The sequence below is a fragment of the Cydia amplana genome, chromosome 11 (genome assembly GCF_948474715.1).
Source record: "Cydia amplana chromosome 11, ilCydAmpl1.1, whole genome shotgun sequence".
Taxonomy (NCBI): domain Eukaryota; kingdom Metazoa; phylum Arthropoda; class Insecta; order Lepidoptera; family Tortricidae; genus Cydia; species Cydia amplana.
This window is the reverse complement of record NC_086079.1, coordinates 8,701,545-8,826,277: the sequence shown is the minus strand read 5'-3', so window position 1 is coordinate 8,826,277 and position 124,733 is coordinate 8,701,545. Positions and strand designations below refer to the sequence as shown.

The window sequence follows — 124,733 nt, the reverse complement described above, 5'->3', positions numbered from 1 at the left end:
TCAGTATACAGGTTCCGCTTATCGGAAATGTAGGTACTTTCGATAAAACGTGGAAATATTGAGGTTTATACACCTCAATCTGCATGTAGAGTCGAGATAGCATTTACTATGTTCTTTACAAAATCAAGACAGATTAACAAGAGCACTTAAAGGTTATAATTGTTTGAGGGTGTTGCCTAGCTGTAAACATATACATATTTGATATTAGCACAGTTATGCTCCATCGTTAGATTTTTAATTATTTTAAGAGTTAGGAGCTTCAAAAAAACATTCTTCATAAAGTCAATATCCAGGGAGGAAAATGGGGACGACGTTTGTATGGAGAAGCGGTCGGCCACTATCGTCTTAACCCTTTTCCAAGCCGCACCGGTCTTAGGCCCAGTTGCACCATTACACTAACCCGGGTTTAACCGGTTAAACTTGGAGCTACCATGGTTATCAGTACAATTTGACACTTGGTTAACGGTTTAACCGCGTAACCCCGGGTTAGTGGGATGGTGCAAGTGGGCCTGAGTGAGTATGTGCGGAAAGAGAGGAGTCGTAGAATGTATTGGATCCCATACATTTCACAACTCTTCTCTTTCCGCACAGACTACAAGGTTTTTCCAAAAAAATGAAATATATCTTTACAGTACATATGGGCTACTAGTGCGTAAAATAGCACTTTTCGTGCGTATGTCGAAACTTTAAAGTGCCATATGTACTGTAAAACGTTGTTCGATACACGTGCGAATAGGTAATTCGCAACTCGTGTCGATTTAAAACACTCCCTTCGGTCGTGTTTTAATTTATCGCCACTCGTTTCGAATATCCTCTTTTTCGCACTTGTATCGAAAATAACTATAACTCACGTAATTAAATTTTCCTCGGCCATTTTTCCGTTGTGCGACAGAAATTAACGTGTAGGTATTCGTTTATTTTTTCCTTTTGTAGAGTTGACTGTTGATTAACGGTAAACTAACTTTTAGAACTTCACTTATATATGTGCCTCTACCTCAACTTATTTGTACTATTTGTATGTACATACATTCAATAACTACCTATGTATTAAAGTTACGATGTAGTCTTAGCTTAGCATCACATAATATGTCGTTGTTTCTTATTAGGCGTAGCATACAAAATGATTGAATTTGCAATGCTACTCACGTTGAAGGTGACTTTAGGTGTGCCTAATACTCTTGTCCGTAGTGTTTTGAAAGAATAAGTAAGTGTTGTAATTAAATTAATTAAATAGGTAAGTATTATTCTTCAATAAGTACATATTCTTATGCGGGCTTGGCTTGATTAAAAAATGCGATAAAATCTTCCGGTTGCTGTTGATTGACATACCTATAACAAGTTGAATTAAATGCTCTATTTATTAGGTTTGTTTGTTAATTTATTTAGGGTAGGTAATTCCTCTTCCTAAACCTCAATAATTTATCTAAACTTTAGTCCCTTTTTAGAGTTCCGTAGCCAAATGGCAAAAAACGGAACCCTTATAGATTCGTCATGTCTGTCTGTCTGTCCGTCCGTATGTCACAGCCACTTTTCTCCGAAACTATAAGAACTATACTGTTGAAACTTGGTAAGTAGATGTATTCTGTGAACCGCATTAAGATTTTCACACAAAAATAAAAAAAAAACAATAAATTTTTGGGGTTCCCCATACTTCGAACTGAAACTCAAATTTTTTTTTTTTCATCAAACCCATACGTGTGGGGTATCTATGGATAGGTCTTCAAAAATGATATTGAGGTTTCTAATATCATTTTTTTCTAAACTGAATAGTTTGCGCGAGAGACACTTCCAAAGTGGTAAAATGTGTGTCCCCTGTAACTTCTAAAATAAGAGAATGATAAAACTAAAAAAAATATATGATGTACATTACCATGTAAACTTCCACCGAAAATTGGTTTGAACGAGATCTAGTAAGTAGTTTTTTTTTATACGTCATAAATCGCCTAAATACGGAACCCTTCATGGGCGAGTCCGACTCGCACTTGGCCGCTTTTTGCCTTTATTTAACTTGCCCTGTTAGTATGTAGAGAAGTTAGAGTGGGTTAAATCTTGGATTCAAAAATGTACCCACTTCCCGATTACAGTCAACGATAAACATTTGTACCGTAACCATAAATGAAATGATTGCCAAATAAGTATGAAATTATTTATATGGTTTCACACTCGTGAAGTCACAAGGTACAATAAGTTTCGTTTTTTTCCTATATTCTACCAATTATTTACTTTTTGTATAGGTACCTACAAATTTGTCGGCTTAATACATTTATCCTTGTACACAAAATAAACAACCAGTTATGTTTTTAACCTTGAATGACTTGAGCGATAAGTCACACGTCAGTTACGAGTATATTTTTCCTTGTTTAGATTAGAGAATATCGATTGCAGTTGCAGATGTATTAAAGAAAGCCGAAAGGGCGGCTATTTTGGCACCCTTGGCTGTCCCTTCACGGGCCTTGTTTCGGCATCATGAGTCATGGTCGAAAAATACCTAGCGTATCATAATGGGGTGACGTCAGACCTGTCGAGTGGGTCACGCATCGCATGGAATAAAATTATATCATGAAACAAAATAGATACTAACGTTTTTTTAGGTGAGTAGGCATTCAGAATCGAGTAAGTATTGAATTAGAATAGGGGAGATTCTATTTGTGTAGGTACGATTTATCCATACTTACTTACCCAATATTATTATTTTATTATTTATGCCCTGTTGAATCTGAAGTAATATTCTGTTGCAAGTGAATTTCTTTTATCTTTTCGCCACTAGCTCCTAAATAAGTATAGTCCAAAATAATGAAATTAGTATTAATAGCAACAGTGCATTTAACCAAATGACTTTCGAACCGAATATAGGTAATGCTAAAGTCAAAGTTTAAGTAACCCTCGTGCCTTGAAACCCTCATTATACTTCTCGAATCACTCGCTCGTGGTCATGGTTCAATTTTGGAATATTTCGCGTGCTCGGGTATTAATATTAGCGCGAGCGGTTAAACAACAACTTTACCCCCTTGTAAAACAAATAACTACCTATTGTCGATTAGCATCATTGTTTAAATAGTGCTTCTCGAGTTATATTTTCTGTTGGGTAATCTAATATCCTTAATTCCTTATTTAGTATTAATCATTCTTATTATTTAGTTTACGCCTTGTGAGTTTGGAGCATATAAACCGTGTGCACAGTGGCGGATTTGCAGTCTTTGCCGCCCTAGGCTCAGACCCTGTAGCCGCCCCTTTCTCAGTATCAGCACCCATCATACTGACTGCATTTAGGTCAGGCAACGAAAAGGTATAGAGGGAAATGCTTGGACACATTTTTTACTAAGTAACTTTGTTTGGACTCGTTAGGAGGTGAAAATATCAAAAGTCGCCAAGATGGCTGAAAAGCATCAGCTGATTGACTTAACTGTAATTTATCTACGGCAATGATTGCTGATGCTTATGATATCGAAAAACTGTACTAAATAAAACTTGTAGCAAATTTAATCAGCTTTCATTTTGTACAATGATCAGTCGTTAGAACGCATAGTTTCCGAGATAAGTATAAGCGAAAAACCGAAAAATGGGACCTTCAAATCTCCTTCTTTCCCCGGCTCATTAGCTACGGCCGGGGACTTTTGATATGTTCACCTCCTAAGTAGTTCAAACAAAGTTACGAAGTCAAAAATTGTGTTCCAAGCATTTCTCTCTATACCTTTTTTTGAGAATTCGTTGCCTATATATGAATAATTTTTTGCCACAATTTGCCGCCCCTAATATCTCGCCGCCCTAAGCTCGAGCCTACTGTGCCTTATGGGAAATCCGCCACTGCGTGTGCATATAGGTCTTACATGAATAAGAATAATTAATTAAACATACGTCGATAAATCAAAACCACAACCTCAATATGTCAGAATGCACTGTATTTCAATGATCGCAGTTGCAGTGTTTACGGAGGCTCTGCAATTAATAATTCGTCGGGCACGTGGGAACGAGCGCGGCACACCTAACTATTCTCTATACATTTTGTATTCAACTGTTAGCTCGTCTCTAGTATCAGTCTCAACTATTAGTAACTAACTCGTGTAGTCGGAGATCGCATTATACTGGTACGCATCGGGCAATGTGCTCGGCGGACGGTGGTGTTTACAGCCCAGCGCGACCCGCCCGAGAGCGATGGCCGGAATTGCATAAATATGAGCCAAGGAAGTAGGTCGGAGAAGGTGCCACTAATCACCCATCGTCACGCAAACTACGACGTACTTGCAACATTTAAATATGGCACGAGCGTGCGCCTTAAGAGCCCCTGTTGAATAGGTACCTACCTACCTAATCTACCTATAGGTACAGACAGGTGAGACAGAACTGCTTAAAAACCCCATTAAGTTTATTCGCATGCTTGACCTTCCTTCAAGTTAGAATAGAGTACGCATTGCGACATTTCTTTGAAAATGTTTGAACAAAGAAATTTATAAACGTCTGAAGCCTTGGCGGTGCAAAACAGCCTTCGCATTTTACAAAACAAATATTTTACGAATTCAATTCAATAAGCTTGCTTACAGAGACAATGAACTACATGTGTAGATTGAAATGGAAATGTAAATTTCAAATAGCCGCCCAATTTGTGCATCGCCCACGTCAAGTAACAAAACTGTAATAAAGACGCGCCCAACTCGGACACGTCTCGTATTTAAAGGCTGATTAGGAATTTAAGTAGTACTTTAGCAGAGATTTGTTATCGCAGCGCGCTAAATAGAGCACATAAACACTGAAACCAAGATGGTTATATAGACTCTACAATGTAGAGTTTACATGATGATGAGTTGATGACTCATATTTGCTCTGTTGAGTGATGACGTCCTTACAATAGAACAAACACTGCTAAGCATATAGGTCTTATACATGCACTCAGGTAGCAAGTATATATATAAAGGGACCACGCCACCTTGATCTCTAAGGTCAGATCATTTAGTCTAGATTTTATAAGTATTAATGGGTAGAGCACCCACAGTCCTGTGGAGGTGTAATAGCATATTGTTACGGCCCCCGCGTGCTTGTAGAGTTAATTTTAAATTACAAGTTTATTTTGCATGACGATGACGCCGAAATACCAGAGTAGATTTCAGTTTTCCTATTTTACGAATAAAGTGCTCGTAATTATTTTGATCTTCAAACCATTATGAGTTCATTCTTTATAACAAGTTTAATCTTTCATAGGTAGGTAGTGGGTAGTGCAGCTGAAAATTGGGTCAGCAGTCGGCATCGGCAGTCGCAATACGATTTCCGCGTGTTGCTGTATATAGCTAGGCACCTATACAATTCATATAACCCACTTTTATTCAGTCAGCAGCAGAAGTGTCTATAGCGGAAAAGTTCTCTGAATTATCTAGTAAACTGACGTATTTTGTTAAGACTGGTGGCTAATCATTTTGAGCTACTCTAAATACGTCTGCATAATTAATTACCTACTGTAAGTAGGTATAGGTAATACCTGTGGATTTAAATCTCTAGATTATAAGGCCGCTCTGTACTTACACGACACCGGAAAAGAATAGTTTTCTATCGTTTTGTTCGTTTACAAATGCATTTAAATTTGACGTGTGACCTTTTAACGTTTCAGTATGACAAAGTTCTAAGGGCCACGTTCTTGTGCTAGCCAATCAAGATTGTGTCGTTTGAGCTGCACCTTTCCGTGTATGTAAATGTATAGTGTGAATGTGTGAATTACGGGAATATCTACGGACGTGAGCATTATCAACAACTTTGCAAAACATTTCGTTAGCAAGGTCGGTGATGTAATTGCCGCTTTTAGCGGTTTTTTGTGATCCGCGACTCTGGTTCCTATTCCGATGGGTAGATAGTAGCAAAACCGTTCGCATTTGGTTATTACGAATGACATCACTCCCGACACGCGTTTTTAATACAATATTACCTTGACGTTAGTAATGGATGGTATATTTTGGTAATACAATATTTCCTTGCACTTTAAATTGGTAAATATGACGCTACCTATTGTGTCTGTAACGATAACGGATATCTTATCAATCTCTTCGCACTTAAATAAAATCAAAACATTAATAAACGGGGAATAATATTTAAACAATTCATCGTGCAGGGTCTCGACGTTTACGTAAAAGTTTTATAAGAGACCTCATTGACGTTTTAAATACTATAGGTACTAACCTATACCTACCTATAGCTAGGTAAGGTTTATCGTAGTGTCATTTTGGTATTTCATATACTAGGTTTGCTTAGTTGGACTGCTGTACCTACCAAGTTTTCTCAGTAATTTAATCATAGGTATTCTACTGAGGTTATCCACTCACTTGATATTTTAAAAACGAAGAGGATACAATAAAATATTGATATGTATGTAAAAGGAACAATAGAAGGTTAATGAGAATACCCATTATATTTTAAAATTCCATTAATTACGCATTTTTTCTACTAATTGTAAGTATTTACACAAACCACTTAAATTTCAAAGGGTGTTTTTATTAAGTTATCTTTTAATTGAGTTTGAGTGACTGACGTTATCTTAGACCAATTAAGACAGTTACCACCTTTATTGCTAGGTACCGACTGGACTGGACTTACTGCCCCACCTGCGATAGAGTTTTTAACCGACGAAAAAAACGGAGGAGGTTCTCAAGTCGATGCGTGGTCATGCATAAAAAAAAATATATACGCATTTTTTTTATGCATGACCACGCATAACTTTTTACAGAGTAGTTCGATTTTGATAATTATTTTTTTATTGGAAAGGGTATACCCCGAAGTTGGTCCCATATAAATTTGGAAAAAAAAATCCAATCATAAGGGTAGGAAAATAGGAAACTAAATATGGAAAAATAAAAACTTTTTACAAAAAAAATAAAACCGACTTCAAAAAGGATGAAATAAAATATTAGGTATCCTTTTTGAAGTCTATGCGTTACCAACTGATATGTTTGAAGTCGGTGCCAAGCCAAGTAGTAACAATACCAGTCAAAAATGGTGTTTATAGCCATAAAGCTGATTATTTTTAATTGACTGGTATTGTTACTACTTGGCTTGGCACCGACTTCAAACATATCAGTTGGTGACGCATAGACTTCAAAAAGGATACGTAATATTTAATTTCACCCTTTTTGAAGTCGGTTTTATTTTTTTTAAAGTAAGTTCGGCTTTGCCAGCCATATCAGAGCTCACGCTCGTAATTAGCTAGGGTCGCCGTTGCCGATTACGGCATGGATAAAACTATACCTATATTATTGGTAGGTACCGACTGGACTACTTAATGATTAAAGATGTCGTCATTCCACCCTATTATTGTTCATTAAAAACATTGTACTTACGTTATTTTTCAAACGTTTCCAGTCAGCATGTCAGAAGCGAAGCCCCAGGACTCCGTGGAGCAGGCGACGCAGGCGGTGAAGGCCGTCAAGCTCGAGAATGGCGCCGCACCGGGCGCGGCCAACGGAACCAAGCCTGATGACAATGCCGTCTCGTTTAAGGTACTAAGCTTGACTTCTGATGGCCCTTATCTCGTTGCTATAAGGTCTATGAGTGGTTAGCTGTGCCGAAGAAGCACCGAGTACAATTGTCTGCAGAACAATAGGTACTTTTAGTTTTATCATAGGCAAAGGAACATTAATGTAAAGTAGTGCAAAATATGGTATCCGCAGATTCGATAGCTGAAACAGATGGCGCTCTAGGGGTGTGTGTGCAGTATAACTAGATAGTTCCTTTTCCACTTTACTTATACACGCGATTATAGGTACTAAGCTGCAGTTAGATAAAAGCTTATTTGAGAAAGCTCGACGAGTATAGGTCAATTAATATTATAATCCGGGTCACTATTGTTTTAACGCTGTATAAGTAACCACCAGAGACAGAGCAAATCAATAAAAAATACTAGTTTTAAATAGTGCCACTTCAGGAGGTCAAAATAATAAAGAAAAAACTGGCCAAGTGCGAATCGGACTCGCGCACGGAGGATTCCGCACCATCAACAAAAAATAGAGCAAAACAAGCAAAAAAACGGTCACCCACCCAAGTACTGACCCCGCCCGACGTTGCTTAACTTCGGTCAAAAATCACGTTTGTTGTTTGGGAGCCCCACTTAAATCTTTATTTTATTCTGTTTTTAGTATTTTTTGTGATAGCGGCAACAGAAATACATCATCTGTGAAAATTTCAACTGTCTAGTTATCACGGTTCGTGAGATACAGCCTGGTGACAGACGGACGGACGGACAGCGGAGTCTTAGTAATAGGGTCCCGTTTTTACTCTTTGGGTACGGAACCCTAATAAAAGACCTCATACAATTCAGTCTCCACAAACAACGTTTTACAACGCCATCTGCAGCGGTCAAATTTGGAGCACGATTTTTTTAACAGTATATTTATCTCTTCTACAATAACACTTCGCTATAGGAGTGCTTTTATTGTTGCTAACCTCACAGAAACAGCACCTCTTCTCATACATGTCATAAAAATTAACAGAGAGTAAAATTCTCACCATTCCAGGACGCCTTCAAAGCCTTCTCAAAATTCGGCGACTCGAAGTCAGACGGCAAGCACATCACGCTGTCCCAGAGCGACAAGTGGATGAAGCAGGCCAAGGTCATAGACGGCAAGAAGATCACCACCACAGACACGGCCATACACTTCAAGAAGCTCAAGAGTATGAAGTTGGCTGAGGCGGACTACCTCAAGTTCCTGGAAGACTTGGCGAAGAGCAAGAAGGTCGAGTTGGACGAGATTAAGAAGAAGCTGACGACGTGTGGGCAGCCAGGGTTGACTTCACATGTAAGTGCTTATTACTCTTCTTACATAGGTTGCATACTTAGCTGGGTCAAATTGCTGTCAGATGCCTTTAGGTAAATATAAGCTATGAAATTATTATATGTCTACCTTTCTTTATTTTTAGGCTTTTAGGGTCAATACCTATATCAAAGGCCACTATCAACATAGTGTAACTAATCTTTACCTAAATCAAATGTTCTTAAAACAAGACACTGTATATACTGTCCAACTACGTATAGCTGTATAGTTAGGTATGTTATTACCTAATACCTATTAAAGCGTAATGGGCCGTGAATATGTGGTAAAGACTAATTGGACTTTCTAGCTATCTATGCCCTTACTAAAATGGCAAATTCAATATAGCAAGCAAATCTTGTCAGTAAAAAGAAACGCGAAATTCAAATTTTCTATGGGACAATATCCCTTCGCGCCTACGTTTTTCAAATTTGCCGCCTTTTTCTACTGACAAGATCTGCTTGACCAAGTACCTATAAGTAGAATTCTAAGCTAATTTCAAATACTAGTCAAACATTTCGTTTACAAAATCTTACTACTTGCTTCTAGGTCGCAAAATCCCCCTCAGCCGCAGCAACAGTGGATCGCCTGACGGACACCAGCAAATACACGGGCTCGCACAGGAACCGGTTCGACGATACTGGCAAGGGCAAGGGTATCGCCGGCCGCAAGGACCTGGTGGATGGCTCCGGATACGTAAGCGGCTACCAGCACAAGGACTCTTATGACAAGTCGCATTAGCTCTAAACACTGGCTGCAGGGTCGTAAATCAGATTTCACCATAGCAGCGCCACTCTCATAAAAAACTGAAATGTCTATTATTATTCTGCTTGGTCCTGTAAGCAAAAATGAACGTTAATTACAAACGCCTAGAGTAGAAAACACTTTGCTTACCGCAGGGTAATAATAATTCGCATTCGTCTTTTTTTTCGAGAGTACGTAGAGTCTGTAAGGTGCCGCATGAGTCTCCTTCTACTTTTGTAATCATACTTATATATGAGAAAAAAAAATATGTGGTGGGGTAGAGGCCAGATCTTACACTTGGGATGAACGTCAAACCGCCCTGTTGCATCCTGGGACACGAAATCTCCCTGCGACTTAAATCGAGGCCCTGCAACTAAATTATTGTTATTTAAATTTGATAAAGATTCTAACAATATTATCCCCACATAACACGTTGTACATTTCCGCTGTAAGTTTTACTATTAACGCATTCATCGATGGCGCTTTGTGTGTAGTAGACGTGTAGCGATGACATTCCTTTCAAATCTCTCTAGATTTATAAATATTTAAAGAGAATACAATTCTTAAGACACTATTTTGTATGTGACCAGTTGTGTAATTGTTATGTTCTTAATGATTGATTTGAATGTAACTTTTGATGTCTAGTCGTAAGTAGAGTTTAGATTCAATCTACGTAAAAGTTCATAATTATAAGTTTTATCGTTTGTTTTTGTTTGTTCGAGTTATCGGTATCTATTGTAGGAAAAATAGTAAAAAAAAACCAGTTGCTTCATACATGTTCATCAATGTATAAATAATACCTACTTTGTCTACCAACTCATAATGGATATCATATCCAGATCTTAAATATTTATACCGTAAAAGTATAAGTAAAAGTGTAAGTTTCTGAAGAAAGTGTATAGTCTGTATCTACTTTTAAGTTATTTCGCTATTACTGAACTGTAACGCGGTGGGCAATGTTTTATACTTTTACGCTACGGGCCTAACTCAAACAACTAATCATAACAGAATTTAATGGTAGCTCAAATGTTTTTTTCAAATATATTGAATTACAATCATGAATATGTTAATGATTTTTCTACTTTTATTTAGTTTTTTTAGTAACTTTTATTTAGTTATTTAATTTGTAGTTTTCAATATCTACAAATGAAACTGGATTTTTGAATAACTATATAATGTAACAGATAGTAAGGAAAACCAAATTTTTACGAAAGGTTTTGTCAAATCAACTATGTACCGATTTTTCGTGTATAATTTTATCTAAGTACCTACCTATCTAATTCTTTAAAATATATCGAAACACAAGGTAACAAAAATGTACCTACCTACCAATAATATATTTAAATACAAATTATTTAATTTACATCCCTCGTTTTCTTCTGCACTATACTTAATGAAAAGAAAATCCCAAATGATTTCCATCGATACCATTTATTTGGCTTAATTATAACTACAAATACATGTATAGCCCTAGCTTTTTATGAAAATATTAATAATTCTAATATATGTAAGTATTTTAAGTTCAGTAACCGATTTAACCGGCCAAACTCCAAGAGTGCATTCCATTTTATCACAAAAAAAAACTAGACAATGGCATGGGAACTCCGTCGCTTTAGTATTTACATTGTTATTAAAAAGTGAAATTGATTTATAGTACGACGAGAAAATACTTAGTTACTTGGCTCACGTTTATAATAATTATAATCATACCTCGCAACCGAGCTAGCAAATCTGTAGCAGTTGTACGTCAGGGTTATCACTACTACGCATAAACTAAAGTACAAAAAATATTTTTTCTTTGTTTTCAAACACACCAATATTTTCAAGCAATGAAAATTCCATGTTAATATTTGAAAGAAATGCAAAAAACCGTAATTTTATAAATAAAATAACAGATACATTGAAACGCATCTAATATTGACATTGACCTGTTAATTTATATTATTTGACAGTAAATTAAACCGGGTTATATTGGAACTATCAGAAGAGGGTCAACAAGGTTCTCGATCAATTTTATTAATCTTACATACAATAAAGTTAAAGCAAAATGGTTCATCATAATCGCCAACCCTGACACAAAACTGTCATATGCTACGGTTTTGCTAGCTCCGTTGCGGGGTATGATTATAATATTTAGAACTGTCAGGAGATAATACGGTACGAATTAAAAAATATTCCTAGATAACAACTAAGTATAATCTTGAGTATTTTCAGAGTATCGCTTACTAAACATTATCTACACCCAAGTACTGGGTAGCGAAGTAACGTACTTACCAGTTACTAAGTATTTTACCTCATGCCAAATGAACTTTTGTCATTCAAAGTCAAGCAGAATAGATAGAAATGTCACAGGTCATCGATAAATGTGTACCTAATATATATCGATGACTCAACTGCAGGGGCTAAAATTGGCAGCAAAAAAAGAAATTGAATATTTAATAAACTGAAATAGATAAAAAGTGACGAAGCCCTCCAGTGGTGAAGGCCGGATTCGAACCGGCGTCATTAGCAATCCTTGAATATTTAAATTTAGAATTGAATTTGGATTCTCTTTGCTGATCCGATATCGCGTGGTGAGAATTATTGAATGGCAAATCGTTTACTGAACTGAATTTGTATATATGCTCCTACAAATAATATCAAATGTTGACAAGCAACATATAATATTTATGTATGTTTAAATAAATTGTACAGAATGTTAAATATCAACTAATTATTAGTCAAATTCAATAATTAAAAAACTGCTAGCCTTCCTAACATTAGTATTCGTTTTTCGAGTAGGTGGTTATCAAAGTTTTACGAATTAATACTTTACTACTCATTAGTTTTTATCCGTGTTGCTATGATCTATAAATAGCACAGGGAAATATGGTGCTAGCAACATTGCTCAAAGTAATTCACATATTTTCGCGCACCTGCTACCTAGTTACAGATATAAAACCAATATCATAGCCCATCCAATCCAACGATGAAAATTTACCGGTACCGGCCAGTACCTTTCATCTTATCACAAAAAAAGCAAGATTTTTTCCAAGTGAATCATTATATCGGCTGTCGTATTTACAGTATGGTGTCGTATTTACGTAAATACTTAGGTGATCATAGTCTTTATTTAAAAGGAGTCAGAATCTAACTTGTCTCTCCATTAAAAACGGCTCCTGCCGTGACCCTCGTTACATTCATATTTAACAATTTGGTAAGTATGAAATGAAATGTAATTGCACGGCACTTTACGCTAAAAACTGTTAATCGATAACTAATTTGAGAAGCGAGCTAACTTTACTTCACACTAACTAATTGGTAAACACATTAAGCTAAGCACCGTAAAGATATGAATATTTATATTCGGTGCTGTATACGACATCATATTTTTTGTTATATCAATGGTAGGTAGATAAACTGTCAAACGTAACACAATCCTTTAACACCAAAGGCTCCTGCAGCTGCGGCTTATAAGGCTTCGGGCACTCCATCCTGTTAAACCACCCATTCACCTTCGATATCGAATCCTGATCTATATAATCAACGTAAGTTTCACTGCTTGCCTTCGAAAGAATTTCCTTTACTTCGGTAACTTCATTCTCAATTTGTTTTTCATCAGTCTGAGGATTTTCAAAATAATCCGGCTTTATAAGCTTCACTGGTTTTTCAGGAACTACACCGAGCTTGAGCAAAGTTGCCACAGCGACGTTTTTCTGCCTTTTGGTTTTAAGAGAATTGTCAGCCAACGATGCTATGATTGTGGATTTTACTTTATCTTGTAGCTCTTTTATTTCTTCTGTTTTGGGTCATTTGCCTTTTTGGAAGACAGTTTGCAAGTTTGCCTTTAGGTGTTTCTTCCTGAGTAGTTTGTGATTCAGGTTGCACAGTCTTGATATTTGCGTTGGCCGTTTCATTGCGTTCTGGAACATCGTTTATACTTTTGCTCTTAAACATAATGATATTATTAAATGTTGGTATTTCTTGTTTAGTTTCGCAAGTAGTTGCGTTGATTGTCTTCTTGTGAATCTTTAGCACTTTTCGTTTTAAATATATTATTATAATAAAACGTTGGTAGTCCATCCTGTTTTATTCCGCTAAGATTTGGTTGAGATGTAGCTACGTTTTCATTAACTGGTCTAATATTTCTAGTTCCATGAAAATTATTATTTTTCTTTGGATAATACTTTGGAACATTTCTATTACAGTTAAAGCCACTGCCTGGAACATACTCTGCGGCGTTAGGGTTCAGCTTACTTATTCTAATTTCATCTGTTGCTCTATTTCGGAAAAGCTTCAATGTCTCGTTAGTATCCCTGGTATCGTCTTTTGAGCATGGTCGGGATGCCGGCCAGGTCTGGGCCCGTGCCGCCGTCTCCGGACGCCCCGTGGCCTCTGAAGTAGCTCATCTCATCCTCATTGGGTATTTCATGGCGGATCGGCGGAGGCCGTTCCCCGGCCACTACATGTTAGTCCAGGTCCTTAATCCCTGCCCGGCGCCCGTTCACCTCGCTGAGGTCCTTCAGGAGATCTGCCTTTGTCCGCCAGCCGCTCATTTTGGCACTTATTTACAGATGAAATCCACTTAAGCGTAAAACACTTAATCTTATTCGGCAAGAAATGACTAGAATGCACAGTGTTTTATAGAAGCCAAAAAAGTGACATCCTCATTTTATTGCAAATTACTGAAGTTTAGATCATTACAAATGCGAGACTAAAACTCCCGCGTGTACAATTTGCACCCGGATTTTACGAAAAATGTTAATAATTTGCAAATTATTTTGTAAACTTTCCGTTGTTAGTGCTATTGGATAAACCATTCAAAGACGCAAATTTAGTGGCAATTGTGACTTCTCTAGGTATATTGGTTATAAAGATATTAATGAATTTATTGGTTTTGGTTTTCATTTTTTTTCTTCCATGTTCCGCCGTAGTAGGAGCCCATATTTGTATGACAGCTTCATTTATATGTCTTTTATCCACCCTATTTTTTACAACGAAGCTGAAGACGTATAAATGAAGCTGTCATACAAATATGGGCTCCTACTACGGCGGAACATGGAAGAAAAAAAATAAAAACCAAAAACAATAAATTCATTAATATCTTTGTAACCAATATACCTAGAGATGTCGCAATTGCCTCTAAATTTGCGTCTTCGAACGGTTTATCCAATAGTACTAAACAACGGAAAGTTCATAAAACGATTTGCAATTTTTTTTAAGTTTTTCGTAATATCCGGGTGCCTAAAACACGATTTTTTAAAAATTATTACACAAAAACTACGCAAATTGGACACGCGGGAGTTTTAGTCTCGCATTAAACTTCAGTAATTTGCAATAAAATGAGGATGTCACTTTTTTGGCTTCTATAAAACACTGTGTATTATAACAAATATCTTAACTATACCAAAGATTGATTGTACCAGATGTGTTAAGTTTGAGACGAATTCGTGATTCGAATGTAGATGGCGCCGTACGCCTCCGCTCCGTTCTATAATTATTAAGTGGTAACTTCGGTTGTCAATAGTTGACGTTTAACAATTCTGTTACACAAAACAAATGGCGCCGTACATCGACATATTTTATGCTGTCAAACTCGGAACCATGGTTTTTACACATTTTGGTCACCTACGGCCACATTAATTCTAAGGCCAAGTATTATGAACGGCCACTTCCCCAATGAATCTGTGGTTATACTGTGTTCGTGCCATATTTGGAACATTAGGCAACGGAGTCCTCAACGGATTACTCCATTTCGCTCGTAGGTGTTATATAAGTTTCGTTAAACTAATGCATTGAATTCTGAGATTTGTGAGTATTCTACTCGAATCTATCTGCAACTTAACTGCATCTGTATAATAAGAGAGACAAGACCGCCTGATAAAACGAGAGATGTAGATGGTAATCCATTGCTTATATTTGAGGCTAATATTTATACTTGATACATCAATCACAGGTATTACAACACCTTACAATACATTATTATAGTCTGACACATTAGTCGCATACACCATAGTCTACAACTCTACATACAAACATGTCATTTTTTCGGTGTAGAATAGTCCGGTCAGCCATCACATCACTACAAAACGGGAGTACCTAAAGTCTATTTTTTTATTCGGTAGACTGAAATGACAGTTAATAGTATGAAATGACATTTCATGTTCATACAATTAACTGTCATTTCAGTCTACGGAATAAAAAAATAGACTTTAATGTAGCTAATAGTTAACTTCTTTGAATATTTTAACCTTTTGAACGCGAGTCGACGAAGAAATATACCGTGCCACGGACGCGAGGCGATCGCGAAATTGAACTTTACGGAGTCCCGCGTAAGTCCCTATTGCATTGGCGAAGCTGTCGGCTGTAGCCGTCCATGGCAAGACTTTCCGATGACCACCACAGCCAACTGTGGCCGTCAAAAGGTTAAATACCTCGCCTTTTTATAAAGAACATGATGAAGGCTATGCTATAACTGTAGGTTTTTAGTGCTCCCACATCCTCGATCACAAAGAAAAAAGGCTAATTAGAAGACGCTAACTACCTACGACGCCAATTAAAGCTAGTCTGGTCTGGTTACATATTTCATTTCAATATCTCCAATGAAATAAAAACAATCCGATTCAGTCTATAAGTTACATATATACAAATGTTACACTCACATATTACAATTATAACATTTAATTGCGAGATTATACAGATTAAATTAGCTGTGATATAAGAATTTCAAGTTGAGTTATGAAATGCATACTTATGCCTGATTTTAAAAAGGTATTTGGATCGTTTTGTATGGACTGTATTAGTTTTACACCTAAACTCCAAATAAAAATTCATCACTAACGTACAGAATGGCATTGTTTGTTACAATACAATTTATAATAGACCTATATAATAAACTGTGCAGGCGCAATGAAATATATGAAACACTTCGATCAGCACAAAGATTATATAGTTTACATACTTACAGTTAAATATATGCGTTTTTTATAAAACTATGTATCAAAATCAAGATATTACTATTAATTTACACAACAACCCTGCCTACAACTAAATTTCCGTCATCATAAAAATGTCAACCAATATTATAATAGGTAATCTCAACATATATATCAGTAGCCAATTTTCCTCATGCTTCACTAGAGATTGCCTTAATAAATACTCGCAAGCGATCGGTACAAATGGCATTTTAGACAACGAATAATTTGAAGACTCAACTCATCATTACAACGTAAGAATGCTATATGGAATTAACAAATTCTTATAAAAGATTCCTAGTCATAGGCATAGAGAAAAAAATACATAGATTGCTCACTCCATATATCATCATATCAGTTTTAGTACCAAAAAGACTATTAGCATCTAGCATCGAGTAGCGGAACTATCAGTACTGCTACTTGACAATAGATGTAGCACCGACCGGAAAGTCTTATCTCAACAGCATAAGACTTTCCGGTCGCTGCTACATCTATTGTCAAGTAGCAGTACTGATAGTTCCGCTACTCGATGCTAGATGTAGACACTGAAATTAATAGTCTAACAGATGTATGGAGTGAGCACTCTTGTCTTACTATATTTCTCTATGTCATAGGTTATCACAAATTCATCACGCTCAGTGCGAGTTCTACATGGGGCCCTCGATGGTGCTGACTTTCATGGCAAAGTAGTACACGGCTCGACTGAACAGGACGAAGGCGAGTAGGAAAGCGCCGACGTAGGCTACATATATCCCGGTGCCGTGGCTTTTGGCGGCGGCGAGCGTGCCGAGCGTGACGCCGAGCGCGATGGCGAGCACGATGAGCGCAAGCACGGCGAAGATGCAGCCGCGCAGGCGCGCCATGCGCGGGCCTACCGACGACACCTTACGGCAGTGCGGACATCGCACCGGCGCGTTCTTCAGCAACTGGTACTGAAAACGGATGACAGGCTGGGTAAGTCGGGTTGGTACACAGACCATCCAACCTCTAGACATAGCATAGTCGCGCTACCCCCTCTGCCACACATACGGTAGCGTTACTCCATCTTCGAGTCAATCCCGTGCCGTGATTGGTCCGTGTTTTTGAACGGACTAATCACGGCATGGGATTCGGTCACCTCGTCCCCCCGCACCCCCGTATTTTTGGCAGCATCGGTTTCATGAAAGAATTGGCCTAAGCTCAGTCTAGAGGTTGGATAGTCAGTGGGTTGGTAGGTAAGGATATCAGTTACATTTTCAAACCCTAACCTAAATTGTTACAGTGTTTCAAATTATTCTTTTTATCATGTGAAGATGTAGGTAATAGAGAGCTCGTATTTTTTTGAGTAAGTTGTTCCTATAGGTAAGTCAGGTCAATATTTACCTATGCAAAATGTGATATTTGACCGTTTGATACATTTAGAAAAAAAAACATGTTTTAGGGTTAAATGGATGCCGCGAAGTTCCAGGAGGACTTAGAGGGTTGAAAATTTGTATGAGGTATTTTTCCTCACAGGGCATCATGTGGTAATATTTTCTAACTCAAAGCTTTGGCGGCAATTTTTGGAAGGCTATCCTGTTACACCCTTTGGTTTCGATAAAACTGGTTAAATAAAATTGAAGTCCTGCAAGTTCTTATTAGAGCAGACCAAAATAAACCGGTACATTTGAAACCGGCTTGGAAGCCTTGTATGCAATTATATAAGAAAGTAGGTATGTTTTTGCATAGTTCTATTGAACACCAGTTATAACGTAAACGCTTTAAGTTGATATCATTTAATGACCGCCGTAGCGTGACTGATGAGAGCATGAGAGATTATCTTTTATTGCTCTGAGTCACACTCTGAAATAACATACGTACTTATCCGCAGTATGTATGACTATTTTCCAACTATTAAAGTGCTCACAATTTTCATTTTTTATTTAATATTCCTACTAAGAGAACGTGTTTTCACAACATTACTAATCCACTGCCACCAAATTAAATTACAGGGTTACGTAGTTTTCAATCAGAACCCTGAACTACTTTAGTTAAAGTTAGTTGAGTCACCACTCTCTGACCTGACCACCTAGAAGTTTTGTAAACTACTTAGTTAGTGGCTCTGTGAGCTGTAGACCTCACGATTTCCCAACACACAACTTCGCCATTTTGTAAAAAAAAATCGAAAACTGAATCGACACAAAAATTATATTTAATTTTTGAACGGGCTCACAAAATTTCACGAGAATCGGTTGAGTAATGAGACCTGTAGATGAGGACATCCGGACATACGAAAGTATTTTGTCCAAGTTGAAACGGACACCTTCGCTAACGTCAATTACCAAGAATGTGTCCTGGCAGTGCGCACACACGACGCGGCACATGCCCGGCAGCGTGGGCACGGGCGGCGTGACGGGCGAGGGCGCCAGGTTGATGATGCGCTTGCAGTCTGCGCGCGGGCACGCGATGCGCTGTGATGACGACTTGCATATCAGCAAGCAGTTGCACGGGCATCGCACGTACTTTTTGCCTGGTGGCGCGTTCCTTATAGGCTGCAAGGGCAAAACGTTCGCTATAGATATTTAAGTTACAATATTGAGGAATCAGCAGGTCACGCATTTCACACGGTTGATGAAGAAAAAACAGTTTTGGGTTAAAAAAATGCTTTTTGGGATCATGCATGATTAATGTAGTTTTCTGGGAGTGAGAATATTAGGCACTCGAAAAATGTTATCAATTATATTCTGTTACACATCATAGGTATGTCACAGTCACGTACGTATCTGTTACTACATGAAATAACATAGCTTTCGGTGAATGAAAAAGTGCATACAGTCAGCAGCAATAGTTTCTAAGCGGGCGAGGTGTTCACAATGATCTTGACGCGACTTTATTGTTAAGAGAATAAGAGTGCGTCAAGGTAATTTTGAACACCTCACCCGCTTAGCAACTTCTGCTGCTGACTGCACTACCTAATCCGTTTCAAATACCTACAGCTACAGCTACAGCTCCACTTTTTAAAGTACGGCTTACACCAACTGATTGAAACGGAAAGGCCAGACAGATTATTTATTTGGTCGCGATGTGGGTCAATACCCCGACTTTTAACCGCGCGGATTAAATTTCGTTCAACTGTTCACGAATATTGCCCTTGCGGCGGCAAGTGGAGACTACTCGATATTTGATTCAGTTTAGGTGCACTTACGGTCATATACTTGGTCAAGCAGATCGTGTCAGTAGAAAAAGGCGGCAATTTTGAAAAATGTAGGCGCGAAAGGATATCGTCCCATACAAAATTTGAATTTCGCCCCTTTTTTACTGAGAAGATTTCCTTGACCAGCTATAGCTATGTAGTTAATTGAATTAACATGGTGGAGTATACAAGTTTATGACGGTGAATGTAGTCCAGCGTTAGTTTATGTGGAAACCCGACTTCTGTATTATTTTAGAAACTATATTCCAGGCAGCAAATGAAATATTGGCCGTAAGAACTCCCGAAATTAAATTGTTTGTGTCCGTTGTCCGATTTATTAAATCGGCATGACGAGTATTTGCCACTGTTTCATTGGTTAGGCACTTAACACGTTGCAAGTCCAGTTGCATGCAAATTTACCTTCCTGTTTTTGGGAAAACGCTTGTCTACACAACGACATTTCTTGGTCGCTACACACTTTGTGGTTTGCTAGTTTAACTACTCATAAGGTCGGATTACTGATTACATAAATATTTGTGTTAATAGATTTTTTAAGTTCAGTGACAAAAAAATTACGTGGTCCAGCCAAATAGGTATACGCTTTTCAAATTCTTGTCTAGCTCAAATAGAAACATTTCATTAAAAACATGACTCATTTTTATTCAATACGCGTATCACTGTGACCGAACTTAGAGTGAGTCACTGCCAAGTAAGTATTAAAAGTGTTTGTCAGTAATGTTAGTAAATGGTTAGTAATTATATATTCAACTTGACAACTATGATTGGTTGAAGAATAGTCGACATTATGCTTGGCACATAGTTGTGAAGTTTAAGTCTCATGTTTATAATAACAACTTATTATCATATCTAGTCAGGCCACAGACAACAGTTACAGTTACTAGGCAGCTTTATTGTCAGAACAAAGACTTAATGTACGAATGAACTATATAAAATACACCTTATATATTTTGAAAACTAGTTTATATATTTTGTAAACTCTTCAAAATTTTAGGCATCTAACTTCTTTCCAATGCTTAGGACAAACCAACCTGACTTTACTTTTTGACACCCATTATACGGATTTTAGATGCCTGGTTAAACACACGCTGTCAATTATTAATATACTTTCTTCTTTATCTAAAATCCCATAGTTAGGAGATTATAGGACTATACTTTGTGATTTTTTGCAATGAAGTGGATGGTCACAATGTTTGTCTTCTAATATTGCTGAATACTTCTAAACAGTAAACACCACAAACCAACACTCGAATTAGGGATAATGGCTTAAGTATATGAAGTTTCCAGATTTTTAAAACTGTTAAGCAAAATGTTACCTATATGCCTTTAATATAGCATAATCTTGCTCTTTATGTTTGCTTTACCAAGTTAGTAACTATACGTAATTACCTATAAAAATCATTTGCTTATCAGCTCAAATACGAAGCTGATTGTATTCCAAACTAAAACTTAGTATTTGTAGATAATTACAATGTAACCAATAATTGGTACAAGTATTGCAATTTGTGGTTAATGACCTCAAACATTAATGGCACTATGCATGAATTGATTACTATTCATAAAGTGGCTGAATAGCCTGCTGAGGTGTTGGGCAAAAATGGGAATAGCCACTTCGTAAAAATCATTCCAATTTGTCCCCACCTCATGTATGGCAGTGGGCACATGGGGTGGGGTCAAATGGGTATACACCACTGAATATAATATGTATATCAAATTTGCTGAACTACACTCATAGCAACTAAGAAATTTTACTCAATAATTAATCCCTAAGGATAATGATGGTGTGGAACTTTGTATGGGAGTGTGATTTTTTTTTTAAACTAGTATTAGGAAAAATGTATCAATATTCAAACTTGAATGGAATAGCATAGTATGCTCATAAATGTTTATAAATATGAAGTCACCTCTCAGGGAATCAATTGGAGAAGTATAGTTTTTTTAAATATCATTATTTTGGTGAAGTAAATAGGGAAATGGAAATCCGTGATCTCTGCCTACGCCTCTGGGAAATAGGTGTGATTATATTATGTATGTATGTATGTATGTAAATAGGGAAAACACTTCAGCTGTTGTTGTAATCCATGATGTAACATAATACGAAAAGAACACTGGTTTAAAAGTAGGGTGACAGACAGTATTATTTACTTACTGTTTAACAAGATTAAGATAATGAAGACTTACACTACACTACACTGAAGGTTCTAAAAGATAAATAATTTGTCTTTTTGGGGTTGTCGGCTATATATATAAATTGGAGACAGATACTTCTATCTGCTAGCAAATTGAGATGATTGAGAGAGAGATTAGATATGAATGGAGATTGCAAGTGTCCGATAATAATGTAGTTAGGTTAAAGATTCTGCAAAGCATTATTCAGTGTATTTTCAGAAGTATTAAAGTAAATAAGTAGTGTTAACTGTTAATAGTGCAGTAGTACCGTGGCTTCGTTGCACGCGACGCATTTCACGACGTGTTGCTCCCGCTTCCCGGATATATCGATTAACGCCTGGCATACGCGGCACGTCACCAAGGGCATTCCCGCTTGCTGGTAAGGCGGAGGGAGCTCGTCGGGACCGATCGGCGATATCGTGCTCACCACATTCACCTCCTCCTCTGTCAAGCAAGCATAGCATACTTACGTCAAGAAAAACAAACACGTAACCACATACTACCGGCTCTTCCAATAACAGGAATAATCATTACACAATCTTCACAGTTCACTTGATAATTTACGCGATGTTAACGACCCAAAATAAGCCGATTGCATTGTTTAGCAACAAAAAATATACAAATGGTTTTTAGTTGAATCATCAGCTGTCAAAACAATAAAATCATTTTTTATCCGCTTACCATCCCCTAATAGGGGTTGATTTTCACTTTGGCCGTCACCCATTTTATAAACTGCAAATTTAACAACACTGATTAGACTTTGATAACACGGTTATTTCTATTTTTTTGAAGAAACACCTGCGACTTTAACAATGGAGAAATCAATTTTTTTATTGAAGGCTCGGGCTGCCATAGGCAATAAATAGGATTACAAAACTTATCAAGACCCGTTTTATTATTTCTATGGCAACATTAAAGCTTTACAAAGCTTGTTACACATCTTGAATTGTGAACGTGGAAACGTTTTTGTATATCTTTTTTTATTATTATTTCACATTGCATGTAATAATGTCTCAAATAAGAATTTAAGTTTCACCATTCTAGATTAACATAAAGAATAATGACATAAGACTATGAACTCTAACTACTAGAATTAAAGTTAAGTTTTACTAACGTACCTACATAATTATCTTTAATCGAATCTAATTTAATTGAATCATTTTTACAAGCAAGCAGTAACATCAATAAATAGGTGTCTCGTTTAATATAATCCGACTAAATTACATTTCAGCAACACCTCCATATTTCACAAAATAAATCAAGACATTATCCAACCCATATATTCTCGACGTATATTATATCAAAGACGCCTGTACCTAATATAAACCGACCAAGTAACGAATTAGCTATACCATCATATTTAACAAACTAATTTATGACGTTTTGCAACCTTCTTATTTTGGCAAATATATTCCGACACAGCCGAGTGGTATTCTATCTGTCCAATCTCGGTCCAATGTGTATTTGCGTCTCACATTTTGCTTAATGAGAGAGTGAGACGCAATGCATATTGGACAAAGATCTTAAACAAGTAGAATACCACCTCTTTCATTTGATAAACATAAAGAATAATGACAAAAGACTATGAACTCTAACTACTAGAATTAAAGTTGAGTTTTACTAACGTACATAATTATCTTTAATGTATTTTGACTGATTCTATTCCAATTTGACAGAAGCCCTGCCGTATTTATGGTCAACAAGGTCTACTGGCCTTAAAATTGTGTATGAAATTACAAGCAAATATCAGCTTAAAGAATGATAGTGTTAACGTTAGTTTGGTAACGTTAGTTTATAATGTGAATATTGTGAATTGGGTAATGTTAACAAGCCCTGCAATAAAAAGTAAAATTACCGGTAAAATTAACGTTAACTAGCTAACGTTATTATAATAATGTTAAGTTATCAAGTATCGTTACCATTTACTACCGGTAATAAGGTATTTTTATGATTTTAACGTTAAGTAACGTTACTTTATAATATGAATTGGTAACGTTAACAAGCCCTGCTTCAAAATATTGACTTCTTGGGCTCATTTTACTCAGAATCATTTGTACATTCACGCCTCATACATAAAAAATGTGTCCAAAAATTTCCTTTCCTGATCGTCACATTCTTGTATGAATTTTTTTTTATTTGTATGAACGTGACGCACTGGAAAAAAAATTTTTCATACAAAATTTTGGGACACATTTTTTCATGTATGAGGCGTGAATGTACAAATGATTCTAAGTAAAATGAGCCCAAGAAGTCAATATTTTGAAGACATGAATGAAATGTACACTTTTTTTGGAAAACGCTCATTGCTGGCCACATACGTAACGATAAATCGTTGCGATAAAACTGTACAGTCCGACTGTGCAGATAAATCGAACCGTGTGTATGACAAATCGTACGATAAATCGTTGATCGGTGGCAGTTGCAAATTATATTAGAAAAATCGTTGTCGATGCGTTTGCACAGTTTTATCGTTGCGTGTGGATGGCGATCGGTCATTTCGGCAGTACTTCATGTAGCTTGCTTGTGTGCGCATGTTCGTTCCTCAAGTAAATAATGAAAAATATAAAAATGAATCCATATTTCTCTTGGTCACGGCATCACGCGTGAACGGCTGGACCAATTTCGCTAATTCTTTTTGTCTTAAAATTGGTCAAGCAGATCTTGTCAGTAGAAAAAGGCGGCAAATTTGAAAAATGTAGGCGCAAAGGGACTTCGTCTCATAGAAAATTTGAATTTCGCGCCTTTTTCTACTGAATAGATTTGCTTTACTGTCTATATGTTAGTTATTGTCAGGAGAAGTTTCTTATAACAGAAAAAAAAATAAGAAAGTTGCGCGGAACATTAGAAAATTTAAGAAAACTTAACTACCATATTAACTTTCATGACATGGATAACATGTTTCTTGCGTGAGCTTCTGCGGAGAACTGACGATCGACGCCGATATCGGAGGCGTGTGGAGGCACTAGGAACGTTCGATTTATCTGCACAGTCGGACTGCACAGTTTAATCGCTACGATTTATAGTTACGTGTGTAGCCGGCATTAGATTCCAAAAAAGTAAGAGAATGTAGCCACTGCAATAATTTGATTGTAAAATAGTAAATTCCTTTGTATAAATAAACACGCTAAGATAATTTATTTATTGGTAATTTTACTCCTACGATTTAAAAAAGTACTTTTATTTACTTATTTTTACATAAATACATGGCGCGCTAGTAAAAAGTGGCAACATTGTCATACTTTTTTTGGAATCTAATCTAATTACCACAGACTAATAAGAGATACTACGTATCTATAGCTGGTCAACCAAATCTTGTCAGTAAATAGGAACCAAAAAACTATATTCATCCTTTTCTTTTGGGTGCTAGTACTAGTGTAAGACAAAGATAGTATGAATCTCTCTGTCTATGTTTGAAATGGAACAGTCCTTTGACACACTATAATTACGACTCGGAGTTTAGCTAAAAAGAAAGAACTAATTTTTGACTAAATTTAAAATTATTTATGAAATAAAACTATTTAGACGGATTATATCGTGTATAATGTATTTAAAATACATCCCGATCCGACGTTTCGAACCCTTTACAGCGTTCGTAATCAACGGGTGTCACCCATCTAAATATTTTTATTTCATGAATAGCTATCGCGGTAACCAAAGACGATATTAAATAAAAATAAAAATAAAAATCTGTTAATATTTTTTTTACAAAATATCGATAGTGACACGCTTTACAAATGCTTACCTCGGCTGTCAATGTCATTAATGTGTCAGAATCATGCTCATTGTATGCTCATTGTGAAAGCATGTGAATATTTTTGTGTTGTGGTTATAAACAATTATATCAGCGTAATATTATAATGGCCAGCAACGTGCATAGGGTTCGATATTATAAATCTAAGCCTGAACCAATTAGCTGTGTTTCTTTTAATAAGACCAAGAAACTACTTGCTCTTGCAAGGTAAGTTTTTCTTCTTTTGAACAATCACAGGCATGCGCGCGTTATTTATTATTAATTGACTTTAAACATTTCAGAGTTGATGCATCTATTGAGGTATGGGATTTGAAGTTTACGCCTTATTTGGTTAAGTTTATTCCTGGCGTGGAAAATGGATCAATTGAAGCATTGTGTTGGGTGGAGAACCGGCTGTTATCGACGGGCCTGGTTGGCTCGCTAGTCGAGTGGGATTTGGAGAAACTAGTGGTTAAGAACTCAGTACTACTCACTGGTTATGCAGCATGGTGCCTTGATCTGAATCCTGCCAACACTATGATAGCGGTGGGGACAGAACAAGGGTATATCAATTTATTCAATGTAGTATGTGGTGATATCGTTTATGCTAAGCTATTTGACAAGCAAGAGGGGAGGATTATGTGCTGTAAATTTGATAAAACTGGAAATTTTCTCATAACAGGTAATGTACAACTTTCTGTAATATCTTATTTCTTTTAGTAGTTCAGAAGTTATTTGCAACATTGTAATGGTAATTAGCCATTTGTATTAAAACAAAAACATGGACCAGATTAGTTCATAATAAGGAAGAGTGGAGAAGATTAGGGGAGGCCTTTGACTGAAGACACACAGAATCAGTTACCATAGTAAATTAAGGAAAACTGTAGATATAATAAAAAAAAAAATGTATTCTGAAATAAGGCTATAAATAAATAAATAAATAAATTGTAATTAGCCATTATTATTGAATTTATTATACAGGGTGTCCCAAGAAGTAGTGATATACTGAAGCTGGGAGGTAGAGGACCTAGAGGGCTATCTGAATCACCCCTATGTATGTTCCGCGATTTTTCGTATTTTCGGAGTTATGATTTTTTTTAATTTTTCACCTATCGCCGAGTACGAAGAGATTTTTATTTATGGTGACGTGAATGATTGCAGTAGATGCTTGATTTTTTTTGTGTGCTAAGCTGATAGATAGGCCAATTCAGTATGGTAACATTTACTATCGTTAGATCTCTGAATGGAATTAAAAAAAAATTAATGCCAAGAAAGATAAAATTACCCAGTATGTTTTATTTTTCTAAGCACCCTTGAAGTTGTGAACATACTGGGTAATTTTATCTTTCTTGTCATTTTTTTTTTTTTAATTCCATTCAAAGATCTAACGATAGTAAATGTTACCGCACTGAATTGGCCTATCTATCAGCGTAGCGCACAAAAAAAATCAAGCATCTACCGCAATAATTCACGTCACCATAAATAAAAATCTCATCGTACTCGGCGGTAGGTGAACAATTAAAAAAAATCATAACTCCGAAAATACGAAAAATCGCGGAACATACATGGGGGTGATTCAGATAGCCCTCTAGGTCCTCTACCTCCCAGCCTCAGTATATCACTACTTCTTGGGACACCCTGTATATTAATTTGGTTTAACAACTTTAGTGTCAACTCATCCTTTGTCGCAGGTCTCCTGCATGGCTTTCCATTTGTTTCTTTGTTTTGCTTTTTGCATCCATTTACCTCCTCCGATTTTTGTTAAAACATTCAACCATCCAAACTTGTGTGGACAACTTTTTCTTATGTTATATCTAGTTCACCACTCTACAAGTTCCTTTGTCCACTTATCCAGGGTTTCTCTCAGCATATGGCCTGTCTCCATTTTTTGTTTTTTTATTATTTTAGTTAATGTTTTTGTTTTTGAAAAACAAAAACACACTGTCTTAACTACTACTTTACCGTCATATTAACTTAGAATTCACGGTGAGCCATAATATGTTTTCAGGTTCTCTTAATTCTATTAGAGTATGGAACACAGATACTGGTCACGCAATCACCAAAATGTCTGTTAGTGGCTCAAAGAGATGCAACGATGTCATTATCTGGTCCCTAGCAGTTTTATCTGACAACATTATAGTATCCGGTGACAGTCTGGGCAGGCTTACCTTCTGGGATAGTGCACTTGGTGATCAGGTATGTAAATCCTTCCTATCCAATGGTATGATATAATATAATTATAGTACTGTTTTGTATTGTATGCTGAAATTGCTTAATGGATGAGTTAGATAGAACTACTAGAAATTAAGGATGGTCCTTTAGATATATTGAAGTATTAAAATACACAGGTACTTAAACATGTGTTTAGTTAGCAACATCTAAACCTGAGGCCCTATCCTAAAAAAACTATTTTTTTTTATTTGCCTCTATTGCACAAATGGCAGATAACACAATTTCATTTTTCACAGTAGGCCCTTTGAAATCTTTCTTTAAATGGAATAAAATAATGCAGAAACATTTTATTCAGTTCAAATTACCAGTACAGAAAAAATCTCAATATTGACTTGTCAGTATGTACTAAATAAACTAAAAAATGTGGCTTTCCATTTTTCTGTGGAAATTTCAGATGGAAACATCCTTATTGCACTTGAAGTATAAGGACCCTTCCGTGATAGAAAGTCACAAATTGTTATTGTGTACAGAAATTCACTGGTTTAGTCCCATAATCTATTTACTAAATTTTCAGATTGAATCATACAATACACACAAAGCTGATATACTGGCGATTGCAGTGAGTGAGAATGAGGAGCAGATTTATTGCAGTGGAGTAGATCCCATGATCATGACGTACCAGAAGGTTGAGAAGAACTGCGGCGGAGAAGCCCTGCAATGGATGAAAAATGTTCATCGCAACATACACATGCATGATGTTAGGTATAAGATTAAAAAAAAACATAGTCTATAGTAATTGGGATCCTTTCCCTGACTAAACTCAAAAGTATAGTCTCGCAACTTGGCTTGTACAGTCGACTCCAAAGAGATGTATTCACTTTTTCACTTTATTACAATGCAGTAAGGTTTAAAAGTGGATATATCTCCTTGGAGTCGACCGTACATAGTATATATAGGTAAAGAAAAGAAAACTGGAAACGACTTAAATTTACACATATAATAGCCTCCCAGGCTTAAGTAATTTCAAAATTATTGCACCATCCAGTAGAAAACATGAAATTTGGCAGGCATGTATTTTCACATGATCATTTTATTTTATTGTAGGTAGGAAAATAAATGGAAGTGGAAACATGTGTTCAAGTCATTGACATATATATATCTCAGGACTAGCCTTACGCGCAATAAGAAAGGAGCATGAATGGGGCCAGTACAGCGGTGTGAAAACGCTGCAACGCGATTGGTCGCAACTAGTTGCGTTAGACTACACGATTGGCTCCAATTCGTGAGTGACACCGCTAGATTGCCAAATATCGTGATACATAGATGCAGCCCCTTCGGGTCGCAAATTCCAAACTGCACTTGTGAACATATCAGTCGGACTAAAACGGTAAAATATCTTGGCGTTACATTTGACGAAAAGCTTGACTTTCAACAACACATACAACTCACTGCCAATCGTATACGTAAATTAATATATATATTTAAGAACCTGCGCAATTCCGCTGATAAAAAGCTTCTTAGCACTGTTTATGTTAGTATCTGCCAACCGATTTTGTCTTATTGCATAACTGCTTGGGGTGGGGCGGCTAAAACAGCTATGATTATGTTAGAAAGAGCTCAACGTGCTGTACTAAAAGTTATTCTTAAGAAGCCAGTCTTGTACCCAACGAAGCAAGTGTATGGGGATTTGGAGGTACTGAACGTTCGTAGTTTGTTTATTATGCGGGTAGTGATGAACGAACACGCTAGAGTTCTTGAATCGCCAGATCTCTCGGCTATGATGCAAAAACGAAAGTATAAAATTCCCATTCCAACAGTTAAAACAGCATTCGCTAAAAGATTTATAGTATATCTCCAACCGTACATCTACAACAAAGTAAGTGCAACCGTTAGTTTTAAAGATTGTTCAATCGCAGAACTAAAACGCAAACTCAAAACATGGCTAAATTATACCCCGGCCGGCGAGAGCAAAAATGCGTCTGCTCCTAGTGCTTAATTAAATATCGACTATTCTATCGACATATGGATGTCGATAGAATAGTCGACTTTTAATTAAGCACAATTTTTTTTTTTAACTGAGCCATTAGTATTTGTTATTTATTTCAACTTGATACCTCCACGCGTTTCTAAGAATAACCCTAAAACAATTTTAAACTGAATAAATACAAACACTTGGTTTTAATTTTGTTTACAACAATAATTAATACTTCTGCATATCATAACGGTGGTCCAGTACATCGTGTTGTTTTTATCGACATCGACCAAAGTGTGTGTCCTCGCACTATTAAGCTGTCAACGCATTTTTGCTCTCGCCGGCCGGGGTATGCTAAATACGCAGAGATGTGAAAAATACTTTATAAAAAGTATTTAAATACAAAATACAAATACTTCCTTGATATACTATTTCAAATACAAAATACAAAATAGTTTTTGAATTTGTATTTAAAATACAAAATACGAAATAGGTATTTTCAAAATACTTTTTAAAAATACAAATACTTTGCGATAAAAGGTACTCTGAATAGTGAATACCTAGTCTGAATTAAAAAGTATTACTCAGAATATCCGAATTGAAAAGACTCTCTTTATTCTTTGAAAACAGTGTGTCAATCAGTCCTCTATCTAAAGTGCAAATTTCTAGTTGTTTACTCATATTAACCGGAAGGATGGATCCGATGGATGATGGTTTATAACGGACAATTTTTAAAAGCATTAATTTAGATTTGTTATGTCTTACAGCTAGTATAATGCCTCTCGTTAGTGTGATAAAAACGTCTCGTTTGTGTTTCATCAGGGCAGAAAAGTTTGTTCTCCTCTCGTACCTTGAAACCCTCGTAACACTCAAGATTCCCCTTTTTTAACCACTCGCTACACTTGTGATCATGTGTGACGTTACTAAACAGATTCAACAGTTCCATGTTAAAAGAATGAGAGAGTTGCCAGGATTGTAAGATCAGAAGAGGTTGTAACTCCTACCTACATTACCTACTATAAAGTATTTTGTATTTTGAAAATAGAAAATAGGTCACAAAAACTATTTCAAATAAAATACAAAATAGTTTTCTTCAAAAGGTATTTAAATACAAAATACAAAATAGGTATTTTGCATTTTGTATTTGCATTTTAAATACAAGTATTTCAAATAAGTCACATCTCTGTAAATACGCTATCTTACGAGGAGATAGAAGAAATACCTAGCATAAACACATGGACTAGTTTATTCACCTATACACAAACATAACATACATTCAAACAAACTCGCCCCCTTCACTTGCACACACACGCACTTACACACCTTAGTAAGCTCAAAATGTAAATAAATATTTAACTTCATAGATTATATTAATATTATTTGTAATTTTTTAAATAAGTTTCGTTTTAATAAGTATGACCTGCAATAATCTAAGCCTGATTGTGTTAACTACGCGCTACATGTCGTTTGAATACTCGTAACTGTGTCGGCTACCTACGGGACAGGCACTGCCTAGTGTAGGAACCATGTATAATTTGTTCTTGGTTTATGTTATTCGAGTACTTGCTTATCCTCTTTGTTTAATACTTATGCTCAATATCAAATATGTACTGAAATAAAGATATACTTTACTTTTGAACTAGTACTATTTTTAGTGCACGTAAGGCCCGTCCTGAGATATTAGTCAATGGTTCAAGTAGTTTGTTTTGTGTGGTTGTGTTTCTCTTCCTCCAAACGTATGTACACTTCGTAATTTTTTACACTTTGTTTCTGGTTTCAGGGCTTTAGTAATGAATGAAGACACCTTGATTTCGGTTGGCAATGATGGGTACCTGTCTTTATCAAGATTTCCTCCCAAATGGGTTAAGAGAGTACCTCCCATGATACCAGGGCCTAGGTCGTCACTTGCAGTTCAGAAAAAACTATTACTCTTAAGGTATAAGAAAATTTTACATGTATACTTGTATTTACAGGAGCAGAGCAGTTTTCGCCCCCAAAAACCCCCATATAGCAAACTTCATATATAAATAAAGTTTCATTCTATGGAACTTGCTAACTAAGTAAACAAAAGTCACTAGTAAATTCATATTTTTTGACATTTTCAATATAGGGGCTTGAATGTTTACATAGTTAGCAAGTTTCATAGAATGACGCTTTATACAAAAATTGCTTGTTTAAAGGTATAAGATTGAAATGCATATAGGATGAGATTACCTATGTAGTAAATGTATTCAATCACATTTTCAGTTTACGTATTTGTAATACTTTTCTTTATTCCAGGTACAGCAAACACTTAGAAGTTTGGAGATTAGGTTCTCCTGCACTTAACGAACAAGGCCAAGTGATATTCTCAAATAACAGGGAACAACAAACTGCGGTAACTAACGGTGAAACCAAGCTGGAAGTAGATTCCACCGAGGCAATTAATAAAGCGATCCAGTTAGTAAACAGCAACAGGATGACTTTGAAAATAGGGCAGAATCCAGTCAAGCTAGTAGCTATTCAAGCTAAGAAGAAGAAAACTATAAGATGCTGTGAAATATCCCCGTCAGGCGAGATTATAGTTTATGGCACGGATAGTGACATAAGGATGTTAAAGTTGGAAAATGTGAGTATCTTTTAATTCTATCACTAACATTTACTAACACCCTATTTACATAAATGATTTCTTTTTAAATATTGTAAAAGAGCCTATACATTTTCAGATAGAAATATGTAAAGCAATAATTTATCTGATTTAATTGTATGTGATTATTCAAGCCAGTAATAACCATTAGTTTTTCTTAATTAGCTCTTTTTCGTGTGTTGGAATAAGCACGATTTTCGCTTGGCTAAATTAGATCGCACTTGTTCCTGCCCTGCGTACGTTTGGTAAAAAACCGGCCAAGTGCGAGTCGGACTCGCGCACGGAGGGTTCCGCACCACCACCAAAAAATAGAGCAAAACAAGCAAAAAAAAGGTTACCCATCCAAGTACTGACCCCGCCCGACGTTGCTTAACTTCGGTCAAAAATCACGTTTGTTGTATGGGAGCCCCACTTAAATCTTTATTTTATTCTGTTTTTAGTATTTGTTGTTATAGCGGCAACAGAAATACATCATCTGTGAAAATTTCAACTGTCTAGCTATCACGGTTCGTGAGATACAGCCTGGTGACAGACGGACGGACGGACGGACGGACAGCGGAGTCTTAGTAATAGGGTCCCGTTTTTACCCTTTGGGTACGGAACCCTAAAAAAGATAGAAGAATTGTATTTTTTATACAACGAATCCATGTTACGTAAAAAAATACGTAAGCTACGCAACGATTAAAGTTTTTTTTCACGTTTGTGCATGTAACCTTTTACTAAAAAGAATATTCTTAACTGTTAATGTTAAGATGTCTTAACTGTAGTAAGTAACAGTAATATTTACAATTGGTCTCCCCAACAGCACGACGACGAGTCAAGTACATCTCTAACCAAAATGGTCATCACCGGCGTGACATTACCCTGCAACCGCATTGTGTTCGCGGAGGACTCTCGGAGCATGGTGGTGCACAGCGAGGGCGCGCTCCAGGTGCTGCAGGTGGACCCCGGCGCGGGCGCCACCGTCATACAGACCATTAGGACCAACAAACGTGAGTGAGCCGATCCATTCTGGTGATAAAATGGTCAACACCAGCGTGACATTACCCTGCAACCGCATTGTGTTCGCGGAGGACTCTCGGAGCATGGTGGTGCACAGCGAGGGCGCGCTCCAGGTGCTGCAGGTGGACCCCGGCGCGGGCGCCACCGTCATACAGACCATTAGGACCAACAAACGTGAGTGAGCCGATCCATTCTGGTGATAAAATGGTCATCACCGGCGTGACATTACCCTGCAACCGCATTGTGTTCGCGGAGGACTCTCGGAGCATGGTGGTGCACAGCGAGGGCGCGCTCCAGGTGCTGCAGGTGGACCCCGGCGCGGGCGCCACCGTCATACAGACCATTAGGACCAACAAACGTGAGTGAGCCGATCCATTCTGGTGATAAAATGGTCATCACCGGCGTGACATTACCCTGCAACCGCATTGTGTTCGCGGAGGACTCTCGGAGCATGGTGGTGCACAGCGAGGACGCGCTGCAGGTGCTGCAGGTGGACCCCGGCGCGGGCGCCACCGTCATACAGACCATTAGGACCAACAAACGTGAGTGAGCCGATCCATTCTGGTGATAAAATGGTCATCACCAGCGTGACATTACCCTGCAACCGTATTGTGTTCGCGGAGGACTCTCGGAGCATGGTGGTGCACAGCGAGGGCGCGCTGCAGGTGCTGCAGGTGGACCCCGGCGCGGGCGCCACCGTCATACAGACCATTAGGACCAACAAACGTGAGTGAGCCGATCCATTCTGGTGATAAAATGGTCATCACCAGCGTGACATTACCCTGCAACCGCATTGTGTTCGCGGAGGACTCTCGGAGCATGGTGGTGCACAGTGAGGGCGCGCTGCAGGTGCTGCAGGTGGACCCCGGCGCGGGCGCCACCGTCATACAGACCATTAGGACCAACAAACGTGAGTGATAGGTTTGTGCCTGCTCGTTCACTACAGAGAGCGCTCCGCTCTCGGTCAATCGGTCGAACGAACTAGTTCGCTCTTTTAGTTCCTTTAGTTCAGTTCGGTCGTTGAACTTGTTGAGAGCCGGGAATTAATAGGAATCGGTTTTACACTTGATTTTGTCCAAATCTTTGGTAACTAAATATAATTCAATTTGTACGATATGATTAGGTCGATATTAAACATTAAAACACCTTAACACAATAAAAAAATTAAAATATGTATTTAGAAACATATTTGATTTTCCTTCAAACTTTTCGGGATTTGGCGTGTCACGTGATTCTTTCATCTCGTTCGCACTTGTGCCAGCGACATTGTGAACCGTTTCGTTCCGACCGTTTTCTGTTTCACTCAGTCAAGCGCTCTCCGATCCCACTGAACTAAAGGACCTAAAGACCGATTAAGAGCGCGCAAAAAGATTTAGTTCCTTTCGGTCCTTCACGGGATTTCATTCTTACATTTCTTAGTTCGCGACCGACACAAGCCTAGTGAGTGAGCCCTCTAACATATATATTCAAAAACGGCGACAAGAATGCAATCATCGCCACCTTGTGAGTGAAACTTATCTAGTGAATCTTTCATCCTAAATACGCCCCATTACTGAACACATGTATCTTATGGTACAAGAGATGTTCTTTGTGTTATCACCATTTTTGCACTGACAAAAGTTTTCACCTTACAGATCTGAAAACGGGTTCTATTTTACATCTGCTAATATCGAAGAAGACTCCTTCAAAGAGGATATACCTCGTCGCCGCGGACACAGAGGGCGCCATCGCTATTTGGAGTGTCACAGGACAGAAGTGGGAGCATTACGCCACGCTGCCGACGTATAACTGCGTGCCGTCCGCTATAGCCTTCGACACGGATAAGGAGAGCTTGGTCATTACTTATGTGGATCAAAAGGTACAGTTTTAAATTTAAAAGTACTCTTTAACTAATGCTATTCTTATACGACAGTATACCTAGGTACCCGTCTGGAGCCACACGGGACGGAAGTGGGTGCATTAGGCCTGAGATACACTTGTGAGTTTTACTTATGTAAGTAGGAACAAAGCTATTTGTTAGAAAGATAACGATATTCATCTCTCATTCTGCAGTATAGTTGTGTCCCTACTTACGTAAGTAAAATTTACAAGTGTATCTTGGGCCTTACGCTACGCTGCCGACGACGTATATGCGTGTCGGGACAAGGAAAGCTTAGTCATCACTTATGTTGACCAGTTACCTACTGTTTTAACAGATCGAAGGTATGGAATGGACGACGACTAATTAACCTTTTGGACGCCAATGACCGATATATACGCACCGCAGGTCCAACGCCAAAGACGTATTAATCGGTCATAGACCACAGAGCAACATAAACCTAGGTGCATATGCATAAAGTTCAATTTCAGTTTTGACACTTCGGTGACGTGGCGTCTGAGAGACAGCTTTTGTGTTTGACGCGGCATCGAAAAGGTTAAGAGATGAAAACAGTAAAAAAATTGGAACTTTCTATTCCGTGCATTAGTTAGGTACATTTATATCGCAGTGCCAATGGGCGCGGGCGGTAGTGAGCGCGCGGCGCGATTTGGCTTGTTTCACTACAACTTGTAAGATGCGTCCCGGCTCTAGTCTACTTTAGTACATCAAACTATATTGAATTATCTTGTAATTACAGTTAATGGAGTACAAATTGGCCGAGAAGAAATTCGAAGAGTGGCCGCGCTACGGGCTGCCTGCGACGTGGTACGAGCGGGAATCTGCCATCCAGAGTATTACGGCGCATCCCACAAGGAACGCGCTCGTTTTCCAAGACGACACCTCGCTCTGGGTGATGGACAGACCGTCCACGGACGCTGAGGTAGGTAGCTAATTATAGTTGGAAATTTCTGACGTGATTTTTTGGACTTAAACTCCTAATCTGTAAAAAAAAGGCCTTGTTTCCTTTATGCAGCGCTTACTATTGCTACTGACTGAATGGGAACGACACCGTTTAAAAAGCAATTTTACCATTCTGCATTTATATGGTTCAAATTAATATGAACTCAAATGATTTTTCATTCATCATGAAATGCTCATTCAAATTTAAATTCAAAATGCAATTTTTTCAGATGCTCGATGGGCCTGAAGCGAAAAAAGATCGCAAAGAGAAGAAAGTACAAAAGGCGGCGCTAAAAGTTATTCCAATCAAGGTACCTACATATTTATAACAAGACATTATAACAGCAAAGGGCTTTGGTAAGGGCCATAGAAGGTAGCATCCTATAGAAGTGGTCTACGCGTGCCTCCGTGAGGGACAAAACATACGCAATGCGACGCTATGATTGGTCGAATTTATTTGTTATGGTGGGCAACAAACAAATTCGACCAATCATCATGCTAATTTACGGTGGGGAATAAAAAAAAAAGTGAGACAGTGACAAGGACAAACAATAATAGCGCTTTCGCTGTTACTCCTACATAAGTCTATCCCGTTCTGTCAGTTATCCCCACCACTCATGCCCAATCCAGTTTAATGCTAAATTCTTGGTAAGGCTAAATTTGTGTGATTAACGCAGATATTTGTTCCTGAGTCTTGGGTGTTTTCTATGTATTTGTATATTATATATATCGTTGTCTGAGTACCCACAACACAAGCCTTCTTGAGCTTACTGTAGGACTTAGTCAATCTGTGTAAGAATGTCCTATAATATTTATTTATTTATTTTATAACAATATATTAGTATCATATCACAAGGGGTTATAAGAATTAAGAATGTTTTGCTAGTTGCCACTTTTTTATATTAAATAGGTGGCAAACAAGAGTACAGTCTGCTTTATGAATTACGCTCACAGCGCTCACAGCACGCTCACGATCAGGCCGATTCACGCTCATAGCGCTTACATGAGACATCGTGACGTCAATGGACGGCGCTCACGGTGCTCACACTCCCAGGCGTAAGCAACTTGAGCGCAAACGTCAAGGTGACGTTTGACAATGACAGGATATGCGCGAAAAAAAAATCTGTTGGCTAACTGATTCGGACCGGGAGCCAGCACTGTAAGCGGTGTGAGCGTGATTCGGAATATGGTTCATGAGATACAGCCTGGTGACCGACAGACGGACAGCGAAGTCTTAGTAATAGGGTCCCATACGGAGGCTCAAAAAGCCTGTACATTTTTCCATCTTGCAGTGGCAATCAAAGTGTCCGAATAAAAATACGTTTTCACACCTCCTATTCAGAAAAGAGCTTTTTCTTCCCTGCTAGGAGGGATCAAAGTGGCACTTTTCCTCCCTGCTCGGAGGGATCAAAGTAACACTTTTCTGTTCAAGCACACTATTTTTAGGGTTCCGTACCCAAAGGGTAAAAACGGGACCCTATTACTAAGACTCCGCTGTCCGTCCGTCCGTCCGTCCGTCCGTCCGTCTTTCACCAGGCTGTATCTCACGAACCGTGATAGCTAGACAGTTGAAATTTTCACAGATGATGTATGATGTTGATGGTGCGGAACCCTCCGTGCGCGAGTCCGACTCGCACTTGGCCGGTTTTTTAAATTTTATTGCACATTATTTTTTTAGCTTAACTAATCTGTTTAAGCATCAGATTGTGTCAACACTAAGATTTTTTTATTTTCCTCATAGTTGATGTGAAAAGCAGTAGGTATGTGTCACACGGTATCAAAATTATTTCGTCTTGGGCGTTAACACTTGAATCCCTCATTACGCTCAGGGTAATTATTTTTTTAGCTTAAATAATCTGTTTAAGCATCAGATTGTGTCAACACTAAGATTTTTTTATTTTCCTCATAGTTGATGTGAAAAGCAGTATGTGTCACACGGTATCAAAATTATCTCGTCTTGGGCGTTAACACTTGAATCCCTCTTTAGGCTCAAGATTCTACAATAGAATCCCTCACTACGTTCGGGATTGTATTGTAGAATCCATCGCTTCATTCAGGATTCAATGTATGCCCTTGACGGAAATCACTGACAATCCAACCTCTAGACTGAGCTTAGGCCAATTATTTCATGAAACCGATGCTGCCAAAAATACGGGGGTGCGGGGGGACGAGGTGAGCGAATCCCGTGCCGTGATTGGTCCGTTCAAAGACACGGACCAATCACGGCACGGGATTGACTCGAAGATGGAGTAACGCTACCGTAAGTGTGGCAGAGGGGGTAGCGCGACTATGCTATGTCTAGAGGTTGGATTGACTGTGACGGAAATATATCATTTTGATCCCTTGTAACACAAACTACTATTAATATTTTCTGTTTTAGTACCTGGCCGGTTTCCACTGGCTGGGCGAGTCAGAAGCGGTGGCAATAGAGGTGCTCCCGGAGAGCATCGTGGCCCAGCTCCCGGCCACTGCCGTCAAGACGAGGAACTTCAACGTCGGGTGACTTGCTTCATGTTAGTACACACTTTCTTTAAGGACAATTCGAAATAAAAATCAGATATCTAATGTCTTTTTTATTTCAGTTGGTACATTGGGGGTCCCGTTGTTTCCCATAAAGTTTTAAGTCATAATGTATTGTATGCCATATTATCATTAGTCATAAAACTGAAACCGTTAACATTTCAGGATTTTCGTTAGGTTATCCTATAGATAGGTTAGGTTAGGTTTGTTTTATGGCAATCCTGAAAAGTGACGCGTTTCTGAACCAAATGAATTATGACTTAACGAAAATTCGGGCAAACAATATATTATGACTTAAAACTATTTGGGAAACAATAGAGACCCGGTACATTGACATCTGGCCCCTATTTAACTATTTAACTTAACCCCAATTGATTTGGAGTTCTGGAATGTTGAAGCGTAAATCGAAAACTTAAACTTGACATTGACACTTCACATCAATGAATAAAGGGCTTCTGCGGTCCTCTACAGCTTACGCACACTCCCTATCTTAGTAGAAGACTTCTGCCTGTGATTTGTATGTGTCTTTGATTTTCCACCTTAAAACAAACAGAATAAAATCGAAATGTAAAATTCCTGATGCAACGCGCGTTTGTTTCTAAACATTGAAAGGAGTACGAGTAGATGTAGATGCTATTTTCGCAAGAAAAGAACGCGAAGTGTGCAAACCTGTGCAAAAGTACAGACCTAAAGGGGTCCTAGAGTTTGGCTAAGCGGTCGGCGAGCGGATCCACAGAGACAGTTTGCGGACGCGCCCACATCTCGTCCGTCACCTCGCAGCGCGCCGCCGGCAGCTTGTATGATATCGGGTCCCCTACGTCGATCCTGAAACATCACATCACGTTGTACTTGTTACAAAACTAGACACTGGCTCTTATGCAGGCTGAAATACCTACTCGCGTCCTAAGCTAGAAAAAACAAAAAAAAAAAACTATGCTACTTTTCCCCCGTCACTTTGGCAGTTTAAATATTGCCGCCATTACTAACGATTATTAACGATTAAGGTGACGGTAGAGGTGGGTAAATTTTCAGATTCTGTCAATTTACCCCATTTCACACACAAGCGCACTTCACGCACACTACCTCACTTTACTGGGACAGGTCATTGACCCATCAAGTTTTTTTAAGATTGCGTTTTGAGTTTAGTGTTAACCACTGACCTCTTTTGAGGAACAGAAACTGTAAAAACGTTCCATTGAAAGAAGAAAGAGAAACAATACATTAAATCTTGCTCTCCTTGTCTGTTCATGTCACACGTGACGTATTTAAATTCTAATTTAATTCATTTGATTGTTAACTATTTTCTGCATATTATGGCTTTGTCGAGATACCCGTTTTGTAAAGTTAAACCGAATAAACCCAGATGTCATTAAGTCAGATGTAAAATGTTATTTACTACTCTATACGGTTATTCATAAGGCGAAAAATCAATTCAATTAAAAATTTAAATAAATAAAGTTTCGGCAGGGTGGAAATTTAATTAAGGCCGACAAAATAAAATTTAATAATATATGTCGGCTGATGTACCCCTAAGATCTTTACAGATTTACTTGTACGAGTATCCTATATTCGCTATTTATTTTGCTATAAAATTTATAAAATTAAAATAAATAATTAAATATTATACTGGCATTCCACCGCTATTATTTCAGTGCTGAACTGATTATCTTCGATCGTAGCCTTGATGATGTAGTTGTACTTACACTTACGGCGGTAGGAGCGGCAATGAACCCCGCGCAGCGTAGAACGAGAGGTGCGTTGGGATAAGTGCATATACATATAATTCTTCGTGCGTCTGTCTGTCTGTCCGTCCGTCTGTCACAGTCTATTTTCTCCGAAACTACTGGACCAATTCAGTTGAAATTTGGCACACATATGTAAATTTGGCACACAAATGTAAATTTGTGACCCAAAGATGGACGTGTAACGTAAATAAAATGTATTTTAGAGAATTTGAAATACGGTAGCCATTTTTGGGGGGGGTAAATGAAAAAATTAAAAAATATGTTTTTTAAACTATATAGTGTTACATATCAAATAAAAGAGCTCATTGTAAGAATCTCAAACATAACTTTTTTTATAATTTTAGGATTAATAGTTCAGCAGTTATTCATGAAAATAGGCAAAAAATGATCATTCTCCGCCCACTTTCTCCGAAACAACTGGATCTAAAATTTTGAAAAAATTACACAAAGTAGTTCTTTACCTATATATGTCAGGAAAATCTATAAGAAATGTGCAGTCAAGCATGAGACGGACTTAATATACGGAACCCTTAGAATGCGAGTCCGACTCGCACTTGTTTTTGTTTAGCTCTTATTAGGTTTAAGGAGTTTTATGAGTGAAAAAAGAAGTTTTTTGTTTTATGTGCCCGCGTTATTGCCGATCGATTGTGTTTTAAACGATAATTAGACAAAAAAACTTGTTTTTCACCCAACGAATATAGATCCCCATGACACATCTTCCAAGTCGCCTTTGGATAGGCTTAATTTTAAAAATAATTGAAATAATGTTCTATATCATTCATACTTGCAAAAAAAGACTAAAAATAATTTACGTGACCAATGCTTATTATTAGTAAATATCTTACAATTTAATATCTGATATATCACACGATACAAAAAAATGGCCGCAAAGTTAAAAGTTTATTTATTTACGTTACTAGTCCATCTTTGGATCACCGACTCTTTGTCATATGTGAAAAATGTGTACCAAATTTCAATTGAATTAGTCTATTAGGGGCAGACACACGAGTGATCTTAAAAGGGATTTTTTTCTTGAATGATTTGTATGTACTTACCCCAACGCACCTCACGTTCCACGCGGCGCAGCGTAATCAGTAAGTACCTAATAATTAGTGTCCGACCGAAACACAAATTTCTGTATATATAAATATTGTTGTCCTACTTGCTCGCCAACTTTTGGTCTTTGTCACATAGTTTAGTTTCATAATACGAAGTACTATTTCGTATGTTTCGGCCAGGCCGAAAGATTCGGCCGTTTTTTGGCCGAAACCGAAACTACGGCCGAAACATGATTTTATGGCCGAAACCGAAACCGAAACCGAATCTTCGGTCGGACACTACGAATAATCACAATGGTCTTAAGTACCACAGACCCTACTGTCGCTTAAGTCCTTTATGCCAATCTCTGCCTATTAGAACTTATAAAAAAAAAGAAACCGAGTAATTATATCCAACTACCGAACCTGCTTACAAATTTTCTCGAGATATTTGAGAAATGTGATATGCAAAGGAGAACATTCGAACAAACGAAAGTATTTTTGCCCAAGCTGAAACGGAGACCTTCGCCTACGCTCGGTCAGTGATGGTTTAGGTACAGTCAGCTGCAGGTCACCCCTGCATAGAAGATTGTATGCAGGGGTGGTACCTTTTCTCTGCAGCTGACTGTACACCTATAAAAAATTGTTGTACCTGCTGCAATTTTATACCGGTACCGTACTTTATATTTCAACAGGTATAGTACCTTCAAAACGAAGCGGTATTGATAAATAATAACGGTACCGTACCGCCTATAAATAATAATAATAATTCAGCCTATATACAGGGTGGTCCAAACCTTGACGTCCAAAAATTTTTTTTTAGATTCCTCACGTCGTGGGCTATCAGAATATACCCCATGTATGTTAGCCGATTTTTCGTAGTTATCGAGTTATGATTTTTTTTTACTTTTAACTTTTCATATGAAATTCCGGGGTTCCCATACAGAGTGGCTAAAAAATAACTGCATTTCCGTTGCCAGGGAGGTTTTGGGATTATACTGAGCAACTTTTACAATGGGGCCAACCCCGAAACCGCGAAAAAAAATTACCCTTCCGTAGAAAATGGACTAGCCAAAATGTATAAAAAGCCAATTTTTTTTTCGCGATTTCGGGGTTGGTCCCATAATAAAAGTTGCTCAGTATAATCCCAACACCTCCCTGGCAACGGAATGCAGTTATTTTTCAGCCACTCTGTATGGGAACCCCGGAATTTCATAGGAATAAGAATAAGAATAGAATAAGAATAAGAATTGTTTATTGCCACATACATGAACATAAAATAGAGTTAGAATTACTTACATAATAAAATAAAACAGTTGTTATCATATACAAAACAAAAGTGAGAAGATCTTTGTATTAGGTTCCAGTCTCAGCGTGTGCCGGGCCTAGGTGCCCGGCGCTGGTTTTCAGACCGGTCCCAGACTAAGGACGGTCGGAGAATATTACCTACATAGGAAAAGTTAAAAGCTTAAAAAATCATAACTTGAAAACTACGAAAAATCGGCTAACATACATATGGGGTACATTATGATAGCCCACGATTTTTGGACGTCACGGTTTGGACCACCCTGTATAGACAATAATCTCAACGCTAGCCCAATGCGGATTGGGGACTTCACACACAGCTTTGAATTTCTTCGCAAATGTATGCACTACGAGTATGCAGGTTTCCTCACGATGTTTCCTCCTTCACCGAAAAGCTAGTGGTAAATATCAAATGATATTTCGTACATAAGTTCCGAAAAACTCATTGGTACGAGCCAGGATACCAATGAGTTTTTCCTTACCGCTTATACCGTAAAGAAATAATGCAGTCTCTGCTTTGCACGATTATTGTGTGGACATAATTCTTATAATCACCGAAACATACATACCTCTACGCACAGAATGTCATTGAAATAAAACATTGTTTTTTATAGTAAATTAATATAACATTCGATTTATACACATAACAATAAGCAGGCCAGGCCGCAGCGATATTGGCCTGTAAGCTTCATCTCGGTCTCCAAATCCGCAAAACTCGCTGGTACTAAATGCTGGTCTTGCCGTTATTAATTATCTTGATTCTTGAAGATTATCAGAACAGCACGTTACGTAATCGCATACATAGACGGAACGAACGTCAACAAAGTAGGTGTAGACACTGCAAGTCTTTAGGTATTAAACGAATTACGCTTCGTATTAATAGATGAGTAATATTTAAATGAACATATAATATTCTCTAACATAAATACAAGATTACAATTAATTGACATCATAAGTCATTGACGTACAGAAGTCATATACATTTTTATAATGACGCAAAATTGATACCAGCATAATGAAAATCAATCCCAATCAGTAAAACGAGTCTTTAAACTTTTTTCATTTTAAGCGGGTTTTGAAGGAACAAGTTACTTAAATTCGATTGTAATCGTATTGTTTTAGGATAATTTACTGCTGTTTTCGACCGTTACGACCCGTAAATAACAACAACTCACATTTAAAATTTGACTGGAGCTCGACGTGATTATATTTATTTACCCTATTTTATGAAATACAATTTATCTACTGGTATACATTTTCGTATGCGTATATGATGAAATGTCTTTATTAATGTCAAAAACGAGCTATGACGATGTACACGTCTGCTTCGATGCAAGGCCAACGGCCATCTGACTCGAAGAAGAGTTTTGAGTGATGTCGTCAATGTATGGAAATTATACGAAAGTTTACATTTGGGATTGAATTTCTGTGTTGTATTTGTGAGTAAAAATATAAGTAGATAATAATCTGGTAGTTTAGTTATCTAGCCTTCAAAATCCCACAACAACTCAATTACTGTCAAAGACAAAACTGTAATGCGTCTTGCTCAAACGGAACTCCATATTTTGATTTTTGGACACTTTTAGTGTCGATTTGTAGAGAATTACAGGAAATAAAAAAAAATATAGCGTGAAGAGCCGGTACACGGCTTCTTCGTGAACAGATTTGCGTATAATTTAATGCAGTTATTAATCATTCATTGAACAAATTGATTGCACAAAGTGAGGTCTAAATCGAAAACGTCATATACCGTCCCCTTAATAATTAACATTTAATGTAATACTCTCTTTATTTTTTTTCTAAGGCCGATCTTTTCAGTCGCCCCTCGTATTAAGCCCCATGCGGGTTAGGTTTACATAGGCAGACAGACACTGACAGATATTGATAGTGAAGGCACCACGACTGGGACTGATACAAGACAAGGCGGCCTAGCCAAGGTTACAATCGCTATCGCTTCGCCATCGAATCGCTTTGTGTCTCTCTATTACTCTTCTATATTTGTGTGACAGTGACAGTTGCGTTTCGTTCGCTACGTAGCGTTAGCGATTGGCACGTTGGCTACGCGGCCTGGTTTGAACACGTAACGATGTAAAGATTTAAAGCAGTATACTAGAAACATTACAATTTCTCGCTGCCTAACCAGTGGCAATGCATGCTTGTAGCAAAAGCAGTACTTGCGGGCCCCGCGAACTCAGTCCAGCTTAAACCAAGGGCCCAAAGCCAAAAGCCTCACCCACGCCAGTATACTCGGTCAATGGACATCGCATGGCGACCCTGCCAGACTCATCGCATTATATTACATTGCCTCATCGTTTTCGTTGGCATGTGTCTTGCCTCTCTTGAGCCGCTCAAGCACTGAGCGTTACTACGCCTGTGAATCGCAACAGTAGACAGTATAGTGTACCCCAGGAATATGATGGTCTGCTTGTACGGGTCGTAGATCTGCCCGGGCGGGAGCGGCGGCCGCGCGGGGTAGTCGCGCGCCGTGCGCACCAGCCGCCCATAGCGCTCCAGCGGGCACACGGCGCGCCGCCCCACCATCCCTGCCGATATACAATATTAGGTAAGTGCAACTTTACTAGCTAAAATAGATAGATGATAATGATAACTCATCCAAATTCCAACATGATAATTTCATTCTACAAATTGGGGAAAAAGATGGCCGGTGACTACGCTACCTGAACGGGCTAAGTATGACGTCACGTTTTCATAGTAATTTTACGTTTTACGTGGGACCGCCACACTCTGGCACAGCAAAGTCTGAGCAGAGCTGGCTTGGTCTGACTCTACTGTAGGGATTTAATTTGACAGTTCATCGAATGTATTCCCGTTCGGTATCCTCCATTATGTTCACTCAACGGTATAGGTAAATGGTTTGGAGTTGCTTACCTGAGGAAGTTGGAGGCAAAGGGGCCGGTGAGGGGTCCACCTGCACAGGGTACTGTCGCGGCTCCGACTGACAGTTCATCGAACGGACTCCCGCGCGATATTCCTCCATTGACATGCCTAAATACGGATAAATGGGTCGTGTGATAATTTTTATTTTATTTTCGAAAAAAGAATCGGCCCTTTAAAGTCAATTGTATGTGAAGCCTCATATCCAAATAAGACGTCGCTATCGTGTGCGCTGTGACTACCTACATTAGTCCCACATATTTCCATTCAGAATATTCTAAACTAAAGTTTAGCCATCAGAACGTAAATAATGCGATCCACAAAGGCGCACCTCACTCCTAATCCTAATACAAAATAAATAAGCAGTTACTAAGGAAATCTAAAGTTTTCTAGCTACCCAATTTGAGCGCTTCTTCCTCCTGCATTTCCCGTAGCTGGGTGTAGAACGACCATTTCTGCTTCCACTGTCGCGCCGCGTGTCTCTCCTTGCGTGTTAGAGATGAACTACAGAACAACAATTTTCTAATTAGCCATAGCGTGCTTAGTGCTGATATTAATTAAATAGATTTTAGCCGTTATCGTTAACATCAGCTACTAGATTATTAGATAATATGGTGTAACAGTTTACTTCTTACATGATTAGTAGATCTAGTAGACCAAGAAAATAAATTGTCTTAAAATTACAAAAAAAATGCTTGTTTGATGCGATAAAATTATATGTCATGACCCTGGAGATGTAAACAAGGCTAACAAATAAAATTTATTCAGCTAATTAGTTAAAGAGCATTTACAACTTCAAATCAACCTTATTATCTACTCTTCATTTAATAGTCAGTCGACCCAGCGATTCGATGAGATTAGTACCTACGTTACATAATTTAGGCCTGATTATCTAATCTACAATCGAAAAAGCATGAGTCGGGATTGTTACTATTGTCTGTATTGTCACAATAGTGGAATATTGGACGAAGCTTGTTACGGCTTTTTGTGTACCTACTATGGCCGAAACCAGCGTAATGGTCATTGAATATGTAAATACTTTTATTGACCAAACTGGTCTTGAGTTATTTTAATCTCGGCCAGAATGTCAAAGTTATATGGTCAAGTGTATTGACACAACAAGGAATAAACTCTATTATTTATTTGACCAATGTGACACAGTGTAACCTTGTTTACACTAGGTAGATCTTTAGCTTAGTCACATTGTTTTTGTCAACTTGTGACATCGCAAATGTTGGGAAATTTGTGGGCTGGTTGTAGGTAAGTTACTATAGGTAAATATTCCATTCTTAATAAGTAGTATTTTTCCGATTTCACGCAAGAGGCTATACAAGTATACATATCAATCAACGCTTTAATTCGAGAAGAAAGCTCCCGGACTAAACGTTCAACAAAACAATGATATGTAGTATAGTTACAAGACTCACAGGATTCCCTGCGCCTTCACGGGATCTATAGAAGGCTCGCGGCGGCCGGGCGCAGGTGCGGAATTCTCCATTTATTTTCCGCTAAACTTTTACACTAACATTTATCTCCGTGAGACGCTGAACCGTGTACAAAGGGAATCTTAGGGTCTACCGCGGAAATTCTAAATCGAAATTTCGTTATCTGCCCGTCTTTCATACTTGCATATTTGAGCGATAGACCCTCCGTTGCTTAGTGGTTGAAATCGATCAAGCGGTAAAAAAATATAGGCGCGAGGGGCTGTCCTCCCATAGAAAATTTGAATTTCGCGCCCTTTTCTACTGACATTAGGTAGTACCAGCTTTTTTTTTGTTAAATGGAACTCATAATAACTCACCCGATTATTGGTTTTGTTGGTAGGTACATCAAGTGTGTAGTGTAAATAATATCTGCCGCTAAACTTGAATGGAAGATGTAATTTTGAATGGAAGCTTTACCGTGTTTTGAAACGAAAACTTTTCTCGCTCAAAACAAAACGCGCGAAAAGGTTTTTCTAATGAAATGAAAACGATCCATTCATGTCCCTAATTTAGAAACTAACTTGAACGAAGAGGCTAATAATAGAGCGTTATCTTAAGCCACTCTTAAGCAAGACGCCAGTGGCTTTCCAATTTACGTTGTCCTTGGGTTGTCCCTTTTATCTATTGTTATGCGATCGCGTTGCTTGAGACCTACTTAAGTTTTCGAGACCTTTGTAACAAGTCCATTAAGCTACCACGAATTATTTTATTTATACAGAACGATGCGGCCCTCACAAAGGGGCAATAGGGCGTGCGTCTAGACGACGCAGCGGAGGGCAACGGAAGGGCAGACGGCCTGCACTGCGCAACCGATGCCTGCGTTCGTAACTCTAAGGCCCTGGTCTCCTATTTTATGCTGTACGCGGCGTCTGGCGTCAGCGTCAACGTTTTTGAACAAAAAAGACGCTGACGTCGACGTCTAAAACAGACCACAACAGTACATCTCTATAGTAAGCATCGTGACGCAGACGCTGTAAGCGGCCGATGGCGTTTATAGGAGACCAGGGCCTAACTTAGGCCAATTCAAACTACGTGTGACATTAAAATGATATGGAATATGTGAATGTCTAAGTACTCTAAATGATGTCAGTCGCCTGTGCGTCTCGTTCGCGCCAATAAATGTATGGACAAGTATGAGCGAAATGCACGCGCGACTGACATGATTTACTTAGATACAATTTTGATGTCATAATGTAAGTTTGAATTGACCTCATCTACTCGTGCGGCTGCTACGCATACGCACAGTGTTTCGTCGGCTTGACGTAGCCAACGATATTATAATATAACTATTGATAGGTTATACTCATCCATACGGAGCAACGAAAAATACTTAGGTACAGATTTATTTATATGCCTATTACCTACGAAGAAATCTGTTATTTTTGATTAATTTTCTCAGTCCATTCATCTTTGTCATACTCGTTGTTAAACATAAGCCTTTTCGGCTCTTTCGGTGTGCGGAAGCTCGTCAGCACGTGCACATTGCTCGCTTGCCTAGGCGCGACTAAGGGCAACTTGTACAATTTGTACAAGGTAAGCGCTTCAATTTTGGAGAGCCAATAATGTATCTTCAGTATCTTTATATCGATACTAGCGACCCGCCTCGGCTTCGCACGGGTTAACAAATTATACATTAACCTTCCTCTTGAATCACTCTATCTATTAAAAACCGCATCAAAATCCGTTGCGTAGTTTTAAAGATCTAACCATACAGACAGACAGACAGCGGGAAGCGACTTTGTTTTATACTATGTAGTGATAATATCATTGGGCTGGTTTATCAGCATAATTGGCCCTTTGAAACAGGTATACCTACTTATTTAGTTGTGAGTTGTAAAAAGGTACCTTAAAACTCATAAAACCACTGATAATAAATTACCGCAACGTGGCCGAACTCTATTACTTTACAACATACATACAACATTTTAGTCAAACAGGAAAAAAAACCTAAATAAATTATAATTGTCACTATACTTATTGATTGTTTATTTATAATGACTTTACGACCAATCGGTCGACCTCCATAATCTTATGTTAATAAAGGCTCTGGGAAGACACAAATCCATCGTGCACTTTTGACTTTTGGTTTCGTAAAGATAGTTTAGTTACTAGAATAAGTGTGAATATTTGCATGTCTCTACTGACAAAGCATGTGGAACTTAATACCTCTGTATACCTTTGTACTGACCGTGTTTTAAGCAAATAAATTTCTGATTTCTGATTTCTGACATGGACGATGTAAAAACCACTTCAGCAACCTAGGTACCTAATACTTACTTACTGAGTAAGATAGGTATGCTTTCATGAGTCTGTCGCGAATACTCTGAGGTTTGAGGTGGATCACGGTTGGGGACAACTAAGGTGGGGACAACGAATGACTATTAGGTAAACAAATTTTGGGTGGAGACGTCTCAAACTCTTATTGTTGTATTTTTATTAACTTCAGAACCATACTTATTTATTACTTATTATATATATGTACCTATAAGAGTCCCTCGTAAAGCTGATATCTAGAACGGTAACTCGAAGCGGATATCCGGAAACTATAAACAGAGCTTAGATAACCGCATGCTACGGCCCTCATTGTTTATTACAATTTGATCCATTGAATTTGATCGAATTGTCGAACAAATTACAGGCCGCAAACAAGTTTGTATTCTAATGGATGTAAATACGTCTGTAGGGGAAGGGTGGACTAACTAAATGAAAGCCAATCACTGTTCGGACGCCCGACGGAGCTGTCAGCCGCAAATTGCTCCAAACATTGTTAATTTCTTTGCGTGCCGCCATCTATTCTAAAATTAAATGTAATTAAATTAAGTAGACCACCGGTATTAAAACGCCGTTTGGGAAGGGAATTTAATTTGATTAGATTAGGACAGGTATTGCTCTGCTCTTTTTCTTTATAACTTAGTAACTATTTTCCTTCCCGAACCGACTGGAAAGTGGAACGCATAAACTGATGATTTCACCAGATCATCACTTAGATGCGGTGGCATTCGAGTGGCTTATGCATGTGGCTTCAAAATGTCTGAGTTTGCTGTTCTGGTGCAACGCAATATTTTTGGACCTTATAAAATGTAATATTTAACACAATTTATTCGGAAAAAAAGATACTGCATAATACCACATAGCCACGAAAGCCTCTGCCCAGCAGATTTAGTAGAGATGCCGCGAACGACTGTTCGGCAACTATTCTGTATTCGGCCGTTTTGCCGTATATTGGGTTTTCGATCGAATACCGAATATCTGTTGCACCTACCTAAAAAAACAAAATACCTACACAAGAAAAATAACCGCAAACCACGATATTTAATTTTAACATGTTTTCTTGGAAAGTTGTTAAATACGAAGACCTGTTTTTGAGCATTAATTAATTACAAATAATTTTATTTTGATCATGGGTCTAATTTTATTGTTTTTTTACTGGTTCTGAGCAACAAAAGTTAAACTTTAGTAAACGTTGTGCTTTGTTGGCGAACAGTTTTCATAATTAACGTGTCTCAAAATGTTCGCATGTTATGCCGAATATTCGGCGCTTCGGCCGAGAGAGGGGCCGAATATTCGGTATTCGGCCAAAACCACTATTCGGGGCATCTCTAATTTATACGCTGATGATGATGAGTCGCCGTTCACAGAGCTATAACTTTACCTCGTGACAAGACCGTGCATATTACATTTGACGAGAAGTCCGCCGTTGCCCGGAGAGATTTGCAGTTTCCCGACGCCCTAACCTTTCCGCCTACGCCTCCGTGTCTAGACTAGACGCTCTCAGCAACTTAGGTACTTACTTACTGTTCATTTATATTATATAAACGTGTGTAGGTACGAACTGGGAGCCGAAGGTGTACTGGGAATTGATGAGGGACTGATGCAGGGTACTTGGTTATCAATAACAATTCTTAAAGCTCTCGACCAAGGCCGATTTTTGAATTTCGACCACTCGATTTCGTGTATTTCGTTCAGTAATATCTCCACTACTAGGCATATAAATTCTACTAATAGAATTTTAAAACGAGTGGTCGATACCACTTCAAAATGTTTATCACTCGTATTTCAAAAATTAGCGTTTCACCGTTTTCCACCGATTTTCGAGTGTCGAAATCGAGCGATCGAAATTCAAAAATCGGCCCCCAGATACTAAACGATTTTCGTTAAATATCTGTCGTTGGCGTCGAAAAGGTAAATGTAGGTAGGTACCATGAGTGATTTGGGTGACATAGACAGCTTCTTTACATCACAAACACCTTATAAATGAAGTCCCCGGCCGCGTCTGTCTGCATGTACATACCTATGTATATTCGCCTTGGAGGATATAATCAAACGGAGACGCCATGTCTGTAATTTTCTGTACAAAACAGTCTGCCTCCCTAAAAGTTACTCGAAACATGTTCGAAATTTCATTTGTTATTTAGGTAGATTTACTCGTTCCTATTTGGTAAAATGAGTTAATGAAAATATTTGACTTTCGCTATAAGATTTATTTTTCATAAACCGACCCAACGACCGAAATAATAACACACATTTCACAACATATAGGCAAGTAAATACTTATTTGCCTATGCTGTGACATATCACACCTCGCACGTTAAAACGCATCGTACTATTTTGGGCTAGGTATGTGAATAGCATATCTAAGAAATAGATATACAAACATACAGATACTTACACTCTAAAAACAGTAGGTACCCTTCTTTCTTGGTCAACCAGGAAAAAGTGTAATATTTGTGGTTTCGCACTTGACCTAGTTTCCTGTCGTGCGCCCCGCGAGTCGCAGCCACCCTCCTTCGACCCCGACTTTATACCTAGAACGTCTACGTCTGCAAGGGGTGCTGAACATCCCTAGAATATTCATTTGTTCCTTTTGATATATACAGTATCTGTAAAATAACTTGTCTCTCTCAAATAATTTTTTAATACTACCTATACATCGTAATTCGTATTTCATGCAGATTTTGAAGTTAAAAGAAAGCTTTCAGAACTGCTGAGGTGAAAAGGTCATACTAGCACACATCGACACATCTCGTAGTATCTGGGCCTCAAGGCGGACCATGTGCTTGTTTGGCACTGACGTAATAAATAAAAAATTAGGAAAGTCAGGTTTCTTAGCAGGAAAAATTATCTATTTTCCCATTTGTTCTCGTTTGTTTTATTGTTATAGTTTGCTAATCCGCGAAATAATAATTTCCCAGTCAATCAGTGCTACCCCATTATACTTAGGTAAGTGCGTATTTTTACATGCAATTAATGTTCCCACGCCCACCGGAAAAAAATACATATAAGTACGCAAATAAATATAATAAGTACAAAACTCGACACGTACCTATGTATTTCGCCTCTCAACGAGGCACGCATCATCGAGAGTTGCTGGAGATGAGACATTCGAACTTTAAAAATCTGTTATTGATATTTTATTGGAATGTCGCATTGCATTCAAACAAATTATGAGTACCTACGGGCGAGATGCACTGGCGGATGATCTCGAAATAACATCAAAATTGATATCACTTTATAAGTGCGAATCGGCTTCTAGACACATCGCCTAATAACAGAATTTCTATACGCAACATGCGTAACCTAATAATATGTTTTATTCATCTTGACAAATGCTTGCCTAATAAACGAAGTCATCTCTTAATAATAGTCTAAGATCCCGCAGATATATATTTGCGACCATATGGTCGACCTTCACCGATCTGTCTGACGGATGAAACTTATATTTTATGAAAGAAAATATGTTCCAGACCATAAATTAATAGGGTTGCATAAAGAAATATGGTCATATTTTCTTTCTTTCAAAGCGATTTTTTCCTGGTGTGGTATGTCGTTGGATAGGTCTTTTAAAATGAATAGGAGTCTTTAATAAACATTTTGTGATAAAGTGAATTATTTCGGAAATAAATCAGAATCAGAATCAGAATCAGAATCAGAATTTTATTGGTAAAAGTATAACAGAATTTTACATGTCAGGCATAAAAATATATTATAACTAGATATGTCACATTTTTAATTCATATATCTTTTTTAACACAATGCTTCGAAAGTAAAAAAATGTGTTTTCCCTCCTAACTTTTGAACCATCGGTCCATAAAATATGAAAAAAATCATAAAAATTGTGCTTAGTAAACACATTTAATAAAAGTTAAAACAATCGTGATCAGTTAAGCCGTTTTTGAGTTATCGCTAAAAATCTTTTCTTCTTATTTTATTAAAAAGCCTGGCAACCCTAATTTGGATTTTCGCAGGCAACCCTATACCACTGTATTCGCAATAAAATTACCGTAATTTTGATGTATAATTCAAGCGTCAGACAGATGAGTGCAATTATCGATAAAAACTCACCTGTTTAAACACGGCAACCACATAATAGTGACCGGAAAAAGATAGGCAACCTAGTTGATTAATGTTGTAAGTACAAGTTGTATACTTTCCAATGGAACTTATTTCGTTCGTCAGACAAGTCGGTGAAATTTGAAGAAAAAAATATTTCATCAAAAATTAATTAAAAATAGCCTTGTCCATATTTCATTAGGCAACCCTATTTATTTAAGTTCTGGGACATATTTTCTTTCATAAAATACAAGTTTCAACCGTCAGACGTATCGGTGAAGGTCGACCATATATGCGGGATCTCCTACTATAATAATCGCATCACATTCAACAGTAAATGTTAACGTAAATAAATACTTATTTGCGATAAAATAAATAAACCTCCGATCTTATTACTTTTCCGCAATTTATTTAAAAGAATTGCTTGAAAATAAAGGGAAACGATTCCCTGGTATCAGTCACATGGCATTGATGATGAAATGACGAAAAAAAAAGGATTTTCTAAGTTAAAACTCGAGAAACTAAGACATAAGACATTTATTACACGCCGATTAATGGCTCCTCTACACGATGGGCCAGCGCCGGCCACTCCAAGGGACGCGTTTATGCGTTAGAGGGAGCAAGTGATATTGCTATCTCAATCTACCGCATGGCTGCGTCCCTTGGAGTGGCTGACGCTGGCCCATCGTGTAGAATAATAAGAAAATTAATTATCATCCGGGTAATTACTTAGTTTTTGAAATCGGTGCCAAACCAAAATTTTAGAGAACCGATATGTTAGACAACGTTAGTTTACTCATTCTTGTAGGTACTACATACTCGTTTTTTTTCTGATTAGCAGCAAAGAATGTTTTTGTTGGTTTGGCACCGCCTTCAAAAACTAAGTAATTACCCGGATGATAATTAATTTTCTTATTACTAGGTATTAATTACTTTTTGGCAGAAATTTGATTTACGACGGGATAGGGACTGGACACGTATAGGGGTGCCATATAAAAATTATTTTGTGCTTTTCAGTGGGTTGGGCTTTTTGAAGGCGGTTCCCTTTTTTTAGAAAAAGATATTATATGTATTAAGTTATTTTGTTTCGGTTTTCTTTTTGTATATTTTTAATTTTTAATTCTTTTTTATTTATTATATTTTATTTTTTACTTTTTAGTGATAGGTACTTCATTTGTTTTAGGTTTTGGGCTAAAATACTAGTTTGTTAGGCTCTCCATTTAGTTTTAACGTAATTTAGTATTAAGTTATTTTGTTTTGTTATATTTTATCTTTTTGTTTTTTTTTGTTCTATTTTTATTTATTTTATTTTATTTTTTACTTTTAAGTGATAGGTACTTCATTTACTTTAGGTTTTCGGCTAAAATACTAGTTTGTTAGGCTCTCTATTTAGTTTTGGGAACTACCTACTAATGTTGGTGATGTCCTAACTCGATGTTAAACGCGACAAAACATAATATGACGGACGTTCCGGTGCTAAACGATTTGTATGTATATTGCTCCCACTTCCACTGCCACTCCCATTTCCAGTCCCAGTCCCACTTCCACTCCCATTCCCAGTCCGAGTCCGACTCCCACTCCCACTCCCACTCCCACTATTTTATCTAAATCAGTTTTTGCAACTTTGATGGTAAGTATACCGATAGCATCGCCACATACCGGGTCCAATTGGTTTTTCAAACCATCTATGTACTGTAGACTAAAACCTTCTCCAGAATGTACCAAACACTTTTCTGAAAACCGCATCAAAATCGGTTCAGCCAAACGCGAGATAATCACGAACAAACATACATACATACATATGGGTCAAACTGAGAACCTCCTTTTTTTAAATGTGGTTAGAAGAAAGTTGATTGACCCACCTAGTGGAATTCTGCAACATAGGCACACGAAGACAAGTCGGTTAACCAAAACAATGTGTGCCTATGTTGCACCAAACTTGAGTTCCACTAGGTACAGCCAGGGTTCAGCATCAGCTCTATCTTGGGTACTGCTCTCCTAAGTGCTCATCAAGGCGCGTCGGATGACCCAAACAGCGTGTGTCCATGTTGCACCAAACTTGAGTTCCACTAGGTACAGCCAGGGTTTAGCATCAGCTCTATCTTGGGTACTGCTCTCCCAAGTGCTCATCAAGGCGCGTCGGATGACCAAAGCAGCGTGTGCTCATGTTGCACCAAACTTGAGTTCCACTAGGTACAGCCAGGGTTCAGCATCAGCTCTATCTTAGGTACCGCTCTCCCAAGTGCTCATCAAGGCACGTCGGATGACCAAAGCATCGTGTGCCCATGTTGCACCAAACTTGAGTTCCACTAGGTACAGCCAGGGTTCAGCATCAGCTCTATCTTGGGTACTGCTCTCCCAAGTGATCATCAAGATGTGACGGATGACCAAAATAGCGTGGGCCTATGTTGCACCAAACCTGAGTTCCACTAGGTACAGCCAGGGTTCAGCATCAGCTCTATCTTGGGTACTGCTCACCCAAGTGCTTATCAAGATGTGACGGATGACCAAAATAGCGTGGGCCTATGTTGCACCAAACCTGAGTTCCACTAGGTACAGCCAGGGTTCGGCATCAGCTCTATCTTGGGTACTGCTCACCCAAGTGCTCATCAAGATGTGACGGATGACCAAAATAGCTTGGGCCTATGTTGCACCAAACCTAAGTTCCACTAGGTACAGCCAGGGTTCAGCATCAGCTCTATCTTGGGTACTGCTCTCCCAAGTGCTCATCAAGATGTGACGGATGACCAAAATAGCTTGGGCCTATGTTGCACCAAACCTAAGTTCCACTAGGTACAGCCAGGGTTCAGCATCAGCTCTATCTTGGGTACTGCTCTCCCAAGTGCTCATCAAGATGTGACAGATGACCAAAATAGCGTTGGCCTATGTTGCACCAAACCTGAGTTCCACTAGGTACAGCCAGGGTTCAGCATCAGCTCTATTTCGGGTACTGCTCTCCCAAGTGCTCATCAAGATGTCACGGATGACCAAAATAGCGTGTGCGTATGTTGCACCAAACCTGAGTTCCACTAGGTACATCCAGGGTTCAGCATCAGCTCTATCTTAGGTACTGCTCACCCAAGTGCTCATCAAGGGATGTCGGATGACCAAAACAGCGTGTGCGTATGTTGCACCAAACCTGAGTTCCACTAGGTACATCCAGGGTTCAGCATCAGCTCTATCTTGGGTACTGCTCACCCAAGTGCTCATCAAGGCACGTCGGATGACCAAAATAGCGTTGGCCTATGTTGCACCAAACCTGAGTTCCTCTAGGTACAGCCAGGGTTCAGCATCAGCTCTATTTCGGGTACTGCTCTCCCAAGTGCTCATCAAGATGTCACGGATGACCAAAATAGCGTGTGCGTATGTTGCACTAAACCTGAGTTCCACTAGGTACATCCAGGGTTCAGCATCAGCTCTATCTTAGGTACTGCTCACCCAAGTGCTCATCAAGGGATGTCGGATGACCAAAACAGCGTGTGCGTATGTTGCACCAAACCTGAGTTCCACTAGGTACATCCAGGGCTCAGCATCAGCTCTATCTTGGGTACTGCTCACCCAAGTGCTCATCAAGGCACGTCGGATGACCAAAATAGCGTGGGCCTATGTTGTACCAAACCTGAGTTCCACTAGGTACAGCCAGGGTTCAGCATCAGCTCAGATCTATGTATACTAAAACCTTCTCCAGAATGTAACAAACACTTTTCTGAAAACCGCATCAAAATCGGTTCAGCCAAACGCGAGATAATCGCGAACAAATATACATACATACATACATACATACATACATACGGGTCAAACTGAGAACCTCCTTTTTTTTTGAAGTCGGTTAAAAAAAATCCGAACAAATATCAAACAAATCAATTAAGAATGTTACAGTTTAACATTTTGTAAGGGCAAATGCACTATAATTTATAATAATCATACCAATATTTTTTGCGTTGTTTTCGTACCTATCCGAACAACCGACAAATTTTTGAATTGTGAACAGATAAACGTTTCATTTTATTACCTGCATGCATATGTAGGTATCAGGGATGTTGCGGATGCCGATTTTTTGACATCCGCGGACGCGGATGCGGATGCGGATTTTTAAATGCTCACATCCGCGGATGCGGATGCGGATGTCAAGATTAGGTACTTAGGAAACGTCAAATATTACATTTTTAGTATTTTTTTATTTAAAAAAACGAAACGTTTAGTATTTGAGCAAGAATATAGGTGCGTTATATTTAATAAACAGTAACTTGGCCGACTTTTCTGGATCTAGACGATTTCGTTATAGGTAATTACAAAATTACCTAGCACTTACGCCGCCGCTAAGACGCTCCTGTACCGATTTGTTCGACATCCGCATCCGCATAAGCTCCGCATCGATTTTATGCGGATGCGGATGCAGATTGCAGATGCGGATGTTGAAAAGAATGCGGAAGTTCCGCGGTTGCGGATGCGGATGCGGATGTTCGCAACATCCCTGGTAGGTATACAATATATAAGGTCTCATTTAGAATTAAACGAATCACACAGATCTATCTCTGTAATCTATATGAAACGATCAGAATCCCACTAATATCCACTTTGAATATCATTAACTTAATCTGGATTTGAATAATTTTGATTTAGATAGGTAACTAATGCAATTTAAAGATCTAAGCCTTGAATTGCTGCTTTTGTCCCGACAAATGCACATTGCTTTTAACAAATAAAACGGCTCGAGATAAGCCTCAGGGAGGTAGGTATTCTGTACTAACTGTGCAGGCTAGACGTGTCGCAGTAATTATTCTTTCTTTGGTCATAGAGCGAGCGAGACGCGTGCAGACTGAGTCTAGACGGTCGCAAACCAATTACGATGCATTTAAAAGGCCGGCGCATCTCACCTTCAGACGTTCCACACGGCTCGTTTGTTGTCCTCCACCCCCTGTCTAGACTCCAACAAACAATGATGCGACGCAGACATTCATTGTGCTAGCTCGCTGGTCAATGCCGATTAGGTTCTGATCCCGAGTAACATGGCCGGTGCATGAGGTAACCGTCAAGGTCGTCACAACCGCTGCAAGCGGTGACAGCCGTTTTTTTGTGTGACCTTTACTTGCCTTTTGTATGCACGTATAATGACCGGATTTTCTAAATTTTAACGAGCGTCTGACTTTAGCTGGGTAAGTCAATGTCATGAAAATAAGGTTCTTCGGTTACACAGGTCCAATAACACGAGTGCATCGATTGATCAAAATACACTGACATTAGCAATACGTGTGCTATTTATGATATATTCTGTAATATAATAATAATATGTTATATACCTAAATATGTAGTAATTTAGTTTATCTTACCATATTAATTAATTAAGAAATAGTTATTTGTACAACAAGAGATCAAAGTTTGATATTTCTTCGAGTGCTTATTTTGAGTCCCGTGCAAGCTAAAGATTCTAATTTAGAATCTTGAGCGTAGTAAGGGACTCAAAAGCGCACGAGATGTAAATAACTTTGATCTCGTGTAGTCAAAGATATCAAAGTTTGATATTTCTTCGAGTGCTTATTTTGAGTCCCGTGCAAGCGAAAGATTCTAATTTAGAATCTTGAGCGTAGTAAGGGACTCAAAAGCGCACGAGATGTAAATAACTTTGATCTCGTGTAATTCACAAAACTTTTCACCTCAGCAGTGATAACATATTAGAGAACCCGAAAAATGTATTCCTTCTTCATCATCTTACCTCTATTCACTCATGTTTTCTTAAGATATACCAATAATTAAGTTTTCACCTCAGCAGCTCGAACAAGGGTACTTTGCTACTTAAAAACAGTGAGCAAAATCGCATTTTGCTCACTCAGTGAAAAAACTATTCCAATCGATAAAAATGCAGGTAAAACGCAAATAAAAAATAGTGCCTAAACATAACATTTCGTAGAGCGACAAGATCTACAAAAGAATAACTCAATAGATAATCCGCAAATACTTAAGCACCAATAAGTATTAATCGCGAAAAAATGTTGTGGTCGTAGTACTCACTCAGGTATTTATACATCGCGTTTCGCCAATAGAATTGCTCATTAGCAGGTCCGGAAACGTCAATTTAATATTACCTAGGTCTACCGTCTGGTGTTACTGTTGCCTTGCAATAGACGCATAGGTCTATGCGTCATTTAGCGTCTGCGTTGCAACATTGCCTTCAGCAGGAGGCAGGCGCTGTGACTCGGTTCACCTCCAGACTGCGAGCGCACTCGCCACTTGTGTCTAGACGAATTGCATTATGGAAATTTATGTACCTACCTAAACCTAGACTGCTATTTATATGAACTGAAAGCTTATTGTGAAGGATTTTTATAGCCCCGGGACTTATACTATTATCTGTTATTTCACCTTTGTTGTTAAATCATTACTTAAGTCTGAATTTGCCACGATATAGAAAGAAGAATTACGTTTTTCTGTGATAATTTGCCTTATAAGTAAAATATGTTGGTTTAATATTAAATTTTTAATTTAAGTAAGTATGTACTATCTACCTAAAATGTTTACAGGTTTTTTAAAGATACATTTATTGATAAAATTGTACACATTTTACACGTCAATTAAATGTGGGTTCTTTATAATAAATATTATACATTGATTTAAAAATTAATAACGCCTACTGTCATATGGCGACAATAATACATATTTATCTGCAACGATTTTGTTAAAGGAAAAAAAAAATACATTATAATTTATAAGATTATGTACCAGACGCCTCCCTGCGGGTTTGATCTAAACTTTATTATGTCATAAATACAGCTGGTCAACCAAATCTTGTCAGTAAAAAAAGGCGCGAAATTCAAATTTTCTATGGGACGATATCCCTTCGCGCCTACATTTTTCAAATTTGCCGCCTTTTTCTACTGTCAAGATCTGGTTGACCAAGTATATCATATAAACTTGTGACATCGTCAGAAGTACCCAAATATACTTAGCTTATTAGTTATTACTAGTGTCCACGCGCCACATATGTAAAGTTGTTTTATTATGATTGAATCCTTTCCACTATCGCGTGCCAGACGCTACAGCAATAACAGTAACACAATATTGTCCATCATGCCAATTCTCTCGTGTTCAACTTGTCTTGGGGCCCGATTCGGATTTTGTAATAGACATCTATTAGATATCTTTTAGACATCGCCAAGATACGATAACGATATGTTTAAGATCTAACCTGTCAAATTTGACATTTCCGCGATTCTGGATATACTCTTGAACGATTTCCACAAGATATTACTCAGAGATCTAATTCACATCTAATAGATATCTAACACGATTTATCGACGACACGATTGAAAGTGACATTGGTTGCCCGAATTGCGCTGCAAAAGAGAACTAGTTGAAATCTAAACTATAACGTATCTAGAATGGATCTAGTACGTGTCGTCTCTTGTGAATATGTCTTGAAGTTCGAATACGGCAGTTGTTATCGTACCAGCTTTTCGTTACGCAAGCCACTTAGGCACTAAAATGTAGTCAGTGCCGGCGCGTGTATCGTAAAAATTACGCCTGTTTTATTATTCCGACGTTCGTAGACTTATTCTACATGTTTACTGTAGATGCAAATACCTAGTCACATAGCGACTGGATATTTACATCTACTAGTAATACTATCGTCAAATACACTGTATACACACAAATGTATAACGCCCAACAATGATCAGTACGTTAACTGATACTACGCTTAGGATAAAAAGCAGTGGCGGAGTGTCCATATAACTCAAATCACACCGGCTTGGCGAGGTTGGGTCAAGTCACAGAAAAAGTTTCTAATAAGGAAGGGTACCCAACTTTCCGACTCCGATTTGATTTATTTTCTTATATGTTATACAGGGTGACATTTGAGTTGTGATCAGTAATATGTTTTTCTAACTCCATAAACAACGGGCAATTTAATGCCCCTACTCTTACTAAAATCAGACAAGATTTTTTTTTATTTTTTTGTTTATTTTTTGTCATTTATTTTACTTTTACAAGTGGCAATGTGGTATTTAAACAGCTTTGTAAGATATTTCAAATGAAAAATTAAGTAAATTTTATTTCTAACTGGGGCAAATGACAAAATTGATGTCAATAACAGTTCCGATTCAAAGAGGCGATTCAATTTACTAATTGAAATATCTTAATAAGCCGTTGTAATATCCTAAATCCACTTATAAAAGTAAAATAAATGACAAAAAATAAACAAAAAATAAAAACATCTTGTCTGATTTTAGTAAGAGTAGGGGCATTAAATTGCCCGTTGTTTATGGAGTTAGAAAAACATATTACTGATGACGACTTAAATGTCAACCTGTAGAGTAGTCTAAAATAACAGACACGTATTTTTTTTAGCTCCCCATACTCAATTGGGAGAAATTGACCTCCAAACAACTGCAGGCACGGTAGAGCTGAAAGTGACCTAATATTACTACACTGCAGCTTCCATTCATTAAGCATATCAATCATATCATCTATCATGAGGAAGGGCGAGGAAAGTTGGGTCCTTTTTTGTGACTTTTTTGCGAATTCAATGCTGCTTGCTGTTAATCATCTTTTAACGGCACATTTTCAAGTGAAATTTCCCATTTAGAATATACTAGCGACCCGCCCGGCTTCGCACGGGTTAACAAATTATACATAAACCTCCTCTTGAATCACTCTATCTATTACAAAAAGCCGCATCAAAATCCGTTGCGTAGTTTTAAAGATCTAAGCATACATACAGACAGACAGACCGCGGGAAGCGACTTTGTTTTATACTATGTAGTGATGATATTTGGCCTTGATTCTTCGCTAAAATGTGAGTGAGCTGTTCATGTGTCTGAACAGATCCTGCGTAACAGGATCAGGCCGTAATCCTTAATCAGCGGGAGCCAGGGCTCGAGGGAGCGCGACCCCACGCGTCGTCCTATTTTGTGGCGCGTAGACCACCTCCTATAGAGTCCGCAAAGAAAAACCTGGTGCTGTGGACCAGTTTTTTTTTCGCTATGTATAATTCGTTAATTGGACTTCGCGAAAAAATTCTATTACGTAGGTTATGTTATTTTAATGTATGATATTTTTGTTAAATATTTCTGTGTCGAATTTTAAGTATTTCTTTAAGATAGGCTGATAAGGCTGGCAGGCCAGCCGTTATTGCTGAAAGAATAACAAATGTATATGCTGTCAATTCAAGTACTACCGCTGGTTGTTCGATTCAGTTGCATCTTACACCATTTTATAAGAATGTGGTATTCCTAATATCAACAAAAAATGCTCTAGGTTAAACAAAGGAATTGTTTAACCTAGAGCATTTTTTGTTGATGATGCAAACATGCACGACTTGACATGATAAAGCTTATGTTATATCACATTCAGACTGATTTTTAGTTAAATAGTCGTCTTAAATGCTCCATACGGCGGGGGTCTTTGTTATGTCTGACCATACTCTGAGGGGGTAATGATTAATGAATATGTAAGTCATACATACTGAACAACGTTTACTACTGGGCCATCCCCGAACTTGCGAAAAAAATCTGCTGTTCCATAGAAAACATTGACATATTCAAATATGTCGTAGAAGTATTTGACAGCAGTTTTTTTTTTCGCGTTTTTGGGAGTTGGCGGTTGGCTCCATAGTAAAAGTCGTTAGTATGACCAGCATATTAATCAGAGTATGGTCAGATATAATATAACAAAAAGACACTGTATAGCGAGTCTGTAATCTATGTTGCCGCGACAACGCGCGGCAGATTGCGGTAATCGCGCAGACGGCGCGGCAACTGTTAGTTACGGCCGCTCCACTTTAAACCTCATCCATTTTAATTTAACAAAAGTGCCGGCCGATAGCGTGGAGGAAGGATTCATATCCGTCGGCGACACTAGTCACGCCACGCTTCAACACCGATGGCGATGCGATTGTTCGTTTTCAGATGTAGGTAGTGCATAATTGTTTGCCATCGTATTTTCACGGAAACGCACGATCGTGTTATGCTATTACAGTCAGCTTTAATTACAATAAGTACTGAGGTTGACAGATTTAGCATGACAAATACGAACGTTTCCGAGAAAATACGATTGCAAACAATTATGCACTACATCTGTACGAGTATCTGTATCATCTGTATTGTTTCTTTGTTTTGTATTTTATTTTGTAGTTTCACAGTGCCTTGCTTTTACTGTAATGCTGTGTTACTTATTTGACTAATAAAATAAATAAATAAATAAATTAAGGTTTTTGAGAGACTCGAACAATTTTATAGCGCGCGTAAAAAACTGAATATGGAAATATCATGAATACTAGCTGTTGCCCGCGACTTCGTACGCGTGGATTTGTATATTGGTGGTTATATATTCTACATTAGCTTAGAACATTATGCAGCAAAAGATCGCAGTAAGACGGTTAATCATTTGTTAATTATTAATATTACAACGCATGATACTTGTCTTTCACAACCTACGAAGCTTCAAGCCCCTAACTGAATAAAATTGTTCTCGATATAATCCCTCTCAACCAGAAGATTTTCATGTCCTCTATTTAATAAAACCTACTACTTAACTACCTATTTACGAAGTTTGAAGTTCCTAGCTTTAAATAAAATTTGAACCCTATACAAACTTTCAACCCCTTTTTAACCATTTTAGGGGATGAATTTTTACAAACGCTGAAATTACTTTTCTTGTATTTTAATAATATGCCTATATACAAAGTTTACAACGATTAAAGTCCCGCACTCAAATGAATGTTTGACCTCTATACAAATCTTCAACCCCTTTTTCACCACCATGGGGATGAATTATCAAAAACTCTGAAATTAGTTTTCTTCTCTTTTGATGAAATACCTTTTTACGAAGTTTCAAGTTAGTTTGCAACTTTACAAACTTTCAACACCCTTTCGACCCTTTAAGAGATGAATTTTAAAAACGCTGAATTTACTTTTCTCGTATTTTAATAAAATGCCATTTTACAAAGACTCACAAAAATGTTTGATCTCCATACAAACTTTTTACCCTTTTTCACCACTTTGAGAGATGAATTTTCAAAAACGCTGAAATAAGTTTTCTTCTCTTTTAATAAAATACCCTTTTAAGAAGTCTCGAGTTCCTAGCTTAAAATAAAATTTGAACCCCATAAAAACTTTCAACCCCTTTTTAACCCTTTTAAGGAATGTACTTTTAAAAACGCTGAAATTACTTTTCTTGTATTCTAATAAATGCCTCTGTACAAAAATTCAAGCCCCGCACTCACAAAAATATCTGATCTCCATACAAACTTTCAACCCCTTTTTTACCACCTTGAGATATGAATTTTCAAAAACGCTGAAATACATTTTTTTCAGTTTTAATTTAATACCTTTTTACGAAGTTTCAAGTTCCTAGCTTAAAATAAAATTTGAAACCCGTACAAACTTTCAACCCCTTTTTAACCCTGTTAGGGGATGAATTTTACAAAACGCTAAAATTACTTTTCCTGTCTTCTAATAATATCCCCAAATCCAAAGATTCAAGTCCCGCGCTCGAAAAAATGTTTGATATCAATACAAACTTTCAACCCCTTTTTCACCACCTTACAGGATGAATTTTCAAAAACGCTGAAATTAGTTTTCTTGTATTTTAATTTAATAACTTTTAACAAAGTTTCAAGTTCCTAGCTTAAAATAAAATTTGAACGCTATACGAACTTCAACCCCTTTTAAACCCTATTAGGGGATGAATTTTACAAAACGCTGAAATTACTTTTCCTGTCTTCTAATAATATCCCCAAATCCAAAGATTCAAGTCCCGCGCTCGAAAAAATGTTTGATATCAATACAAATTTTCAACCCCTTTTTCACCACCTTACAGGATGAATTTTCAAACACGCTGAAATTAGTTTTCTTGTATTTTAATTTAATACCTTTTTACGAAGTTGTAAGTTCCTAGCTTAAAATAAAATTTGAAACCCGTACAAATGTTCAACCCCTTTTTAACCCTGTTAGGGGATAAATTTTACAAAACGCTGAAATTACTTTTCCTGTCTTCTAATAATATCCCCAAATACAAAGACTCAAGTCCCGCGCTCGAAAAAATATTTGATATCCATACAAACTTTCAACCCCTTTTTCACCACCTTAGGGGATGAATTTTCAAAAACGCTGAAATTAGTTTTCTTGTATTTTAATTTAATAACTTTTTACAAAGTTACAAGTTCCTAGCTTAAAATAAAATTTGAACCCTATACGAACTTTCAACCCCTTTTTAACCCTATTAGGGGATGAATTTTACAAAACGCTGAAATTACTCTTGTCTTCTAATAATATCCCCAAATGCAAAGATTCAAGTCCCGCGCTCGAAAAAATATTTGATATCCATACAAACTTTCAACCCCTTTTTCACCACCTTAGGGGATGAATTTTCAAAAACGCTGAAATTAGTTTTCTTGCATATTAAAAATATATCTTTTTACGAAGTTTCAAGTTCTTAGCTTAAAATAAAATTTGAACCCTATACGAATTTTTAACCCTTTTTTAACCCTGTTAGGGGATGAATTTTACAAAACGCTGAAATTACTTTTCCTGTCTTCTAATAATATCCCCAAATACAAAGACTCAAGTCCCGCGCTCGAAAAAATATTTGATATCCATACAAACTTTCAACCCCTTTTTCACCACCTTAGGGGATGAATTTTCAAAAACGCTGAAATTAGTTTTCTTGTATTTTAATTTAATAACTTTTTACAAAGTTTCAAGTTCCTAGCTTGAAATAAAATTTGAACCCTATACGAACTTTCAACCCCTTTTTAACCCTATTAGGGGATGAATTTTACAAAACGCTGAAATTACTTTTCTTGTCTTCTAATAATATCCCCAAATGCAAAGATTCAAGTCCCGCGCTCGAAAAAATATTTGATATCCATACAAACTTTCAACCCCTTTTTCACCACCTTAGGGGATGAATTTTCAAAAACGCTGAAATTAGTTTTCTTGTATTTTAATTTAACACCTTTTTGCAAAGTTTCAAGTTCCTAGATCAAAATAAAATTTGCACCCCAAGACGAACTTTCATCCCCTTTTTAACCCCCTTAGGGGTTGAGTTCCAAAAACGTTGCAATTACTTTTTTTTGTAATCGGCTATTATGCCTTTCTAAGAAGTTTCAAAGCATTTGTAATGGATTCAAACTTTCAACCCCTTTTTAACTCTGTTAGGGGATGAATTTTCAAAAACGCTGAAATTACTTTTCCTGTCTTATAATAATATCCCCATATACAAAGTTTCAAGTCCCACACTCACAAAAATATTTGATCTCCATACAAACTTTCAACCCCTTTTTCACCACCTTGGGGGATCAATTTTCAAAAACGATGAAATTAGTTTTCTTGTATTTTAATTTAATATCTTTTTGCAAAGTTTCAAGTTCCTAGATCAAAATAAAATTTGCAACCCAAGACGAACTTTCATCCCCTTTTTAACCCCCTTAGGGGTTGAATTTCCAAAAATGTTGCAATTACTTTTTTTTTGTAATCGGCTATTATGCCTTTCTAAGAAGTTTCAAAGCATTTGTAATGGATTCAAACTTTCAACCCCTTTTTAACCCTGTTAGGGGATGAATTTTCAAAAACGCTGAAATTACTTTTCCTGTCTTATAATAATATCCCCATATGCAAAGTTTCAAGTCCCACACTCACAAAAATATTTGATCACCATACAAACTTTTAACCCCTTTTTCACCACCTTGGGGGATGAATTTTCAAAAACGCTGAAATTAGTTTTCTTGTTTTTTAATATAATACATTTTTACAAAGTTTCAAATTCTTAGCTTAAAATAAAACTTGTTCCCCATACAACCTTTCATCCCCTTTTTAACCCCCTTAGGGGTTGAATTTTTCAAAATCGCTTCTTATCTCTTGTACACTTTATAAATGCAACCTAGTGTGCAAATTTCAACTTTCTATCTTTTGTAGTTTCGGCTCTGCGTTGATGAATCAGTCAGTCAGTCAGTCAGTCAGTCAGTCAGTCAGGACACTTGCATTTATATATATAGATTACAGCACAGCCCCCAAAGATATTATAAACATACATTATACGGGCAGTTTGTATAGAAACTGTTACATAGCGTAATCCATAATTATTATACGAAACCGGGCAAGTCCGTGTCGGACCATGCAAAAAGGGATCTTAGCACAATAAGGAAACATCGTAGAAAAAAAAACAAGTTTCTTGTATGAGGGCCCTAAATATATTTTTAAATGACTAATAGGTATGTATGTTATATCCACAATAGCAAACCTACTCTGTGAAAATATGTGAAATGCAGCCCGCATATTACATAGTAAGACATACAGACGGACAGCGAAAGTTAAGCATTATCTACACCTAATAATACCTAAGTAATATACGATTGCGTGTCGATTACTTTGAGCACCCTGATCTTAACCAATCCTGCTCCTGCTGCTGTCTGTCCTGTTTTCAGATCAACATTTAACGTTCACATCACATATCCGAAATCTATATATATGAATTTTCTTAGAGTTGACTAAAACTCATTACATTTTCCGAAGTCACGGCTAGGTTATTATTGGAAGTACCTACGCGTAAAACCTAATTTGTATAGTCTGATTAGAAACCGGGGCGCTCGCTATCATCGGCCAGTCTGGCTCGTCCCCTAACACCTCCGTCAACATATGTCACATCTCAAGTTCTTACCCCGTCGCCATAAAGTCTGTAATCGCGTGTTCTGTCCTGCAGATAAGTTGGTGAGCTTGTACACGTGGCATCCGTGACGTCACTTAATGGCAATAGCTCGACGTCGAACAGTCTGCTCGAGCTACGTACCTATCTATACCCGTTGTTATGTCTCCACGCTAAGATCAAATTCAAAAATGTACTCTCGGATTATTCAGAACGGTTTAAAGTTGAATGACAAAGATTTATTACAAGGAGGGGTAATTAGTAGCAGTATTTAAAATTTCAAAGAAAATAGTATCACCTTTTCACACTATAGGGGAGTGAAGAAGATGTCTTTAGTCGAAATGGACAGAAAACTTGTCTGGCTACGTAATTAACTAATTACGTAGCTCGTTTCTCGACGCGCGCCCTTCACGGTGCTTGTAACATTTACGACCGCGGCATTATAAAGTCAGTACCGACGGCATATTATAAATGCACTCTATTGTAAATTGTAACCCGTCATCTCGTGATATAAAACATGGCTGATAATGTACGCATAATAAAAATATATAATACATAAGTATATCCATATTTTACGGTTCTAACAGAAAGTTCTATAGGTATTCCAATTTGTTATAACTTTTTTTTATTAAGTCTAAAGTAAGTACCTACATATACTATATCAGACATTGGCACGTAGTTGTTGTAACATTGTCGCATACCTAAACGTTCGAAAAAAGGTTAACTACGAGCTAAACGGTAACGGAAATGCATTCTATGACAAAAAAATTGCAATTAAAAGTTTTTTCTATGTAAAACAAGATACATATAACATTATGTGCATTTATAGTATTTTATGCAACCGTTGTTTAAGAGGGGTCAAAAAAGGCGAGTGGCGTGGGTAACAATTTGAGGCGAAGCCGAAAATTGTTAATAAAGACGCCACGAGTATTTTTTGACTCAGTTAAACAACGTTGCATACAATACTTTTTCTACGACCAAGCACTTTGAAATAAAAATTGTAAATTTAACAAATATTTATCATTCAACAAAAATAATACTTTAAACAAGTGGAATCATATATGACATATATGTATACCTACCAAACAGTACAAAAACAAACCAAAAGTATACAGCTAAGATACGCGACCCGGCCACCGCGCCCCGCGCCCCACGGCCGGTTGGTCAGCGACACCTTCTTGTAACTCATGAGGCCCTGGTACTTGCTCTTAGTTAAATTACAATTTTGGACAGTTTTTTTCTCGATTTTGGCCACAGCAGCCTATGGAGACTAACAAGCAACGCTAAGCGGTATTCGTAGTCTATGGATCTTGCTATATTACGGGTGTCACATGCGCATTTCTGATTTCTGAAGCAATTTTATTGTTTCTACTAGTTAGTACTCATCTGTCAGAGATGACAATTAAAATTAGGTTGGCAACAATGTATTTCATACAATATTTTTTAAGTGGTGATTACACGAAGTATCGTAAAAGTACCAAAAAGATACTGCGTGTATGCACAAATACTTTTTTGGGGAATAGACTAAAGACTTGTCTTGACAACTATAACATAGGGGTTTAAAGGTGTGTGTACGACCTTTTAAATGACAAATAAAAGTACGGGAGTAGAAAAAAAATGTAAATACATACTTATTGTTTATTATTGTCACTAGCTGTCATCGTCATCGGGTGGTCGATTTCAAAAACTGAATTATATCGCTCATGTGCATAGCGAAACGTACCTATATGTGTGTAATTTAGCCATGATTTTTTTATTTTTTTGACAGATTTATATTATAATGTTAAAATTGTGTGAAATTGTGAATGCATGTACATACATACATGTACCTATAAGAAAGTAGTCTGTTGAAAGAGTTATCTACCTACCCTTAAAGGAAGCGAAACACTAATTTTTTTTTGTTGTTGAATAACACAAGATCAATATTGGTTTTGATATTAGAGGGTTGGCGAACATTAGGGTAGACGGGGGTACGTCACCGGTACTTCCGTCTGCCCTTAACCTTGAACGCCGCCGTCTGACCCCGGCACCCCGCTCCACCGCCGACTGTCGCCACCCCCTTACCATCCCTTCCTGGCTACCTTAACTCACAATACATTTTGTGTATTTAGACCATCAATCCCCAGTATAATTTGAGCCCGATATTTACCACAATTGCTAGAATTAAGAATTAACGTTTATTTTGGTTTTACTTTAGTCGATGCGCTCGGTAGGCGAGGTAAATGTATACTGTCTCAGCCTTGCAACAGTTTAAGCTACAATTCCGAATTGTATAGAATTAAGTCGTATAAATTATCTTAGCGTGAGACAGAACGGTAATCTCGTTTGAATGTTGCCCTTTGCTACCGTTTGTGTTGCCACAAGCACGTTGTCGATTATTAAGTAAGGATGTATGTATATATAGGTACTAGGATAAATCCTAGTAAACTATTAAGGGATTAATGCAAGCCCACAGAAAAATCACAGTGGGTCCTCGGGAGTACAATACCATAAAATACAAGACTAGATAAACACTAATACCGAGTATGCATCAGTAAGTTAGTGTTAAGAGCCCATCAACGTGCACACTAGCGCCACTGCATGCTTATTTAGCATCGTGATTATTTAAATTTAACGAAATATACTTAACAAAGGGGGCGGCCGTTACGTACTGTATCTTGTATTAAAGTACCTTTTGAATACATCAAACTAGTTTCTATGTTGCTGGATTCGTCAGTCTATAAACTCAAAACAAAAACGGCCGTTTTAACTTTGGACGCATAAATTGACGAATCCAGCAACATATAAACTAGTTTGATGTATTCAAAAGGTACTTTGATTTGATGTATACAAGATACAGTACCCTTTTTTAAAATATATTTCGTTAAATTGAAATAATCACGATTATTTAGCAGTGGCGCTAGTGTGCACGTTGATGGGCTCTTAATACATATTATGACTTATACCCAGAGCGCAGAAACTGCCATCTGAACTTTCAATTTCTAACTCATCAGTTTAATTTCCTCGCGATATTTTGTTTCACCATAGAGCTTACCTGTAACTTATAGAATAAGTTCTCAAAAAGTCAACGGTAAAAATGAGCTGAGGTTCGGACCGAGCACTTAGGAACAGCTCGGCGCAGCGCTTCAACTCCTTACTTATTTAATTCAGTAACTGATGACAGGGACGCAGCAATACATAGAAATGAAATGCCAGCGTTTAGCTGCGTCGTCACTTCGCCAGTTACTGAATTAGTACGAGGTGTTGTGAAGCGTTTTGCGTTACTCCTGACTTTTTAAGCTACGAATCTACGATGAATCTAATAATGCGTTGACAAAAAAGGTAATAAATCAAAAGTCAACACTAAAATAAAATACTCTGACATTTTTATCAAGAATTATTCTTGATCATTGCATGGACAAAAGACAATGACTATTAACTACTTACTGCAATCACAGCATTCGCCTTTATGATTACCTTTATGATTTTTATGAATATATTAAAAAAATAAACTTCCATCTATCATATAAATAAAGTATGTATACGTAAAATTTCAAATTTGGTTATTAAGATTTGATAAAATAAAAAGTTTTCAAGCCTCCTCTTTTGTTACAAACCCATATTATTTGCGAACAATGCATCAGGTACGTGACGTCATGTCATAAAATACGAGTAGGTACGTACTATTACTTAATACGTATACCTATTACCTATATCTTGTAATCATAAAAACTGTGATTTATACATACTTGTTAATATTGTGGACCTATCATCGTCTTCTGGTAGTTCTGGCGCCTAGACAAAAACACTGCAATTCATTCTTACCGCACTCGTAAAATTAATTACAGACCATTTATTCTCATTTTTGGGATTAGTGATGACTCCGTGCTCCTGTAATTGATTTGGCTTTTGAGGTGTCTTGGTGACGGGGATTAATGGAAATGGCGCGAGACGGGTCTGCGTCCCCGCGTCCTCCAGACACCATAGTGACTTTGCAAGGTTAGCTGCAACCTGACCTCTTCACCTCAACGCAGGTTGATATTAAGACGTATGGGGCCGATTATGTTTTATCTATAACATCAGTGACTCGTGGAGCCAGAAAAGTTACATCGGAGTCAGTCTTATGTTTTCCATAGCATTTAAATAGGTAGGTAGAATCTGTGCGGAAAGGGAAGAATCGTGGAATGTATTAGGCGCTATACATTCCACGGCACTTTTCTTTCCGCACAGACTCTACTATGGTTTTTTTTTATGATAATGGAGAAAAAAGAGCACACGAATCACCGTCGCCCATGGACACCCGCAACACTAAAGGGGTTGTAAATGTAAGTGGGCGTTTTTTTTTAAAGTTGTCCCCTACACTTTTTTTTCAAATTTGGGATTGTTTATGTTATTTCTACTCAGAATCACGAGCTCTTTCTATCCTAATAGGAGAAAAAAAGTGTCCCAAAATTTCCATACTTACATTTTTCGATCTTTTTTCCATTCCGCGACCACCATACAAAGTCTATGAAAAATGCTGACGGAATGGAAATGAAAACCTTAGGACACTTTTTTTCTCCTATTAGGATAGAAAGAGCTCGTGATTCTGAGTAGAAATAACATAAAAAATCCCAAATTTGAAAAAAAAGTGTAAGGGACAACTTTAAAAAAACGCCCAAGTGCGTTGCCGAGAGTGTATATGAGTACAAAACGTACCGACAGGGGAAAGTGAATAGGTTCAGTTGCTTGAATTGTTTTATTAAAATTAATTATAATTCTATTTACCTCCTCATTTTGATAAGGCTTGTGACCATTTAAACCGTGACATGTATTGCCTAACCGATTTACGGTATATTTTGCCAGTTTTTACTAATCTGCCCGTAACTTGGAAACTAGAACGATAAAATGGGACCTTTTTGCACTAAACTTGTCACATTTTAGTTACTTGTACTTGCGGTATGCAATAATAGTAGTTTATGCAAGAAGTTACAAAACGAGACGTAGTCGAGTTTTGTAAAAAAAGACCCGAGAATTTTAAGAACCAATTATGAGCTGTTGCATACATTACTTTTTCTATGACAGCTGCAGCAAAAAAAAAAAGAGTTATTATTAAAAAAAAGAGTTATTATTTAAAAAAAATTGAGTTATTATTTAAAAAAAATTATTGTAAATGAAAACATACCTCTTTCAATCAAGATGATCGGAACTTGTATCTTTAAAAAAAATAAAGCAGTTGTATTATACTCATAAGATGACTGCTAGCAGTCATCTTATGAGCCTATAGACAAATCATTCAAATGACATTGCTTTAGATATCACTGTCAGTCATTTAATTGACACATTTAAGTGCTGGAGTAGAAAAAGAGTTTTATACACTGCACAAGCACATTACTTAGCTGAGTGTTTAAGTGGTCCCGTTGAGCCATGTAAGTACCATTCCTTGCAAACATTGTAGTTTGGTTATTGTATGTATATGTTACTTTAGGCGTGCCCCATGTACCTATTAAATATTAGACTATATATCACATAATATAGCGTTAAATCAGTTGAGCTGTCCCTCTTAATTTGCACATAAATTTCCTACACTGGTAGATATTATTTATTATTGTCTTCAACAATCATGTAGAGTCGCTCGCCTATCGGTGTTCTATTAGACGCATTCTGGATAGTGAGTATAATAATATACATACTTCCATGACATAGTTCAATTCAAACCTTCCCTGTTCCATCACCAAACAGCCAGGCGTTGGAATTAAAGTAAACGCATTACGTAATGTCGATATGCACACTTTTTATTCGCTCGATCGCGGCACAAATCGATTTTCCTCGTCTTCTTTGAATTCGCATCTTTCACCTGTATTTCTTGATAATTATGACTAGGCGTGTTCAAAGCAACAAAGAAGGCTATTCTATTACGTATCTTAGGCTCTGTCGACACCACGATCATCACCATCGACTACTTACACTTAAACACTGGTCAGACACCAGACAGCCAGCCAGTCAGTTGCCCAACGGGACAAATACTGTAAGTAATAAACCATTGGTAGCCCTAAAGGTCTGATAATGAAAATAAATGATGCATATAGCAAGTTTATTTCTGGTCCTCAGCCCGGGATAAGTTGGTGTTTTTTTAGGTTTCGTTGGAGGCAAAGTTGTGCGTCAAGCTGGGGGCTTGACAGGCGGAGTAGTCGCCACCTGCGAGCCCACGTATTTTAGTATTTACCGCAGGTACTTTACTTGGAGTTCAGTTTTTATTTATTATTTATTATAAACTTCAGTACGAGTATGTAGATACAATTGCTTAATTCCTAATGGCAGTCACTACCAGTCCACCGTAACGTAAGTCGACAAATAGATACCTATAGAGTCAGTGTAGGAGAAAAATATTACAAGTTTTACCCAATTTTTCGTCCATTAATTTACTTACTTATCTTAAAACGATTTGTTATAAGTTTATTTGGTAGCTTGTATTCGTGCATTCGATTTTATTATCCAGATCTAGACCTAGAATTTAGAAAAAAAAAACAATAATAATGAATGGAATTGATAATGTAAATCGAATTGAATTTTCTTATTCAATATATCCGTGTAAGTAGACTGACTGACGACAGACATAATAGGTACATATGGATACCGTTAGAGCGTTTTTACATTGTCCAATCCGATATCGGATGTCAGATACGACCATAAATAAGCAAAACGGAAAAAATGCTTTTACAGTACATATGGGGCTACTTTTCCGCACTAGTGCGTAAAATAGCTCTTTTCGTGCGTATGTTGAAACTTTAAAGTGCCATATGTACTGTAAAACGATGTTAGATACACGTGCGAATAGGTAATTCGCAACTCGTGTCGATTTAAAACACTCCCTTCGGTCGTGTTTTAATTTATCGCCATTCGTTTCGAAGTTCCTCTTTTTCGCACTTGTATCGAAAATAACTATTTTATATTTATTGGCACTTAGTCCTTTTATTTTTGCATAAATAAAAAGACTAAGTGCCATAGAGCTGCAGCACTCTCTAACAGCTGTTTTTCTCCAAAGGTCATCCGACATCCGATAGTGCATCGGACAATGTGAAAATGCCCTTATTCTTATATAGGTATTAAGTATGCTTTAAACAAAAAATTGCACTGAGCGTTGCAGATCCCACAAAAGGAAGAATTAAAATGAAGTATATAACTATAATATTTACTAAACTCTCTTCTACTGTTCAATAACTTAAACAGAAATAAACTTGGAAGTCTGTTACTGGTAAAGTGGGCAAAAAATCAGATACATTTAAGTACATATCAGTTTCAGCGATTGGGATGGCAAGTCATAAGGGTTATTAAAATGCAGCATCACGGTGTGGGCGCGGGCCGCGTGGGCGGGGAGGGGGGTGCAGGCGTGCAGGGTGCATGTACCGTCTGGCGACTCCGCAAGGGCACAAGGGCGCTGCATGCGACCGCCGCGACGCCCTTGCGTCGCCCGCGGCGACCGCTGCGCCGCGCCGCTCCGCACTTTCAGAAACAAACTCACCTATCTCGTCAATTCGATAAGGCTTGTGACCTTTTAAACCGTTATGTATTCCCAAATCGGCCATGGAACAAACCGCTGCAATGGAAATGGCAATGCCATAAAATTGTGTTTTTAACAGGAGTGTAAACTGTACTTAAAGCTCGAGTAGGTACCGGTTCGTAAAGACGAAATAATCTGTTTGATTAAACTTGATTGCATTATGCAAAACCCGTCTATACAAAAAAATATGCTATGACGTGAATGCTGCATCAGCTGCATGCATATGCATTAGACCTACGTACGTTTACCTTACATTTTATATAAATAACGATTACTGGTGCTGTACCTATATAGTTGCTAGACACCATTTCATAAAATATCTTGAAAGTTAAATCTGATTTTAGCTGAGCTATAAATGTACTTTAGATAACATTTTCTTACGATCTCTTTAAAGGCAGACTTTCGTGCCAGCAAGGTGACTGCTATAAAACTTCGGTCATTTTGAAAGACAGCAATCAATACCTTTTGTATGACTGCGTCGAAGCTTTTCGATCGGCGGTTTAGAGACTAGAGCGCGGCACGAGTATATTGCTCATGTGGGGCTTCTATAAAACCAAAGCAGGTACTTTATAAATCGAACTTTCTTCTAAATAAAATGAAGGGTAAGGTAGATTGGGTTCATACTTATTAAAGACCGTCGGCCTTATTATAAAATATATCTTTTATATTCATAGTAATATTTTTATCGATAAAATGAATTACACGTCAAGATTACATATAAGTGAATGTAAATATAATCGGTACAATCGACTAAACTTCAAAATCAAAAATACACATTCCTAACTATAAATCAACAATTAGGGTACAATGAAGGGTTATATAAAAGATAAATTAAAAATAAAATAATGTCCAATGAAAAAACGAATTTTGATTTATACACATTGGATGTGGATACTGTGGATCGATTATAGGTACCTTGTCGAAAAATTCGTCGATGGTGTAACAAGTCCACCCGTTTTATTATTTTATTTTCATTATTTATATTTACTGACTCTACATATAAAGTGTTTATCATTTCGGAAAATATAAATCCCCTAAGTTGATGATACTTATACCTAATACTTGGTTACTGCTTACCATTTCTATTGGATTTAGACTACATATAGTTAGAAACTTTTTTTCATATCGAAATACATAAACAGTGTTGGAGTTATATAGCCTGCAAGATATGTCAAATATACAATATACACATACCTACCACATTTTGTTATAAGATTTAGTATGTAAATTTTCTTACGCTCAACTTTGTGTTAATGGATAGGTATCCTAATATATATCTTTACCTAGGTACTAAAAAGGCGATTAAAGTTGCGAAACTTACAAAATACTTCGAGTCTTACTTTACTTGCTTCATTTTCCGGTGCATTAACGCATCAAAATTCCTCGAGTACCGACTATAAAATGATAAAGTAGCATCGTTAGTCACGATCAGTACGCCAGGGCTTTGTTTCGGGTTTTAGTGGGCATTCCATTGTGCATTACCAAGCGAATGTCCGTCGTAAATAAGGCTGAATCATACCGAAGGTGTTATAGGACGAATGAAGGTGGCAGGTGTCAGGGTAGGGACCACAAAGCAAAGAACAACGACTTTGAAACCGAGGGTTGTTGCTTTAGGCTCTTAACGAGTAGGTAACTCGTTAGTGCTCGTAACCAGCATAATATGATCCGCGATTACGCAAACATACAGAATTTAGACACTAGAAACTCCAGGTCTCCAGGGGTGTCAATATGAGAGTTCACTAAGAAGTTTTTTGCCGGTACCTATGTAAAAATATTTTCCATAAAGTCAATATCCAGGGAGCAAAATGGGGACTACGTTTGCATGGGGATCGGTCCGATCGGTCGTCTCCTGTCGTCGCGAGTCGCGAGCTTTGACAGCAATTGCTTTCTTCCTTTAGTCGTTAAACTCACCATCAGAAATATAATATTAATAGCTGTGTTAATAGTTCCTAATACATTGTAGCTAAGCATGTCGTTATGATTTTGATCCCTTTTTTCACATTTGACTGAAGTAAATTCCACTGAGAGTTCTTTTGATCAAGCTGAGGCTAGTAATGTGTAAGGTAAGGGAATGGCGAGGTAGCAGTGCGTGGATGCACGTTGAGCCGCTTGAACAATGCATTTAATTACTCATTGTCAACTTGTCGTATTGTCTTACAGATTTTTCACAAGGGTTATGAACCTACTTGTTTTCGCATGAAAGCATAAATATTTGCAATTTAACGCGCTGATCAGGTATATTAAACTGTGGTATCCTATACACAACACACGTTCTTGGTAATGGTAAAATCATATTTATAAACAGTTGGCACATAAACTTGACCTTGCTGACCACTCATGACCAGATTCGATATAGTGGATATGAACATGCCCATCCACTGCCCTTAGGGTTTGCAATCCGGATCCGAAATGTTTGAAATTATCCGGATCCGCGGATTTTGGCATATACATTTCAGATCTGTCGTGCAAACCCTAAGCCTATTAATGCGATTCAACATATTATCAGTAGGTAATATTACTTAGTGACAAAGTCGCCATAATTAATGATTATTACTACCTTACGGTAATATGTCATAAATATTATGCTTTTCTTAATTACTTACTGGATACTGGATTATGAAAAGTAATAGAATATATACATTTACTTTCATGTAATCGGGCAAAGCAAGATTATAAAATTCCGTAGTACCTACCTACTCCCTTTCTAGCAGGGACACATACATAATTAATTTAATTTAGGCATCAAATCGATTATTATTTTTCCTTATAGGTACAATATGATATGGTAGGTATGGGTCAGGTCATAAAACATTAAAAAGACATAAAACTTTGTTAAACTTTGACAGTTTCCAACATTAAAGGGTTATTGCTTTTAGCAGACATTTTAAATGCCACATAATGTTTTTACATTTATTAAAACAAGTTTGTTGTTTTAAGTACATTCGCTCCCATAATATTGTGTAGGTATCATTAATACCTACTGTAGTAAAAATAAGTTTTAAGCCAAAAATTTAATTTTTGGTACAAGCTTTTATCGCTGACTGTACTATTCTTACGACAGACAACTAATACTCATCGAGACAATTCTAAAAACCCCTAACTACATCATCACAGAGTTCCTATGGCCACCTTCCAGCTCCATCATCAGATCAGCTCTATGTCATAATAATATTGCATTGTCATCCGATTTATACATGCATGCAAAATTTCAGCTCAATCGGAAACCGGGAAGTGGATCAAATTTAACTTGCAAGATTTCATTACAGACATGTTACAGACCGACAGACAACGGGACAGGTGAAACTAAATAAAAGCTTATAAAAATATTTGATCCCAACAATCAACCTTGTAAAAGACTTTAGGAATAGGTAGGTAGATTAACTAGATCTCGGTACCTACCGTATTTACGCACATATGTAAAATTTCACAATGATTTATAAACCCCAAAACAAAATTTTATAAATTCCTGTATGTTACCTAGATAATATTCTCAAAAAAATGACTGGGCGATATAATCCATATTTACGCTAATAAATGTGCAAGTAACAGGATGCGCCCTGTTTATCAAAAGCTTGTAACTTGTAATACAAGTGGAAGTCCCTTTCTAACAAAAGCTGACAAAAAAGGGACTTCCACTTGTATTACAAGTTACAAGCTTTTGATAAACAGGGCACATCCTGTTACTTGCACATTTATTAGCGTAAATATGGATTATATCGCCCAGTCATTTTTTTGAGCACTGGTCTTTATCTTTCTGTTACAGTTTCAAGAGCATGACTAACTCACGCTATAAACCATAAAAAAATCAATTTTAACTTACGGGCAACCAATATTTTGTAACATCAACTACTGCACTGGACGTAGCAGAAATGACATAGACCGAATGTAATATGAGTGCTGAACTTGAAAATAATTAAGTTTATCCACCCAGAACAATTTTTGACACCATATCTAGGATTTGGGGACCTTATTTATAAATACTAATTTTATTTCATTTTCCGCCATAAGGCCTTATTACATATATCATTTTTCAAGTCACTTTCTAAATAAGGCCCAACAAAAGGATGTATTTCTAATGGCCGGGTTGAGCTTTCCGTTTTACGAAATAGGTACTAGAACATATACCTATAGGTACTTTGCACTAAAAGCAAATAACACCATTAGAATACCATGTAACCACCATGTAAAATATGAACCCTCTAAGAAATGTTTGCACTAGTCAAAACAATCAACAAGGATTTTACGTACTTTTGCAAGTTTTTCCTCCAAAATTTTGGCTTTATCTTTGCTCCCAAGCATGACGTGAAGCGTACTAAACAAGAACTAGCGACATCTAGCCATCAGAACCATGACATATTTGGATGGGCAATCTCCCCCTTATGGCCATCTAACCCGGAATTACCCTACAATGAATTAAATAATACAATAAAAGTTTTTTTTACATATACTCATATTTTACACTTAAATTCTTATGTTTAGTGGTAACGGTGTCCGGTGATATTACGTGGAACGGAATCTATTTTCCTTGTTGACCTATTTTCCTACAAAAAGTGTCCAGCGGCCGGATAGATGTAATAAACCCTATAAATCAATACGCTGCAAGGTGGCTGCAAGCTCTGTAACCATAGTCTACTCTAGTAAAATCGTTAGGTGTTGCGAGTCCGGCGTCTAGCAGCGGCGCGGCGGCGGCGGCGGCGTGGGCGCCGGAGCGCGCGTCCGCTACACGCGCGGTCTTTTAGCGCGCATCCGGCCACTCCGGGTTTTCACGGCGCGGTGCCCCAACAGGACTTCCATCTTACCGGCTCGCCGACGCACTTCCGTGCACATTTTTTATCGTCAACATCCTTTGGGTCGACAACCGCATTGTTTTTGTTTTGTTACGATATAACAGATCATTCTTGTACGCTTGATGAGGTTTATTATTCTTTGTTTGTTGGAATAAGAAGCCTTTGTTGTATTATACATTTATACACCTACATATACCTATTCAATAATACATTTCATTATTTAAGGTGTGTAAAGTGTTAAAAATAAAATTGTTAAAAGAACTCGTTGCAATATAATTATAACTACTCGTAGAGCCTTTTTAATGTGGCGATTCTTGCTACGCGTTTTGGCATATTTATGTATTTGTATATGCGTAGCTGAACATTGCGGCATGTTTCTTCGAATCGGTGACAAGCGTCATTTATTCGCTGCTTTCGATAATACGAGATAATAAGCGCGTCGACAGTCGTCTAAAAGGCCGTATGCATTAAAATGTGCACAGATGAAAATACTACTCACCTACCCTAAGTGTTTGAAATAAACCGAAGAAAACAATTTTCAGTAACCCAGTTATTTATCACAAATCTTCTGTGTAAATGAACCTCTAATGTCGTGCCTGTAAATTTAAGTTTTCTAGATACACCTGTTTTTCAGGAGGAGTGGTTAGAGATCAGAGAAAACTTTCATGAACTGAACTCAGTTATAAATAAAAAATACGTTTCGCAGTGTACGAGAATTCTTGAATAATTTTGTATCATTTTTAACGACCTCCTAGAGTCGGGGTCGGGGTCGCTTATGAAGCTGGAAGCTGGAGATTTTGGGTTCAAATTCCAGTAAGGTTGTGTTTATTACGTCTTCGATTTAGCTAGAGAGGACGATCGTAGAGGTCTCCTATTTCAAATCTTTAACATAAAATTAGAAAGCAACCCTTTTTACTGTAGTCGAAACCTTATACGTTCCAATGTATATTTCCAGGTATATTTTGCTCGAAAAAGTTTATGCAACAGTTACATAATGGAAATTTCTATGTTGCGTCATCCCTTATATAGGTACGTAAAGTTTGCATAACAGTGATTTGGAAAGCTTTAAATGGAATTGGTGGCAATGTCCAGCGGGGGCGGCGGGTGGTACTGGCGGTGCATTGTGCAGTTGCAGCGAGTGCATCGCCCGCCGCCCCCCTCGCCTCACCGCACCCCGCTGCACCCCGTCACAGTAGCAATGCACATTCAGTTGCACTATGAAGAGGTCATTTATTGATCGGTTTTGTATTAGGCCGGTAGAAACGCAAATAGAACGTCATTGCACCTTTACAACTTGACCTCATTTTGACATCAGTGAAGTGCGTCTCGTTACAATGATCCAATGAGATTACGTTGTAAATAGTTCGTTTAAATTCAGCTCGTTGTTAATAATGTAAGCAAAACTTTTGTCTGTTTTCGGACTATAATTTCTAATTTTCGAGGAAGACCTTCATATTGGCTATTTTATATAGCACGTCACATTCACCGCCACTGCGAGACACCGTATAACTAAAGTGTTTACCTGAAAAAAGCCACCAAGTCGCCTTATTACCTATTCAGTTTCTATAAGTAAGACTACAGAGTGGTTCCAGAGACGTGAGTAGGACCAACACACAATCACACCCAACACAGGAAATGTTAAAGGATTGTGGGGTTGATCTTGCTCACGAATACTGAATCACCCTATGGCCCCTCTGCATAGCCAGCAATTACACCAAACCCTTAGAATATCGACAGTTAGCTAACCTTTCGCTGACCTTAAAACAAACCTAACCTAAAATCCTGAAATGTTAACGGTTTCAGTTTTATGACTAATGATAATATGACAAAGAATACATTATGACTTAAAACTTTATGGGAAACAACGGGACCCCTGTGTTGCTAAGTTGCTATTAGTATTGAACTACCGAGCAACATAAATATCAGCCGCTTGCAGCCAAATTTTCAATCACACCGAAGTCAACAATAACAACTTCTTACTAACCCACTGAGTTAAACGGTAAAGTATTATTTAGAAAAAATATTAATTATGCATTTAATTGATTAGCGCAACAATTTGTCTAAATACTGCTGAGATAACTGGCTACTTTCCTATACTTAAAATAAATTATTTCACACCGTGCACGAAATAAGGCATCAGATAATTATTAGAAAAACATAGATAGCAGTTATTTTTAAATACAATTTCTATTTAATAAATCGGATGGAAGTATTATAAAAAAAAAACATACAACCGAATTGATAACCTCCTCCTTTTAGATTTGGAAGTCGGTTAAAAAGTAGGTGAGTTGACTGTGACGTCACTACACACGCTTTCATATAAATTCCATATTAGCAAATCGTTTTGACAGTTCTAAAAAAGAAGCTGATTTGACTAGTAGGAAGGTAGTGAAGAGCTCATGAAGGGACTTTTTTGTTTTTTGTTCTAGGTGAGCATACTTAAGTAGTGCCTTGATTCAGGTAGGTTGTACTGATTTTATTAACCGCACTGTGACCCAGCACCGACATCAATTCACTCTTCTCAAATAATCCGTACATTGACGTCGCGAATGCACATAATCTGGTCGACGAGTACGACGACTGTAGGTACTTCGAAATGCACTCATATGCAGTATGTATGAGAATGTCGCACAAGCGATGATCATTGCGTATTCATGCAAAATGGACTTGTTATTTAAGGTCGAGTCGACCGGAACTCTTATTTTATTTTTCTACTCCAGCACTTAAATGTGTCAATTAAATGACTGACAGTGATATCTAAAGCAATGTCATTTGAATGCTTTGTCTATAGGCTCAATATAACTGCTTTATTTTTTTTAAAGATACAAGTTCCGATCATCTTGATTGAAAGAGGTATGTTTTCATTTACAATAATAACTCTTTTTTTTTTAAAATAATAACTCATTTTTTTTTAAATAATAACTCAATTTTTTTTAAATAATAACTCTTTTTTTTTAATAATAACTCTTTTTTTTTAATAATAACCTTTTTTTTTTTTTTTTTTTTTTTTTTTTTTTTGCTGCAGCTGTCATAGAAAAAGTAATGTATGCAACAGCTCATAATTGGTTCTTAAGATTCACGGGTCTTTTTTTACAAAACTCGACTACGTCTCGTTTTGTAACTTCGACCCTTGAATTTTAAGAACCCTTATTATATCACTGTTGCATAAACTACTATTTTATCAGATACTTCCAGTTACTTCGTATTCTTGTATGCGTCACTGTAATTATAAAGCGTGGTTGATCTTGACGATGAAGGAAATTATATAAATTAACTTTTTGGCAACCGATTAAAATACAAAACGCGGCTACATGTGCATACAAAATAATAAAATAAGTGCTCAAATATATTTGTTCTGCGCAAAACTTTATTAGGTAGGTATTACCTAACTCTACCAGTCTTAAAGGACTTCCATGCTTAATTTATGCTAACCTAAATGAATTAAGGTTTCTTTGATTAAGTTCAGAAAACAAATACCTGCGGATTTAAATGATTACTTACTTGCAAGGGATAAGGTCTCTGCTCTCTTGTATATTTAGGGCTAGCAAGCCTTGGGTTAAGAGCCAAAATTGCTATTGTGTAAAATGCATTTATTGTAATATAAGTTGCTAACTACATATTTATCAGTAGGTACTATGCCTATACTATAGGTAGAGTCGGGAAATGTATGGCATCCAATACATTCTACGACTCTTCTCTTTTCGCACAGACTCTAGTAAGTTACATACTTGCTACGTAATATGTACATACATGAAAGACATAGTAAGTATAGTAGCAAAGTGTAGTGTGTATTGAAAATTTAAATATCTATGCAATGGTTAACATTTATTGTTCTTTCTTGAAGGAATAGAAAAAAATTAAAAACTGAAAAAATAATAGTTATTTGTTTTACAATGGGGCAAAGTTCTTGCTCGTACTAATATTGATAGCCAAGCAAGCGACAGCCCTCTCCCCTACTTTGCGCCTGTTTTACGTACGTTACGTTTATGGATCTAGTACGTGTCGTCTCTTGTGAATATCTTGAAGTTCGAATACGGCAGTTTGTTGCGTTCAAAAACCGAATATTACGTGGCTGTATGCTGGCTTGCACGCGCATAAAGATATTTTGTTACAAAACATTTCTTATAGTCTATGAAAATGTTATGTACCTACAGTCAGCAGCAATAGTTGCTAAGCGGGCGAGGTGTTCAAAATAATCTTGACGCGACTTTATTGCTAAGAGAATAAGAGCGCGTCAAGGTAATTATGAGCACCTCGCCCGCTTAGCAACTTCTGCTGCTGACTGTAAGTACCTAATAAATAATAACATCCATATACATTTATAATGATGATGAGTTTTAATTTAACGAAGGAAGTAGGTATACTTCAAGTTTCAATTGAATCAGATATCAGAAAGTGGTTCAAATTTAAGTTACAAGGTTCTAATGAAATACATACAAACAAAGAAACAAATTATACACAGTGAGGCTAAATAAAAGTGTGTAAAAACCTGCTTTAAAATTAAACAACTAAAGTAGGTACCTAGCTTAGAATTCAATTTTCACTTCAATCTCATATCGATGCTGTTCACGATTGCGATTTACTTAATGGTGCCAGTGGCAGAAATATAGTAGGCAACGAAACGATACTGCGAAAGTTCTTAAATGTTTCTCAACAGCATTAAAATAATATCGAGTACCTACCATCAAATTGCTACAAGGCACCTTAATCTGTGACAGCATGCAATACGTGTGTATATGCAGTGCGTATACGTCGACTGCCGAGTCACGTAATCGACGCAGGTCGGCGGCGGCGGGGGGAGGCGGAATTTCGGCGGCCTTCCTGAAGAGCCTTCAGGCTGACGCGAGTCGCGACCGGCCGTCTAGACGTCTGGCGCCTACCATGTGTCCCCGCACTATGAACTTCAATTCCAAACAAGTTTTTGTTTATGCAAGCCTGTTTTTGATGTGCTTAAAGGTGTTCGCCGCTCAATGTGCACGGAGAAGTTTTGCAATGTCGATATTATTACACGTTTATGGAGTTGGAGTTTTGAAAGTGCAGAGTCGAGACAGGACGAGGGCTTAATATTATGTGCAATTGAATTGTTTGATTTTGGGATTTCAGAATATAATTAAGTATCTCAGGCGAGTATTATGACCTGTTTCAATAAAGGCGATTTGAAAAATGTATTTTATAAATAAGTACGAGAAGGTAGATTATGTATGTACCTACATACCACATATATTTGCGCAGGTTTCAATCCCCTGTTGTAATTTTATTAAATTAGAAAACAACTATAACACTATTTTTTTTCTCTTTGTATAAGTACTACAATTTTACAATCATTTTACAACACGTTTCTTAACAAAGCTGTAAGTCAGTACGTTATCGAAATTCAATGGAAAGACTGTGTTGATTTAACTTAACCTGGGATGTTCATTAGTCTCTTAGGCCTCATTCTCACGAGCGCTTTTTCAACGCGCGTTAAAAAAGCGTTTGAATGACACAAATGGAAACATGTGTATTTAGTGGGTTAACTACTAATGGATTACCAAAAGTTTTTTTGCCAGATTTTCATATCCCAAACAATGTATCCCAAAAATATAAAAGCCAACTAATCATTTCCCAACTAAACAAGTCGCATATAAATATTTCCCAAGAGAACGATATGCAAAAACATATTTTGACATTTCCTTACTTTGGCAACATTTATTTTACCAAATTTCAATTACTCTAAATTATTAGTTGCCAAAGAATACAAAAACCATAACAAAACATGACAAATGTAACAATTATGAAAAAAAAAACTTGACAAACTTGTATTTTGGCAATTACTTATTTCGACAATTATTATTTCACAACTTTTATTTATTTAATATAAACTATTTTTTGAATTTTGAATAACGATATTCCGAATTTATCGAATCTTGCTCCGCATCTGCTCCGGCGCTACGGGCAAAGCAGCCCCTTCGCCCTTGCGTTTCAAAGCGCAGGCACTAATGCTCTGCGCTTTGCTACGGCGGGCGAGGGCTGCTTCCCCTCCGCGCCTCCAGCTTTTTACATACACACTAGGGGTAGGACAGACAAGACCACGTGGATAGGTGGGGTGCTCCGATTCGGATTTTGGTTAGCAGGTCTTATTTTGAAAATCACGAATTTCGTTATTCCGAGTTTACAAAAGATCGAATTTCTGAGTACCGAATTATACTTTATTTCCGATCGGTCAATGATTTTTCGGAATAGACAAATTCGGAAAAAATATTTCCGGATTTTTTTAAATTCGGAACTTTAAGTTTTCGTTCATATGACAATCGGATAAGTATTCGGAAATAGTACAGTTGTGATTTTGTTCTTTCATGGTTTTCAAAGTCGTAATTTCGATATTTCGGACATATAAAAAAATCTGGATTTGGGTGTTCCCGGTAAAATATAGGTAATACTGTAGTGTTTTTTCAATGCGGGAGGCTTGGTTTGCCCACTTTACCTAACCTAGCGTAACACATTTTTAGTAACATAATGTTTTGGATAGACATAATTTGTCAAGTAGTGGTTTTGCAATACATTTATTTGAACAAACATTTTTTTTTAAGTAAGTAAATATATTTTTGGATAAAATAATTTTGTCCAGTGATTTATTTGACAAAAATAAATTTGAGCGAAGATTTATACATAGTCCATATAAAACATCGGGGAAAAAAACAGTTGGTCTTATAAAAGTTGCAAAGTAACAGTTTGGGAAATTATCATTTGTCGGATTTTAAGTTTGTCAAATGTTTATATGGGAAAGATTGAGTTGACAAACGTGCAGTTGGTAAAATTTGGTTGTGAAACGAAATTTGGTCAAAAAAGTTTCGGTACATTAAAAGGATCCCGTATTTAGTATTTATTCACACGATGGCGGTAGCACTTTTTATCAAGCGTTGTTGGATTTTCAACTTTAAGCCTTGATCTTTAAATCGAATTTAGCGTGCGTTTATTTAACGCGCGTTGAAAAAGCGCTCGTGCGAATGAGGCCTTATTGTGTCAACAAAGTCCTATAGGTAAGGAAGGAGTCTGCACCGTGGTATAAAAAAACACATTATATCTTTATCTTTGGTTTAATTTGTAACAAGTGGGTATGTAAGAAACTTTTCGATTCTGTAGCTTTAAAAATGTGCACTTTTGACATTTAAACGCAACGTTTTTGTTTGCTAACTCCTACGCGACTCGGCCTAGCGCCGCGCCGTGGCTGTCGAGTTGGCGCGGCGCGGCCCGTGGTGACGCATCAATAAATCCGTGTCGAGACAAGGTCGGCGCGAGGGCGCGGGCCTAGTTCCCAGCGCCGCCGCCGCCAAACAATGGCAGACAGCGGGCGCGTGACTCAACGGTGACCACCGATAGCCGCGACTCTGCCCCTCACGCACCTCATACATCATCTTTGCTAGGAGGGTAGTAGTACTACGGAAATCTTTGCAAACTGACTTTATCGTGTTCTCTATAAATAAATATTAAATTATCTATGTTAAAGGAGACACACGAAATACTGGAGGTATCATTGTCCCGATGGTCATCTCAGCGGACGGTCTCATAGCGAAGGGTCTCGACTAACTCCTTGAGAGACTCGCTGGGTGGCTTGATCAAGGATCAGATACACAAGCACAAGGCGGTAGTCTTGGACACGGTACGGATAGTCCTCACTCTGCGGCCCTGACCACCGGCAGCTCGGGCCCTGCACCGCTGCTGGCGGCACCCTAGGTTAGGGTTTTTAATAACATGTATATATGTATTTTAAATAACTTTTTATATTTTCCTTTTTATAGGTTAGTAGTTGTTGATGCCTAGGCTCCTTTCTAGATAGTGCAGGGATGCCTAAGTGGATCTTCAATGAAGACTTGTTATTTTAAATATATAATTATATGTGTACAAAGATTTATTTGTAAATTAAAATTAATGCAGTACAACTAGAGTTTGTCGTTCAATATATTTTGGAAGATTGCCGTTGGCTGCTGGCGGCGGACGATATATACGCATCCGGTCGTTGCCGATCTTCGAATTTCGGACGCGATCGGCCGTCCGTGACGTCACATAGGATGCGTTCTGAACAGTAGTAAAATAGTCCGCACTTATCCCAACATACGATACTTATTAATTGGTCTTCTGGAGCAGTATGTACTACGTCCTATCGTGTGAGTGAACGCTAAACTAAGATATTTTTAATGGTTTGCAGTACCTACTTGACATTAGGCGCTTAAAATAGCATAACTTCCATTTTTAATGTTGTTATTCACCATGGAACACTTACAAAGTAAATAAGTCTTAAAATTTTATTCCTGTAATCAACTACTTATTTAAGTCTTTTACTAGCCTAGCAGTAAACCTTTCATAAACAGTTGATTAAATTGGAAGCACAGTTTATTACGGTCATGCAATAAGACGTGAGTCAGACGTGTGAGAAACATCAGTCGAAAATTCAGTCTCAGGAATGAGGTGGTTATTTTTATAGGTATTGGGATCTTCATAAAATATGCCGACGGCAACAGCGTGCCCAACTTTCTTATCGTGAGTAATCGAGACCTAGATAAGCGCGGCTACGTGATTGCAATTTCATTACCAGACGGTGGGCTCAGACTTATTATTGGTGGCTTAACTATTGAGTGAAGTGGATTTATTAAATTACTGGAGTTCACAGTTAGGCTGTTTAGTTTACCTGGCGACTAAAATATTATGCTTCTTCACCATGCTATTCCTGTTATGCAAAGGATTTGATTGAAATATATGAACACACTATTAAAATCTTTTAAGCGGGTTAAACGCCAACATCCAAAATACAAAAACCTATTGTGTCTAGACACTTCGGTACCTACTTTATTTTTGACCGATCCTTTTTTTAAATGTTTCCCGCCTATCAGCATCTAAAAGTTGTCGGGACCCGCATCGGCTGTAGGATCTGTTTCATACAAATGAATCGTCTTTTTATTGTTTTTTTTTTGTTTTTACTTCCAAAACTATTTTTCCTAATACTGAATTTTCAGTCTGGTCCCATCTAAACTGTCCCAATCTTATTTTCTCAAAATTGTTAACCCTTTATACGGATATATATATACATATTTGCCTATACGTAAATATGCTTTGTTTTTAAATTATATTTTCTAATATGCATGTGCATACATACAAAATGTTATATTTGTGGACATGACAGACAGAATCCCCAAGACAATACAAAGTCATAAAAACTGCGGCATATTGTCTCTTCCAATGCTATATGTGTGTACTCGTATGATGACACCGTGATCGTGCAGTGTTACACAACAACGTTATTAGGTTGCCTGTCTGGGCAAATGTTTGTGTTGCGATAAACATAGGTATATGCAACCTGCTGAACTATCTCCAACGTGTCCGTTTATCGCTCAACTCATAGATAACGAATTGGAAATGGAATTTTAGTTAGTAAGTATTATGTTATGGTTATGTGAACTTATTTTTAGTTAAAAAAATCGTCCCTTTTCTAAAATCTTAGTAAGATAGATAATATCTATATAGGCCCGCGTACTAGATTTCTTACTAAAGTAGGTACCCTCTTTTCGCAGTTTGTGCCGAGCTTCACCCAATTAAAGTATTTCAATACTTATTTTACCAAGATTTACAATACAATAAACTACTTGAATAAAAAATCTTTTTATCTTTTATCTTTATCTTTATCATTGTCAAGTAGCAGTACTGAAAATTCCGCTACTCGATGCTAGATGTCGACACTGAAAATAATAGACTTTTTGGTACCAAAACTGATGTACGGGGTGAGCACTTTTGTCTTAACCATATTTCTCTATGACCTAACACAGTGTTAAGTGTTCACTGTTCACACGTATAACATAATAGTGTAATAGTTCAAATGGGAGCCAAGAATAATGGTTGTGCCACAATACTGTAAGTATTTATAGCGATAAACAATGTAGCAGATAGGCGGCGGCAGTGAATGACCTGACGAATAGTTACCGCGAGTACCTATCGCTCGTACCGTTGCTACGTGTACCTATACTGCAGTATTCGGAAAACAAGATCCGTTCTAGAGAAGAGAAAGATACGATATGTACTAGATACCTGGTAGTTTAGATTTCAACTAGATATCTTTTGCAGCTCAATTCGGGCAACCAATGTCACTTTTACGTTAAATTATTATGTTAAGATCGTTTCAAAATCGTTTTGAGATCTAAAAATACATAACGAGACGTTTTAGACATTGTGGAAATAGTTCAAGAGATGGTTCAAGAGTATATCTCCAGAATCGCGGAAATGTCAAATTTGACAGGCTACATCTTAAAAATATCGTTATCGTATCTTGGTGATGTCTAATAGATATCTAATAGTTATCTAGTTCAAAATCCGAATCGGGCCCATTAATGTCTATTGATAATTCACTGTTGTAGGCTGTTGGTAGACATTTTTCTCAGGCGGCGATGCGTGTACGGCAATTCGAACACCAGCGGAGCGAAGGCTGCGGGGGTAGTAAGCATAAGGTAGCAACTGCAGTGATTAAATGTACATACCTATTCTAGTCCATTTAATATTACTTGGTAAAACTTAATAAGTTGGTACCTGTCTCAACATATTCTAGAGGCAAAAGTAACAATTCGTCTAGAAATGTGAATTATATTATATGTAATCAAACACGCTAAAAGTAATACTTATAACAGACCGATTCTTTTTCTGATTACATTTCTCAATTGGTCAGACCAAGGTCGGTTGATATCATTTAGGTATCCATCTTTCTTACAGATATTTATTGTTCGCAAGCATATTTGATTTCTTGCGAGGCCCATGGTGAAACCGCCTGCATTATATTCTTAGACCTTCAATGTTAAAATTAAAGTAATTGCATTGAATGGCTAGGTTCACCATTTATTTCCGCTATTAAGACCATTAAGTTATTGTAGAGGGGCTATTTGCAAGTCGCAATAAACACCGTGAAATCTAATCATTGATTAAACATGAACGCCCCAGTTTTAAGCGTTTGCTAAGGCATTGCACATAAGCCTGGTTGCATACTATATGCGAAGATGTAGGTGCGCATGACTTGATAGACTTCAGGGTGCGTAGCCGAAAGCCAACATACCAATCGTTTACGCTCCGTAGCAAACGAAAAGCAACTGTCACTGTCGCACTAATATGGAAGAGTGAAAGAGAGAGATGACTATTGACTACGCTACGCTGTGGAGCGTTAACGATTGGCATGTTGGCTAAGTAACCAGTAATACCGTTACGATGAAGCAGCCTTTGCACGAGTACGCCGCGACGCGACTAGCCAAGTTTTCTAGCTTCGACCATAATGACCTGTTATGTCCATTTAATATAACAGTGTTGCATGTAGGTATATACCATTTATCAAGTAACAGCCACTGCAGACAGAATACCAAGTACTGCCTATCCGACCAGACCCCAGCCAGACTCGACAAATACCTATACGGAAAACAAATGTTTATTTTGATTAAGACCCACGCCACGTCATGACTCCACTAAGTACTTGACTTTAAGCAGCAACAAACGCAGAGAGATTTTAAAGTGTTATAAAAAAAGGTTTAAGAGGAATTTCTTCCCGCGGACGCCTCGGCTGTGAGCTCCCGAGGTTTTCCCGAGGGTCTATATCTACAGTATGAGGTTCTTCAAAAGTATTTTAGTTCAACGCGCCTGTAACACCTCTGGGGTTGCAAGTGTCCATAGGCTACGGTGACTGCTTACTCGTACCATCAGGCGACCCGTATAATGTTAGCCACCTACGTGGTATTAAAAAAACCCTTTTAGAGTCGGTTAAGTCGGTTGCCTAACTATACTAAGTTAAACTGTTCGGCACTTTTTGTATAGATATTTTCATAATTCAGTGATATTAAACGTTGATCAGTCCGTCAAGTGTGGTTTGTGCAACTGTTATTGTTAAAACTTTAGTTTGCTCGTTAAAGTGTCCCCAGGCTTTACAAAAGCGGGTACCTACCTAGTTGCAGTCCGTCTAGTCTAGACAAAGTATCTGGTTTGTCAAGCAACTCTGTGGCGGTTAAATTGAGCGCGTCATATTAACGAGGCTCACCTCGTTTGTTCCCTGATTGTGCAACAATTCATTTCAACTACTAACTTTGCTGCGTATCTACATTACCTAGAGGCAAAGAAGCGTGACATTTACGCTACGCTACTTAGGTATTTCTTGTGCGATTTTCTCGAGGAATTTGATGTTGTGATTATAATTATATATTAGAGACTCATTATCATTTTGTTCTTTAAAGAATAGATGGTAGCGTGAAAAAAAAAAAGCGCTGGTGGCCTAGCGGTAAGAGCGTGTGACTTGCAATCCGGAGGTCGCGGGTTCAAACCCCGGCTCGTACCAATGAGTTTTTCGGAACTTATGTACGAAATATCATTTGATATTTACCAGTCGCTTTTCGGTGAAGGAAAACATCGTGAGGAAACCGGACTAATCCCAATACGGGCTTAGTTTACCCTCTGGGTTGGAAGGTCAGATGGCAGTCGCTTTCGTAAAAACTAGTGCCCACGCCAATTCCTGGGATTAGTTGCCAAGCGGACCCCAGGCTCCCATGAGCCGTGGCAAAATGCCGGGACAACGCGAGGAAGATGATGATGGTAGCGTGATATAACTTACTAAATATAGCGAATTATTATACATAAGTAGATATACACGAGTATGTGGATGATTATATTTCATATATAATGATGGCGTGCAACGGTATTCAGTTTATTTATATTATGTATTTACGAGATTCACGAAAAGGTTATGTTTTTCCAGTCTGTTTAGATTTTTGGCAGACAGTTATTTTCGATTTAGCTAGTTAAACTGCTGTCTGATGAAATAAATACGAACCTATTCGGCAACAATCAATCCAATTCCAATCTAATTTAAATTCAATCTGATTGTCTGAGCTCATTAATTCCGACTGTTCAATTTGGCATTACATTAGGTAAATTACGTATTAGAAAGTAATTGTAGTAAAAAAAAATGTTATCTCTGTCCAACTCCACGGGGATGAAAGAGTGATTGTATATGCGTAAAGCGCCTGTTTTACTTATACAAGTTTCGTACCTATATAACCCACTGTTGGTTGAAATAGCAGGCTGCGTTTAATGTCCACGGCTCAACGATTTGAAACTAAAATGTTCATTGAATTTACATCACATTAAGCGTGCAACACGCGACAGCGAAACCATTCCGTCTGACCATAAAGTAAGTATAGTATAGAGTAATCGGCCCATACAAGCCTCGCTTAGTTCCACAAAAATCCAAGAGATGTCACTCAGAGCACCATTGGGCCTAAATATATATTTGTGTTATTTCAAATCTTGCCAATTTTTAAATTAACATGTATAGTTCTAATTTATTTAGCATATTACAACAAAAACCTTTTAAAACATCCATTTACACATAGTAAATCGACGCAGAAAAAAATAAATAAATAATGGCATGAACTATTCTAAGCGCCATCTATCGCATTACTAGACAGTTAGTTTCTTGCCGTTGTAACACACTAAATAGCTCGATTGTTTGAGAAAGACTATCAATAGATGTCACTGTAGTAAATCCTCATACTTTATGATCATATCACAGACAACATATCAACATTATTAAGTAATAAATAATATAATTTTTCTCAAAAATGGACGGCAAAGTCGACGTTGCCGGTTAAAAAATAGGTCGCGAAGTGTGTAGTTTATGGTCATTCTAAAAATTAAAAAGTTAAAAACATTGCTGTCTCGATTTCGGGACTGCAATGTTGCATACAAATTCCATTATTAAACGAGTTCCAAACTTTTTAAAACTTTAAATGGCCATATCAAATGAAGGCATAGGTCCATTAAACAGCCGAACAGATGATCAGCACTTATTATTAATATAATGTTGGTACCGCGACTATTTAGGTGTCTCAAATACGTTGGCGTATTTTCAGCAGAAAAATACACTTCTATTTTTTTTAAAGGCGGCAAGCAAATCTTTTTAATGGTTTTACTTTTCTCTGTGAAAATTAGAACGTTGCTTCTGTAAAATATCTCTTGCACCATTTTTGAGAAAAGCACTATATATGACTCGGCTGGAAGGCTACTTGCTGGCTTCGGATTCAATTAAACGGACTCCCAAGGTCGTCCGTTTAAAACGAATCCTCAGCTTGCAAGTAGCTACTTCCGAACCTCGACAATAATGTACTATTGTTCTTAGAAACGTGATAATAATTAAAATATATTAAACCTACATGGTATCATCAGCCACACTGTTAAGTGTTAACTGTACCGATGTACAGTTAGGAGTGTTGCTGTTTGTATATTAATTTACTTAACCTTACGCATTACAAAATTGTCCTCATATAGCTATACATATATTTTAGGACAGTCTTACACTAATCGACCTACTTGGTAACAAAACATTGTAAATTCTTGAGTAGTTTGAATAGCAGGGCAGGTGACAAAAACTTGCTCAAAAGCATAGAAGGTAGCATCCTATAGAAGTGGTGTACGCGTGCCTCCGTGAGGGACAAAACATGTAAATTCGACCAATCATAGCGTCGCATTGCGCCGCTATGATTGGTCGAATTTATTTGTTATGGTGGGCAACAAATGAATTCGACCAATCACGGTGGTCAATTTACGGTGGGGAATAAAACAAGATGTGAGACTGTGACAAGGACAAACAATAATAGCGCTTTCGCTGCTACTCCTACTGAAAGATACATAAGACTATCCCGTTCTGTCAGTTATCCCCTGCTTCTATTCATGCTCAAAAGAGAAGAGACATCCGACATTTAAAAAAATATCCCTATATGTATGAGAGCAATAATACAATGTGTAAATGTAAATACATACATATCTTATATTTTATGATCATATCAAAGCTGGAAGTCCTAGGTTCGGATCCCCCTAAAAGTGTATTAATATGGTGTCCCATGGTGGTGGCCCATTTGTCCCCGCCGCCATACAAGAGGTGTGGACAGATGGGAATAGATATAGACCATTAATATATACACACACAATTAAAAAACAAATAAATGTCCTATGAGGATTTGAACCCAGGACCTCCTACTTCATAGCACATAGCAGAGCAGGGTCACTGTCACTACTGACTAGCTAGGAGGCCGTAGAAATAATATACAATTTATATATATTTAAATTAAGTACAGTCAGCGTCGTATAGTAGGTCGCATCCAAAGTATTCAAATAGTTCAGTACGCCATACAAATAATATGGTGTACCGAACTATTTGAATACTTTGGATGCTACCTACTATATGACGCTGACTGTACTTATATAACAATTAACAAATCAGACTGGCAGCCACAGTTTAATGGCTAATCTAGGATTAAAACTTTTTAGTGGCTTGCCATTATGTTCAAAACATTTAGCTTCATACCACATCAAATATTTAAGTTTACCGCCATTGCCCGCCAGCATTGAACAAATTGGTTGTTAGTGGGTAGACAAAATAAAGTCACTATCATGTTAAACATTGAATTTATTAATTGTATTTTATTATTTTTAAGAGAATCTTCATAGCATGTGTCTGTCCGTTGAAACAGGAATCAATCTCAACCATCTTCCACTCAAAATATTTTACTTGTGGTACAGTCGCCATCAGATATATCGGAGCGGCCAAGGCGCTCACAAATATCTGAACACGCCTCTATTGTCAGGGCGTTAGAGTGCGTGTTCAGATATTGTGAACACCTTGGCCGTTCCGATATATCTGATGGCGACTGTACAGAGATGCATTGACTATTTCATCTTCACTCTCTTGTTGCATACATTGTAACCTCTAGTGGCTAGAGGCTGGGTCCTGAAATCAGAAACATATTTTTTATATATAAAATGTAATAATATCACAATAAAGTTTAATACACATTGCCTTCACATTGGAGTCTGTTTGCAAACACTAACCATTGTATAGATTTAGACCAAGAAAAGTATGCAGCGATATTGATCGCCTGCGCAGTACATGTGTTATTTTAAATGTCAAACATCTTTGAAATTATGACGTACCTTTCTTCTTTCTTGCTCTAACTCTAAATACTTTGGAATCTTTTGCTTGCTCGGGTATCAATATTAGCATGGGGGGTTAAAATAAAACTTGACAATAGTTATTAGTGGGCAAGGGGGCAAAGCAGTTGTTTAACCGCTCATGCTAATGTTGATTCCAGGGCAAGCAGAAGATTTGAACTATGAGCGTAGCGAGTGGTTCGAGAAGTGGAATCTTGAGCGTTGTGAGAATTCAAGGCACGAGGGTTAAACAAACATTGCCACCTAATGAAACACAGAATTTATCACCATGCCAATGCAGGGAAAATACCAACTATAAAATACCAAAAAAATCAAATCCACATGAACATTATAAAGAATTTATAATTCAAAATCATCATTTAAAAGTAAATTCTACCAGCTAACATAAGGAAACTCAAAATTTAGATCTGATTACTTTGCCCCACATGTGGGATAAATCATAAATGCAATTTTCTCATTAGTATTTGAACAATCAAGGGGGCCTTTACCAGTTGGTGTGGTGATAAATTATTTAATTAACCTTTGTATTCAAAACAAACTTACCTGAAGTGTTAATTTTTTATCAATTTTATCATTTATTGGCAAACAGTAGACACTGTCAGATTAATATGTAGGTTTTACCATTAGTAGTGTTCCGTTACTACATCGGCAATTCACGTCATCATCACAGGTCTTTTCGTCTATTGCAGACGATTTATGCATTGCTGTTTAGACAACGGGTTTGGTGATTGTGGAGGCCGATGCGTGAGCGGCACGACCTCCCACATTTTGGGCACATGTCACGCTTAGCACAGTCTTTAAAGCGCCACATCGGTCTTCCAACTTTCCTTTTAGCATACCTACGCAACTGCACCAAGCAAGACACGTCTAGGTATTCTATTCACGTACTTGTACTATAGTTCAAATGAAGCTATAATATGAAATTAATAAGTTTGTATAAACAGAAACAAAGCAAAGGCAACCAACAAACGCGGTGCCGCTTTGTGGCGACTTGACTATTTGACAGTTTATTTTTAGTGTTGCCGTTGAAAGTTCTTTCTTGTCCCTAAATAGAGCTTTTATGATTTATTATTATACAATATTATTAGTTCAAATAAAATATGATATTCCAAAAGACTACAAATAATATTATATAGTACTTAAATTCCAAAATAATGATAATTATGCCTCAGTGTCCATTTCTGAGGGCCTACCGCGAACCACGTTCGACGTGTTGCCTCTCTGTCGCACTTGTAAATTCGTACGTAAGTGTGACAGGGAGGCAACACGTCGAACGTGGTTCGCGGTAGGCCCTCAGCTTTTTTAAGGAACAGGCGTATAACATTACCCTGAAGTAGGGGACTAATTTTAAAATAGCAATAATCATTACTTGATGCCGTTTTTGACGTTTCTGTGCACGCTGTTGTCTGTCTATACTTATAGGTCACATAATTAGTGATACAAACACCTGCCTGGTCAATATACGCAAAATTAGATATATTTATTCTAATTATAACAGAAAAAGTTTATTAAAACAAACATTAAATGCTTTTGTATAATAATTTCAGGTTTGATAGGTACGGGTTTTGCCATGGGAGAAGTTGAAAAGGAACGTTATGAAAACATATCTTTGTATGTATAGGTACTAAGATGGTACAAATCATGTACAAATCTGTTGCTTAAAAATAAAAGCACGACGCGACGTTGCCAAACTGCTATGAGTTACTGCAAAGCGAGTCCAGTTTAACTCGACAACGTCGCATCGTATTGTTACAATAGGGTATTTTCGTACTAGTCAAATCAGTTACTTTTTTATAGTTATTGCAATGCAACTTGTATCGTAAATTTTTAGAAGGCACGATAAGAGTGAATTGAGCATGAATTGAGGTATTTTATCTCATTAGGATCGAAAGAGCTCGTGAATTTGAGTACAAATAACACAAAAGTGGCAAAAAAGATCACAATATAAAAAATGGCAAAAAATAATAGTTTTCGATATAAGTGCGAGAAGTATGTCATTTTGCACGAGTACCGAGCTTTCGATTTTTCCGGAAATATACTGAGGGGCTACCGCCAAAACCGAAATTCGCAAATTGCGGGGATCTTTCTCTTTTACTCCAATGCAGGCGTAATTAGAGTGACAGAGAAAAATGCCCGCAATTTGCAAAATTCGATTTTCGCGGTTATAGCCCTGTCACTTACAACGGATGCCTTTGCTTTGATATCTGGTGGCGTTAAATTAACTCCAAAATCGTCTGAATCACTCATTTTTATTTAATAACTTATGCTTTCTTGGCAATTACTTACAAACATAAATCACTTTAAATGTTGAATAAAAAAGGCGGGAAGGGAATAAAAAAAGTTTTACTTTTAATTGCCATTTTTTTCAATGTGGATTCTGTTGTCACTGTTGTCAGCATTATGCCAATTGAAGAGAAATTGTATTATTAAAATTAATAAAATTAATTTTCAGAACATATAATTATACATGGTCAACCAGATCTTGACAGTAGAAAAAGGCGGCAAATTTGAAAAATGTAGGCGCGAAAGGATATCGTCCCATAGAAAATTTGAATTTCGCGCCTTTATTTTACTGACAAGATTTGGTTGACCAGCTATATGTAAAAAAACATGAATCTTTTGTTATTTCATTATATTGATATATATCTAATTAATTACATTTATATTAAGTGTATAAAGTGTATTGTACGAACGTCAGCTTCATTCTGTCGCGCGTTGTTCAAGTAATACTATTGGGTCTCGAATAATACTCCTTTATGCCCAATCGCGCGTTGTTCAGGTGGGTCATTTATAAGCGGGTCTCGCATAATACTCATTTATTTAAAATGTATCAATCAGATTACTTTTTAGCACTAGTGTAAAAAAATCAAACTTTACGCACGATTTGCAGCTACAAAAACTAAACTTTTTGAGCAATTGGATTAAAAAAATATAAAGAAACGCTCAAGTACCAGTGGCATGGTGGCATATAGACGGACTTATGCCAGTAGTAATGTCTAATCCTTTTGCCATGCACCAATGGTAGCATGCGCAAAATTATTATGACAGGTATTTATTTTCAGCCGGTTTAAATAGTTTCGGCAAGACTTATGTAGCATTCTTATAATATATAAATATTATCATCACCACAGTATCGTTTTCCGAAATTACTTTATGGTTATACCGTTTGGCTACGCTATTTCTCTGTACCCTGCCTCTCCCTTCCCTCCCTGTACTCCTTAAGTGCCCGAACTCTCTTTACTCATACTGAAAGATACATAAGACTATCCTGTTCGGTCATTTCCTTCCACCCCTCATGCTTGATCCAGTTTTAAACTAGATTCATGATTTATTCAATACGCTATAAAGCGACATCTGTTGATTACTTCTAATCGTTGGCAACGACATATGTCTACTAACTTTCAATGAAGACGTATAGATGTCGTTAGGAATTCTATGATTTGGATGTGACACAGCGCCATCTTGTATCCATGATAGGCAACAGTGCTTTTTCAGTGACGCCATCTGGTAATGGTGCGCTTTTAGGCGGTCACATTTGAATGTATGGGATAGCAGCGTCTGTATATATGTAGTCTGTGGTCTGACCATAGCGTTTCCCGGCGCTGCTGCAACTGTGATCAATGAACTGAACTAAAATACTTTCATTCATTTGCGAGCATTGAAAAAGAGTCTGTTTACACTTATCTTTCATGGATGGTGCTGTGGCGTTGCATGCCGCCGGCTCGTGCGATGCCGTGTCCGTGATAACTGATAACATTTAGATGACTCAATCGGAATGATTACATAATAAAATTATCGTGGCACGGTTTTGTGATGAAATACAACTCGCAGGCACATTAAACTAATCGTTATGTATTTAATGGGTCAAACAATACTTATTTGTTTAACAAGGTGGCAAATTTGTTGTTTAACTCCTCGTTCTTATATTGATACCCGAGCAAGCGAAAGATTAAAAAAACCGGCCAAGTGCGAGTCGGACTCGCGTTCCAAGGGTTCCGTATATTACACAATTTCTAACAATGCATTTTTTATGTGAAACGTGAGTGAAATGTCTATTAAAAACCCGCTACGGGTCGGATCAAAAACGATGGCCGACTCACGCTTGACTGCACATTTCTAATAGGTTTTCCTGTCATCTGGTAAAGAACTATTTTGTGTATTTTTTTTTCAAAATTGTAGTCCCTCTAGTTTCGGAGATAAAGGGGGGGAGGGAAATGGTAATGTCTGCCTATAGTTTGAAAAACTTTATTTTTTAATTTGCTCAATTATCCCCCAAAAGTGACCTCCATATTTAAAATTCATTTGTTTACGTTACATGTCTGTCTTTGGGTCACAAACTTACATATATGTGTGCCAAATTTCAACTTAATTGAGCCAGTATAGTTTCGGAGAACAGACACACACAGACAGACAGACGGACAGACAGACGCACGAGTGATCCTATAAGGGTTCCGTTTTTTCCTTTTTAGGTACGGAACCCTAAGTACGATGTATTTATATTTAATTATCTCTATTATTGGCAGAAAATTGTTGACATTCAAAACAGTATGCTATCAATATAATTATAATCTTCCTCAGCAGTTACATTTCACCAAATGTTGTCAAGAGCAAATGTACAAGTAAATATCACGAATAGGTACCCAAATAACCCCGTAATATTTGTAACTACCTCAATTTTGCCAGAATCTAATCGACAAAACGTTAGATGCCTATAACTCGTAATATGACTAACTCTACTCTATAATACCTACCTATTCACGTTAACACTAGTGTGAAATCAACTCCTACGGGTTATTACAATTACTCGATTGGAAATTTGTTATTGTCACTTGAACATACTACGACTAATATGTTAGTATTACTTGTCCGCAATGGAACGTTAAAACGTCCATTAGTATGTAGGTTATTCAAAGTTTGTATCTGCTCCTGGAAACAGCCAAACTATTTATTCAATGGATGTTTATTGGCCCATTCATCCCGGCCTCGACGTTACGCACGCACACTAATATTAGTAATTGCTGAACAACCAAATGATGCCCCTGTTCTTATTAAACAGAGCCCGGCTAGACGAGCATGACTAATGCGGGCTTCATTATTTTGTGCAACTAAAGCTTATTAGCTTTAGTTTAGCACAACACAGGGTCAGAGATGGGTACTAATTTTATAACAGTTCCGTCAGCTCCATGCGATATTTACCTACATAATTACCATTAAATTTGCCGTTGTCCTTTCTATAACAGTAATCTATCACAATTAAATATGATAAGTTTCAGTTTGTTTCCGTGATAAGCTCAAAGGTTAGGTAAGAAATCCTAGGCATTATTTTCACCTAGAGAGAATTGTGTCAAATTAGACAGAATCTGTTCTTTGAAAACCTACAGTCTAATCTTCATTGTGCTCTCGTCAGGGCTATTTTGAGAAATAACTAAAGCTCTTCTATTTCCCAACAAAATAAGACGGAATTATTTACTAGCTAAATTAAAATTTATGGCTCTTTAAAATTTCTGAGACTGAAAATGTTGGTTCTAGTCCATAAAAGTTTGCGATCCCTGCCTAAAATAGTAGTTAAATATATGTAGTTAGGTAGATAGTTAAGGTATTTACTTGAAAGCTGAAATAGTCTAGATAGGATCGAGTTCGCAGCGTGGCCTAGTAAAGTGCGTGATTACGGCGTCTGGGTCAAACTACTTATTTAGGCATTACTCTTTAGGAGCGGGAAGGCTTTGTTCGTGTTTGGATTACCATACATAGTATAGTATATCGTGTCGTAGATACCATTTGGACCGTAAAGAATGAAGTTTGCAAAGACATAAAAACCATTTCGTATTTGTAGCATATATCGGTACGGCTACCATCAGTTTGGCACTGACATAAACGCCATCGAGAACGTAATTTAACTAATTTACTTTCTATACATCTTGCTCGTACTGGCATATAAGTGCAAACGAGATGTATAGAAAGTAAATTACGTTCTCGATTAGCGTATAATATATGTCAGTTTTGACACTGTCAGTGACTCGTGGTACGGGCTCGGGGATCCGATTTAAATAATTTGTATTAAGTTTGTTTAGTACCTTTACTAGTAGTTAAGTTTGTATAGCCTAGAGGATAACTGCACATACAATTCTACCCGATAGGTATGTGTAGGTAGTTATTAGTATCAATAGTTGCGGATCGTCAAATCGTTCGTTCAAAAGGATCTACCGCACTTTAAACCTACCCGCACTTTAAATCATACATTATCATTATTTGGCTATTTTCTTAAATTACTTCTAACCTACGTATATTAAAATTATAAATATATATTTGAAATTCTCAAAATGAGCTCTTTCATTTGATACATAACACGATATAGTTTCAAAAACTTCATTTTTTTAACTTTCTCATTGACGCCCCCAGAAGTGTTTAAAATTCATTTATTTACGTTACATGTCCATCTTTGGGTCACTAATTTACATATGTGTACCAAATTTCAACTTAATTGGTCCAGTAGTTTCCGAGATATCCTATAAGGTTTCCGTTTTTTTTCCTTTTGAGGTACGGAACCCTAAAAAAGTGTTTTTGAAAATTCTACTACCTATGTATGCGACTCAGTTTTTGTAAAAGTAGACTTAAATGTCAAATTGAACAGATAGATAAAAAAATCCAGGAGGTTCCACAAATACACGTAGATATATGTCTACCAGCATGATTGCACAAATGCATAAGCCGTTGGCAATGTGCATGTGTGTGTGCCCCCATATTATAATACCAGGAAAGTCTGCAATAGATAAGACCCAAACTAAGACTACCTATAATAGACACCGTATTTTGAACCATTTAACTCATAGTCTCATACCGACGATACAGACTGCGGGCTGCAGCTCTCCACAACCGATGGTTCGGCGCGGGCGACGGCCTTGGGTTAGACTTCCTGGATGCACTTAACTAATGCTATTATGATACAGCATTTAAGAAATAGGTAGAAGGTTTGAATATGATCCTTGCAGAGTCATCAGGAAAATAAGACTTTAATGTCCTTTAATTGTATAATGTCCACAGGAAAGTCGCTTAACGCTAACTCATTCTCAAATTGATTTTGATCCGCCTATCCGTAGCGAACTCGAGTCGTGTCATTTGCTCTATCTAGTGTGGAAGTTCTGTGGCCCGATACGTCCGCCGGCACCTGGGCTTCCCCAACTCACATCCGCATCAACTGAATTTTAAAATAACTTCAGCATTCCAAAGACTTCTGCTCATGCGTTCCAATGACGTAAGCTCAGCTTTTGGGATGTATATCTTATCTTGGTTATCTTGTATATAAACGTAACTGTATCACTATGTCTGATGCGACATAGGTACATACACAGACACACGATAACAGTCTAGCCAGTCAATAAGTAGAATAAACAGTTACAAGTTTATAACTAAGGTAAACTGCCGAATTACTTGCACTGAAAGTACCTACCAGGGATCGGATACCGGTATATTTTGTATGGGAGCGGAAACGGTATTTTTTCGTTCTTTGATAATTATTTCATTTCTAATTGGGCAATCTAATAATACGAAGTCATAACCTAAAAACACAACTGAGTCCTACATTTCGAGTACAAAATAATTCGAAATATATGGTTATTTCTTGCAAAAAACCGGTTCCGATCCCTGGTACCTACCAGTCTTTGCTAATGAAAATGTCCACATTTTTGTAGGAAAATTACCACTGTCTTAAAACAAGGATGTTGCCAGCTATTGGTTGGGTGCCGATAATGCAGTACCTACCTCACTACCTCACCAAGCTTGAGAGCCTTAAAAGCTATTGAAAAATTATTTGATCTAGTATGTATATTACAGCTTCTATGCGTGGTGCGCAGGATGCACGTGGAATCTCGAAATATGACTATAGGAATCGAAATTTACCGTAATAAAAATATGGTCTACTTACTTGACTGAATGCATTTTTACCTAATAGTAAAATAGGTACCTATGACAATTGGCTAAATCATAACACGAGTTAATTTATTAAAGCAAATCAAACTTAATCTACTTAGCTTATCTAAAACTTGAAATCATCAATCATAACCGGATGATTTGCTAAAAAAAAAACAAAAATTATCCGGTACATCAGATAAAGATCGGTTATTCTTCAATTTAGACATATTCAATGTCAAAAAAAATATTGTAGGGCAGTTTTTTAATCCCATCGGTATTTAGAGTTGTGATTTATTTACTTCCGTGCTAACTTCCATACTTCCGAAGAATCCATCCATTTCCATCGCCGTCCATTTTTTTTGGAACGAAGTTCCTCGTGGCGGATGGGGGCTAGGCGAAAAAAAAGTGTAAGAGTTTGCTGTCTCAAGCCATAAGTGTCAGATTTTTTTTTTGGTATACGTATCAACTGATCAGCATACCTACCGCAATATAAATAAAAAAATATAATTTAGAATTTCGGAGCAAAGTAGGCACATTTTACGGTACTCATTTTCTCTGCCCTTCAGTGAAGTATACTATAGGTACATATAAAATCAATCCAGCCCTACTCCCATTAGATTAAAGTTCTATACCAAATCTAAAGTCGCGGCGATAGCTATCACGTTGGCCCCCGTCCCATGGGATATGTACGCAGGGTGACCGCTTTGGCGAGCTGGATGCCATATTCGGTCAGTGCACACTGTTGTTTACCGTGGTATCGCGAGGCCGCGTGACGTAGCGTCTAGACGGCCCCGCGCGCCGCGCGCCGCCGGCCAGCCCTGTCATTCCAAAACATAAACGATTCCATAGCTCTGACGAACCAATATAACCTCCCTTTGCGTTTATCATTTGTTAAATGTAACCTTTACACTAGTACGCTCCGAAAGTCAGCTCGCTAACGCGAAGACCAATGGCAATACGCGGCCAGCCATGCACTGTTTCGATCACCGGTTTATCTTTTTAAACGGTAATACTGCAATATACCTAGCGGTGCACTATACTATGTAGCAAGTACTCGGTACGTTTTTACTTCGGTACTAGGTTTACCACTCATGACCACGCCCATGTTATTATAGTTATTACCTTTATACGGTTTTTCAATCAGTCGTTACTTAACATATAAGTAGGTGGTACATATTTATAATTATTTAGAGCAAATTCATATCTTACTAGGAATAATTTTATGATTCTGATGGGTGTTTTTTGAGTATTTACGATTATAATATTATATACTTATTACATATTATTGTCTGAGTACCCTACCCACAACATACGCCTCGTTGAGCTTACTGTGAGACTTTTGTCGATTCATGTCAGAATATACTATGTCATTAGTTTATCTATTTTACCTATATTTACTTATTGTTTTATTCATGTACCTTGGCCTGTTTCCTTATGTTTATAGATAACAAAGTTTATCTCCAAATTTCAGATTCCACGTTTCAGATTGGACAATCAATAGCAACTTTAAGGGGATTGCAGCATGGGATTTCACTAAAAAGGTTAGTGAAATTATGTTATATGTACACATATCCGATCATAAAACATACTGTAAATATCGCAGAGAAATAATAATTTATGTCTGTTTATTAGCTTTACGTTTATACACAAAGCTTATTTTATGATTTAAATAATATATCAATGAATCAATAATCTATACATATAATAAAGCTGAAGAGGGTCTAAAGTCTGTACATGGAAGATATTCGAAAAAAAGTTGGTTGGGGATACTTAGAATCGATAACAGAACACGTTCCAACAGTTTTTAGAATTTTTGTCTGTTTGTCTGTTTATCTGTTTATCTGTTTGTCTGTTTATCTGTTTATTTGACCGCGCATCACGTGAAAACGGCTGAACGGATTTTGATGCAAACTTTACTAATCTGTCAAGAAAATCCCTGGCCCTATTTTAGGCTAGAAAAATTCAACCCCTAAAATGGGGGGTGGCCACTACACTCAATTAAGTTATGTTTGCACCAGAATCTTATGGCGCTAACTTAAGAAAGTGGTGCAAACTTTTTTTTGTGTATGTACTTTGTAAAAAAAAACAAAATGTTTCTTAGTCAATGTCAAACGTCTTTGCAAATACATATTAAATCACATTTATAGACGGGTCTATCGTGGGTCTATTGACAATAATTAACATTATGTGAAGTGGGTGGTTTGAAAATATGATGTCTACCCCAAACTTTTTCATACACTTTTCGTCGGGTAGTTGCACAAATCTCTGTTTTGACATTTTGTTGGGACATCAGTTAGCCGCGACCACGACCAGTGAAACCTGTGTCGAAACGTCGGTAAATAAAGGTAATAAAATAAATTTCGAGATGGGCCCGTCTATAAATGTGAGTTAATATGTGTTCAAAACTCGAAAGTTTTTAAATATTATATGTCTTTGTAAATGTCAAACAATTTGAGACTTGCATTTTAAACGCGTTACCATACCTTTCCGAAAAAAACGAATTTTTCGCGAAATTCTCGCAACGTATTGAGGTTACAAGGTAGCACGGTCTCAGGAATCTGAGGAAGAATCGGAGACGTTCACGCAGTGCGAAGAACGGTTGACCGCTCAGCGGATTCGCACGACAGACGCGCTCGACGGTAAGTACTGTGGTGCATCAGCGGATACTGGAGAGAGTCGTACGTCTATACTTATCTACACATGCGCGGATATTGGCGGAAATCGAAAGTGAACAGGCAGTATATACCTAAATCCATTAACACTGTCTTGGATGAAGGCAACGTCACAACTGACTATCTGGAGTTCCTAAACTCATTGAGTGCTTCAGGACTCCCAGCACACACATTAACCTACATTAATACTATTGTTCTGTGTTTAAGCACTGACAGCGTGGACGCTTCGGGCCTTTCGCCCTACGCGGAGCTCGGCCTTTGGCTTTCGCATTAGATATCCACACCAAAATTCAACCATTGCGGCTGTGTCCCTGACATAGGCTCTCTCAATTTTTCTATAAAAAAAATTCGCGTTCGCTACGCTCGCGTTTTTAACTTTTAAGGTTAAGTCTACTTTGATAAAGGTGGCATTCTGGGCACGCTGCCGAGCGACTACTACTACGACTTAAGCATTGACATCCTGGACGCTTCGGGCCTTCGACCCTACATGAAGCTCGGCCTTCGGCCTTTCAATTTATAGACACTTATACTATTGTTCTGTGTTTATATAAGAGCTGACATCCTGGACGCTTCGGGCCTTCGGCCCTAAGCGGAGCTCGGCCTTCGGCTTTCGCATTTAGACACTGATACCATTATTCTGTGATTAAGCACTGACATCCTGGACGCTTCGGGCTTTCGGTCCTACATGGAGCTCGGCCTTCGGTTTTCGCATTAGATATCTACACCAAAATTTCACGTAAACCACTGCGGCTATATCCCTGACATAGCCTCTCTAATTTTTTTCTATCAAAAAAAATTCGCGCTCGCTACGCTCGCGTTTTTAATACAATTTTAAAGGTTAAGCCTAATTTGATAAAGGTGGCATTCTGGACACCCTACCGAGCGACTACTACTACGACTTAAGCACTGACCTCCTGGACGCTTCGGGCCTTCGGCCCTACGCGGAGCTCGGCCTTCGGCCTTCGCATTTAGACACTGATACCATTGTTCTGTGATTAAGCACTGACATCCTGGACGCTTCGGGCCTTCGACCCTACACGAAGCTCGGGCTTCGGCCTTCGTATTTAGACACTTATACTATACTATTGTTCTGTGCTTAAGCACTGACAGCCTGGACGCTTCGGGCATTCGGCCCTACATGGAGCTCGGCTTTCGCATTATTTAGATATCCACACCAACGTTTCACGTAAACCATTGCGGCTGTGTCCCTGACATAGCCAATTTTTTTTTTCTATCAAAAAAATTTCGCGCTCGCTACGCTCGCGTTTTTAATACGATGTTAAGGGTTAAACCCTACTTTAATAAAGATGGCATTCTGGGCACCCTACCAAGCGACTACGACTTACGCCAATTTTTTTTTTTAAATTAAAAACTTATAATTAAACATTTTTTTACACTATTAAAAGTAATCCCCGGTACATACATATATGTAGATATTTAGTTGTGCATACATAAACATAACTGTAAATAAAGTGTAAATAAAATACTCGGCCTCAAGTTTTTGATATCTATCGTATAATATTCTCCTTTTCTCTAATCTTACTTCTAATTAGACCTAAATTCGAAAGTTTGTTAGGAAGTATGGATTTCTATGTGTATAATTCTTAATTTTTCATGCTCAGAATGATTTGACTGGAGGACAGAATTGGATGATATTTGCCATGGACATGATTTGGATAGGTTCAGTCAAGAACGTAAAAATACAAAAGTAGTACTGTATTGTCCGTTATACACCTACTACTCCGTGTCGTTTAAATCACGTCTAATATTGGAATAAGGGCGAAAAAATCTATTGGTTTTGGAGTGTAGTTTTGTTTAGTGGTATTAGTGGTACCTACCTACCTAATTATAAAATATTTTATCTGGACTTCAGTCCGCTAATCGTATCCATCTGTCACTTTACTTCAAGTTCCGCCTTCAGGGGAGAGAAAGAGAAATTAGGAATGAATTAGCTTACTGACACAGACCGAATTCCACGCGGGCGGAGCCGCGGGCACAGCTAGTATTTATATAGAATTTCAAATTTAGCATCCCAATTTAAGGTTACAATTACGAGGGCTGTTTGATAAGTACCCGTTTTCCAAATGTATTAATATCACGGGCCGAAAATATCTATACAACCGTTTTAAGCCATTTTTCAGAGGTGGGATTTTTTTTAAAAAAACAGCATTCTTTTGTTTTTTTCTCATTTGACAGCGATTCAGTGAAAGCGTGAACTTAAAATTGTGAAAATGGAGAAAGAGCAGTATCGGTCTGTAATTAGATTCTTGTTTTTGGAAGGAAAAACATGTGATGAAATAAAAGTAAGAATGCAAGTTGTTTACCATGAATGTGCTCCTTCTATGACAACCGTCAGATACTGGTTTAACGAGTTAAAGCGGGGGAGAACAACCGTCTTTGATGAGGATCGCCCAGGCCGCCCAATTGAGGTGACTACAGACGATATGGTTAAGAAAATTGAAAATATCGTTTTAGCCGACCGCCGAATTAAACTTCGAGAAATCGTTGATGCTGTAAATGTTCCAATCGAGCGGGTACAAAACATATTAGAAGAAACATTGGGTATGAAGACAGTATCGGCGAGGTGGGTGCCGCGTTTACTCACGGAGGAGCAAAAACGGAACCGACTGACTACTTCGGAGCAGTGTTTGGCCATGTTCAAACGTAACCCGAAGGAGTTTCTGCGTCGTTTCGTGACCGTAGACGAAACGTGAGTTCACCACTACACCCCGGAAATGAAAGGGCAGTCGAAGCAGTGGATTTTACCGGGTGAACCTGCTCGAAAGATAGCAAAAATCGTCCCAACGGCTGGAAAGGTCATGGCGACCGTTTTTTGGGATTCGCAGGGTATTATACATATTGAGTTCTTAGAAAAGGGGAAAACGATAACAGGGCAGTACTATGCCAATTTATTGGATGAATTTGACGCTGTGTTGAAGGACAAACGACCCCATTTAAAAAATAAAAAAGTACTGTTTCATCACGACAACGCACCAGCTCATTCGTCTAGAGTTGTGATGGCTAAATTAACACAATTACGCTATGCCCTATTGCCTCACCCCCCGTATTCTCCAGATTTGACCCCATGCGATTTATTTTTGTTTCCCAACCTGAAAAAATGGCTCGGTGGTAAGTGATTTGGATCAAATGACGAAGTCATTGCCGTCACAGAGGCCTATTTTAATGACTTTCCGAAATCATACTTTTTGGATGGTTTATTGAAGCTTGAATATAGGTGGAACAAGTGTATAGAGCTAAAAGGAGACTATGAAGAAAAATAAATGCATATAAACCAAAACAACTGATAATTTTTTTCATAAACGGGTACTTATCAAACAGCCCCCGTATACTGCACTTTCGGGAAATGTGACTTGTCTTCAAATGGTATCATCAAATCAAAGTTGGATTAATTGAAATATACCTATTTGGATTTTTTGGGAAAACCTTGTACATTAATCTTTATTGGGCAAAGAAATACAAACGTACAAAAGGCGAACTTAATGCCATAAGGCATTCTCTACTATATAGTCAACCTTTGGGCAATGCAGAAAAATTGTAGGTATGAGTGTAAAAGGCATTAAAATTATTCTGTAGAGTAGAACAGATAAAGCAAATATGAAGTTGATAGAGTTTGTAAACTGGCAGGCTGATGAGGATCTAATGTTATAACTAAATAATCAAAAAAATTGACCAAGCTACATCTTTCTATTTAGCCAAACGGTTAATTTGAAAAAAATGCTCCTAACAGAGTTATTAAACCTTTGGCACTACAGGCCATTGACTGCATGTCTCCAATCGGTCGCACAAAAGGTAATAGAAAACTGCGTCGTGGCTGATAAACGATAAAGAAACAGCAAACAAGCATCAACATTTTACACATCTAACACCTCATATATGTGTAGCAGTACCAGTAGAAAAACGTATCTAATACGTGCGGTACCTAAACGCACATATAACGTTGTTCTTGTGATGAGTGGTTCAGTGGTAGGTACGTCCGATAGACAGCAAGTTATCACGCCCGGAGCGTAGCGTAATTGTCGGCTAGGCAGGCAATTAAACACGCTCCTACGACCCGCAGCTAGTTGGAAACTCGCCTTAGAAGAGAACAACTTAAAATGGGGATTTACCTTGTCAAAACATTAATCACATCTACTCTTCGTTGGTTTCAACATTATAAAATTCCACGCAATTCTGTACCGGAACAAACATCGGAGTCTATTTCGTAGTAGGTATGAAATGTCTGTCTGGCCGGGCCGTAGCGGAAAATGAATCTTGCGTTTGTTTTGGCTCTCATTTCTCAGTGCTTACTGTGATTCCTACATGTACTTAAACCGACATACAAGCATAAAAGCCAGTACCTACATATCGGATAAGAGCAGTACATGCACCTACTATCAAAATGCAACTGTCTTTTGTAAAAATTAATAAGATACGTGTAACTATTAGTAGTTTAAAATATTTAAACTCTGCTCCACTTTACGCGCAGGATCCCTAAGTAGGTAGGGGAAGGCGCGACAAGATGGGGTGGCGGGCAAGACGGAGCAAGCAACTTAAATCACGAAGGAATTGACAAATCAAGTGCATGTTACCACCTGACGTCGCGCCCCTATGTTGTCCATTAGTCAGCGAAGTGCATAAACATCTATACCACACGGTCTAATTTTTTTTTCGGAAATAACAGTTTTTTGCAAATATCTAGTGATTTCTTCATAAAATTTTAGAGCGTTTACGTGTACTTAAGTAACAACATTTCAGACAAGACTTAAAGTTATCCACACGTGACAATATCTTCGCTAACAGATAAGAACTTGTTTTTCGGTGTATTGCACAATGCTTTTATCTAGATTTTTTTTTTAAATTCGTATGACCCACGGGGACATGACGGGATACCATAGGTAAGACGGTCCGCTGAGAATACTGTTTTAAGATAACTCATATCAGACAAATAAAAATGCTTTACCTTGTTCTAGCATGATGGTAAACTATAAAAAAACTAGTAGAGGTGATTGGTCCGATGAGAGCATGAAAAATGCGATGGAAGCTGAGGTGGAAGGAAAAATATGGGCTATATGTTAGCAGCCAAAACATTTTCAGACCCACAGACAACATTGGAACGAAAATTGAAGGTAGTTCGTGAAAGTTCAGATAAAAATCAATTGATAGATAAAATAAAACCAAGCAATAAGTCGTCTTGCTATGTACCTCATCTTGTCCCCAAAGTGGTACCTCCATCTTGCCCATAAGGAGTGCCCCATCTCACTCCATGCATGGGGCAAGATGGGGAGAAAGGACTTTTTCTAGATTTTCATTTTTAGAAATTTTAATATGTTAATTAGTTTCATAAAAAAACTGTAATATTGAAGACTGATTACCAAAGATGATTGTTAAAATAAAACGAATCCTTAAAATACAATAAGGTCAGTTTCATAGGGCATCAAACCTTAAGTACTCCGTCTTGCCCCCCCTTCCCCTACTTCCATACATTCTCATATTAGTTAGACCACTGTGTAAATAATCGAGAGTGCATATGCATTATATCTGTAAACTTTTACTATTGCACACATTCATAATAGTTTCATAAAATTGCGTTTAGCTTTTCCTATTTATAGCCATTCCGACGTCATGGTAACGACGATACAATCAAGAATCGTTCATCGATTTCCGCAAATGGTGAGCGATTACTTCTTAGTAAATGCTAACGATTTGCGGAAGTCGCTTCTTTGACTTTAGATAGGTACGCCGGCCGCACATACACAATAAAACACAGCCAGACTACATTTATACAAATCAAATCACCTGAAGTAATAAAACTGTACTATACTCGTCAAAGCCATTCTTCGTATGAATCGTGCATGACTGAATGAGCACGTGATCTTGCATTTTGTTACGTCCATCGCTTAAACCACTTGTTTTAAGATACCAGTATAAGTCAGTTCTCCAGTTGTGTATACGTGTGCTAATCTCGAGATCTGTCGCCTGAGTTTGTAAGCTCTTGAAGCAATGGGAGTTGTAGCGTAGTAGGTGTGTCTGCGTCTGTGACTATAACCTGCGCCATACAGATATCTACTTACCTTCCACGCGCCTGCTTTTTAATTGTGATAACAGGTGGTATCAGCAATCGCTATCTGCAGTCGAGACTATGGCTATCGTTCATCATAAATGTAGGCACTCACTTATTACCTTATCGGTTTTTACCGTATTTAACGTAATTTGAGTACTTACAGATGTAGTGCATAAGTAATTATTTTCCATCGTATTTTTACGGAAACTTACGAACGTGTCTTACTATTTCAGTCAGTCTTGGTACAAAAAGTACTGTGACTGAACTAACATGACAAATACGAATATTTCCGAGAAAACACGATGAAAAACAATTATGCACTACATTTGTATATAATGTACATACTCGTACCTACTGTTTTTACACCCGAACTAAATATAGTTCGGTTCGGTTCGCCGAATACAGCGCTTATATCTGGTTCAAAATACCAGCGTCAATATAGATGTTCAACAAGAGTTAACATAATAAATATCCCATTTTTTATATCACTATGTTGTAATTGATGTAAAATGTAGAATAAACTTACCACTCAATGTTAGTTCTAGGGTATAAAGTGCGTAAGTACTGTGAAAGCGATAAAAAGTATTGAAACGCAAAATCTCGTTATTACGTGACGCTAATGAAAAGATGCCCTAGTGGTTTAGCAAATGCTTTTAAGAGGCCGGTATTGATTTTAGCCGCAAAAATGTAAAATTGATAGATTTAGGCAATGAAGTTGTACATCTTTTGTTACGTAATAGAAATAACAAGTACTCGTATCTATTAGCACGTCTTCTTATCTTCCACTTGTACAGATCAATTTTTTGAAAACAGACTCACTAAGTTAGTAATGATTGTTTTTCTGATGGACGTTTAGGTAAACGCGCGTTAAGCACTGATTTAGTCGATCTTATTTGTGAATTTCGTAAAGTTTGGACTGCTAAAAATGGTAATTTTGTATTACACATATCCTGTACTTCAACTGTCGTAGACTATATTTTTGTTTTTATGACTTTGAAATAGTGTAAATGAAGGTTAGACGAAATCAATTTTCTCCAGAAATTACCTCAAAACAAGTGGCAATTTCTCCGAAAATCTACTTATTTTCGACGTAGTTTTCATACTCAAATAATCTGCAACGTTTACTTAAACTGTTGTGATACATAATTTTATATAAATTGCTACTTTTATTTTTGGACGATTTTTTAAAAACTGCTCTCTTTATTCGTATATAACCAGTGACGCGCGCTCGCGGAATCATTCGCTCGCCAGAGCTTATAGAGGCAGGACGTGTGCTGATCGGCTCCGCACGTTGCATCGACGATCGCGAAGTTATTTATCGTTGTGTGCGTGCGCGCCGTGTAAAATATTATATCTGTTGCGTCTTTGGCTGTTATGGTATGCGTGTATACTACGACCAGGAACTTTAATCCTTGGTTGTAAGTACTTCTTTATTTTCTTGTATAGTTTATAGTATTATCATTTATTATTGGTTAGATCGTGTTTAGGCTTGATTGATTCGTCTCAAAAAGATATTCGACCAATGTGGTATTAAGGGTCTGATGATGAAGCCGACAGGTACTCAAGCGTACTCATCAAGCAGGTCGTGAAACCACGTCGTGTTTGGGCTTGTTTAATTCGTCTCAACAAGATCTTTGACACGAGATGGTATTCAGGGTCTGGTGATGAAGTCGACAGGTGCTCAAGAGTCCTCATCAACCAGGACGTGAAACCACCACGCGTTTGGGCTCGTTTAATTCGCCTCAACAAGATCTTTGACAAGAGATGGTACTCAGAGTCTGACGATGAAGCCGACAGGGGCTCAAGAGTACTCATCAACCAGGTCGTGAAACCACGTCGTGTTTGGGCTCGTTTGATTCGTCTCAACAAGATCTGAATGCCATCTAGTGAGTTTTGCTCTAACTGGTAGGTATTAATATAACTCGAGTACTAACAGTGATGTGCTTAGGGGTTTCAAGTAGTGCGACGAAATAACGCTAGATGGCGTTAACCTCAATTATACATAGTGCATTTTGCACTAGTCTTTGTGTTTTCACTTCTGCCGGCACTCCCTGAGTGCAACCCGTTGTTTTTTTTTTAAATAAAAGCGTGTTACACCTTATTTATTCCTCTTGCTGTCAAAATGTAACACGATTTTATTTAAAAACGGTTAGTAGTAGCTTTATATATATATATATATATATATATATATATATATACAGTGTGTAAGTCAAATACGGGCAATAAATTAAACCAGATATAGAATTTACCCGTCTTATCATTAATTAAGATGTTTTTTTAAGTTACACTTAATTATGACCCCGTGATTAATTTTTTCCACATGTACCGAGCAGCAATGTACTGTAAACATTAAGAAACAAGATGATAATGACATTACGAGATACGAGCTTTTCATAGTAACTGCCAACAAGCGTTGGCAGTTACTTTAAAAAGCTCGTATCCCGTAACGTGTGTGGTGTATTACATTGCGGGCCGAATTATTTTGTATGGTTATAATTTTCAATGCATTTCTAAGTAAAATCTATCTCATTATACTTTTTAGGTCCTATGCTAACCACCGTTTAAATATTCGCCCGTACTGGATTTACACACTGTACATTATACAGGGTGGATTTTCTTTTTGGGTCAGTGAGGGCAGCTACCAGATCCCGTGCTGTTACGAGAAAATGGTCTTAGAAGACCTTCCCTCGATTTCAAATCAATGAAGATTGGCTTTTACAGATTTTGGAAAAAACATACAGGGTGCGAGAAAAGGGTAATTTTTGACAAACTTTTTATTTGATGCCAATCGATCCCATTTCTATTGAGGATCAAAACCTTGTATGGAAGCAAAAAAAAATTTCCGGCTAGAAAAGCCACAAATCGAGGAAAACTTTTCCCATACAATTTGTACGATAATGAAAACTTTTATTTTTCACATGATATTTTTATATGCCAATCGATCCCATTCCTATCCAGTATCAATAGTTTCCTAGGGGTCAACTTACGGTAATGTACTAAAAAGCCACAAATTAATAAAAACTTTCTCCATAAGTAATCATTTATTGTCAGATTGTGAATGTCAGTTTACAGATGTTACAAAATTATGTATCATACAACGTTTTACAGTAGGTACATATGGCCATTTTAATATTCGACATAGTTACGTAATGTGCTAATTATCGCACTAGTGCCGTAAAGTAGCACCATCTGTATTGTAAAATGTATTAATAAAATGGTAGGTACATTTTTTATCAAAATTTAATTATTTAATTATTTTAGCATTATTTTAAGCTTTTTAGTTTTTGTTAGGTATTAACAAATAAAAAATCTTATATTCATATTTTTTTTTTGAACTTTTTAGCTTCATCAAATCATCATCAAACTCTTTAGGACCAAAGTACTCGCCAAGACGAATCAAACGAGCCCAAACTCGATGGGATTGAGTTGTTTTATTACGGAGTTCCTATGGCCACCTCCCAGCTCCATTATCAAACCCTGGAAACTATCGAGAGACCAAGTACTCGTCAAGACGAATCAAACGAGCCCAAACTCGATAGGGTTGCGACGTTTCATTCCAGAGTTCCTATGGCTACCTTCCAACTTCATCATCAGATTAGCTCTATCATCATAATATTGCATTGTCACCTAAAATTTTCATTTACTAAAAGGGTAACATATAATATATGTTACCGTTAAATTGCACTAAGGTTATATATATATATATATATATATATATATAAATATATATATATATATATTATAACCTTATGCAATCATCATCACCATGCAATATAATTTTCACCTCAGCAGCTCGAACAAGGGTACTTTGCTACTTAAAAACAGTGAGCAATATCGCATTTTGCTCACTGAGTGAGAGAAAATGCGATTTTGCTCACTGTTTTTAAGTAGCAAAGTACCCTTGTTCGAGCTGCTGAGGTGAAAACTTAATTGTTGGTATATCTTAAGAAAACATGAGTGAATAGGTAAGTGATGAAGAAGGAATACATTTATCGGGTTCTCTAATATGTTCTCACTGCTGAGGTGAAAAGTTTTGTGAACTACACGAGATCAAAGTTATTTACATATCGTGCGCTTTTGAGTCCCTTACTACGCTCAAGATTCTAAATTAGATTCACTCGCTACGCTCGTGAATCTATTATAGAATCTTTCGCTTACACGGGACTCAAAATAAGCACTTGAAGAAATATCAAACTTTGATCTCTTATTGTACAAATAACTATTATATGAATACATGGTTGGTAAGTATAATAAACGAATATATCAAATTTACCGAAAGTTTTATTTTAACCCAACTAAAGTTCTAAAGTTACGCATATTTTGTTGCGAAAGTATCAATACTGTTTAAGACGGTCGCGTTGCGCGTTGTTTCAAGCAGGGGCCGGCGTTCGGTTACTGTGTAAATGTCGAATCTTCGCGCGTTTTCAAATCGACCACGGCCTCTTAAAAGTCTGCCATACCTGCATTGCTATTTTTTGTGTTAAACACCACGGTCAAACTTTTCTGATAGATAATAGCTAGTGTGTATGACACTTTTCAGCCATACACTACTTGCAAAATACTTGTAAGTAAGAAAAATATTCCTAAAAATGTTTGTCCATTTTTTTTGGGCCACCCTGCAATGACCCACGTTATGCCAGTAGACATTTCTAAATACTGAACTTATTATGGCCAGAATTCGTCTTTTATTTGCATACCTGTCAACCTGTCTAACCAAGCGAGCGTGATTAGTGATTACGTAATCAGCGTACTTATTATTTCAACAAGACGTAATGTCACCTGATTAAACAGAGCGGCGGTGTGCGCAGGCGCGTCTAGCGTCTCTATCCGACCATGCACCACGCCACACAATGGACAATCGGCTAGCAAATTATACATTTTATGAGGTTCAAAAGCGAGCGTCTCGTCGGCCAGTTCATCATGAGTTCAAGGCTAGTTTATATATTATGTTCAGCATTAGAGAAGCGCAAATGTTACAAATGGTTCCTAGATCTGACTAAAGGTCACACATATGCGTAATGCGACGTGCTCATAACGCAAGCCATGTGACATCTAACATTTAATTAGGTATATGTTTACACCATCGTCGACTCAATTAACTATTTTAATATTTATATCGCTACAAGATAAGTCCTTCAATGATTAGTTACTTAAGTGTATTGCTATGTACTCATGTATTTGCTACTGGTGTTTGCACGTGCGTGTCTGTCAAATGCAGGGAGCGACCGGAGCGGTCCATCATATGATATCCTACGCATCTGGTGTGTATTTGTCCTTTAGTGACCTTTTCTACGCTAGCAATTTGCGACACTTCCGACATAGACAGGTAAAATTGTAATTATTTTTATAGTACGTATGGTGCTAGTTTACCGCCCTAGTGCGGTAATTACCACAATACGTGCCTATGTCGAAAATTTAAAGGGCCATATGTAAAACGTCGTACAATACACGTGCGAAAAGTTAATTCGCAACTCGTGTCGATTTAAAACACTCCCTTCGGTCGTGTTTCAATTTACTTTTCGCACTTGTATCGTAATGTACTATTTAACATATTAATTACGTAAGTGAAAGTCATTGTCAAAATTGAGCAACCTATTATTTCATTTAAGTATATTTTTAAATAAGATATCATAAATACGAAAATATGCAATGGATATAAATATGATAGGTACTAAGGTATTGTACGTTTACAAAATCACTACATAGTATAATCCAAAGTCGCTTCCCGCTGTCTGTCTGTCTGACTGTATACTTAGATCTTTAAAACTACGCAACGGGTGCGGTTTTTTTTAATAGATAAGAGTGATTCAAGAGGAAGGTTTATGTATAATTTGTTAACCCGTGCGAAGCCCCTTTTCTCTACTTTCTTTTAATTACATATTACTACCATGGTTTTCTTTTAAAAAAACCCGGCCAAGTGCGAGTCGGACTCGCGTTCCAAGGGTTCCGTACATTAAGTCCGACTCACGCTTGACTGCACATTTCTAATAGGTTTCCCTGTCATCAGCTATAGGTAAAGAACTATTCTGTGTATTTTTTTCAAAATTTTAGACCCAGTAGGTAGTTTCGGAGATAAAAGGGGGGGGGGAATGGTCGGACAGACAGACAGACAGTCACACGCACGAGTGATCCTATAAGGCTTCCGTTTTTTTCCTTTCGAGGTACGGAACCCTAAAAACTAAGGGAAAATAAAAATGCTCGTTGAGTTTTCTATGAAAACAAAAATGCGTCATTCGTTAACTAGCATGAGTAGAAATGCATTATTCATTAGAACCGTGTTCCTGAAATATTGACTATTAACGTCTGAAAAAATGCGATAATAAAAAAGCCAATTTCAATTTCAATTGTGTGTGGCCGATATTAAAGTCAAATCTATCCGAAGTATTAACCACCTGTTACGCGACAAGTGTTTTGTCGCCTGTGGATTATAAACTGGGCCGATCACCTACTTATAGTTTAGGGACTTTAGGGTGCCGCGTGCCGGTCGATCAAAATAGGTTCGTGACTATCGCTCCATTGAGCATCGGGTCGCTGTTGCGCACGCGTCATGTTGAATAGGTACTCATAACATTGCGCAGCGATCAGACAGCGGCGGCGGCGGGAGAGATCGCGCCAGACGGCTACCGAAATTGGGGTTAGGCGGTTTTTTGCGCTGCGCTCGCGCCGGTGGAGGCGCGAGGTCGATGCGCTCGTCCAGCCCCCCTCCCCGCGCCGCCACCCTCGCGACCAGTTCCACCACAAGGTGCAGCGGCCGCTGCGACCGACCAACCCTACATACCTATCACCTGTCAGACACTGTGTACATATACGACCTCGGATCGATACACTCAACATTTGACTTTTGAGAAGAACGGGCAAAAGCCAGTACCTACACGGCCTGAGGAATGCAATACATAAGCATGTTAGCAATGCAATACCATAAACAATGTCAGTCAAATTTTAACAGCAAACCTAGGCAGCTGTAATGCTGCAAGCAATTTTATATTCAAGTTTCCTACACAATCATGCATAAACTGTAAATCAAGCAAGATCAAGTAAGCAAGGGGTGGAATTATTTAATCACAAACCTTTACCACAGACTGGTACAAAACGAGGCAAGCCTATTATAGGCATCTCAGTCGGGCTGCAACCAGTCGGTTCGACAATTGCCCTGTAACTCACCGTAGGCAGCGCCGTATACCTACGTCAGTACCCGCCACTGTCTGAAAGTAAGGGAGTTGTAAACTAAGATAATTACCGTGATAGCGCTGCGAGGCGAGCGAGTCCTAGGGTGTTATTCCAATCCAATTCCAGTACTAGTCGAGGATACAGATTAACCAGTGCAAATGCGATTTCCACTTACGCGTAATTGTTACGAATCTTATGTATATTGGTTTTGTCTGAGCGTTGGATTCGGCTGCATGTGGTAAGCAGTAACAACTACACAGCCTGGACTGCAGGCTACCTGCGGAGACCAGTCGGTACAATGACTTTGATAATAGTTTGTAGACCTTGAGTGATGGGCGCCCAAGGTTCTTGAGTTTGTCCTTTTAGACGTTTGAGGTCGGCATGTCCTAAACCTCGCAGACGAGGCGATTGCAATAAATATTTATAGTTCTAGAACTTAATATAATGATGATAAACATTATACTTATTCAGTTTCAGATTCATATTTTTAGTCCATAATATAACTAAAAACTTTACATTATAAGAACCTAAAAACCAGAATTTCAACAGTACCTAGTAAGTAGTAACCCAACCCATTATTTGCTACAATATCATAAGTAAATACTTCTAAGGAAGTAAATAGCAAACTTATTGGAAACCTGTATTGATTACGAGAATAAAATTTGGTTGAAACCAACAATGTTCACCTCACATCGAGCTCGATGAGCTCGAGTAGCCACTCGGGACTAGTTTTAGCCTGCTACCGGCCAATTTGCAGCTCCTAATTGGCGACTGCGTTTTTCTGACGCTCTTTCTAAATTATTACTTTTTGTCCGTTGAAGATCGGCCTGCAGATAGACGCGTATGAACGACGCGTCTAGACTCGAGACGGCCCGACTGTCATATTATTAAAGTCTGGTTTAACCTTTTTTTGCTGTCTACATTGTATGCATCGCGGAGAGAACCGCCGTGTCCGAGTTAATATGACTGTGTTTTAATTACAACAAAGTGAACGCTCTTAAGTGAACAGAACTTCTAATCTAAAGTACTAGCTCCTACATGTTTCCATTGTTCTTTACTGTAAATACCTATTACTTTACTGAATGCCTTTATTCATTCAGTAAATCTTATATCTCATTATTTTACAGAAGACGCTAAACATACAAATAATTTTGAAAATAATGTTGGTTATGCTAGCTAGCCTATTTAAGCATATCCAAACAGCTGCATATTTAGTACCTATCTAAATATATTTTATGGACTATTAACAAATAAGAGTTACTCCCGGAGGTAAATAAATGAAGCAATCAATAAACAATTACTTAATATCACCTAATTCATATAATACTCGTCGTCAATGAAACTTGTATAGGGGCTCGTAAAACTTGCACCCTTGCCCTTGTCACACTATAATATATATACCATTGACACCATTGTCGAAGCAAGAAAAAACGAGCTGTACCATTTTGGTTGACTACGACTACTACGAGTACCTACAGTGTAAGGCATAGACAAATATATATGTTCTTGTTAGTACTAGGTACTTATTTATGCTAAGCTAGTACTGTACCCATGTTGAGTTGAGGACTGACAGTCGGGTTTAGTTAGGCGCGATACATTAGTATTAACCAAGCGCCCCAGGACCTCATGCTATGCCCCCGTGAGGCTTATGCTACTGTCGTCGTGCACTGAATATAATGACATGAAATGGCGTTTTCACGATCCTACTTTAAGTCGTGCTCGCAGCATACAAATGTCTGAAATGGGCACCAGACAGGCGGCCGACGTGGGCTAGTGAATAATCATAATCAGTTATCGAGTTTCATTATTCATTATGTTTTAATACTTTGACCCCGTGGTGACTTTGATCCTTGCTCGCAAAGCATTGTCTGTCAGTAAACTTAGTAAGGTTTCGATTTACATTGTCAAACTTAGGTACCTATTTGCCAAAAATGAATCTGCATGATTCAATTGCATGTTCATAACCCTTTGCAATGACTAATTTAGGTTTTATTTTAACGAAATAATTTCAAGATACTTTGACATGAGCTTACGGAAGTGAACCTTTTCTGTCAATGTTACAAAAACTTTGATGTAGGTGAATGTTTTTTTGGTCCCTTTTATATCAAAATAGATCACGAGTACAGAGAAACAATTAGAGTTAGACCAAGATAAGTCTGCAACGATTTTGATAGCACACGCAGTGCAAGTGTTATTTATTAGTCATAATTTCATAGAAGTTTGACGTTTAATATATAATCTGTGGTAAACTGGTAAAACAATTACACTGCGTGTGCTATCAAAATCGTTGCTCTATATAGTCATATACCTACACTTTAAATTGTCTTGGCATAGGTAGCTGTAAACGTATACTTATGTTCTATAAAGAATATAGTATTTGATAGTTATAGGCTTGTATTCCTTAATAGTTATTTTAGTATTTATATGCAAATATGTTTTAAATATAATAAATTAATTTCTATAAAGAATAAAGGATTAGAGCTTAGTACCTAATATCTTTGTTTTTAATTAAGTTGCATCTACTCACAGCACTTTAAATTTTAGCAGTTAATGAGCCAGTCAGATGCACTCAGCATCAGTATGTAAGCGAATAAATTGCACCAAAGCAACATCGAGCACACAATAGAAATTATTCGTGAATGCACTCGGGGTAGGTGAGCGTATTCCTGATGTATACTTTACGGGTGCAGAATACAGTTGTAATGAAATTTTCCTTCTGCACTAGAGAGATAATTTAAACTCTCTAGACACCCGCCGAGTCGTCGCTCTCTCCTCTGCGGACCTCTTCGCACTGTGTACTGTTCTGTATTTGCCATTTCCAACAATGGGTTTTAAAGCGTACTTAATTCTGTTCTTGTAATTGAATTGAATGGTCTTTAACGAATACAATTGGCCTGTGTGAGCCGTCTAGCTAGGTTATAAAGCGCGTGACAAGCAACTTATATGATACTGATAAAAAAAAACTATGGCATAATATTAAAGTATTATAGCAAAAAGCTTATATTATTAACAATAAGACATCACTAATATTTTTAGGCCGTGCAATTATTATTTTGTCATTCTCCGCCAGTAATCGATTCACCACTTCATTGTAAATCAAGACGCATTTGAGAATACATAGTCATACAGGAAAAGTCGCTTGTTTTAGGCGCATAGCACTAATTACGTATGTATTGTGTGTGAATAGCGAACATATTTGCGGTATCACGTCACATTGTAAGCGGACCACGTCTAGACAGGCCGCAGACGAATTTTTAATACGGTCACGACCGCAACTCTACCGACTAGGTACTCGGTAAAGCTTGCTTATGACTCGATTAACTACCAGCGAAACATGAGCTAGTGATAGCAGTCATATCGTATTCTTGGTGTTAGGTACACTCAAGGACATAATACCTGCACCTGTTTGCGGTTTTACTTTTGAGGAAAATCAAAACTCCACATAACACATCTTGGATTGTACGGAAACTAAACTTATATTAGAGATACACATTTCTGTAACTATCCTGTAATGAGATTATGGACTAATTGTATATTTTCTGTATACCAAAATTACCAAACAATGGTGTTCTGGAACTCACTAGGGTATACCTGCGCAGTTTTGCCATCTGTGCAGGTAAAACGTAGCGTATGCTGCGTATGTGGCATGGCATTCGACTGTGCAGTAGAACTGTACAGGTAAAACTGCGCAGGCGTACCCTAGTGTGTATTGCCAGCTTTAAGCAGGCCACTGACGAGCCTTCCAAATGGATGCTGTTACAATGGATTCATCCAAATAGACGGCATCCTAATATTAAACATTATATACGTTTTTGACATTCACGGACCGATTTTGGATTGCAGCCACGCTATTTGGACTGTTGAAAGGCTCGTCAGTGGCCACCTTTTTAGTGGTACGCTGAACGCACGCAGAGGCTCCCAAGTTTTTCATAATTTTGACGGGTAGTTACACAATCCCTGTTAATCTGTTTTGACATTTTGCTGGGACATCAGTTGTTAACAAGACAAGTCAAGTGTAACTTGCAACGAAACGTGGAAAATAAAGGTAAGCGAAATAAATTCGCAATAGATCCATTTAAAAGTATGGTTATCATATATGTATTTTAAATATTACGTTGATTCCTAAAATACATAATTAATACATACTTATTATAGATTTACATCAATTGTAAGTTTGAATTGAGGCCGAGGAGCTCAAAAATTACTAAACACGCACTCGAGCGCCTTGACAGTAGACTCGTGTTCAGATATTTGTGAGCACCTTAGCCGCTCCGATATATATCTGATAGCCACTGCTCTATCAGATTACGATTACGGTAGGCAAATATTTGTGTAGTTTAAAAGGGTTAATGTAGGTACCTACTTTTTTGTTAATATTTAATCTCGCCCTAAATTTATTTCAATTACCTACTTAAAAATAAAAACACTGAACGAGCCTTCTTATGTTACGATTAGGAACAGACTCGTAAACAAGCTAGACTTCATTAACTCCCTATATTCTGTCCATTGTATAACCGATTATATAAATTAACGTC

At 37.6% G+C, this 124,733-nt stretch overlaps 4 protein-coding genes across 4 annotated transcripts; 2 read left to right on the top strand and 2 right to left on the bottom strand.

Moving 5' to 3' along the window:
* Nucleotides 1-7,335: 7,335 nt before the first annotated feature.
* LOC134652436 (tubulin polymerization-promoting protein homolog) lies at nt 7,336-9,576 on the top strand. The gene is made up of 3 exons (XM_063507624.1): nt 7,336-7,472; nt 8,487-8,768; nt 9,330-9,576. Exons 1-3 carry the CDS (start codon nt 7,341-7,343, stop codon nt 9,519-9,521), a joined length of 606 nt encoding a protein of 201 aa, XP_063363694.1. The 5' UTR covers nt 7,336-7,340; the 3' UTR covers nt 9,522-9,576.
* Nucleotides 9,577-17,090: 7,514 nt separating this feature from the next.
* On the bottom strand, nt 17,091-22,650 carry LOC134652435 (type 2 phosphatidylinositol 4,5-bisphosphate 4-phosphatase). Its single transcript, XM_063507622.1, has 4 exons — nt 22,497-22,650; nt 22,084-22,259; nt 18,778-18,987; nt 17,091-17,409 (listed from the first exon to the last, which is right to left on the bottom strand). Exons 1-4 carry the CDS (start codon nt 22,537-22,539, stop codon nt 17,125-17,127), a joined length of 714 nt encoding a protein of 237 aa, XP_063363692.1. The 5' UTR covers nt 22,540-22,650; the 3' UTR covers nt 17,091-17,124.
* Nucleotides 22,651-25,607: 2,957 nt separating this feature from the next.
* Nucleotides 25,608-38,700, top strand: LOC134652269 (U3 small nucleolar RNA-associated protein 4 homolog). The gene is made up of 11 exons (XM_063507441.1): nt 25,608-25,773; nt 25,848-26,227; nt 27,554-27,741; nt 28,292-28,479; nt 31,470-31,625; nt 31,970-32,297; nt 33,121-33,307; nt 34,952-35,175; nt 35,933-36,124; nt 36,366-36,446; nt 38,516-38,700. The coding sequence occupies exons 1-11, from the start codon at nt 25,673-25,675 to the stop codon at nt 38,636-38,638; spliced, it is 2,148 nt and encodes a 715-aa protein (XP_063363511.1). The 5' UTR covers nt 25,608-25,672; the 3' UTR covers nt 38,639-38,700.
* Nucleotides 38,701-39,327: 627 nt separating this feature from the next.
* On the bottom strand, nt 39,328-47,174 carry LOC134652001 (uncharacterized). Its single transcript, XM_063507154.1, has 5 exons — nt 47,065-47,174; nt 46,035-46,141; nt 45,632-45,748; nt 45,147-45,285; nt 39,328-39,480 (listed from the first exon to the last, which is right to left on the bottom strand). Exons 1-5 carry the CDS (start codon nt 47,133-47,135, stop codon nt 39,354-39,356), a joined length of 561 nt encoding a protein of 186 aa, XP_063363224.1. The 5' UTR covers nt 47,136-47,174; the 3' UTR covers nt 39,328-39,353.
* Nucleotides 47,175-124,733: the final 77,559 nt, after the last annotated feature.

Coding starts and splice junctions, on each gene's coding strand:
- LOC134652436 (XM_063507624.1), top strand. CDS start 7,341: ATGTCAGAAGCGAAGCCCCAGGACTCCGTGGAGCAGGCGACGCAGGCG. Junction 7,473..8,486: donor ACAATGCCGTCTCGTTTAAG/GTACTAAGCTTG, acceptor TCACCATTCCAG/GACGCCTTCAAAGCCTTCTC. Junction 8,769..9,329: donor AGCCAGGGTTGACTTCACAT/GTAAGTGCTTAT, acceptor ACTTGCTTCTAG/GTCGCAAAATCCCCCTCAGC.
- LOC134652435 (XM_063507622.1), bottom strand. CDS start 22,539: ATGGGTGACGGCCAAAGTGAAAATCAACCCCTATTAGGGGATG. Junction 22,260..22,496: donor TCAACCCCTATTAGGGGATG/GTAAGCGGATAA, acceptor CTTGCTTGACAG/AGGAGGAGGTGAATGTGGTG. Junction 17,410..18,777: donor ACTGCCAGGACACATTCTTG/GTAATTGACGTT, acceptor ATCCGTTTTCAG/TACCAGTTGCTGAAGAACGC.
- LOC134652269 (XM_063507441.1), top strand. CDS start 25,673: ATGGCCAGCAACGTGCATAGGGTTCGATATTATAAATCTAAGCCTGAA. Junction 27,742..28,291: donor ATAGTGCACTTGGTGATCAG/GTATGTAAATCC, acceptor CTAAATTTTCAG/ATTGAATCATACAATACACA. Junction 33,308..34,951: donor GACCATTAGGACCAACAAAC/GTGAGTGAGCCG, acceptor TTCACCTTACAG/ATCTGAAAACGGGTTCTATT.
- LOC134652001 (XM_063507154.1), bottom strand. CDS start 47,135: ATGGAGAATTCCGCACCTGCGCCCGGCCGCCGCGAGCCTTCTATAGAT. Junction 46,142..47,064: donor GTGAAGGCGCAGGGAATCCT/GTGAGTCTTGTA, acceptor GTTGTTCTGTAG/TTCATCTCTAACACGCAAGG. Junction 45,749..46,034: donor GGAAGAAGCGCTCAAATTGG/GTAGCTAGAAAA, acceptor ATCCGTATTTAG/GCATGTCAATGGAGGAATAT.